We start from the raw sequence: 144,179 nt of genomic DNA, 5'->3' as shown, positions 1-144,179 counted from the left end.
GATATAATATTTATGAATTTTTACAAAAAAAAGCTAAATAAGATTAAAGTAATCTAACAATGAGTTAATTATTGATACTCAAGTACTATCATTAAAACCTAGGTATTAATACACTCCCCCACCCAAAACTCTGATTCCCAAATATCCCACCCAAGAAGATAAGTGTCAAAGATTTTTTCATTTTTTTTATTTTTTAATATTATTATTTTATATTGTCATTTCTAAAACATTATCAAATTATTCTTTGGTATTAAAATTAATACCTATTCATTAAAACACTCCCTAACCCAAAACCCCCTAATAATTATTTTAAAAAATGATCACTAAAACTAAATATGATTCAATTTACAACTTACTAAATTAATTCCTACGTATTAATATACTCACCCACCCACAAACACCTGTTTCCCATGCATCCCATCCTAGAGAATAGGTGCATAACCTATTATAAAATATTAATAATAATATTTATTAAATTAAATACCACTAAAACTAAATATTAATTCATTTACAAATAATGAAATTAAAACCTGATTATTAAAATACTCCCCCACCCAAAATCCCTATTTCCCATGCATCCCATCCTAGAGGATAGGTGCATAACCTATATTAATACATAAAAAAATATTACTTACATTTATTATGACAAAAACTAAATAAAAAAATAATACCAGAGTATTAATACATTAACAAACATTTATAAGCTTAAATCAAAAATAAAAAAATACCTCGCTTACCTCCATTACTTACGTAAAGTGCATTGTAAAGGCATGCGTTGTAATTGCATGCGTTGTAATGGCATATATTTTGTAATGGCATATGCGTTGTAATGGCATGTATTTTATTAGTTTCTTTGTAAAGGTATTACGATGTAATGCCTGCATAGTAATGGATGTTTCCCCTCTAAAAGAACAAATCAAACTCCTATAAATGCAACAGCATATGCAAAAAGAATCCTAAAATTGACAGATAAAAAATCAAGCTAAATGCTGTTTAAAAGGTAATCATGCGATTTACCCAAAGCACTAAGAAAGCCGTCTTAAAAATATAAAAGCATAAAGGTCGATTTAAAATCAATTTAGAATGTTAAAAAAGACCCAATAACAATAATCCCACCAAACAGAATGGCCGAATGTTTATGTGTTCCGAGTGGTAGTTGAAACATTTCTGTTCCCAGCGTCTGCAGATGAGGATCCCAGAGGCACACCTCGGAGCAGGTTTATAGAGCAAATGTGTTCCCATCCAACTCCAACAGCAGCCACTGAGGAAGCAAAAACAGCCAGTCGGTGTTCCGCTAAACCAGAGCTAAGATCCAATCCATCTGGGGCGGAAGCACCCCAGGGAGGTTCGTAGAATGCAGCCAGGAGCAATGGACTATGTAGTGGAGAGCTATACGTATTGTCCTATAAGGGATCAATCAGAACATTTATATCCGAAGGCTCAACCGAGACACACTCAAAAGTGCACGGTAGACAACAGAACACAGGCTGCATGAAGTGAAGTCACACAGGTCAAAATGATAAGAACCCATGCTCTCGAAGCAAAGAAGCGCCAAAGCAATGCACCATATGCTCATGGCACAGTTGAACATGAGGTAGTGCCATCTCTATTTGATCTCAAAATGGGACACCCTGTGCAGAGCGCAAATATTAAAACAACTGTCACAGCAAACAGTGGACCAGTGGAAGACATTCAAAGATGCCCCAGAGGTTGGAGTGAATAAAAGATGGAATAACTCTGAAAACTGTCTGGAAGGTGCTAACCAACCCAGAGCCTAAACGTTTGAAAAAAAATGCTATTCCCTGTACTAAACATGTTAAAAGTACAATGCACCAGCACTCTGAAAAGTTGTGGGAAGTTAGTGTGGAGTAGCACCTGTATCTCTGAAGAGGACCTTATCACCTGAAGATCAAACATCTGCTTAGCTGAAGTTAAGGCCACAGCTATTTGAAACTGTAAGAATTTCAGTTTGCTCAGGGCGTCAAAATGCACAATGTTAAGCTTAATTGAAGGCCAAAGCGTTGCCTCCCTAACTGCATGGGTAGGTGGAAATAGTACTTGTGTAAAAGAATGTATGACGTTACAACGCATACATTCACAACGCATACCATTACAACAAAACTTTTACAACACAGGATCCATTACAACATATGCCATTACAACGCATGCCATTACAACGCATATGCTATTACAACGCATGCCATTACAACGTAAGTATGGGTAAGTATTTATTTTTATTTTAATTAATGGGAATGTAATAGTAGTGTAAATGTTGGATAGTGTAGGGGTTAAAATTACTATTCTAACTCCAGGGGGTGTAATAGTAGGGTAAGCATTGGGTAGGTTAGGGGTTAAAATTACTATTCTAACTGCAGGGGGTTTAATAGTAGGGTAAGTGTTGGATAGTGTAGGGGTTAAAATTAAATTAAATACTTACCCATACTTACGTTGTAATGGCATGCATTGTAACAGCATCTGCGTTGTAATGGCATGCGTTGTAATGGATCCTGCGTTGTAAAAGTTTCATTGTAATGGTAGTGCATTGTGAAAGTTGCGTTGTAATGGTTGTTTCACGTGTAAAACAAGTAACAACGGAAGAAACCGTCACCAGATAGTCAACCCCCAGCTTCATTATGCAGCAACCTTGACTGTTCAACATCAGGTAACTTCCATTAAAGAGCAATCTGAAAGTTGGATCTATCACGGCCACCAGGAAACCTTTCAAGTAGCGAGATAGGTTCACAACAGAAGCCTTACAATGCCAGTGCAATGAAATTCTTGCAAACAGAGTATCCACTTTAAGTACGTTTGCAGTCTGAACCACTGAGAAATACTTCAGTTCCCTTATTTCAACACCAAAACCTAATAGGAAGACCCCAAGAGTTGTGTACAAACTTTACTCTTAAGGCTTCATATCTGTCCACTTGGTGATGACGAAGGCGGTACTGACAATTACATGTCAAGATTGGCAGTGAAATATATCCATGGATTGTCTAATCCGCGGATTCAGTCTCAGCAACCATGAAAGGTAACTTCTTTAGCCTCTCTATGTGTAACATAATGTATTTAGCATCCCTGCGAGCCTTGATTATTTGTTGTTCAGTAAGATTGTATGGGGAAAACAGACTTGTGATGTTGATATTTCACCATGGTTTAGTGGCCAGAGCGTAATGTTTGTAATGTCCAGCTCAAAAGCATAATGGACCTAAGTTGTGACTGCCCATGTTGTAACATGGACATATCTTGTTGTACAATGTCTATCCACAAGGATGCTATGTTTCCCAAAGAATATATCCTAGACTATAAGGTGGTCATATGATCATGTTTAATTGGCTATTGTTGTTGAAGTTGTGGGGTCATCCCACCCCACAAGGTTGCAGTATAATTCAGGAGCTTGTGCTAATGCCCACTCCTTGGCATATGAATGTTTAACTGATTCTGGAATTAGGTCAGAGAATGCAAGTAAAATTACTGTTTCCACATATGGGCAATACATTATGAAATCAAATGGCCAATTCTTTTCAGCAAAAAGAATGTTGTAACCATGAGTTAAGTCCTCCCAAAAGAGAACGTTAATGAATCTGGATATGCCCGTCTGTACCCAGAGATGTATATTGTATAAACAATGTGGGACACTTACCCTAGAATCCAGTGTTTCCACTGTGATACTCACTCAGCACTACTCCCACCAGACAATCCATCAGATTTTGGTGAACTATCATGACTTCTGTCGAGCTGTCTAGCATGGTCACTGCCCATTCCGCACATAGAAGCAGAGTACTCAATATCCCGGGCATATCTTTTTCTTTTTGAATTGAGGCTTGGAAAGTTTTGGTTTACCTTCCTGTTTAATTATGTAGTCAGATGAGCATTGAGAGTACTTCGGGTTCACGTGCTCTTCTGATCTGTGCTCTGACCATCCACCTCTCTCCAAAAATGCATTGGTTGCAACAAAATGCCCTTGCAACCTAAGGATCAACTTAAAGTACTCTGACACTGACACTTAGGGACTTTCTAGGCGGTCCTGAAAGGAACAGGATGAACATATAAAACAACTGCAAAGGTGCACCACAGAAAAATGAAACAATAAGTGCAAATGGTGTTTAAGCACAATGAAGAAATATTTCTCAGAGATGTTGAAGGTCTTCTTTTAATCTTTATTTTCAATAAGCAGTAAAACATATACAGCCGACGCGTTTCGCCCCAAGCTGGGACTTCTTCAGGGCTTTAAATTTATGGAACGTCGCTTATTGGGAGAATGTGAGAGGAACCGAGGTCCAAGGGTCGCCTTTCCGGATACTGTAGTCCTGTTGTGTATTGGTTCATTCAAAAGTCGAATTTATGAGAATGGACTGTAAGCATGCTAATGGGCGATGAAGATAGTGCTTATCAGGGTTCCTTGGTGGTGTAGACGGTCTTGCCACCTTAATATTGTGTCTGTCTAAAGCCGTCTTAGTAAATAGTAGAACTAGTAGTGGACTGTAGGTCCTATTAGTCCAAGGGAGGAGGGTGTAGGCACTGTGTTCCAGTAGGCCGTTTCAGGTAAAACGGCCGGCGTCCATCCACAGCCCTCGTCCCAACGAAACACCCGCAGCGACGTCGTGTTCAAGTATTGTGATTGAACAGGATGAACATGTATCAGTATCCTGATACCTGTTAGGCGGTTTAATATCACAAACTATATGGTTTTACAGTAGAATCCAATTGAGGAGACCCACCCGGTGTATTTGTCTTGTCTTTACTTTTTAGTTTATTGTCCCACTTCTTTTTTGAAGAGTCGGATGCTTACTTAGAGTTATCCTCTTCAGAATTACTCTTTAATTGTGGTTTACCAGGTCTGGCTCCCAAATTATCTCTACCTACCGTAACATAGGTTTTTTCAATAAATTTAGGTAATTCGCACTGCTGCATTGCAGGGCTCAAATTCCATATGCGCTGGCATATGGCCAATGCTGCTGCTTCTCTCTTTATGTTGCTTAACATAATTGCGGATACTGCTGCAAAATTAGCCATCAGTTTCATTCCCAAGTCCAGGACAGGTGCTGCTCCATACTCGTTATGTAGTTGTTTCAGCACGCTAGGAAGAACAGCCATGTATTCTGGTATAAACTGCAGCAAGGACTATACCCCAAGTTATGCTGTCTTCCACAGGAGGCACCATTCCCATCGGCAAGCAAACAGTTAATATTCTGTGCTATGTCTGCAGGATCACATGGGGAAACACCTTTTCAAGCTGGATTGTTTGTTGTGCAATCCAGAATGGAATCTCCTCCTGTCTGACAGGAATTTTTCCCATGACTACATTTAGCATTTGTGGGCTGATGCCCTGGGCAGCCAATTGGGCTTGTGCAGCTTGAGCAGTCTGTGCAGAGTTAAGTGTTAGTATTGATATAATGAACTGTGTAAGACATCTATATATCATTACTAAATCTTTGCATAGTGTTCACACCTCTGCTGTTGGTAAATTATCAATGTTAGGATGCAGTGTTTGCCGGCTAAGACTGACCATGTTGTTCCCTCATTGCTGAGAGGACCGAGTCTAATGTTTGCTGTTGTGTGTGGTAGGGCACCTTTAAACCAATGTACTTGGTAAGTTAGAGGTATTTCTATCTCGTCATATGGAGTATAACTATCTGGTATTTCATCCTCCATGTAGGTGTGAAATAGTTGTGTGATGTTATCTGCACCTCTGTCCAAAATGCTTTTCCGTGCCTCAACCATGAAGGTAGCATCTCCACCCCTGGATGTGAGACCATGATGTAATAATTTTAAAATGACTTTAAGTCTAAAGTTCTCTGCAACGCTTAATCTTCTTTGTCTCCAGATACAATTAAACATGAATTACAGAGTGGGTAAGACAGTCAGATCAAGCTTGAACAACCTACAGCCAATACATAGGAGTAACCTACTCAGCTGAGGAGAATTTTCCCTACCACCATGGACATCTCCAGTTTAGGAGGTAACTAAGGGTCTCTGAGAAGGCGAGATCGAACTACTCAGGCAATCCATAAAAATAAGAATCCAAGCAATGTTGGCGACGCCATGTCATATAGTTTACACTCTATGGTAAGAACTGCATATTTGTGAACAGCATAACCATTAGGATGGTGCCAGACTGATTCCATGCACCCCCTCAAGATATGTCATCGTATTGACCAGCTAACTCACAGTGCCATCATGAGCTCCCCATACCATATGTGGTAACTAATGGTTCTGGCATCCACTGAACATAACAACCCTGATCCCTCAGGTATCGTGGTAGAAGATCTAGAACCATTTTGCTCAGTCACTCATGCTCTCTTTCTCCCAGAGAAATGTACAAGGAATACACAGTGGGATGTTTTCAATATGTATTGAACCAGTGTGATTCTTGTATAAAATATATTATTCAATGATCCTTAGAGAGAAGCAAATGAAAATTATCAGAAATATTAAGACAGTGAACAGAATGAAAAGTGCCACCACCATGCTAAACAATGTATAAATGCAAGCATATTAAACAAGATAGAAATCTGGCGTACTCCTACTACGCGTCCCCTAACCTAAGAGTCTAGGGCATGTGTATGTGTTCTGCCAAGAATCCCCATACTGGATGATCCAACCCCTGTTACCTGAAACGAAAGAATGTAGATCCCCGTCGTGGCCACAAGCTAAATCCTTCACAGAGATATCAACAGGCTGCCGGGCCACAGCATCAGCATGTAGACACCTCACCAATTACAGCAGAGCACTCCTCTGCCAACAACTAGAAATGGAATTTTATTTATAACAAAAGGCATCCTTGCCTTGGGTCAATATCTTGGTCAGGCCGCCATTGTTTATGTGTTATAGATAGCTCTGCTGCCATATGTAGGAAACAAATAATCACATTTGCACACCATATTTATTAACTTCGTACATGTTGGGTCAAGGTATCATGATAGTGTTCTTGCGTAGTTAGTTTGTAAGCAAGTATAGTTTCCTAGAAACTAATCCGCACTGTAATGGTTGCAAATGTGTGTCAAAAGTTATTGTGTGAGAGTTAAGGCAAAACTTTTAAGAAACCCATGTACATGTTAAAATGGCAGTGCTTCCCTCTAGACCTAACTGGGACTCATGCCACTTGGGAGTTTTCTAGGTGGTCTGCCAGGTAGGCAGTCTTCCCCTTTCACTACTTCACCATGTAGGGAACTTACCAACAGTCTTGGAGAGCTCTAGGCTCCACATGCTCCATGACCCACACCTTCTGGCCAGGCTGAAACTCTACCAGAGTGGATTTCAGGTCGTACCAGAGTTTTATGACCTCTTGACTGGACTCACGATTTTCCAGAAGCACTGCATCTGGTTGTGGAGAGCCAGCATATAGCTGACTACATCCTGAGGAAGATTCATGAGAGCTTGCTCCTACCATTCTCTCATTTAGCAAAGATGTACCCTAGTAAGGTGACTGTGGAGGAGCTCAAATTGCAGTACCTTCCTGTAGGCAAATAGCAGGCATGGTGTGAGGACATCTCACTTCTGCTTCCTGGGCTCAGGTAGGCCATATTAATCCCTTTGAGGGTCTTGTTGAATCTCTCAACATGCCCATTTGTTAGAGAGGTAAGGTGTGGAGACCTTATAAGTTACCCCACACTCATGGCACATGGGCTTCGTGTATGCGGACATGAAGTGGATGCCTCTTTCAGTACCACTTTTTTGGGGAATCCTGCTCAGCTAAAAATCTCCCTTAGCGCCCTGGCCACTGCAGGTGTGGTCGCCGATCTCGGAGGACTGGTCTCTGGGTATCTGGTGGCATGGTCAACCAAAACCAGGATGAACCTGTTGCCTAAGGCAGTGTTGGGGTCCAAGGATTCAACATTGTTGCTGCCTACCCTCTCACAGGGAATGCTAATGGCAGGCAAGGGAACCAAGGAGCCTTCATCTTTGACATTGCATTCCCACTGGCCTGGCAGGTCAGACAAAACCTACATAAGTATCTAAGGCTGTCTTCATCTGGAGTCAATAAAAGTGAGGGCCAAGCCTGGCAAAGGTCTTGTTTTGCCCAAAATGTCCTGCCAGGGAAACGTCACATGACAAACCCAGTAGGAAGGCCCTGTAACACTGGGATGCCAGAAACACATGGGATGCACCAGGTACAGGAGCCTTAGGCTCACTATACAGGAGGTCATCTCTCAATAGATAGGTGATCTCCAGATTTATCACCTACTGCCTTGGTCTCAGCTTCCTGTCTCAAGCCCTGCAGAGTTGGCCACTCTTTCTGCACCTACCAGAACTCCTCCCTCAACTTGTCATCCTGCAAGCTGAGGTAGGTCTCCTAGGGTCCAAACTGACTAACAAACAGTCAGTAGACAATGTATGTTAAAACGTAGAGCAATCAGTATGGCACAGTCTTGATCATAGTTGGACCGTTTGACAGATTGTTCACATGTAGATGATGCAAAAGAACAGCTGATACGTGTTTCGTCATGATATGACTTTTTCAAGGCTGTTAACAAGAACCATATGAAAACAAGCTTAATTACAGTGTTGGGGGAAGTTCTTAATTTCTTATTAATGCGCTACATATTGTGAAGTTAGTATAACAACGGATGAAACAGAAGAATAGAAGGAAAAACTATTCAAGTTAAGTGATGGCAAGATTAAGCAGGCCCAGAATGCAACTGTGATGAGTATATGTGAACAGAAAAAAGAATATTTTTGTGCTAACCAATTATAGCCCAGGTTCAAAGCAAGCGTGTATACCCGAAATGGTGATAGGCTGTGAAATAACAGAGTAAGAATAAGTAACCTGAACACAGGCAGAAAGAGGTTGCTTTGATTTCTGCCATTGATAAATAAATAATAACGTGATCAGAAGTACCGGGGAGCAGGTACATTTGTATAGGTTGTATTTACCTCAAACACAGAATTCAGTAACGTGTAAGTTCGGCAAAGTCAACGTCATTGTAGTTTTTGTAGTGATTACACAGAACTAATCCATTCCAACTAAGGTCATAGGGGTAGAGAGTGCCCAGATGGTCACTAGAAAAGTTTTAATATAGAGAATAAATCAGATAAGTAGATATGGCTATAACTTTCTTTATTACCCGCAAAACAAGGGGTGGGTGCAATAGATCAGTCAGAAATAGAAAAGGAAGGATACCGAACCAGGTCCAAAACAGCGAGCAAGTAGATCAGACAATTGAAACAGATGACCGAAGTGTTATTGCTGACATGTTGAACAATGAGAAAAGTACTGAAATGGCAATTCTATCAAAGCATGTTTTGAGTCAGGATGAAATAAAATTGTTGTTCAAGAGTTTCAATTTCTGTCCAGCTTCTAGAACAGATTTTAATCAAATGCACATAGACGTTTTCAAATTTGTTTGCAATCTTAAATTGAAAAAGTTCTTTGTGCTTAATCCAAAATCAACAATTGCCAATCCGATTGCACAAATAACACATAGTGACAAAACTATTCAGGACATCTTTAACATACATTCTCTGCTTTCCATTAGTGAGGAGGAACAGCATACACCAACTAAATCCCAAATACTGTTAGAACTTGATATCCCTTCAGATCTGAGCATTGATAGTGGCTTCAAGCCCAAATCTATCTTTCAACCAACATAAAGAACTGATAAGGTGCTGGAAACCTTTCTCCAAATTGTGACTGCAGACTTACATATGTGGGAAGACACTTATTAATTTATTATTCCCCTCAGAAATGACAATCTAACTAGGGGGGAGAGACAAGCCCTACGGGAGCTTAAACAAATACCAGAGTTGGTCCTGAAAGTGGCCGATAAAGGTGGAAACTTAAGGCCATATGTAGGTAGCCCAATACCGGGTGGTAAAGGCCGAAATTACCGAATTTCGGCCGTTACCGACCGGTATTTAGGGTCTGAGATGTAGGAGGCAGGTTTAAGGTTTCAGTTATTACCGATTCCTCATTTTAAGGAATCGGTAATTACCGAATCCAAAAAGCTGTGTAGGAGGCACTCAAGTGAGTGCCTTCTTGCATTCAGGATTCGTTATTTAGCACCAACTACAAGTTGGTGGTAAATATCGAAAATCTTTAAAAAAGCAATTTTGTGCTTTTTTAAAAGTGCCATGTGCACACATGCACGATTCAGGGGTGCAACAGGGTGTCAATATGACACCCTGCCACCCTTAACTATGTGCCCCCTATTATTCGGTAATAGTGAATGGCTTCCCATTCATTCGAATGAATAGGAATTACTGAATCGGTAAATACCGATTCTTAAATACCAAATCATACCAATTCGGTAATATTTACCGAATTGTTTCCTACATACCATTTCCCGATTCTGAAATACCGAATCGGTAAAATTCGGTACTTTAGAATCGGTAAATGTAGATTACCTACATATGGCCCTTAGTTCTTATGAATACCAAGGACTATCTTGCTGAAATAGATAGGCAGCTTGCAGAAACCAAAGCCTATGTTGCACTCACTTATAATCCTATGAAGACGATAACTATTTTGCTGGAGAGCAAGAGATGGAAGGAACGTAGTCTTATCAATGATTAAAAGTATAAATATCTGTTTATTCCCCATCCAGTGGCACTACATATGTACATCTTACCGAAAATTCAGTAGGTCAATCATTTCGGGAATTGGTTCACCACTGAATGCATCTTCGAATATATTGATCAATTTCTCCAACCTTTGGTTAGAAATGTACCTTCTTTTATTTTAAACTCTAAGGGTTTACTGAACCAACTAAGTGATTTTACATGGAATGACGATTGCTGCTTTGTAAAGCTTGATATTTGTTCTCTCTATACCTCAATCCCTACTATCATGGGGTTGGAAGTGGTCAAATGCATTTTGGCTACAAGAGATGCCTCCCTGTGGGAACATACAATGATGTTAATAGATATGTTCACCCTAGTTTTGGAGAACAACGTTTTCCTACACAATGGTACATGGTTTAAACAACACCAAGGGGTAGCCGTCGGATCCATATTTTCCCCTTCATTTGCGAATTTGTTCATAGGTTGGATGGGAAAATTCTATATTTCGTCCAAATGTGTAATTTATTGGGGTCGCTACATAGATGACGTCTTCTTAATATGGACTAGTGGCCCCAATTTGTTACATGATTTCTGCTCTTTTCTCAATTCCAATACCTATAACATCACGTTTACCTACCTTTCCAGCAAGAAAGAGATTGCCTTCTTGGATTTGAGACTATAGGGAAAAGAAGGTTTGATTTTATCGGCTTTACACAGAAAACCAACAGCATGTAATGCTGTTCTTCATGCAGATACCTCACATCCAAGATCCCAAATTAATTCAATACCGTTTGGGGACTTCACAGGGTTAAGAAGCAACTGTAGTGAGGATGTGATATAAAAGAAAGAAATGAAGGACACCATCAATAGATTTAAGACAAGGGGCTACAATACCAAATTACTTGATGTAGCTGAGAGGAAGGCACTCGGATTGAAACGAGGCAAGCTGTTAAAATACAAACCCAATCAGATAAGGACAACAAATACAAAGAAAGAGTGTCTTTGGTAACTGCATACAATTCATCCAGTAATGAGCTATACAAAATCTTAAGCAAGCACTGGCACATTTTATGGGTGGACCCAGATATCAACAAGGTCACAGCCCCGAAACCAAGTATGATTTTTAAATGAGGCCAAACTGTGCGCAATATCCTTAGTCCAAGTTTCTATGATCCAGGCGCCAACAAAAAGACCACACAATGGCTAGGTACACCGTCAGTTGGCTTTTATAAATGTGGCCACTGTTCAGTTTGTCCTCACACACTAGATAAGATCAAACAATTTAAATTTAACACACAAAGAGAATACATAATTAACTCATTCATGAATTGTAACACCAAATTCATGGCATATTGTATTGTCTGCGCTTGTGAGAACATCTACGTGGGCATCACAATTAGACCAGTGAAAGAGAGAATACAGGAACACATATGGGACATTAGAAATGCCAACACCAGTTATCCCTTAGTGGTACATTTTTACTCAACACATGGTCTGACTGTTGTGTGTGAAATATCACAGACTTGAGACCGTTGAGGACAACCCAAGAGGGGGGACAAAGTCCAACGCTTACGAAAATTGGAGGCCTCTTGGATATGTAAACTAAGAACAGTGGAATACGGTCTCAACATCAATAAGGAAATGTTTGTATTCCTTAGAGATTAGGCTAACTGTGGTTAATTTGAATATCTTCCTCTAAGCTCCAACCAGGAGTTGGAAAGACCTAGGAGTTCTCCTCATATACATAAACCCATTAGTTTTAGGGTGGTGTGTTGTCTACTATTTCATGAGAATTGTGCTGTTTACATTGTTCCCCTAAACTTGTATTACATTGATGAATATTTGATCCCAGAAAAATATGTATCTACCACAAGTCTGTTGTATAAGAACAGAAAAAATGGAGTGTAACTTTATTGTGAATGGTGGGACACTGTCATCAGAGATAATCCCAAAGTTCTCCTCTTTTCTCACCGTCCGTCTTAATTTCTTCTTTTTTTTGTGTTCACCTCTTATGTAAACTATAGGCAGTCTGCTGCATAAGAGTAGTACAAATGGACTATGAACTTACTGTGAAGCATAGGCTATTTCCATTTGAGAATAACCTGAAATTCATCCTCCTTTTTCATAAATTACCCCTCGAATGGGGCTGTCTAATCGTCTCTTTTCTCTCCTGTCCCTTTTTATGTAAATTGCGGGTGTGATTTCCATTCAGTACATACAGTACCATCTCGGACCTCTTTATTTTGTTTGGTCATAGTGACTACGGTACCTCTCTCGAACCTTTTTACCCTTTTTCTCTTGTTAGTTAAAACTTCACTTTTGACCCGACTCAGTTCGTTAATCAATATTCAGAGTATTTTTCATGCAGACTCACGTCAGATGAGGTACTTGTGTAGTGCATTTTCGAGTTTGTAGAAACTACCAAAATGGTAGTTTAAATGATAGTGACGTAACATGTGAACGTGCTCTGTCACATTTACGTATAGGTGACACACTATGGCGTTCATACGGGAGGGAATCCATAACGCTGCCACATTTGACTTGAGTGTGGGCGGGGAGCCACGCTGAATGGGGTAAGTCTGACTTAACCTAAAACCTTTTGTTTTTTTAATTACAAAGATGAGTGAGACTTTATTGAAGTCCTCCTCTGTGTCCAAAATGTATATTTCATTACTTTTTTTTGTAGATTGTGAAGGAAGATTACCATACTTCCCGAGGGCTTGGAACTTAGGCCCCCTACTCAGTTAAATGTACTGTCTTTTTTGCTTACCCGCGTGCACTAGGTAAGCTTTGAATTGCATTCAATTTGTTTTCCCAGTGTGCAATCTAATTGTCCTATGATTGATTGGTACAAACCTGTAGTTTTAGGATCATTATATATTTTGTTTGGCTAGTTGGACCTATTACGATATATGGTCTCTCTAATTTATAAAGATTCATGATCCTTACTAGATCCTTTTCTCTCGATACCGAGCTGCTATATTGTGTACGCTCCAGGTGTAACTATGCTTTATCGTTCAGTTCAGCTTGTATGGCCTTCTCTGTGCTGCCAGCACGCGGATTTGGACGGGGCTGCAGTTTGTTAACCAATACAAGACAGGACTGTTATACCAATGGATAACAATAGTCAGATAATTGGAGCGTCAGAGCCTAAATAGCAAGTGTATCTTAATAAAGAAAGTTATAGCCATATCTACTATTCTGATTTATCCTATAAATTAAACTTTTTCTAGTGACCATCTAGGCACTCTCTACCTCTAGGACTTTAGTTGGAATGGAGTAGTTCTGTGTACTCACTACAAAAACTACAATGACGTTGACTTTGCCGAACTTACATGTTACTGAATTCTGCGTTTGAGGTAAATACAACCTATAGAAACTTACCTGCTCCCCGGTCCTTCCAATCACTTTATTATGTATTTATCAACAACAGAAATGAAAGCTACCTCTTTCCTGTGTTCAGGTTACTTATTCTTATTCTGTTATTTCACAGCCTCTCACCATTTAGGGTTTACACGTTTGCTTTGAGCCTGGGCTCTAATTGGTTATATGACTTTTTCGGGTCCCATATACTCATCACGGTTGCATTCTGGGCCTGCTTAATCTTGCCATCACTTAGCTTGAATAGTTTTTCCTTCTCTTCTTCTGTTTCATCTGTTGTTTTACTAACTTGACAATATGTAGCGCATCAATAAGAAATTAAGAACTTCCCCTGGTACTGTAATTAAGCTTGTTATCATATGATTCTTGTTAACAGCCTTGAAAAAGTCGTATAACGATGAAACATGTGTCCGCTGTTTTTTTGTATCCTCTACGTGTCAACAATCTGTCAAACAATCCATCTATGATCAAGACTGTGCCAAACTGATTGCCCTCTGTTTGAAAATAAATTGTCTACTGACTGTTTGTTAGTCACTTTGAACTTTTAAATGTGCTGTGCTCTGCTGTTTGAATTGCTATATGGTTTGCGCGTAGAGGATCTTTCACTACGTACTGAGTAATGTTGTGGGTGGCACGATATTTGCATTGAGCACGCTCTCAGTCCCTTAGTTCCTGTTAGTCTCCCTCATGCCTTGTCCTCTTGGTTGTGTATCTCTTGTCCACTTTATTTGTAGACCCTTCCCGGTGAGTGTTCAGCGGAGTCCTAGGGTCTTCACCCTGCTTGGCCCAGCTTGTCATAGCACCATCCAGTGCTGGAACCAGTAAGTCTTGTTTCACTCCTTATTTGTTCTTCGTTACCGAGCTGGCATTATCTGCAAACGGGTAAATACAATGGAGAGTGGGTTCCAATCCAGAATTTCTCTCGCACTCCCTACCCTGTGCCCCCTCCCCACATCCCCTCCACCCCTCATGTCTGTTTGCCAGTCACCGCCTCAGTGAAGAAAAGTGTTGTTCCAGCAAAGGTGGGCGAAGGTTCTCTGTGCCAAGAAGGTGTACGGTAAACCAGTGTTGTTCTCCATGTGTTTTCCCTTTGTATGTTGTTGTGCTTGTTGAGGGGATAGGAGTTCACCTGCCCTTGTGATTTATATGTGATGTAACAGTGCTCTGTCCCTGGACGTTTAGGCAATAACAGTTGAGTGAGAAGGTTCTTGGGTTAAGCTGAAGTAACATTATTAACCCTGCTATGTAATTAATACTTGTGACAAGGTCATACATTCTAAGTATGCAGACGGAGCTGGTGTGTACCAGTCTGTGTCCAGACCTTCACAACCCTTGCAACCTACGTTGTTACTGAGTGTTTTGACCACACAACTTTATTTGCATACAAATAGGTGCATCCTCCTTGCTGGCCAGAAAGACAGACCAAACACTGCAATTTGGCATTTTAGAATACATGATATAATAAAATGAGGACAAAACAAATGTCATATTTCTTGACAATAATCATAAATTCGCATCCATCTGGTTTCCATATATGTTTCACATAGTTGTTTGGAGCATAAAATTAATGTGCCCACGGAGACCACAGTCATTACACATATTCGGACAGGATTTTGGAATGGATGTGAAAATGGAAAGTAAAGTAGCTTCTTAAATGGGAAATAACTAAGTTGTTAAAAAAAAAGTAGAATTGCTCAAAAGAGTTTTATAACTTTTGTATAACTGAAATGCTCACTCACTGTAGTTCAGGATGGGGAGTGTGTTGCTTGACTGGTTTGCTTCACGCAGCGTGCAGTTCCCCTACACCACCAACAGACTGGAAAGGCAGATAACCGCCCCATGTTCTATGGGGTTTCATAAACCCAACGGGCAACGGTTATCAATGCCACAGCTGACTCGGGTTTGGTTGAGAATGAAATATGTTGTACATAAAGGAAGTCCAGAAATCAGGAATATATTCAAGTTGCTTTATTCAAGATAGTTACAGGTCCAGATGTTAACCGCATCGCTGCTGCGGTGATTTTTGCGCTGTGCGGCTGTTTTCCCTTTTCCGCATTACATGACGAGCTCAGCTCGTCATCAGCACACGCCACCCGTGGCTGATGACGAGCTGAGCTCGTCATCAGCGTCGAAGGGGTTAAGATGGTAATTAAGAGACCCCACCAGGAGTGACCTCCCATCCTTGTCGATATGTTGTACCTGGACTTTGTCTCTTTTCCCCGGGTTTGTATTTCCTTGTTGCTCTCTTGATGTCACTGTAAGATTACCTGGTGACATCATAGAATGTTGGGGGTTTTGCCTGAGCCTACTGGCAGTTGGAGGCAAGCTGAGTGACAGGGAGGTCACTCCTGGTGGGGTCTCTTAATTACCATCTTAACATCTGGACCTGTAACTATCTTGAATAAAGCAACTTGAATATATTCCTGATTTCTGAACTTCCTTTATGTACAACAAAAAGACACATCTCAAACATATATCTCCTCCACAAAGGTTTGGGCGACAACAGGTCACAATACCCACCCCCAGCAGAAAATCTTACATTCAATCAACCCCCACCAAACTCATTCATCCAGGCAAGGACAGTCCATGGACCTTCCCAATGGAGCCCACGACCTTGCAGGCAAAGCCACAACCGCGGATGACATCTGCACCAAAGTAATAAAAACCTTGTTACATCACATCACATTATATTATATTATATATCTATAATAAAGACATCTAAAAAAAAGTATCGACACATATAAACCATGAACCTGATTCTGAATTCCCCAGCTCAAGTCCACATGATTTACTTTCTGTCACCTGCTTTCTAAAGGTGGCTGATAGTTCCCTTCCAAACCAGGTAGTACCTTAAAGTGTGGGTGTTCTAAGAACTGTGGGTTCATATTAACAAGGGCTTTATCTCCTCTTTTTTGACTTAAAAAGTCAAAAAAGCAGAGATAAAACTATCACCCTATTTACAAGAGGGTGCTAACATGCATAATCTCGTATTAGCACACTTTTTCCCAACGCCTCCCTTTGCATCTCTAATGAGATGCAAAGTGGGCGTCACTGGGCGTACCCCGGGTGGACAACCTTGCAAATATAGCTGATGTTCACATCGTGATATTTACAAGGCTGCCCCAGCATTTTAGCACAGATTAGTTTTTGGAGAAAACCGCTGTTTTCTCCAATAACTAAAGTCTGCTAAAATGCAGACTTACCTTTCACTAACATTGGGGTGGATTATGCTGATACGACCCTGTCCATCGTATCAGCAAGGTTATTGCCGTTTTGCAGGGAACATCGCTGGGAAACCAGCAATGTTCCCTGCAAAACGATGATAACCTCGCTATCTATGGAATTTTTATCGCCCTAGAGAAACGCGTTGTTAATAGCGCGCTACCAGGGCGATAAATTCCAGAGATAGCCTGCAATAATAAAATTATTGCTAAGCACGGCCAGCGATAATTATCGCTGGCCGTTGATAATATGCCCCTGTGCAGAGGCGCAACTGGAGCCAAATTTCGGGGGGGGCTAAGAATTTTTTTGGGGGGGGAGGCTGAATCTTTAAGCAAGATGCAGAGTAGAGCTGCAGGGACTCTTAGAAGGGGTTCTGTCCTCTGTCTAATGGTTTCTGCACAGTGCCAAGATGCAATTCACTTTGTCTAGTTACTCTAAAATAAAGGGGCATAATAGCAAGAAGCTCGTTAAAATCGTTGTCGTTTAGCGGCAGGATACTGCTGCTAAAACAGAGATAATGGGCTTGCTAATAAGCCTTATAGAATTCCAATAGAAGCCCCGGTTAGATGTCTTGCACATCTAACTTGGTCTTCTATTGGAATTTTATAACGCATATCAGCAAGCCCATTATCGCCGTTTTAGCGGCAGTTTCCTGTCGCTAAAACGGCGATAATTTTAACGAGCTTCTTGCTAATATGCCTCAAAGTCTCTAAGGATGGACAGAAGACACAGGTATTCTCCCGCCATCCTACATCTCCTCGGTAAGTCTGGGCAGCTCTGAGGGCTTGATAGGATGTGTGATTCTCGGCCATTTCAGCCTAGTAAAGCTGCTCTAAGGGAACTGTGGATATGTTTAGGTCTCGCCTGTCGATGCGCATGCGCATCGAGCAAGCGAGAGTATTGGGACTTATCAACTCTTTATCCACACTGCAAGGAATCGTGGCGATTCCTTGCAGTGCCCGTGACTTTTAAGCTCAATGCGCATGCGCATTGAGCTTAAAAGCGCGTGCACGTCCGTCGTGTTTTACCCGCTCCGCCCCCTCCCCTTCCCGCCGTTTCGCATTTCTCCTCCCCCCTCCCCTCGCGCCGTGTCACATTTCTCCTCCCCCCTCCCCTCCGTCTTGTTTTATTTAAACCTTTGCTTCATCGATTTCATGCACCTCTTATTGGGTACATTTCGGAAATGCGTTCTTACCACAACACTACGCACATCGTATTCCCGTGCAGCTTCTCAGAAGCGGGAGGTAAGATTGACTTACACTGACGCGACAATCGGTCATAAGATGTTTGTCAGCGTCTTTGTGTTACTTATTGTTGGTAATTGACCTGAGCGAGAGCATGTATGCACTTTTTTTAATCACCAGGATTGCGATCTTGTGCACTTTTCTATTTTTACGAGACACGCCACGCCGAGTACCGTCACAGTTTAGTTTTTGTAAGCACCGCGTTTACTTGCTTTTCGGAGCCAAGACTTTGCTGCACTTTTTAAACATTCCAAGTGAGAGGTCTTTAAGGTTTTCACACAGTATGTGCATGAACGATGCCTCGTTACCACACATCTTTCCTAGGTGCGTATCAGACTAGGCACAGGCAGGAATGTGTGTCTGGAGGATCCTTGAGCCATATGTCAGATAGTACAGCTTCTTTAGCCCCCATCTGTTCCCCAGCCGTTCCCCAGCCTGCCGAGAGCAGCTCTTCCCGCTCCGCCCCCTCCCCACTCTCTCTCCCCGCACACCTCCGTTGCTTTATATCCTGCAGAAGTTTAACTGACTTTTCTGCCCTACAAATGCAGATTTGTTTTGTGCTTTGATATTTTGACCCCCGTACATATCCCTCTCGTTCAGCTGCAGTTACAGACGTTTCCTAGGTGCGTATCAGACTAGGCACAGGCAGGAATGTGTGTCTGGAAGATCCTTGAGCCATATGTCGGATTGTACAGCTTCTTTAGCCCCATCCTGAGCATTTGTGCTTGCTTACACAGTATGCAGAATCGCAGGTTTTATTCATGACCTGCAGTACTACGGTCTAGATGTTCCTTTAATCAAGTACAAAGTGGCATGTTTCACAACATGCTAGGGCATTACCATCTGTTCCCCAGCCTGCCGAGAGCAGCTCTTCCCGTTCCTCTCTGCCCCCTCCCCACTCTCTCTGCCCGCACACCTCCCCTCTCTTAATTGGCCCTGCTGCATCAACACATTGCAGGTGAGTGACGTGGCCATTGGGCAGCCGCAGAGTAGCGTATATTCCAAATAATTACCATGTGACCTGATAAACTGCTGAATTCTTAAAGGATGGTTTAATCCAACATACTTTTAGGACGAGTTTTTGTGCTTTCCTCTCTCACCCCTCTCCTCACTCTATCCAGGCCTGACTCTCTCCTCCCCTCTCACCACTCTCCCCTCTCCCCTCTCACCACCACTCTCCCCTCTCAACACCACTCTCCTCATCACTCTCCCCTCTCCTAATTGCATTTTTTCGCGGCCGCCAGGCTGTGACACCACATCAAAGGGTTTCTCCTCCCCTAATTATTTTTTTAAGGCCGGCCGGCCGTACTTTAAGTTTCACGTACGCCATACAACATACAACCACACATACAACCACACGCACAACCACATCAGTGCACGCTTTCACCAGTCACACACACACCACCAGCCGTCGGTGCACGCTTTCACCAGGCACACACCACCAGCGTCAGTGCACGCTTTCACCAGGCACACACACCACCAGCCATCAGTGCACGCTTCCACCAGGCACACACACCACCAGCCGGCAGTGCACACTTACACCACAGCACCACTCAGCACCACTCAGCACCATTACAGCATCACTCAGGGGCACCACAACATCACTATGCGCTACAACAGCATCACTTAACGCCACAGCATCACTTGTTTGTATCACTTGTTGCTGAGATATTTGGTTGTGGTTCAAGACGTAGTTTGTGCGTGTGGGCAGCTGCAATGATGATGCTGTAGGTACCACTTCGTCATGATAGCTCTGTCTCCAGAATTCTTCCTGAAGCTATATTCATGCGTAATGGGGGAGGTACCCTCTTGCAGTGCAAACACTTCCTTCAGTGACCTGCTCCTCCTTCCTCTGACATTCTGACTCTGCAGTGATAATCCTTTTCCATTTGAGGCTCAGCAGGAGCTAACATTTTACTGATACTCTTCAATAACATAGCGAGTATTGAGCCAAAGCTGAACTCTGGGGAAAACAACAAGGCACTACTACCTCTGTCAGAGCCTCCCTCTTGTTTGTTTCCATCTACCTTTCCCCTTTTTCCTACGCCTCTTCATCCTAAATTCACTGCCCCCTCCTCTGCCTCCTGACGCTACCATCACTACCTGTTTCATCTGCCCTCTTCCAACTTTTTGTTTTTCCTCTTTCTTCTGCCTACTACTGACATCATCTACAGCCTTTCTATCTCTTTCTCATAGAATAGATAAATGTTGTAGTGAAATGCCAAAATAAAGTGCCACTGTGAAGTATTTGTACAATGTTTTTGTAAATTAATTTATTTGACGTTTGTTGTTTTTCGCATGCTCCTAGTGTTTGTTTACCCATCTTTAAAATCGAGCCACAGTAGCGAATAAATTGCGCACACACACAACACACAATCCAAAACACAAAACACACACACAACTCAAAAGACAAACACAAACCCACACACACGCACAACTAAACACACAGAAAACACCACACATAAAACACCACACATACACACACCACACACACCACACACCACCCACACACACACAACAGCACACACAACAACAAAAAACAAACACAGACCAGCACACACACAATTCCCCACACACACCACACAAACCACCCCACACACACCCCCCACACACAACCCCCCACACACAACCCCTCACACACACAACCCCGCCACACACACAACCCCACACACACACAACCCCACACACACACAACCCCACACACACAACCCCCCCACACACAATCCCACACACACAACCCCACACACACACACAACCACACACAACCCCACTCACCCCCCACATACCCTCCCCACACACACACACACCCCACACACACCCAACACACCCACACCCCCACCCCCATACCCCCACACACACCCACCCACAACATCACTTTGCGCTACCACAGCATCACTGAACGCCACAGCATCACTCACCACCACAACAACTGGCACTTCTTGGGTTGCCTTGTCCTACAGCTAAATTCGAACTGTTCTGAACTAGAGTCTCATAATTTTCACAATTTTGCAGTAACACGATCAAAGAGGTTCTAACTTAATTTCGACATCATTATTGAAGTGCAGTTTATCTTGTCTTCCTCAGTACTTCGTACATCTCTCTAGAGATGTGGCCTAACGACCAGAGCTGCCATCTAAGTCACGTACATACAAAACATGTTGCATTACAAATGCTATAGGTGTCACATTCGCGAAAGTTATAACTATTGGCATTGTAAATGACAAAGCTATCAATTTAGCTATTTTAAAAAACAAAACATAAATAAATATTTGTCATTTACAACACCAATAGCTCCAACTTTTCTAATGCGAGACCTATTGCATTTCCAATGCTTGTTTTCTTAAAGGCTCCTGCATGATTTAATGCTGCAGAATTAGTGCTGTTGAATACTCGGCAAATCCTGGACTACTGAAAGCTGCATTTTCAAGCCTATATATTTAGAAACATGTATTTTAAAATGATATTTTAATACATGCTTTTAAGGTGGAGACCCACGCAAAGCCTTCTGTAGGGGGTTGGACAGTCACACAGCACTTAGGTGTTACTATATGGGCTGATACTAAAACACTTTCAAGGCTGCTTTTACCTCAGTGGTTCTGATAAAGAGGAGGAGCTCAATACCAGGTCAAATTAGATTAGGCCAGTAAATATAGGCGTTTTCACAGCAAGATGCCCGTTCGGTGCAATCTTTGCCTCAGTGTCACATTAATATAAGGAGTCAGAGTGACAGAGTGGAGAAGTGTGGCTCAAATGGTTAGAGCGGCAGACCTTGATGCAGAGCTCAGACCCGGGACCAGGGTTCGATTCCTGCCTCAGGCGGGTCTCGGGCTCATAAATTCCTCTGACCTGATATTCTCGCGATAGTGCCTATTCTAATCATGCTGCAACTCTGGGCAATAGCTTGCTTAATCTCCACAACGGCCCCCAACAGCGCAGGGGGTGCCTGGTTTCACCATGGGGGTATCCAGGAGTGGACACTTCACGAGGAAAGCCAGGAAGGGTTCCTCAGCGGTATGAGTACAAGCGCCGGGAGACCCTTGTTGGGTAGCTGTGCGCTATACAAGTACAAAGACATTTACATAAAGCGGCAGGAGCTTTGAAACTAATGTAATCTTATCTAAGCTGCTTGTACAAGTCAGAAGCAGCCCTAAAGTTTAAATCGATTCTCACAGGGTTGAATACAAAGCATCGATACAGCCACTGTGCCTTTGTTCTAAAAGGCCGAGCTATTGGCTTTGGCACTGCTTGCGTGTGCATATACACCCAGATGCATGCACACACATGGTCAGCAATCTGGGTATGGGTTTCTTTTAAATAAAACCAGTGTGTGGCTGGAGCATTGTGAAGCTTGCAAAGGCATCCGTCATGACGCAAGGCCGCGCTTCTTCATTCACAGTTCTAACCAGGTGGTCGGACGCTTTGCCAGCAATCTGGCTATGGGATTCTGTAAAAGAAACGCATTGCATTGGGATGTGAGCATGAATGCGCATGTGTCGTGAGATTTGTGTCCATTTTAAAGTTTTCCTGTTCTAATATGGCATCGGTCATGTTAGAAAAGTAAATTAAAACGCAAAAAGTGTCAAAAGGTTATTCACACGAAAAAAACACAAGCTGCCTTGCAGCAATTTGCAACTGATGGGCCCTCATGAAAAAAAAAACATTAAATGGGTTAGGAAGGGGCATTTAGTATCAGGAAGTGAGAGGGACAAAAAGAGACCACGTGGGGGGAGGGGAGAGTGATAAACAGGAATAAGTGAGAGAGAGGAAGGAAACACATGCACTACCATGGAGTGCTTAATACTACATAAAAAAGATTCCCTTCAAGTGTGCTATGGAAGGATCCAATTCATCCAATCACACTGTGAACCTGAAATGCACTAGAGATAAACACAAGGATCAATCAACCAATATACTTTATTCGACTCAAAAGAGACATAAATTATGTTACATGTAATAAAATATAAAGTACAGTCAATATAGCAGCTTAATGAATAAATACAATGCATTCAATCTAACATCATAGAAGAGAAATACAATCCTTTCGAGGAGCACCTTCATTGATAGATGCATAAAACTGACAACAGAAGTACATATTAAATGTTATGAAAGTTCTTTGAAAAAAAAAAAAAAAAAATTCTGTAGGAAGGGTGTTAGAAATGGGGGTTTTCAAGTTGGCAATGGCTGGCACCAATGCCCAAATAGGGACCCTTCTTCCTAAGTCAGGGCAAGTGGGCTACCCCCTTTGATGGTAATTGTAATTGTATGTATACTTATATAGCGCGGTCCTGTCACCCCAAGGGCATCCTGGCGCTTGAAATCAACGTTAACACCACATACGCTGCTCAGACAACCCTGGGGAAAAGATGGGTTTTCAGGGCTTTTCTAAATGGGAAGAAGTCCCTTTGGCTTCTTAGGGACAGTGGCAGGGAGTTCCAGAGCTTGGCTGCTGCGACACTGAACGAACGGCCACCCATCCTCACTCTCTGGAATCTCGGTACCACAAGCAGCTGAGCCGAAGAAGAGCGTAAGGACCGCGAAGAGGAGTACCAAACAAACATATTCTGCAATGGAACCGGGCCTTGTCCATGCACCGCCCTAAACACTAAACATGCAGCCTTGTAACAGACCCGTAGGTGCACAGGCAGCCAGTGTAGATCCCGTAGGGCTATGATTAGGGCGGCAAAGAGCCAGCTTGGCGGGCAGGTTCTGCACCCGTTGCAACTTCCCCAGCAGTGTTTTTGGAGCCTCCAGAAGTAGCGCATTACAATAGTCAAGACGACTCAAGATGGTACCGCGCACTACTTCAGGCCTGGCCTGCTCGGGTAGAAGGGGCAGAACTTTACGCAACATGCGTAGCAGCATCATGCATGTGGATGTGGTCTTGTTCACGTACATATCCAGCTGCAAGTTGGGGCCGAAAATCACCCCCAGGTTGCGTGCCGACTCAGCAGCTGACACAATCTCGGGGAAGGTCGGGGGCCAGAAGTTCTCCGGGAGCTCACGAGGAATCCGGTCCATGGAACAGTACAACACCTCGGTCTTTGCACTATTAAACTGCAAGGAGTTGGACCGGAGCCAATCCGCTGTGGCTGACATGCATCGGTGGAAAGCCTCCAGCGGGACCGCGTTCTTCCCTTCCAGCGAAAAGACCAACTGGGTGTCATCAGCATAATTAAATGCAGAGATGCCAAATGATTTAATTAGTTGGACCAGAGGGCGGAGGTAAAGGTTAAAGAGTATAGGGCTGATGGCCGAGCCCTGAGGTACCCTCTGCCCTACTCTCCGCACCTCCGAACTGAAAGGAGGCAACGCCACCACCTGCTGCCGATTTGTCAAATAAGAGACCAGCCAGTCCCTTGCACATGCCGTGACCCCGCACTCCTCCAGCCTCCTGATGAGGGTACGATGGCAGACTGTGTCGAACGCGGCCGACATGTCGAGCAGCACCAAAAAGGCTGCCCGCCCACTGTCGACCCGCGAACGTAAGTTGTCAAGCACGGTCACCAGCGCGGATTCCGTCCCGTGTGCTGGGCGAAAACCAAACTGTGCCACATCGAACCAGATGTTTTCTTCCAGGAAGCCAGACAGAGAACGGGTCACTAACTTCTCCATGATCTTAATGGGGAAGGGGAGCAAGGAAATCGGTCTGCAATTAGACAAGCAGGCGGGGTACATAGTGGATTTCTGGAATACAAAGGCTGGAAGAGTTCATCCTGAAATACATTCCAAAATTTAGGTGGCAGTGGATCAAGAGGGGAGCCAGATGATACCATTTGTGCCACATTACAAAACTCCTCAAAGGAGGGGGTAGGGAAACAGCTCAGCTGGGGTCGACTGGGCACAGCGTCCGGAGCTCCCAAACTGAGGGCATGTCCACTCAGCTGGGGTCGACTGGGCGAAGTGTCCGGAGCTCCCAAGCTAGAGACAGGCCCGCTCCGCCGGGGTCGACTGGCTGAGACATCCAGAGCTCCCAGACTGAAAGCATGACCACTCAGCTGGGGTCGACTGGATGAGACCGCCGGAGCTCCCGAGCTAAGAGCACGGCCATTCGGCACGGGTCGACTAGGTGACACGTCCGGAGCTCCCAAACTGAGAGCAGCGCCGCTCAGCTGGGATCCACTGGGCGAGCCGTCCGGAACTCCCAGACCGGGGGGGGGGGGGTAGGTGCTGGACTCTGTAAACCTTCCAAGATTTTAGCAATCTTCTCTTCAAAGGCACTCGCCAGGGAGTCGCACAGAGCCTGCGACGCAGGGACATTATTGGCCGCGCATGAAGGATGAGTCAGGTCCCTGACAATTTTGAACAGTGCTTGCGACTTGTTGGAAGCCTGATTCAAGGTGGCTTCCAGATAGGACGCCTTAGCCACCTTGATCTGTGCCTTGTATTCCTGCAATGACTGTCTAAAGATGGCCTTCAAAGAATCAGAATACTGCTTCCTCCGCGCCCTTTCGGCGCGTTTACAGCTCAGCTTTAACTGCCGCAGGTCATCCGTGTACCAGGGGCAAGCCCGATTCAGCCTACCCCTAGACCTGCAGAGTGGTGCCACCTTGTCCAAAGAGTTCGAAATGGATCGGCATAAGGCGGTATAGCTCTCCTCAGCGGAATCTCTCAGACTAAAATTGTCCGGTAGTAGGCTTGGCAAGGGCGCGGGTTTTAACAGTCGGGACCAGGGCCTGCCCAACTTGGCCTGTCTGGACCCGGCCTCCACCGAGGAGTAATCCTCCAAGTAGAGGGAAAAAGCAACCAGTGAGTGATCCGTCCAGTACTGACAGAAGATGTCATTCACCGTCACTAGTTGAGCGTCTGCAAATACAAGATCCAAGGCATGACCTTTCCGATGTGTGGCAGAACGGACAAGCTGTTGCAGCTGGATGTCATTGCAGGCTTGGCACAGAGTGGAGAAGGCACTGTCCAGTGGACCACCCGGCCACAGATTAAAGTCCCCTAGGACCACCAACTTAGAGTGGGTGTTCGAGTGGTCGTAGATCAGGTCAATGAAGTCGGGGAGGGAGGGTGCATTGCCCGGCGGACCATAGCACAAGACACCCGAGGAGAGTGTCTTCTCATGACCTTTGAAAGCAAACCCCATCAGCTCAAAGCCCGCTACCTCACTAATCTTGAGCTGGGAGAGAGCTAGCGTGTCTCTAAAAATAAAACCAATCCCACCACCCCGGCTCTTCACATGAGGGGTATGGTTGACTTTGAAGCCTGGAGGGCAGGCCAAGCCCAGTTCGACCTCACAATCCTCCCGGGTCCAGGTTTCCGTTAGGAATAGAACATCAAGCCCCGCGGACTCAATGAGGAAGGCAATCTCAGTGTGGTGCTTACAAAGGGACCGAGCATTGAGCAGTCCACAGGAGATAACCCCTGCTCAACCCTGTGGTAACATAGCACGAGCAGTTAGGCCTATCTAAGAGGCAGTGTGTGAAGCATTTATGACCATGCACAATAAGGCACTAATGACACCACAAAAGGACACAACTAGTATGTATAGAAAAAAAGTATATTTATCCAAAGTTTAACTCAAGACTCTCAAAGCGTTTAAACAAGCTACCACGCACGTAAATCAGTAGGGACTTAAAAATGCAATAACGTAATCACCAAAACAAGGGCACTGACTGAGTTCAAGGCCGGGGCCAACTTGACACATTGCGCACCCGATACCTGCCGTTGGAAGGGGACTCAGCACGTAGCTTCTCGAAGAAGCGGAGGCATTGACAGGCGGACTCCCAGCAACCACAAGTCTTGGCTGCAGTGGTCCACTGTGTGCACCCACAATGATTCGGGCACTCGGGGACAGCCAGGCTCTCAGTGGCAGCAGCACGTGACTGCAATGGCCCGGGCTGGTGATGGTGATGACTCTCGTCGTGCAACTCCGTGGTGGGTTCACAGCGGCAGCAGCTCTCTCTTAGCTGCAGCGACCCACAGGACAATTCACTATGATGCAATGTTGCCAAAAGGTGTGGGCACTCAGCGGCAGCAGCTCTCTCTTAGCTGCAGCGGCCCACAGGACAAATTACGATGTTGGAAAAGATGCAGGCACTCAGCGGCAGCAGCTCTCTCTTAGCTTCCGTGGCCTTCAAGACAAATAACGATGATGCAAAGTTGGCAAAGGTGCGGGCACTCAGCAGCAGCAGCTCTCTCTTAGCTGCGGTGGCCCACAGGACAAATCACGATGGTGCAAAGTTGGCAAAGGTGCGGGCACTCAGAGGCAGCAGCTCTCTCTTAGCTGTGGCGGCCCACAGGACAAATCACGATAATGCAAAGTTGGCAAAGGTGCGGGCACTCAGCGGCAGCAGCTCTCTCTTAATTGTGGCGGCCCACAGGACAAAGGATGGCCTCAGCCAGATTGGCACAACAGTGGGCACTCTCTACAGCTCTCTCTTAGCTGCGGCAGCCAACACAGGTTCAGCGAAGGTTCCGAAGGTACAAATCCAGGCGGGCTCTCAACGGCGGCAACTCTCTCTTAGCTACAGCAGCCCACACAGATTCAGTGAAGGTTCCGAAGGTTCAATTCAAGGTGGGTTCTCAGCAGCGGAAACTCTCTCTTAGCTGCAGTGGCCCACACAGATTCAGTGAAGGTTCTGAAGGATCAATTCAAGGTGGGCTCTCAGTGGCGGCAACTCTTTCTTAGCTGCAGCGGCCCACACAGATTCTGTGAAGGTTCCGAAGCAGGCCCAGTTCTAGCGGGTGGGCCGGGTGGTCCAGGCCCACCCAAACATGAGCCTTGACCCTCGCAGTGAATCTGCCACCAATGTACAACAATAAAACATGTTCAGATTACTGGTGATTTATGATCCTGCTGAAGAGCAATCATTTGTCTCTTGGTAGTTTTTAAATGCAGATAAACTGAATTTTATATGAATAGCTCAGTGGATTACTGCCTTTGTCACAGCGATTCTTATGTTACTTGCAGTTCGGAAGTTGCAATCCTAACACAGCACAGTGACCTATGAACTGTCATCAAAGAGCTGCAAACAAACTTCGCTTTTTTGTGTTGTGATATAGTTAGAACTTCGCTAGTCTTTCATTATTCTAATGTTGCTAAAAAGAGTTTGTTTGAGCAGTTATACATTTTTATCAATAAAACCAACCACCAACTACTGGAGTACCTTTTAAATCCTGAGTTTGTGCTTCTCCAGACCAAACCGTTGTAAAATATACTGCCCACAAGTATAGCTGAAGTGACTTCTACACCTGGCAATCCTCATTGCTTTACGTGGCATTCCCTATAGACTGATTTACACACTTGTATGATTCATCATCTCTGTATAATGTGTGCTGTGATGTAAAGTACTGTGACACCCTACACTGATATGAGTAGCGCTATACAACAAATGAAATGCATATGAGAGAGGGGCTACGGTGAGATGAGGGGCACTGGTGGAGGGTGGTAGTGAGAGAGTCTGAGAAGGAGGTCATGAGGGGCGAGGCTACATAGATGAAGGGCACTGGAGGAGGGTGCTAGTAAAGGTATCTAAGGAGAAAGAGGTAATTGATGAAGTGCCAAAAAATACTTGTGCACCAGCACTAAAGCCGGCCTTGTCATGGTTTTCTGTTTTCGTTTTTTTAATTAACAGTCAGTGATTAGGACAACTGTAGAGCATGCTTTAAAGTGCATGGTAATTACTGTAGGAAGGTGGATATCTGACTATGGTTACCCCCAACATTTTGCCTAGTGTTTAGCTGGTTTTCGACTTAGTTGGCCTGGGATCCTGCTATCCAGGATGCCAGGCTTACTGCTCTTTCTGTTAAAATGGACTCCATGTACCTTAGGTACATATCTAATTGGATACTGAGTCACCTTATCAGCCCCTGTACAGTGTACCTTAGGTACCCAGGGCATATGTGCACCCAGGGCCTACCAGGGGCTACAGCATGTATTATGCCACCCCTGGCTTGCCATCCAAATCTGACACAACTGGCTGATCAATCAGCTGGGGCAAGGTGGTGTAATCACCCTTTGCTTTTGATATAGTATACCTATATCTAAACCTAAAATGGACACATATACTCCTATAAGTCACTCCTATGGCAGGCCTTAACAATCCTGGAGGCAGAGTGCTTGGAATTATGTAAGATAGTGCTCTGGCATGAGCCGAGCCTGTCTGCAGCTTTCGGAACCAAGTCCTTTAGCTGTTGCCATGATAACGCTATACCATATACTCTTAAGTGCATTACAACCTCGCGGTTATTGCTAACTTTGGCATAGCATTATCAAAACATGTCGAGTAAGGTGTCATACGAATTGGAATACTACCCCCTCGCCAGTTCTGCCGAAGGGGGTAGCATTCCACCCTTCTAGAGGGACACGACATGTATGTAACTGAGAACCCCGGTTAAAGTTAACTCGAGCCTCAGCATCACAAAATGGATGCTGCCACCACAGACACAAGTCTGACCTCCTTCTGCTGGGAGTCCTTCCAGCGAGGGAGGCTTGAACAAAGGGTTTCCTGCCCTGGGAGGTGCTAGCACCACCCCAGATAGGATTTTGTGTATTAGGTAGGATAGGCCTGAAAGGAATGAGACATGCTTGGGGCACACAAGGTGCCCTGTGCATACGCCGGTTCAAACCAGTTGCTGGGGCACTCCAGCCCCAGCTCTGGTGCGAAACCGGACAAAGGATAGGGGGTGTAACCACCCCCCTTCCTGGTCCCACCCATAGGAGGGACCTAGTCGTAGTACAGCCCCCTTTAGGAGAATAAAGGCAGGAGCTGGTCCCATTCCAAACTAGATTATCCTGATTTGAAAATCTAGACTTCGACGTTCTGCTCCACAGAAGACGGAAGAAATCTCCCTTGTGGGCAAGGAGTGTCCACCCTGCATCTGCAGGCATCATCAAGCGTCCTAGCGGTTCAGTTTGTCGTCTTCCCGAGTGGATCCAGACTTCAGAGCCCGATGAGACCCAGATTCCCAGACCTCTCCGACCTCTACCTACATCTGCAGCACAGCTGAGATCCGTGGGTTCGACGAGACACTTGGGACCGGCCATCTTGGAGAAACTGCACTCCAATTCCAGCATGACTTCAGAGGCATCCTCGACGAAGTGCTTTGGGGATTGGGAAGCCACAGCCCGAGCAGCTCCTGCACAGAAGACAGAAGATCAGCCCGCCAGCGTCCACGAGATCTGCGTGGGGCCCTTTTGCTTGATTGCTGCTCGACACGTTGTCTGGTCACTTGCCAGCTGGCTAGTGGCCTCCTAGAAGACGATCCTTGAAATCCACACTGCTGGTCTGGTTGCTCCAGAGTGGCCCTTGCTTCCCTGCAGAGGAGAAGCACCCCGGACCCTCCTGGTCCACACCAGTTGCCTTTTCTACTCACCGCGTGGGTTGCCTTTGCCAAGGCCTGTTGATGCCGAATCCGGATCTAATACCGCCGAGAGCGAGAACCTGCATGGGACAGCTCGTGCCTCCATCCTGGTCATCAAAGACACCACCTGGTCCACGTGGCTGCAGAGTCAAGCGTCCACTCTTCACCTGATCGCGACGACAGCATCTGGTTCCTTCCTGGTTCCACTCCAGTCACTGGCTAGTAACTGTGATCATTGTCCCCTCTGCTTTCAGGTCTTCATCTTCCTTGATCCACCCTTGGATCACTCCGGACATCTTCCTTCTGGCCACCTGCAGCATCTTTTCTTCCAGGCTCCATAGACTTCAACGCGGAAACCCGACACACTTTGACACCTGTGTACCCGCAGCCCGTGGGTGAGGTAACAAGAGCATTTTGGTGCTCAAGGGTAGATTGACTCTCCTAGTGTCCAGATTTCCAGTCGTTTTAGTCCTAGCTAGTCGGAACTGTCTAATACTTACCTTTTCGTAATTTGTACTGTCCATTGACTTTGTTACGCATCTCGTGTGTGAGTTCACACTCTGCACACGCGTCCTGTGGGCCTCCTATTACTTACCTCAGGTCAGGATAGTGTAGTCCCAGTGATCCAACAGCCTCTGGACAGCTCCATTTCTTCTATCGATTTCCTTATACCATTTACTTAGTTTATGGTTTGTCGTGCCCCTAGGGCACCATTGTAATTTGTGCAACTTAACGTATTTTTCTTAAGAGTTTTGTCATGTGCTTAGCCCTCTGATCTCATAAAGAGTTCAGAGGTGTTTGTTAGTTAATAAATATCTTGTTTATTTTCATAACTACCTGTGTGGTGTCCTTTCATTTGGTGTTCAAGGGGTTATATGTGGTAAAACAGCTGGCTTCACATGCCAAAAGAGTTTAGCCTAAGACTGCTTTGTCCATGCTACCATTAGGATAGCTGGTCTATAAGGTTGACTTAGAACCAATCACCATAAGGGTTGTTTGGACTGATACAAGGTGATCACTAGAATTAGTGAGCATCATATATCAGGCCAACTTCTCACAATTACATTTACTGCTATATTCAATGTGTCAAGTTTGAAGGTGATTTTACTAATGTTTTTTACCAGGAATAATGAAAGTGGAACCACATGGTGGCTGATAGGGGGCTGGGGCCCAAGGTCAGCTGTGAGTTAAGGTGCACTGGAGAGGGATGGTAGAGAAGTGGATATTCAAGCCTGGAAGGGAGTGTGCTGCAGAGTCCGAGGTTAGGTGAAGGTCATAATGAAGAGGGATTCTCTCTGAAGGCTCCCACAGAAGGAATCTGAGTAGTGCCACTTGCCTGATACTCCCACCTCAGAAACCTCCTCTTCCCATCAAAGGGAAATTAAATGGAAAAAAACACTTTTTGCGAGCAATAACATTTAGAAAGAGATTTGGAAAGAAAATAATGTGTTTTACTGGCCCTTGTAAGACTAAAAAGAAATAAAGTAGGGCCCTGAATCAGGCCTGGCTAGACATATAAGTGACAAATTGGGCCCGCAGTAGCCCACCCGAATGCATCCTGGCCCACCCAAATAAAAAAACCTGGAGCCGGGTCTGTTCCGAAGGTTCAATTCAAGGCGGGCTCTCAGTGGTGGCAACTCTCTCTTGGCTGCAGCGGCCTACACAGATTCAGTGAAGGTTCCGAAAGTTCAATTCAAGGCGGGATCTCAGCGGCAGCAACTCTCTCTTAGCCGCAGCGGCCCACACAAATTCAGGGAAGGTTCAGAAGGTTCAATTCAAGGCGGGCTCTCAGCGGCGGCAACTCTATCTTAGTTGCAGAGGCCCACACACAGAGTTAACAAGGGTTACCAGCCCGCGCTCCTCATAGTAGATTTAGAGGCTCCGGATTACTCGACGGAGGCCTCACCTGCATGTAGAATTCCTCACGCAGGGAATCCTACGGTTGACAGGTGTTAAGTCTAATGTCCCTGAGACTTCAGCAGGAGGCTCTCTCAGTTCAGGCCCTCTGGTAGTTTCTTCGGAAAGCTTGGTGAAAGTTTCAAAGTCCTTTCCTCTGTTCACTTGGACAGAGTTTCTTCTTGACATCCAGAAGAACCACACCGGAGCAAGATTCCAGGGCAGCATTTTATACCTAAAAAGTCTTTATTCTCTAAAGTCACAAATTACTCAATCCAGACTACACTGGACAGATCACAGCTGCGTCCACTTCAACTTCAGGAGAACCACGACCCACCACCACTCCAAACAGGTTCCCGGCAGAAGCTGGAGCAAGATCACCGCCGACCAGCTCAGCACCTCCCTCAACCAGAACCCTCCCACCAACACGACAGACCCCCAACGAAACAGCCCGCAACATCACACAGTTGCTCACCAACTGCGCAGATGACCTCGCACCACTGAAGAACCCCCCCCAGCAGTCTCGGCAGCAAGAAAGCCTCTTGGTTCACCAACGACCTCAAAACTCCAAGAAAACCTGCCGCACCCTCGAGAAAGCCTGGCGCCACGACCAGACAACAGAAAATATGACAGCCCTCAAGAACGCCACCCGCATACACCACCAGCAGATCCGCACCACCAAAAGGACCACTTTCAAAGAACGACTCGACAACAACTCTCACAACAGCAAGGAACTCTTCAGCATTGTCATAGAGCTCTCCAGCCCCAGCGCCTGCAACAACGACGTCATACCCTCGTAAGACCTCTGCGACTCACTCGCCTCGTTCTTTCACCTCAAGATCGCTGACATACACAACAGCTTCGACGCACAGACCACGCATCCAACCACCGAACCAGCGCCCCACACCACCACCACCCTCTGCACCTGGACCTCGGTCAGCACCGAAGACACCACTCGCACGATGAACACCATCCACTCCGGCACCCCAACCGACCCCTGCCCACACCACATCTTCAACAAAGCCAACTCCATCATTGCACCCCAACTTCGAGACATCATCAACAGCTCCTTCACATCTGCCACCTTCCCGGAGAGATAGAAACACGCCGAGCTCAGCGCCCTCCTGAAGAAACCCACCGCGGACCCCACGGACCTCAAGAACTTCCGCCCCATCTCGCTCCTCCCTTTTCCAGCCAAAGTCATTGAGAAGACCATCAACAAATAACTCTCTGCCTTCCTCGAGACAAACAGATCCCTCGACCCCTCGCAGTCCGGTTTCCGAGCAAACCACAGCACCAAGATCGCCCTCATTGCAGCTACCGACGACATCAGGTCCTTGCTCGACAACGTGGAAACAGCTGCCCTCATCCTCCTGGACCTCTCACCAGCCTTCGACACCGTATGCCACCGCACCCTGATACAGCGCCTCAGCAACATCGGAATCTAAGGAAAGGCCTTGGAGTGGATCATCTCGGTCCTCACCGGTAGAACCCAGAGAGACCGCCTCCCCCCGTTCCGTTCCGCGGCCACCGAAGTCATCTGCAGCGTCCCACAAGGATCCTCGCTCAGCCCCACCCTCTTCAACGTCTACATGAGCCCCCTCACAGCCATCGCACGCCAACACAACCTAAACATCATCTCCTACGCAGACGACACCCAGCTAATCCTTTCCCTCACCAACGACCCCGCCACCGCCAGAGCCAGCCTCCAGGAAGGTATAAAAGAAGTCGCAGAATGGATGAAGCTCAGCCGACTGAAACTGAACTCAGACAAGACGGAAGTCCTCATCCTGGGAACATCCCCCTCTACCTGGGATGACTCCTGTTGGCCCCCTGCCCTGGGCACTGCTCCCAAGCCAACAGACCATGCACGCAACCTGGGCTTCATCCTGGACTTCTCCCTCACGATGACCAAGCAAGTCAACGCCGTCTCGTCATCCTCTTTCAACACCCTGCGCATGCTCCGAAAGATCTTCCGGTGGATCCCCACTGACACCAGAAAGACGGTCACCCAGCCCCTCATCACCAGCCGACTAGACTATGGGAACACCCTCTACGCTGGAACCACAGCCAAACTTCAGAAAAGACTCCAGCGCATACAGAACGCTTCTGCACGACTTATCATGGACAACCCCTGCCACAGCCACATCTCTCCCCAGCTGAGAGATCTGCACTGGCTCCCCATCAGCAAAAGGATCACGTTCAGGCTCTCCACAACATGGGACCCAAATACCTCAACAACCGCCTCACATTCTACACACCCACCCGCCAGCTCCGCTCCGCCAGCCTCGCCACCATCCCACGCATTCGCAGAACCATCACCGGAGGAAGATCCTTCTCCCACCTGGTGGCCAAGACTTGGAACTCCCTCCCCACCTACCTACGACAGACCCAGGACCATCTCTCCTTCAGGAAACAGCTCAAGACATGGCTCTTCGAGCAGTAGCGGCTCCCCCCCCTTCCCAGCACCTTGAGACCCTACGGGTGAGTAGCGCGCTTTACAAATTTCCAGATAGATAGATAACCAGAACCAGTTCGGTGGGGTTGAGGAGCACTTGGTTTACAAGGCGACATCCTGCCCTTTCAGAAAGACGGGGTCTGCTATCAGACGCACAGTGGGAGGTGGAGCCATCATTCACCTTGCCAGGCACGCCCCTGTTCGGATCAAACAGTCACCCTTCCCCATGCGCTGAATGCAGATCTCTCTCCCCAGCCAAGTCTGACCCAGCTGGCCCTACTGCTTCAAAACCAGACGGCCAATACATATGCTAGCAAAGCCTACAGGAAAACCTAGGCCAGAAAATACTGCATTTCTAACAGTGGCATTTTCGAACATGGAATATATAAAGTGACCACTGCACCTCTCACCAGGCCGGGTCACCCCCTTGCTCCTCTTGCCGCCACCTGCTCCTGCCTGCTCCTGCCTGCCAGCCTTCCTGCCTTTTCTCGCCGCAGACGCCCCCCTGGCCCCCCGAGCGGCCCAGCCTCAGCAGAGCCGCCCGCTCGACAGTTTCCCGCCGCAGATTGCCACAGGCCCCGCCCACCACCGGCCCATTGGACGAGCTGCTCCCGCCGCCCAGCTGACCCGCCCTCTCGTCCCCCTTCTTAAGGGGACAGCAAGGAGTGCTTGGGAGTGACCACTGCGCCTCTCACCAGGCCGGGTCACCCCCTTGCTCCTCCTGCCGCCTCCTGCTCCTGCCTGCCAGCCTTGCCGCCTTTTCTCGCCGCAGGCGCCCCCCTGGCCCCCTGAGCGGCCCAGCCTCAGCAGAGCCGCCCGCTCGCCAGTTTCCCGCCGCAGCTCGCCACAGGCCCCGCCCACCACCGGCCCATTGGACGAGCCGCTCCCGCCGCCCAGCTGACCCGCCCTCTCGTCCCCCTTCTTAAGGGGACAGCAAGGAGTGCTCGGGAGTGACCACTGCGCCTCTCACCAGGCCGGGTCACCCCCTTGCTCCTCCTGCCGCCTCCTGCTCCTGCCTGCTCCTGCCTGCCAGCCTTGCCGCCTTTTCTCGCCGCAGACGCCCCCCTGGCCCCCCGAGCGGCCCAGCCTCAGCAGAGCCGCCCGCTCGCCAGTTTCCCGCCGCAGCTCACCACAGGCCCCGCCCACCACCGGCCCATTGGACGAGCCGCTCCCGCCGCCCAGCTGACCCGCCCTCTCGTCCCCCTTCTTATGACGCCCCCAGAGCGACCGCGCAGCGGACGCGCGCAGCGGGAGTACCGATTGAGCGCCGAAGGTGCGCCAAAGGTAAGCCCGTCTGCGCCTGGACCGCGCCCAGCGCCAAGACCCCTGGCTCCCGCAGACCCTAGCCCACCCGCCGGACGTACGACGCCGCCACCCTCAATGCACTCAACGCCGGAAGAATCCCAGGATGCCACCGAGCCACCCCGAGACGCACCCACGGACCCTTCTGCTGCAACGCCTGCAAGTTCACCTGCATCCAGACCAGCCCTACTCCTGCACCAACCAAGACCCAGACAAGCAACTACAGTAGCCACCTGAAATGCATCCTGCTCAACACCCGCTCCGTCCACAGACACACCATCGAGCTCTGGAACCTGCTCAACACAACCTCACCAGACGTCGCCTTCCTCACGGAAACCTGGATGAACGCCTCTTCAGCGCCCGACATCGCCATCGCCATCCCAGACGGCTACAAGATCATCCGAAGGGACCGCATCAACCAGACCGGAGGTGGCATCGCCATCATCCACAGGAACACCATCCGCATCACGACCAACACCGAGGACCACCCTCAGAGGCACCCTCATCTACAGACCCCCGGGACCACGCACACAATTCAGGGAAGACATCGCCGACTTCATCAGCCCGCACGCCCTCCTCTCCGCTGACTACATCCTCCTCGGGGACGTCAACTTCCACCTGGAGAACAACAACGACCGCAACACCACCACCCTGCTGGACAACCTCGCAAACCTGGGACTCAAGCAGCTGGTCACCACTGTGGTAAATAAATTTACCTAGTCATTTTTACCGTATAATTATCATTACAAGACAGCTCATTCAAATGAGAGGCAGAGTCCGTGGTATCTGAGTCATACGGGTTTTAATGAAAAACCTCGAGGTTGGAGATCATGTTCCGTCCCCACTAGGGTTCGGGAAGGGACAGTCAACGTTTTATTAACATTACACATTATATATAGTAAAGTAACATAATTGAATCCAATACAGTAGGCGTAACAGGTGAAAAAGAGCGAGATAAGAACACATGTGCGTAAGAAGAGGCGTGAAAGAAGGCGTGTAATAGGCTACACGGAGGCGTGCACTGTACATGTCAGAGAAACGTCACAAGAATCGTCACATGTGGGTGGGTGCATAGAGAAAGTTGCAGAATCAGCAGAAAGTGCGGATGCGCGCGCAGCTAGCATGACGTGACATAGATGTGTAACTGGGGAGAACTTTAACACTAGTAGAGGAGACAGAAGTCTGGGATGTCAGAACGACCTGGACCTATAACATATCTGGTATCTTATGTTTGGAGGATGTATTATCTGGAGTAAAAGGTCTCTCGGGCAGAGGCTATTCTATACTGAATGCTAGTGCGTGCATATGTGTCTACGTGTCTACGTGCAGGGTCATGGGCCTACTATGGCAATGGGAACTGTAAATTACTTGCATGGAAACAGGAAGGCTTGCTCTTTGCTCTGCAGCCGGGGAGATGTTTACCTAAATCACTAGACAGGAATGTATTTTCGAGGAGGCTGAACAGATAACTTGAAGGCAAAATACGGTCTTGGCAGGCAGGCCAGGTTGAGCCAGGCACCGCTTCGCTTGGCAGGAAGTAAGGCAGAGGTCAGGGATACGTGTCCATGCTGCAGCTTTCAGAGGCAGGAGGCAGAAAGCAGAAAGGGCTCGGAGACAGAAATCAGGGTCTAGCTCGGCAGAGCCAGGAAAAACGTAAAAGTGTACCATGTAAAGACGTTGGCATGGTATGGTTAGGAACTGAATTATCGATCCATTCATGGTGGATCTGAAAGAGGACATGTTAACGTTGGACGCAAATGTATTTGCGTCTTCATATTCGGTCATGGAGGGAAATTACATGTACTTTAAGCACGTACATGGAGACGTTGGGGTACACGTTAGGGGACATACTTGACCATAAAAATTTCAATTACCTCATTCCCTCCTTGTCCCCTACGTTCCCTTCAGGATATATCAATCTTCATGAGTCCATCTATCTGTTCATATAACATCATTTGCTCATCTTTTTTCATTCGGGCACGAGAACGTGAACTTGGACGGGGAATACATGATGTGGCGCACAAGCCGCAAATCGCTGGCCCACATTGTAGACATAGGCAACAACTGAATACTATGAGTAGGGATATTCCGAGGAAGGATAGGACTTTCCATCCCCAGGCTGATAACACGCTCCAGAGCCAACCGGACCAGGTCCAGGTGCCTGGATTTTGGTGTATCTGACTTGCAATCTTGTGGAGCCGAGTTATGGCTCTGTATACTGACGGTGCGTTATTTGGAATGAAAACACAACAACTGGATCCGATGACTCTACAAGCCCCGCCCCTATCTGCCAGGATGACGTCAAGGACGAGACGATTTTGAAGAACGACAAGTCTCATAGCAGACTGCTCTTCTGTTAAGTTACCTAGGGCAAAAGTAGTTTCATTTACTACAGCTTCAAGGGTTCTGGTCAATTTACGTATCAGTTTACTGTTTGAGACAGTTCCTAAATAAGGAAAGAATCCTTTATTGAAATCTGTGTATTGTTCCCATGTTGTTTCAGTGTAATCGACAATCGGGAGTTCTCTCTTGGGTCTAACATGAATGAGATGAGAATTTCTATGGTAATCAGGTGGGGCTAGAAAAACAGGTGGCAATTGGAATGCAATGTAACAAGTACCATCCCAGTCTGGAGGTAAACGTATGTAAGCTGTATGGCCACAAATGAAATAGGAATGTCGGGAAGCTTTGAATGTAGACTTGCCTTTATCACTGAATTCAATAACTGTATTACAATCGCTGTGTCCTAGATGTACTGAACCGTTCTTTCTAACGCATAGGTCACCTTTCACTGGCAAAACTGATAGTGAGGGTAAATTCCACCTAGTTTCTGACTGGACATTCAAAATCATGAGGCTAAGTGTAAAATTACCTAATCCATATACTTCGTTTTCTAGATCGGTACCTGTCATTTGGGGAAGACCCTCCTTGTCAGGGAAACATGCCTTATTCATAACTGTATTCAGGTCTCCCCATATCCAATTACCTTGGGAAACTTTGGACTTACTGTCTAACGAGGACATTAATGTAAACCATGCACCACATGAACCATTATGTGTAAACGGGTAAGGAAAAAGAGGCAAGGCTCCCGTCATTTTCTGATAGGGAGGGAGTCGGCCACATACCCAGCAATTAGTAGCATTGCTGGTCTGGTGAGAATGATGTAACATACGGATGAAAGAATTGTTACGCAGTGCAAGTCGGTAAGAAAGTTCGTGCGGGGGAAGATCACTAAACGTGTGGTCTGCAGTGTCATTGAAAGAAGAATGTGCTTGTATAGGAAAATATACATGTAACATATAGCTTAGGCATATAATCGTAAGACTCAGAAAGAACATGACAAGTAAAGTAACAATACATCTTCTTCGGAGATTCTTGCAATATTTCTGTTTCTTGATCTCCTGTCTATCTCTCTCACTATGTGGGTCTAGCTTGTACATGTCAGGAACCTGTCTAACCGCTTCACCCAGGGGGGGACTTAAACAATTAAACTGTCTGACTTACTAGACCTCAACTTTAATTTGTACTCCTGGGACGGAGTTTTCTCTACCAGGGGGAGTTTAGTATCAATGATTGGAATGCGGCAGTCCTGGGAAACAGTTTTTGGCGGAAGTCCATAACATTTCTTGACGTGGCTCGAGTGGAGCCAATTTTTTTTGCCTTCAAGTTTCACGGCAGTCCTTGTGGTCATCAAAACGATCTTAGGTTCCTTCCAGCGGGGCTCCAGAGGGCTTGACCGGTCAAAATTACGGACGTACACGTAATCACCAGGGACGATCTTGTGTGGCTTCACCTCGGTGTTGTCTGGAAAGGCTGCTGCGACCTGTGAGCGACATGATTGTAGTGCAGACATCAAGGAAGCAAGGTAATCTGTCAGCATATTACTGTCAACATCGGTTAATTTACGGGGCAGAGGCGTCCCCCACATATTCAGTGGCCGGCAAAAAACCACCTCATACGGGGATAGCCCTGTCCTAGAATGGGCTACCATTCGCATATAGAAGAGAGCAACTGGAAGGGCTACTATCCAGTCTACTCCTTTTTCTGCACAGACCTTGGCAAGACGTGTTTTCAGAGTCTGATTGTGTCTCTCTACTAATCCAGCTGCTTCGGGATGCCGAACACAGTGGAACTTCCATTGGTACCCTAACAAAAGGGAAACCTGCTTCATGAGCTCGGACGAGAATGGCTGTCCGTTATCTGAATACACGACACGAGGCAAACCAAACCTCGGGAAAAATTCATGAACCAACTGCTTGGCAGTGGTCACGGCAGTGTAATCTGGGACTGGATATGCTTCTGTCCATCGGGAAAGTGCACATACAACTACGAGGACATACTTGAATCCTCGACAACGGTCCATCTGGATATAATCCATCTGAAGGACTTCAAAGGGGTGATCAGGAGGATGAAATCCACCTTGCTCTACTGGAATGCCTTTACCTGGGTTGAACTGACAACAGATCATGCAAGTACGCACTTTCTGTTTTGCTGCTGCTCGTAAATGCTTATTGAACCAAAGGTTTTGAATACTATCTAACATAGCTTTCTCTCCTAAATGTGCAGGACTATGTGCTGTGTTAATGATAACTTGAACCATAGAGTCGGGGAGAAACCATGTGGCTTTTCCCTTCGTCATCCATCCCTGTTCTGTCTGGATCCCTCCTAGTTCTGTCCATTTCTTGATTTCGTCTGGGGTAGCATGTGTCTGTATGTCAATTACATCTAGTGCGGGATCCCTAACTGTCATGCAATGTGTTGGAACTACTGTCTTTGTCATATCAGTCATATGAGTATGAGTCTGTGCTGTATGTTTGGCTGTTCGATCTGCCAGGTCGTTACCCTGGGAAATGGTATCTGTGACTTTCGTATGTGCTTTACACTTCATGATGGCTATGGCTGTAGGCAAATGTATTGCTTCTAACAGAGCTTGAATGAGGGGACCGTGCTGTATCTTGGCACCGTGGGAAGTTAAACAACCTCTCTCTTGCCAAAGGACTCCGAAGTCGTGTACAACTCCGAATGCATAACGGGAATCTGTGTATATGTTAACTTTCATGTTCTTGGCTCGAATACAGGCTTGGGTCAGAGCGATGAGCTCTGCTGCTTGGGCAGGCAGGGTGTCAATACGATGTGTTTCTATGACTTCAGTTTCAGTGGTCACTGCATACGCGGCCACCAACTCTCCTGTACTTGTTCTCATACATGAACCATCCACATAAAGTGTCAGGTCTGGATCTGGTAATGCGATATCTGTCAAGTCTTGTCTGGGCTTCGTCATAGTGTTAATGACTTCCACACAGTCATGTGCCATAGGGTCTGTTGTACTTAACGGCAAAAGCGTAGCAGGATTCAGTGTGTTGCAGCGTCTGATTTCTATGTGTGGCTGGAATAACGTCAATTCATAATCTGTCAGTCGTGCTATAGTCAAGTGCTGAGTCTGTGTTCGGTTTAAAAGAACTTCCACGGAATGTGGAACCTGTACTGTCAATTGGTGTCCTAATACTATGGAATCACTTTGTCTAATTGCTAGAGCTGTTGCTGCAACTGATTTCAAGCACGCAGGCAGAGCCTGGGCTACTGGGTCTAATGTACTAGAAAAATAAGCACATGGTTTGTGTGAACCTGCTTGATCTTGGGTGAGTACTGACAATGCAGTACCTTCGCGTTCTGTGACAAAAAGTGTAAAAGGCTTGCTGTAACATGGTGTTGCTAAAACAGGTGCTTGACATAGGGCTTTCTTCAAGTCGTCAAAAGCTTGTGTATGTTCCTGAGTCCAAGGGAGGACAGTCGATGTCGCTGCCTCCTGGGTTGTCAACTGTATAAGGGGCTTGGCTAGATATGCGTACTGAGGGATCCATTGTCTACAGTAAGAGGTGAGGCCTATAAAGGCCCGTACTTCTTTTTGTGTCTTGGGTTGTGGCATATGTACAATTAACTGAATGCGGTCAGGTGTTAGCTGTCTCCCCCTCTTGGACAGCACGTGACCAAGGTACACAACTTGCTGAACACAGAATTGCAGCTTCGAAGGAGACACTTTGTGTCCCTTGTCGGCCAGAAAAAAAAGAACTGTCAGAGATGCTTGTTCACATTCTTGTTCACTTCGAGCGGTGATCAATAGATCATCGACATACTGAAGTAGGGCAGTGTTAGCAGGCATGTGGATACTGTCAAGTTGTCTTTTCAATGCTTGGCTATAGATACTCGGACTTTCCGTGAACGCTTGAGGTGCACGTGCAAATTTAAAGCTTCGGCCATTTAAACTGAATCCGAAAAGGTACTGGCTTTCTGGATCAATGGGAACACTAAAGAAGGCATTCTTAAGATCGATTACAGTAAAGAACGCCGCTTCGGAATCAATAGCAGTCAATAGGGATGAAATATCTGGGACCACTGGAAACTGAGGTATGATACATTTGTTAAGCTCTCTAAGGTCAATCACTAGACGATATACAGGAGGTGCATTTGGATCAGTACGTTTGAGAATCGGAATGATTGGAGAATTCCAAATATTGGAGTCAGTTTCTACAACTACTCCTTGAGCAATAAGCTCGTCAATGATTTTCAATAAGGCTGCTACAGCCTCAGGTGGCAATTTGTATTGTCGGATTCTGGGCAGAACAACACCTTGTTTGAGTGTGACACAATATGGTGTGATATGCATACAACCTACATCGGTCGGACCTTGTGCCCATAAATGCTGTGGTACATTCTGTAATCAGGGATCAAAATCTCTCAACACATAGTGACCCTTGAAGTCACGTAAAAACAATCTCACTCCTTCCGGAGAACAACATATTACAGCTCCTAGAGCTTTCAGCGTTTTAATACCTAGCAGGTTTTCTGGACATGACTTTGTAAGCAATAAATCTGTAGTACGGGACAATGGACCAACTGCAAGGGGAACTGGTTTCGATACTTCATTAACAATAGGCTTTCCTGAAAATCCAAGGGAAACATTCTGGGAGCCTGAGAGGGGTGCCCCTGGAACCTCGTCATGACTAATGGTAGTTCTGCTTGCCCCTGTGTCAATCAAAAATTTTCTGTCTTTTCCTAATACCTGACTATGTACATAAGGACCGTCTTGATCTACAGGAATCTCGATGAGAGGCAAACCCACTTCCCTCTCTAGGCTGTTTCATGAATACTGTTGGTAATCTGGATACTCTGACTGTGCATACTGGTACATCTGCTGTGTAACGTGTTGTGTTGCGGCAATGGGCTGGGGCTGTGGTACCGCTACGGTCTGTTGCTGAACATGTTGTGGAGCAGGTTGCGGATTCTGTTGAACATATTCTGGCCTAGGTTGACGTGGTCTTTCTTTCGTTTTGCCTGTAGCAATATTATGTTTCAGAACGGCACAATCACTAATAAAATGACCTGGCTGTTTGCAATAATTGCAATTTCCTTTAACAGGACCTGGAGGACGACTAGTCTGTGTGTTCTGCGTGTTACCCCTCTTCTGACCATCTGCTGGAACAGACTGGGCAACTAATACTTTCATTTTAGTGTCTTTCATGCGTCTCTGTTCATGATCGTGTTCCTCTCTGATTCTATTCTGGTGGTACTGTAACATTTGTAACATTTGGGAAGGCGTATTTGCTTGCCATGTACTTTCGACTTTCAATACTCTGTTCTTAACCTGGGGTAAGGAATTCTCAACTAATTTGGTTACGAAAAGATGTGGGAATGACTCGCTACTTGTTTTCAGGCCACTATTAATAATAAAACATTTCTTGAATCTAGAATAAAAATCACTAGTGTCTTCGTCTGGTTTCTGTTTGCAGGCTGAAATTGCATCCCAATATTCCTTTTTAACTGTCAATTATCTAGGCAAAACCTGTACTAACAATCCTGGTAATGCTTTAGTTTTGTCCCCAAGACCCAAACCTGGGGTACGTCCTTTTTCTTCATCTTCTAATTCGGTCCAATTAATCTTTTTATCTCCCACCTCCCAATCCTTCTCTTTCAGTTTTTCGTAAATCCCTGCTGGCAATAATACCTTTAACATTTTAAGAATGTCTGAATATGTGTAATCGCCCATAAGTAACATATCTTTCAATTCACGGTGGAACCCTGCAGGATCTTTATTGTGACAAGGTACAATTTTCTTCATTTCCAATAATTCCATTTTAGTCAAAGGAGTGTATACAAATACACGTTCAAGCGTATCATCTGGCTTCCGGATTGGGTGTACTTCTCGTAAAGGATTCTGTCTGTCTAGGTGATATGGCTGTCTGACTGGAGGTGGAACTGAAACAAGACGTGGAGTCAGGAACGTACTATATTTGTGACGTTGTTATAAAATGATATCAATTAAATCGGTACCTAGGCCTCTCCATCTTCTCAGGAGTAAGTCTTGCAATAGATTATACAGCGGACCTGGATCAGACTGTTGGTTTTCATACTGGGTAATGAGATGTTGAGTCATGTATATACCAGCTAGTCGCTGTTCTTCTGGAGTAAGACTTAAAAACGTTTGCACTACTAGATCATCTGTATATATACTGTCATCCCCGGCCCATTGGACTGCTGACCGGGCTAGTTCCTGATCACGTAAGGTAGTGAGTTCATGATAACCTACTCTTTCTTTCAGGATTTTATCAGTAACTTGGAATATATGTTCAAGAGAACATTGCTCTGGTATCGGGGAAAGGTATTGTTTCTTGCTTTCTAGACGAATGGGTCTGTCAAAAGGACTATTTAAAGGATACTGTTTAGGAGGTTTCGCTCTACCTACATACGCTAACAGGTCTTGAGTTACTGTAGCATTCTCTGGTTCTTCCTCCTCTGAGGTATCTTTATCGTCTGACTCGGGAGGCCTATCAGCCTCCCGTCGGGCATGTATTGCTACTATTTCTTTACGGATCTTTCTTGACATGACATCTATACAATTCTGTTTGTCATGTTTACAATCTGCAATATTCTGACTCCATTTTGACAATCCCTCCATCTCTTCTTGCGAAAGCCTGGCTGGTCTTGTTCCCTTATCAAACAATTAATCAAAAATCGCAATATTAAGCCTTGTGTCTCAACTTTCTGATGTGCCATGGCTTCACGAACACAACCTGGCCTCTCTCCTGTTCTAATAAAATGATATATGTTGTCTAGATGTTCTGGCATTTCTGGTAATAACATCAGATAATCTGTAACACGACGTAGTCGTAATGAGGCTAACATCATGGGTCCTGTCTTGCCAGGTACTGGATCATATCTACAATCCGTAAGTAACTGTTTAAGCTTTTCGGCTGGGCTTGCTTTAGGCGTACGTTGCATTGCTAATTCCCTCATTGTCACTCGATGTAATTGTGGCGGGGTGTGATAGGGACCTCCTGTAGCACCTCCTGAGGCGGAAGCATGAGCATAACCTGACTGTGGGGCAGGCATATGTAACGGGATTGAACCCTGGGCTGCATCTGTCGAGAAAGGATTAGTAGGGGAAACAGTAGGGGAAGTGACAACAGGTGCGGGAATATGCTGACGTGGAGGGGTCGTGGCTTGATCAGCAGGAATATGCTGTGGCAGATTATTATTAGCAGGATGTACGGGTACATTGGTATATGCGGGAGCTACATCATCTAAATAGGAAGAAAGGAAAATATCTGCTGCGGTCTTATGGTGACGTACTTTAGTCGGAACCAATGGTGGTGGCAAGTTACTGGATACTTCCGGGTTGGCCTTAGGCAGGCCCTCGGCAAGAACTGGATACATGCCTGTAATGAGTGCCTTTCTTTGTCAGTCTAATTGTTCCGATCTGACCTGTTCTCCTTCTTCTAGTAACTCTTTTTCTTTGGCTTTTTCGGATTCTTCTCTACTTCTCTCTTTTTTTCTGAATTCTTTTTCTGTTCTTCTATGCGATTCTTTACGCCACAATTCTATGGCATCTTTCTGAGATTGTCTGGCTTTCTTTTTCCATAATGCTTCTTCTACTCTCATGATGCACTCGGCATCCCATGTCCCGGAGACAGGCCATCTAAACTTCTCTTCTAAGTGCTTGGTGTAGTCCACCCACAAATCTAAATACAACACAGCGTCTAAGCCGTGCTTGTGGTACATAAAATATCCTGGAGTGTCCCTAGGCGGGACAGGCACTGCTTCTTCGAGTATCCCTTTCCTAGTTCCTATCTGACGTAACTTTAAAAATAACGGCATTTTTACTTTGACTCGAACACAATAAACACAGCAATGAATAGCAAACAGTCATTCATACCACGACATGAAACACATTAAAACATTTCGAATAGATACTGTCTAGTACATAAAACACAATACTTAGAATCACGTGAGAATAATGCTAGAAGGCTTGAATACTGAATCACTGAATCACTGAATTACTAGATGCACTGCTAAACAGTACAGACCGGTCCCATAAAGAGACACGTCATACAGCGCTCACCTAAGTGAACACGTACGGACCAGGACTGTGTACCCAGACCTGTCTTGACCGGACACAAACTAATGCACCCGTCTAGATGCGTCCCTAGCAACGGTACTCACCGGGAGCAATACTTGAACTTGAACTTGAACTTGAAGGCCTCTGACTGGACTGGACTTCTACTGGTACTGCTACTACGCATGCGCCTCGACACTTCGGAACAGGTGGGCCTCTGGATACCTCGGACACTGCTACTCTCGGCTGGGCTCTGGTCGGGATCCTCCGCAATCCTCACCGCCTCGTCTGGATGTCGACTGCAGTCTCCGTCACCTCCGTAGGCCTGAGGGAGATACAGGAAAACCTGCAGATGCGCATAGGTGTCCGTCACGGCTGTGGCAGGGGGCAAGGCCTGCGACGCATCGCCGGCGCGTGGGGTGGGGGAGGGGTCCCTGTTCGGGCGCCAAATTATGTGGTAAATAAATTTACCTAGTCATTTTTACCGTATAATTATCATTACAAGACAGCTCATTCAAATGAGAGGCAGAGTCCGTGGTATCTGAGTCATACGGGTTTTAATGAAAAACCTCGAGGTTGGAGATCATGTTCCGTCACCACTAGGGTTCGGGAAGGGACAGTCAACGTTTTATTAACATTACACATTATATATAGTAAAGTAACATAATTGAATCCAATACAGTAGGCGTAACAGGTGAAAAAGAGCGAGATAAGAACACATGTGCGTAAGAAGAGGCGTGAAAGAAGGCGTGTAATAGGCGTACACGGAGGCGTGCACTGTACATGTCAGAGAAACGTCACAAGAATCGTCACATGTGGGTGGGTGCATAGAGAAAGTTGCAGAATCAGCAGAAAGTGCGGATGCGCGCGCAGCTAGCATGACGTGACATAGATGTGTAACTGGGGAGAACTTTAACACTAGTAGAGGAGACAGAAGTCTGGGATGTCAGAACGACCTGGACCTATAACATATCTGGTATCTTATGTTTGGAGGATGTATTATCTGGAGTAAAAGGTCTCTCGGGCAGAGGCTATTCTATACTGAATGCTAGTGCGTGCATATGTGTCTACGTGTCTACGTGCAGGGCCATGGGCCTACTATGGCAACGGGAACTGTAAATTACTTGCATGGAAACAGGAAGGCTTGCTCTTTGCTCTGCAGCCGGAGAGATGTTTACCTAAATCACTAGACAGGAATGTATTTTCGAGGAGGCTGAACAGATAACTTGAAGGCAAAATACGGTCTTGGCAGGCAGGCCAGGTTGAGCCAGGCACCGCTTCGCTTGGCAGGAAGTAAGGCAGAGGTCAGGGATACGTGTCCATGCTGCAGCTTTCAGAGGCAGGAGGCAGAAAGCAGAAAGGGCTCGGAGACAGAAATCAGGGCCTAGCTCGGCAGAGCCAGGAAAAACGTAAAAGTGTACCATGTAAAGACGTTGGCATGGTATGGTTAGGAACTGAATTATCGTTCCAGTCATGGTGGATCTGAAAGAGGACATGTTAACGTTGGACGCAAATGTATTTGCGTCTTCATATTCGGTCATGGAGGGAAATTACATGTACTTTAAGCACGTACATGGAGACGTTGGGGTACACGTTAGGGGACATACTTGACCATAAAAATTTCAATTACCTCACCACCCCCACCCACTATGCCAGACACACACTCGACCCCGTCTTCTCATCCAGCAAGGACATCGCCTTCAGCCACGCCACCGGACTCCACTGGACGGACCACAGTTGCGTTCACTTCAGCTTCAGAAGGACCACGATCCACCACCACCAGCATCAGGTTGCACGCAGAAGCTGGAACAAGATCACAGCCGACCAGCTCGCGACCTCCCTGAGCATGAACCCTCCCACCAGCGCAACGAACCCAAGCCAGGCGGCCACCAACCTCACGAAGTGGATCAGCGACTGCGCAGAAGACCTCGCCCCTCTGAAGATCCCGCCTGGCAGACCCGGTAGCAAGAAAGCCCCATGGTTCACCGACGAACTCAAGAGCTCCAAGAAGAACTGCCGAGCCCTCGAGAGAACATGGCGCAGAGACCCAACACCGGACAACATGACTGCCCTCAAGCTCGCCACCCAAAAACACCACCAACTCATCCACGCCACCAAGAAAACTGCATTCAAGGAACGACTGGACAACAACGCACACAACAGCAAGGAACTCTTCAACATCATTAAAGAGCTCTCCAACCACAACGCCGAAAACAACGACATCACCCCGTCGCAAGACCTCTGCTACTCCCTCGCCTCCTACTCCCACAACAAGATCGCGGACATACACAACAGCTTCAGCACTCAACCAACGCACGCCACGACCGAACCACCGCCCCCCACCACCACCCTCCGCGCCTGGACCCCGATCAGCCCCGAAGACACCGTCCGCACGATGAACTCCATCCACTCCGGATCTCCTACCGACCCCTGCCCTCACCACATCTTCAACAAGGCCGACGCTGTCCCCGCACCCCACCTGCGGGACATCATCAACACCTCCTTCAACACCGCTACCTTCCCGGAGAGCTGGAAGCACGCCGAACTCAGCGCTCTACTAAAGAAGCCATCAGCCGACCCCACCGACCTCAAGAACTACCGCCCCATCTCGCTGCTCCCGTTTCCTGCTAAAGTCATTGAGAAGACCGTCAACAAGCAGCTGGCCGCCTTCCTCGAGACGAACGGATCCCTCAACCTCTCGCAGTCCGGCTTCCGGGCCAACCACAGCACTGAGACCGCCCTGATCGCAGCCACAGATGACATCCGAGCACAGCTTGACAATGGAGAAACAGCAGCCCTCATCCTCCTAGACCTCTCCGCGGCCTTCGACACTGTCTACCACCGTACACTAGTGCAGCGACTCAGCAACGTCGGAATCCAGGAGAAGGCACTGGAGTGGATCATCTCCTTCCTCGCCGGAAGGACACAGAGAGTCCGCCTCCCCCCCTTCAGATCTGAAGCCACCAAAGTCATCCGCGGCATTCCTCAAGGCTCCTCGCTCAGTCCAACCCTCTTCAATGTCTACATGAGCCCCCTCGCAGTCATCGCATGCCAGCACAACCTCAACATCATCTCCTACGCCGACACCCAGCTGATTCTCTCCCTCACCTACGACCCCGCCACCGCCAGAGCCAACCTTCACGAAGGGATGAAAGAGGTAGCCGAATGGATGAAGAACAGCCGCCTGAAACTGAACTCGGAGAAGACGGAAGTCCTCATCCTGGGATCCTCACCCTCCGCCTGGGACGACTCCTGGTGGCCCCCCGCCCTAGGCAGCGCACCCAAACCAACAGACCACGCACGCAACCTGGGCTTCATCCTGGACTCCTCCCTCTCCATGACCAGACAAGTCAACGCCGTCTCCTCGTCGTGCTTCAACATCCTGCGCATGCTACGCAAGATCTTCCGGTGGATCCCCACCGAGACAAGGAAGACGGTCACCCAGGCCCTCGTCACCAGCCGGCTGGACTACGGCAACTCCCTCTACGCCGGAACCACCGCCAAACTCCAGAAGAGACTCCAGCGGATCTAGAACGCCTCAGCACGACTCATCCTGGACATCCCCCGTCGCAGTCACATATCCGGACACCTGAGAGACCTGCACTGGCTCCCGGTCAACAAGAGAATCACCTTCCGACTCCTCACCCACGCACACAAAGCCCTACACAGCCAAGGCCCAGGATACCTCAACAGCCGCCTCAAATTCTACGCTCCCAAACACCAGCTTCGATCGACCGGCCACGCCCTCGCCGCCGTCCCCCGCATCCGAAGAGCCACCACAGGGGGACGGTCCTTCTCCTACCTCGCCCCCAAGACATGGAACTCCCTCCCGACCCACCTCCGCCTGACCCAGGACCACCTCGCCTTCAGGAAACAACTCAAGACTTGGCTGTTCGAGCAGTAGCGGACTCCCCTCCCCCAGCGCCTTGAGACCCTCTGGTTGAGTAGCGCGCTATATAAATGCCTTTATTGATTGATTGAAAGGGTCCTTACTAAAAGGTGTAGCTCAATATCCTGAGCTTAAACATATCAAATTTGAATTTAGTATCAAGTTCCTGAGGACAGATAGGATTAGGGAAGGCAATCCTCAGCCTGCCATTGTGGCCTATGAGAACGGATAACCTTACAATAGTAAACAGTGAAATGTAGGGTAACTCACTATTAGAACATGCTACACAGACCTAGGCATTATGGTTATCCCTAATTCATACAGTCATCTGCACAGGCAGCATTCGCGCAGTGGCACTGATTAACAGTAGCACAATGCCCAGAGCATCTAAATCCGGATTGGTGTCAGTACAACGCGATGTATTACAACGCGTTCCGTTACAACGCGTTTTTTACATCGCAAATACCATTACAATGCATGCCATTACAACGCATGGCATTACATAGCAGATACTTTTACAACGCATGGCATTACATCGTAAGTATAGGTAAGTATATCTTTTTTTTTAAAAATGTAATAAAGTTAATTAAATGTATTTAAAATAATAAAAATAATATAACATTTTTAAAACAGTAATTAATTTAATTATAGTAATTTAATTAATATTAAAATTGATATTAATATAATATATTTAAAATAATATAATTAATGATATATAAATAATTTATAAATAGAAAATAATATATTGTAATTAATAACAAGAAATATAATTATAATTTAATTAAGTTATAAATAATACATAATATAATTATATTTAATAAAATTAAAAGAATTTAATAAATTAAACATTTTTAAATAATATAATTTAATTATAATCGTTTATTAATACAATTAAATTAATAATTGTATATATAGTTATTATTTTAATTAAATTAAATAAAATTAATTTAATTATTTTAATTTATATAAAGTCGTAATACCCCTGTACCCCAAAAAACAAACCCAGCCCTAAAACCTAAAAACACCCCTGTACCCCAAAACCCAAACCCTGCCCTAAAACCTAAAAACACCCCTGTACCCCAAAACCCAAACCCTGCCCTAAAATCCCAAAAAAAACCCTGTACCCCAAAACCCAAACCCTGCCCTAAAACCTAAAAACACCCCTGTACCCCAAAACCCAAACACTGCCCTAAAACCTAAAAACACCCCTGTACCCCAAAACCCAAACCCTGCCCTAAAACCTAAAAACACCCCTGTACCCCAAAACCCAAACACTGCCCTAAAACCTAAAAACACCCCTGTACCCCAAAACCCAAACACTGCCCTAAAACCTAAAAACACCCCTGTACCCCAAAACCCAAACCCTGCCCTAAAACCTAAAAACACCCCTGTACCCCAAAACCCAAACCCTGCCCTAAAACCTAAAAACACCCCTGTACCCCAAAACCCAAACCCTGCCCTAAAACCTAAAAACACCCCTGTACCCCAAAACCCAAACCCTGCCCTAAAACCTAAAAACACCCCTGTACCCCAAAACCCAAACCCTGCCCTAAAACCTAAAAACACCCCTGTACCCCAAAACCCAAACCCAGCCCTAAAACCTAAAAACACCCCTGTACCCCAAAACCCAAACCCTGCCCTAAAACCTAAAAACACCCCTGTACCCCAAAACCCAAACACTGCCCTAAAATCCAAAAAACCCCCCTGTACCCCAAAACCCAAACCCTGCCCTAAAACCTAAAAACACCCCTGTACCCCAAAACCCAAACACTGCCCTAAAACCTAAAAACACCCCTGTACCCCAAAACCCAAACACTGCCCTAAAACCTAAAAACACCCCTGTACCCCAAAACCCAAACACTGCCCTAAAACCTAAAAACACCCCTGTACCCCAAAACCCAAACACTGCCCTAAAACCTAAAAACACCCCTGTACCCCAAAACCCAAACCCTGCCCTAAAACCTAAAAACACCCCTGTACCCCAAAACCCAAACCCTGCCCTAAAACCTAAAAACACCCCTGTACCCCAAAGCCCAAACCCTGCCCTAAAACCTAAAAACACCCCTGTACCCCAAAACCCAAACCCTGCCCTAAAACCTAAAAACACCCCTGTACCCCAAAACCCAAACCCAGCCCTAAAACCTAAAAACACCCCTGTACCCCAAAACCCAAACCCTGCCCTAAAACCTAAAAACACCCCTGTACCCCAAAACCCAAACACTGCCCTAAAACCTAAAAACACCCCTGTACCCCAAAACCCAAACACTGCCCTAAAACCTAAAAACACCCCTGTACCCCAAAACCCAAACACTGCCCTAAAACCTAAAAACACCCCTGTACCCCAAAACCCAAACACTGCCCTAAAACCTAAAAATACCCAAACACCCCAAAACATATACATCAGTACCCCAAAACATATACTCCTATACTCATACTTATTTTAAAAAATACTTAAATTAATATATTTAATTTATAATATTTAAAAACGAAATAAATATTTTTAAATAATTAATAATAATTAAATCAAATATAAAATATAAAATAAAAAAAAATACAAAATTAAATACTTACCAATACTTACGATGTAATGCCATGCGTTGTAATAGCATCTGCTATGTAATGCCATGCGTTGTAATGGCATGCATTGTAATGGTATTTGCAATGTAAAAATCGCGTTGTAACGGAACGCGTTGTAAAAGATGCGTTGTAGCGGTAACACACCTCTAAATCCAGCCAACATAAAAGATAGGAAGCGAACAGAGGAAGGGAGACCCATGCCAATGATGCCAGGGCATTACAGGGGGGATAAAAAATGTTTCCTTGGAACCTTGTGAAATTGTCGAAAAAGGATAAAATGTATGTACCTACTATCACAAGTATAAAGGGATCCCTTTTCTGGAAAGGTTACTAAAACATAAACAATATTAAGTCGAAACTTCATTAATAAAAATCTGTGACACGCATTGGTTACGCAGCTGAGGTGTGGTTCAATCAAATTTGTAGAGGTCATTGGGACATAAGCACTAACAGTTGATTTATTTACCTCTATCGAAATCCTGGCCTCATCACGTTTTTTGAAAATTAGAGCTTTCAACATTTCCTTGAAACGGAGATTACCTGCCAGTAAGCCTATTTTAGGAAAATCTTCTTTGGAATTACAAAAACATGGGATACGATCAGCAATGTCCAGTGAAAGGCTGTCTACAATAATTTCGCAATTTATTTTAATTTTTTATTTTAAAGGTTTTATATAGCGCTGGCTAGACCCAGAGGTATCGGAGCACTTTACATGAGTATCAGATCATAGTTACAGGTTACATCATTACAAAGGTTACACAGTTATTAGAGCATGGCAACATAGTGACTTGTAAGGTCGAGATAAACAATAAGCACAAATGTGTAGGGGGAAAAGCAGACAAGGGGAGGGATTCAGGGGAGGAGGGTTGAAGCAGGGGAAGTAGACAGCTAATGAAGACGGAAAAGAGGAGGGAAGGGTGAGAGACACAGCATGGAAAGAGGAGGGGAAGGGCGACAGGGACACAAACCGGTAGATGAGTCAAAGCAATGTCCAAAGTCCAGTAAGCTGTGATCCCAGGGGAAGTGGTATCACTTCCCTATCTCTGTTGCGAGAGGTTGCCTTTACGGAGTGGACTCTCTCAGAGGGGTCTCTGAGACTCCAAGGCCTGCATACTGGATCCTTCCCCAAAAAGGGGAGAGGGAGTGCTTTGTCAAGGGGTGCCATACCATACCTCAGCTGCGAGTGGCTCCCTAGGTGCAGTAGACTCTCTCAGCGGGTTTGCTGAGACTCCAGAGTATAAATATTGGATCTTTCCCCAACAAGGGGAGAAGGAGTGCTTAGTCGAAGGTCACAAAGGAGTGGGGGCTAGGCAGATTAGCAGGCAAGGGGAGAGATTCAGGGGAGAGGGGATACTAGCTAGGGAGGTAGACAAAGAGAGAAAGAGTACTAAATGGGAACATGATGAAAGAAAACAGGTTGTGGTCAGTCAAACAGACAACCGCAAACCAGACCAAGAAACACAGTCTTTAGGATCCTCACATTGCTTGCATCTAGGACGCTCAGCAGGATTCTCGTTGACCTCCTTTCCTTGTGTTGCATAGTTCCACCGGAATAACGATCAGCGCATGATGACAAGCGCAGCCATCACATTGTCAGGCATCAATCAAGCCTGGGTCAACCCATACATACAGGGGGCAGTAACGACACCCCAATAATAACTGGAACCCAGATGGGGTTTTGCGAAGCTAACATCAAAAAAGAAGAAAAGACACGCTATGCAGTTGCAGGCGTAAATGAGGTTTGATATTCATAGAGCACCTGAGCCGCCATTTTAAAGTCGGGCAGCGTTCGTTAGAAAAAGCTCCGCTATAGGCCCTATAGGTATTTATTTTATGGACACAACAAAAAACATTTTAATTGGTGATTTACGTCCTGGCTTTTTTGTTTATGAGGTAAGTGACACCTAGCTCAGAATTTCAGAGAAAAATAGACATGGTTTTTGGAGCAGAGAAAAGCCCTCCTCAGAAGGCATTCTCCTGCAGGTGTAACCCCTTCACATCAGTGCAGGCCCGAACTCCAGCCCCATAACTTGCGACAGAGATGCATTTACTTTTATAAAGGCCTATCATCTCTTTGAGAGTTTTCGAGCGCAACTTACAAGAAAACCAAAAATGGCTTCAATTAATCTGACAAATCGACAGTCTCTCGCCACATAAAAATGCTCCCATTTGAGTGCTGAATCAAAAAAAAGCCCAGATATTGAAAGGATTTTACTTGATTAAGTGTGGTGCTGTATATACTACAAACACATGAATAGTGAGGAAAGCCACAGACTCAATAGAAGACAACTGAGATAGATAACAAACCAAACCATCCATCCATACTCTGGTCACAACTCCATAGATTGTGTACTTAAAGAGATAGTAACGTGTTTTGGAGAGTTGTGAAGTCCCCGTTCTTATTACTTACATCGGATAATCCCAGTATCAAAGTTGCGGTTGATGAGCAGTCGTGGGTTGAGTATTTTGAGCAGATATGCAGCCTCCCCTTAACTGCAAATCGACCAGCTTCAACTGGGCCAGAACAAATGCAGTTCCCGTTGCCTATCCATATTACCCACGAGGAGGTAGAACTTGCCCTAAAAGCCAGTAAGAATGGCAAGGCGCCAGGCCCTGATGGGGTCCCAATTGATCTTTTTAAGTACTGCATGGATCTATGGTCCCCAATTCTAATCAGGGTCTTTCAAGCAACATGTGACCTTGGGCTTATTGAATCATGGTTCCAGTCAATCCTCGTGCCTATCTTTAAGAAAGGGGACCGCCAACTCCCATCTTGTTACCGTCCAATATCCCTTTTGGATTCATTGGGGAAAGTGGCCGGTCGTGTTATCTTAGAGAGCCTCCAATCACTGGCTTCTGATAACAAAGTTCGGGTTCCGGAAGGGTTTGGGAACCATTGAGCAAGCACTTAATTTGTCCTTATTGATAGGGAAATATGTAAGCGCTAAGGGAGGGGCCCTTTACATGGCATACGTTGACCTCTCTGCAGCATTTGACTGCGTCAACCACAATAAGCTGTGGACTATTTTAGCAGATATGGGTATAGAGTCCCCACTTATAACATTCTTGTGGGAACTATACTCAGACGCCACAGCTAAAGTCAGATGCGGCACGGGGTGAACTAACAAAGTCGTTCAAAGTAGAGCGAGGGGTAAGACAGGGTTGCGTCCTGGCCCCGTTTTTATTTAATTTGTGTACTAATGGCCTGGAAAAATCCATGCTGACGGGTAGCCAGGACCTCCCCATAATAAATAAGCGCCCGATCCCGGTTCTATTCTATGGGGACGACGCCGTAATCCTGGCCGCACCCCCATGGAGTTACAGCGTGCTCTCACAAGATACCACACATTTATGGCTACTCTCGATCTAAAGGTGAACATTAAGAAAACCTTTGTGATGGTAGTAGGGTCGAGAACTAATAACATCAAGCCTATGTATCTCGACTCACAAAAAGTAGAGACGACTCCTACGTATCCTTACTTGGGTATTACATTTGACCATAAATGCTCTTGGAAGTCCGCCATAGAATCTAGAAAACTGTCCCTTATCAGAACAACTGCTGCAATATGTAAGTTTGCGAATAAACTGGGTAGGCGGCCCACTGTAGAACTATTAGAAATATACAGAGCTAAAAGCATATCAAATGCACTTTATGGGGCGGGGGTTTGGGGACACGCCAAGGTCGAGGAGCTGCAAAAAGTGGAAAACACTTTTCTACGTTTCCTTTTGGCAGTGCCTCAGGGCACATCAACTTATGCTTGTCATTTGGAAGTAGGCATATCCTATGTAGTAGACCTGATTCGGATCCAGCCTCTTCTTTTGTGGCACCGCATTTGGACCGCATGTGAGACCACTCTTTGCCGGGGAATCATAGAGGATTGTCTTTCCCTAGATATGGCTCCAAAGATTGGCTGGATTGCTTATGTTAGAAATTTCTTTACTGACCTTGGCATGATTCAGTACTATCTTTCACCCACCTCAATAGCTGTCATCCCGAGAAAGAAGTTTAAAAAGATCTGCCTGGCCCACTTAGAATCTCTTCGACTTGTTAGTGAGGTCTCAAAAGTTAAGGTCCAGCACTCACTTCAGATACAAACATCTTTTAAGGTCCAGCCCTATCTAACCTACAACTTTACGGGCTATGAGAGATTCTTGTTAACCAGGTTTAGACTGGACATCTTCCACCACCTGGTCACCTTTCCTAAGACCAACATTTGGAAAAAACCTCTTCAGACTTGTCCTTGTGATGACAGCTCACCCCAAACGACAATTCATATCATACTGTTCTGTAAGTTTTACAAGGAACTGAGGCAATATTGGCTTTTGGCTATCCTCAAAGTCATGGGCTTACGTAGGTGCCGCCCAGCTTATTTGGCACCACAATTACTAGACGCTGAACCTTTTGAAAGACTGGTAGCAATATTTCTGAAACTAGTTATTAAACACAGGCAGAACTTGGGCTGAATTGTTTATGTCAAAACACGCTGCGGTATGCTAGCCCCTGAAACTTAGATCCGGGTGTTAGACTCTTGGGGCCTCATTTATGAAAAGTGACGCATCGCTGCGTGAAAACAGTGACGCGTCACTTTTCACTGCGCACTCCTTGCGACATTCCTGATGCGTCATATTTAATGTATGACGCATCATGTCGCAAGGAGTAAGCGCAAAAGTGACGCATTGCTGGTGTGTGTCACAAAAATGACGCAACTCCAGCAATGCGTCCTTTCACATGGGGAAAGCCCCATGTGAAAGGACTTGTGTCAGTCTTACGCCTGCTGTGAGGCAGGCGCAAGATTTTGACGCAACAGCGTCCTAAAAATGACGCAGTGAAATCTCATAGATTTCACTGCGTCACTATTAGGAGGCTTTTTGCGGGGGAACGCCCCCTCTGCATACATTATACCTGATGCAGGTATAATGTGGCGCAGGGGTTTAAAAAGTGACGCATCTACCAAGATGCATCAGTTTTTAAATATGGCGCAACAAGGCGCATTTTTTACACCGCTGGTGCATCACAAAAAGTGACGCACCGGCGGCGCAAAACTGACGCAAGGCCTTCATAAATAAGGCCCTTGGATCTTAGATTGCGCTATCTCAGTATTGTTTTGAGCTTCTGAGTTCATTTGTTTAGCAGCTTGTATACGGGTGGATTTGTACAATGTACAAAGACTTAACATACATTGTGAATGTGTTATTTGTTTTTAGCATGTTTTTATCTGTTTTAGTCACTATCCTTTTAACCGAATTTTAACTGGAATTTTTCTACATGTATTATAATGTGCTTTTATGGCTGTTTTTCTTGCACCCGAATAAAGCTTGATTTGAATTTGAATTTGAGTGCTGAATCAAAAAAAAAGCCCAGATATTGAAAAGATTTTACTTGATTAAGTGTGGTGCTGTATATACTACAAACACAAGAATAGTGAGGAAAGCCACAGACTCAATAGAAGACAACTGAGATAGATAACAAACAAAACCATCCAATCATGAGCATAGGTCTGACCCAAAGCTCAGTCTAAGTAAAATGTATGTATTGTAAACAATTGGTCAGTCTACAGACAGCAAAAGGTAAAGCTGTCTGTAGGCAAGACATAAAACATGAGCCACTAACTCACTTTTTTAACCATATGCATTTCTTAAAAGTTATAAAATGCTAATAATATGATTCCAACAATAATTACTCCTCCATATTGTGATTACAGAATTTGTATGCAGTGTACTATGCCGACTATTAATTAGCCAACTAATCAACGTCAAATATATTTAAGGTGTTCCACAAGTTAATAAATACAGCTGATACAAAGAACAGCTTTTAAATCACACTTCAATCTCACAAGATCCTATTCTTTGAAGAAAAATTACCGAAAAGGGCATAATGAAGATCCAACAGGAAACCACTCAAACGTAAAACCTCCTTCTCCATCTTCAAACACTAACAAATAGAGGAAAATAGGATATCTGCGGATATTTTCAAAGGATCAATCCTATCGATGGAGTCCTGTCCAACTTCATGCTTCAAGAAGTTCCACCAAATACTCACTGTTGATACTGAAGTCCTTATCGACTCATCATTCGAAAACAGCAAAGTTTCCAAGCGAAGCAAGTAGGTAGTCATTCTCCCACTCTAAATGAAACAAACAAATGATACTGAATCTTAGAGTGTTACACACCAATTGCAAAAATCACATCACCATGGTGGACAATTGGTCGAAAGGAGACCACCATATCGAGACTGCCTGAACTCTCTCTCCTGGTTCATAGTAGCAGCCAGAATCAAGTTTAAAGTGTGATTCACAATGTGCAAAACATTCTGAAATTGGGACACAGGGGATATGCAAAAGTGGTCTATACACTATATCTCCACTGGTAAATATAAACTTAAATAATCCATTGACCATGTTGCAATAAAATTGCTAAAAACTAAAATATAGGGAACCAGTCTTGAAGTCTAGAGCCTTAGGCTCTGGAATTTCTCTCTACAGACGCTATGGCTCACTTAAACAGAGAACACAGTTGATGGACAGAATGCAGAACAATGTCATACATTCACCCCAGTACAAGGATCTGGGCCTAAATCCATCGTTTTTTTGCACTCCACACCACCCTGGGTTAGACACTGGCTATATGCAAATCAGCCTTGACCCTGTGCAAATGTTTTGAAATTTTCACTTAAACAAAGACCTACGCTTATGGAAAAAGCCAAAAACATAAGCAACTCAGATATCAACAAAACAAAAGGCCTGATTTAGAGGTTGGCGGTTGGTTACTCGATCACAAATGTGATGGAAATCTCATCTGCTGGCCACAAGTGTGTTATTATGCACTTTTTATAAGGCTGGAAGGATATTTCTAACATCTGTGATGGAGTAACTGTCTGCCAAACTCTAAATCGGGCCCTAAGAGTTAAATCTCCAAGACACAGCAACAAGTAACAGCTATCAGCCAGAAGCCTTCTGGGCAAATCAATTTCAATCTGTTCCCTTCAATTAAATATATGTTTGCCTTGGAGCCATCATTAGTAACCACCCTACCATGAACTGTGGTGTAATTTCCTCCACATAGACTGCTGATCACGGGTGTAGCCCATAACTACCTTAGTCATGCTAACGTCATATCTACCACATAACATCCAATGGCTTGTGATTGTCCTCTGTGTGCTTGTGCAGGCCAGTTGTGAAATCTCTGCATCCAGACTGCAGATGTGGCATGGTGTGTGGTCTATATATAGCCAGTGTGTTTCCTTTGACGCATTTTTTTACTGACGCAACATTTTAGTTGGTCTGACTTTTTTATTTCCGAACTGTGTGCACTGTTTGGGTGTCTCAGCCTGTTATAACCACACATTGCTATTCATTCATCACCCTTGCACGTTCATCTGTTTTACTTTACTATCATGATAACATGTTGGAATTTACGCACATATTCTATATTTCAGGTCCCCATTTTTTGATTCCTTTTTATAAGTATATAAGCCTCCAAGGAGCTTTTGGTCCCACCAAATAGGATACCAGGATTTATTTAGTCCACGGGTTAATTTAAGCCTTTCTTTGCTTTCCATTGTAGTACATACACTGGATTGGTCGGACCATATACCTCGAATCATGATGTTCCTAATTATTTCATAATTTCTTTGGGACCTTGTCCTCTGTACTTTAACACAGCTAACCAGTGCTAACGTGCTTGTTATCTCTCCTTCAAACATGATAACTCTGGCCTACACCTAATTGGCACATTTAATTTACTTTTAAGTCCCTAGAAAATGGTGCTACCTGTACTCAGGGCCTGTAAATTAAATGTTATGAGTGGGTCTGCGGCACTCATTGTGCAATCCGACTAAAGTAGCCTTTTAAAACATGCCTCAGGCCTGCCATTGCAGCCTGTAGTGTAACTGTAAACTCCCATTCCAACCTTGCAAAATAAACATTATGCCAGGCCCAAAACATCCTTTTTACTTCTTAGAAGTCACCCCTAATGTAGGCCATAAAGGGCCACAGGATATGGTGCATTGTATTAAAAAATATAGAACATGTGAGTTTAAGTTTTAGATGTCCTGGTAGTTAAACACTTGTAAAGTAATTTTTCATTACTTCAAGAACCATCTGCCTATTGGATACCAATGGGTTACCTTATTACATTTAATAAGCCCTAACTTTGGATTTTGAGCAGGTAGATATGCTGTTTACTCTCAAATTAATTTTAATTTAAAATTCCCTTTAATGGTAAAGTTTGAATTTACATTACAATTTAAAAAATGCCACTTTTAGAAACTTGCCACTTTCCTGACAAGCATTTTCTGAGACCCTATAGGAGTTTACAGGTGCCTGGGCCTGTTACTGCCCCCCCCCCCCAATTAGGAATGCTCATTGGGCCCAGGCAGTGAATATAGGACCTGGGTGTAGATGATAAAGGACTTTCCCGCCAGAATGGCTGGGAGGGGCAGGATCTGTGCCCTGCCCCACTTTAACTTAAAAGGGCTTGCCTTCTACACACACAAAGGAACCTGACACCAGCCTTTTGGCATCCCAACTTCTTCGAACCTTGATAGGGGAAGGGAAGTACATTCCAGAACCAGATGTAGGGGTAGTATAAGGAATCCCCCAACTTCAAAGGCTGCCACCTGTATAGATATTAGACATTCAGAGCCATTCATCAGTACACGCCTGCACCTGTGGACATTACAGAAGAAGGACACCCTTACCCCCAGATGATTGCCCTGCTACCACTAGAGAACTGCCCTGCTGCCACAAGAGGACTGCCTTGCTCTCTGAGAAGAGGGGCTGGATTTGCTCTCTTCATCCCAGGCTAACCTGAGTGACACCAAGGGTCCGTCTGATGACATACTGTCTGAGCTACAGGTATAAAACAAGCTCCAGAGGATTCCCTGCAACTGCCTAGTTGACATGTTGCACTGGACCTGTCTAGACTTGCAACTGGACATGCTAGAGCCCTGCTGGCCTCTGTTGGGATGAGTTGCTGATCCCCAAAAGGGGTATCTCCGGGTCCTGAACCCATGGGAGGTTGACCTCCTCATGAGAAAAAATGAAAAAATACGGACATTTTGGACTGTTCGTGACTACAAACAGGCCTGCTCGCTCCGACACACTGTCGTCCATGATGACCAAAGCAAAGTTTCGGTTAACCTGATTCTTTGCGCTAGAGCGGCAACCAGCAAATATCTGCACTTAGCGGTACAGCAACAACAGACTGTGGTGACTAGCAATGCAAAGCTCCAGCAACGAATGTCCACGACGCCCAACTGGCTCATCGCACAACAAAAGCCTGCAAGGCCCGGCCTGCTCTTCGCGTTACAGTGACAGCGATGCTGTCCTTTTTCCTTGAAGCCTTCTCCACTGTGAACAGAACTCTTCACTCCGGACTTTTGGAAAGTAACATTTTCAGCTGGACTAACCTGGTACCCGTATCCGGCCCGTGATCTACTGCAGTCGGCTTGATCTTTTGATTTTCACCAAGTCTATCGCAACCAGATGACTGCAAGTGGCACTTTATGCTTTTAGAAGCCATATCTACCTAACACTTTCAAACAGAAGGGGGGGGGAGATTTACTAAGATCTTATGCCGTGTTTGCATCACAAACGTGATGCAAATAGGCACAAAATGTCTTTTTTCTGATTTACTTTTCAGAGCTAAACTTGTTCAGCACTGGAAATAATGTGAAAGAAATGCAGCGCATAGCGCTGTTTTGCATTACTTAGCACAAAAGGGGTTTAATGTCAGAAAACTGTGCCCTGTTGCATTAGACGCAGCGAAAGAGCAATGCTTTAATTCCTCTTTCCTTTTCTGACTTTGTATGTGTGCTGTACTTTACAGCACATATACAAAGTTGGAAAAGGGTTCAAATCAGTCTATGCATAGTATTTTGTACTGGAAAGGTACCCTTTCAATACAAAACCTATGCCAGACTCACAGAGACACTCGTGCACCATGGCGCAAAGGTGTCTCTGTGACGCACAGTGATTTCAGCGGCGGAGCTAGGGAAAGGGGAGGAAAGTGCCATATTTCTCTCCTTCTCACGTAGCGCAGCACACCATTTGCAGCTGCTGCACTGCACTGCGTGAGTAAATGGTAAATCTGCCCTAATGTCTCTTGTTCTACTGATTTTTGTTATTCTGGTACTATTTTATTTATTAAAATGTTTTCTATTTTTCTGAATTGGTTAGGGAGATTTCTTGTGTTTTCACTTTTTTACTGTTTCTGTGCTGCATAAATACTTAACACAGTGCCTCTAAATTAAGCCTGACTGATTTTGTGCCAAGCTACCAGTGCTTAAGCACTGGTTAAATTAGTGGCTTTTGTGTTTCACTCTGGCAAGGATTGTGAGTGTTGCCTGAGTGGAGCTTCCGCCCCATCAACCAATAATCCAATTTCTTACAATTTTCTACAGTTTTTGAATTCCTGAATGTGTAATTGTATATCAGAGGGCTTATAAATAGAGAAGTTGAACTGTTCTCAAGAATTGGTTTGGGTTTATTTTTTGTCTTTATTGTAGTCTGCATTTTAATTGGACTAGTTAATTCCAAAATGTTCTTTTCCCTTCTGCAACACTGTCTTTGAAGATTATCATGCCAAGCCTCATTTGATTTCTTGAACAACCAGCACAGCTACACTTTCGCATGCTGTTTTTGCACATTTAAAAATGGCAGTCAGCAGACTTTCCTAAGCAGCTCTCGAGTTAGCAAGGAGATACACTGCCTATAGCTTTGGCCACCAATTTGAAAATCCTGCCTTTGTACTGCTTTATATAGTTAGTTGCTTTCTGACTCTTATTAGTGTTCATGGTCTCATTTTCATTATTGGTAGCCACATTAGGTTATGTATTCATTGAGTTTAGTTAATACCTTTTCTCCCCTCTTTTCATTCATTGAATAGATACATGCTTTGAGTGATTCTGTTTAATTGATGTCACCTCTGTTTTGTTCTTTTTCCCGCTGGTCTTGGCGGATCTCAGCGGCTCATGCAATTGGAGCTGTGACGAGAGTGAGGGGGGCCTGAGCCACCGGCATATATTGGGAGCAGAGCAGTTCTTGTGCGTGTGTTTCCACCTACTAAGGAACTATTGTAACAGAGCAGCAGTGACTTCCACTGTGGTTTGCACGATCAAGTGATGGCAGTAAGAACAGCGAATACCAGAATGCCTTGCCACAGCCCGCATGGGCGGGACTTGAATAATTAAATAAAAGCCGTGCATGAAATCAAGCCACTGTTTCTCCGTTTGTCAGCCAGTGAACAAGGGCGCAGAGACGCTTGAAACGCGTATGGCATCAAGGAAATTCCATGTAACAGGCTGTCAGGCTGCCACCGGTGGTACGTGTGTTTTAACCCCCTCAAGTGCGGCATTCCTACGAGGGCAACCTTTCTTTTTCAAAATTAATGTGGCTAGTCCGGCCACGGGAATGCCCCGCCGCTGGTCTTGGCGGATCTCAGCGGCTCATGCAATTGGAGCTGTGACGAGAGTGAGGGGGGCCTGAGCCACCGGCATATATTGGGAGCAGAGCAGTTCTTGTGCGTGTGTTTCCACCTACTAAGGAACTATTGTAACGGAGCAGCAGTGACTTCCACTGTGGTTTGCACGATCAAGTGATGGCAGTAAGAACAGCGAATACCAGAATGCCTTGCCACAGCCCGCATGGGCGGGACTTGAATAATTAAATAAAAGCCGTGCATGAAATCAAGCCACTGTTTATCCGTTTGTCAGCCAGTGAACAAGGGCGCAGAGACGCTTGAAACGCGTATGGCATCAAGGAAATTCCATGTAACAGGCTGTCAGGCTGCCACCGGTGGTACGTGTGTTTTAACCCCCTCAAGTGCGGCATTCCTACGAGGGCAACCTTTCTTTTTCAAAATTAATGTGGCTAGTCCGGCCATGGGAATGCCCCGCCGCTGGTCTTGGCGGATCTCAGCGGCTCATGCAATTGGAGCTGTGACGAGAGTGAGGGGGGCCTGAGCCACCGGCATATATTGGGAGCAGAGCAGTTCTTGTGCGTGTGTTTCCACCTACTAAGGAACTATTGTAACGGAGCAGCAGTGACTTCCACTGTGGTTTGCACGATCAAGTGATGGCAGTAAGAACAGCGAATACCAGAATGCCTTGCCACAGCCCGCATAGGCGGGACTTGAATAATTAAATAAAAGCCGTGCATGAAATCAAGCCACTGTTTCTCCGTTTGTCAGCCAGTGAACAAGGGCGCAGAGACGCTTGAAACGCGTATGGCATCAAGGAAATTCCATGTAACAGGCTGTCAGGCTGCCACCGGTGGTACGTGTGTTTTAACCCCCTCAAGTGCGGCATTCCTACGAGGGCAACCTTTCTTTTTCAAAATTAATGTGGCTAGTCCGGCCACGGGAATGCCCCGCCGCTGGTCTTGGCGGATCTCAGCGGCTCATGCAATTGGAGCTGTGACGAGAGTGAGGGGGGCCTGAGCCACCGGCATATATTGGGGGCAGAGCAGTTCTTGTGCGTGTGTTTCCACCTACTAAGGAACTATTGTAACGGAGCAGCAGTGACTTCCACTGTGGTTTGCACGATCAAGTGATGGCAGTAAGAACAGCGAATACCAGAATGCCTTGCCACAGCCCGCATGGGCGGGACTTGAACAATTAAATAAAAGCCGTGCATGAAATCAAGCCACTGTTTCTCCGTTTGTCAGCCAGTGAACAAGGGCGCAGAGACGCTTGAAACGCGTATGGCATCAAGGAAATTCCATGTAACAGGCTGTCAGGCTGCCACCGGGGGTACGTGTGTTTTAACCCCCTCAAGTGCGGCATTCCTACGAGGGCAACCTTTCTTTTTCAAAATTAATGTGGCTAGTCCGGCCACGGGAATGCCCCGCCGCTGGTCTTGGCGGATCTCAGCGGCTCATGCAATTGGAGCTGTGACGAGAGTGAGGGGGGCCTGAGCCACCGGCATATATTGGGAGCAGAGCAGTTCTTGTGCGTGTGTTTCCACCTACTAAGGAACTATTGTAACGGAGCAGCAGTGACTTCCACTGTGGTTTGCACGATCAAGTGATGGCAGTAAGAACAGCGAATACCAGAATTCCTTGCCACAGCCCGCATGGGCGGGACTTGAATAATTAAATAAAAGCCGTGCATGAAATCAAGCCACTGTTTCTCCGTTTGTCAGCCAGTGAACAAGGGCGCAGAGACGCTTGAAAAGCGTATGGCATCAAGGAAATTCCATGTAACAGGCTGTCAGGCTGCCACCGGTGGTACGTGTGTTTTAACCCCCTCAAGTGCGGCATTCCTACGAGGGCAACCTTTCTTTTTCAAAATTAATGTGGCTAGTCCGGCCACGGGAATGCCCCGCCGCTGGTCTTGGCGGATCTCAGCGGCTCATGCAATTGGAGCTGTGACGAGAGTGAGGGGGGCCTGAGCCACCGGCATATATTGGGAGCAGAGCAGTTCTTGTGCGTGTGTTTCCACCTACTAAGGAACTATTGTAACGGAGCAGCAGTGACTTCCACTGTGGTTTGCACGATCAAGTGATGGCAGTAAGAACAGCGAATACCAGAATGCCTTGCCACAGCCCGCATGGGCGGGACTTGAATAATTAAATAAAAGCCGTGCATGAAATCAAGCCACTGTTTCTCCGTTTGTCAGCCAGTGAACAAGGGCGCAGAGACGCTTGAAACGCGTATGGCATCAAGGAAATTCCATGTAACAGGCTGTCAGGCTGCCACCGGTGGTACGTGTGTTTTAACCCCCTCAAGTGCGGCATTCCTACGAGGGCAACCTTTCTTTTTCAAAATTAATGTGGCTAGTCCGGCCACGGGAATGCCCCGCCGCTGGTCTTGGCGGATCTCAGCGGCTCATGCAATTGGAGCTGTGACGAGAGTGAGGGGGGCCTGAGCCACCGGCATATATTGGGAGCAGAGCAGTTCTTGTGCGTGTGTTTCCACCTACTAAGGAACTATTGTAACGGAGCAGCAGTGACTTCCACTGTGGTTTGCACGATCAAGTGATGGCAGTAAGAACAGCGAATACCAGAATGCCTTGCCACAGCCCGCATGGGCGGGACTTGAATAATTAAATAAAAGCCGTGCATGAAATCAAGCCACTGTTTATCCGTTTGTCAGCCAGTGAACAAGGGCGCAGAGACGCTTGAAACGCGTATGGCATCAAGGAAATTCCATGTAACAGGCTGTCAGGCTGCCACCGGTGGTACGTGTGTTTTAACCCCCTCAAGTGCGGCATTCCTACGAGGGCAACCTTTCTTTTTCAAAAAATATATATATATATATATATATATATATATGTTTAAGCAAACGCCCTTGAGCTTGCAGAGGGCACACCATGCTGTTCTTGCCCCTCCGGTTTTGTGTGCCTCGCGCTGCTTGCTTCTCAGATCTCCAATATTTCTGCCATTTCCCGACGCGTTTCGAGGCCAACTCCGCCTCTTAATCATGGGCTGCTGCATGTACAACACTGAGACCTCACCGTTTCTTTTTTCCTCGTTTTTATTCATTGTGGAAAAAACACCGCCCCCAATGGGCGTGGCTCACAGGTAATGCCGGATTGGCATGCTGGTTCTTGTGGTCCCTGAAGCAGTGAGTCAGTGATTCCCTTAATGGCAATTGAAAAACGAAATCACACAGATTATGCATGTTCAAACTTACGAAAGGAACACTGTTTCCCAACATGCACTATAATTAACATTGCATTCAGCACACGCCCAAAACAGGATGTAATGCAAATGATTAAAAACCGGAAATGCAGGCATGAAAGTTTCCGATGCTTTGTGTGTTAAGCCCATGAGGAAGGGGTCAAGGAACCCTGAAACGCGTTGGCACTTTAATAATTTATGGAACATTAAGGCAGGCTGCATCTTTACAAGCCGGAGGGCAGAGTGACTTTGAGTGTGTTCCTAAGCCTCAGGGCATTTGCTTCAACATTTTTACACGGAGTCCTGGCCGTGGGGAGCTGCACCATCATCACCTGGGAGAGAACCTGCAACCAGATGGTGAGGCTGCCGTTTTGAACTTTTCATTTTCGGATCAGCAAGTCACTCTATATGCTAAATCTGCCTGCCTGTGTGTGACATCACCTACTTAAGGAAATAATGACAATTGAAAAACGAAATCACACAGATTATGCATGTTCAAACTTACGAAAGGAACACTGTTTCCCAACATGCACTATAATTAACATTGCTTTCAGCACACGCCCAGAACAGGATGTAATGCAAATGATTAAAAACCGGAAATGCAGGCATGAAAGTTTCCGATGCTTTGTGTGTTAAGCCCATGAGGAAGGGGTCAAGGAACCCTGAAACGCGTTGGCACTTTAATAATTTATGGAACATTAAGGCAGGCTGCATCTTTACAAGCCGGAGTGCAGAGTGACTTCGAGTGTGTTCCTAAGCCTCAGGGCATTTGCTTCAACATATATATATATATATATATGTTTAAGCAATGCCCTGGAGCTTGAGAAGGCACTCGACGCTCTCCCTGTTCATTATGCACGCCCTGCTGATGGTCCCCCTTCATGGCAATACTTCGTTCTCAGGCATGGTCCGACGCGTTTCAGGGCTGGCACGCCCCTTCCTCATGGACAGGCACTGGGGATGAAATGATGAAACGCCTTTCCTTTTCAACATCACTTTTATTTGATGCGAGAACGCCCATCTGGGCGTGGTACAGTTTTAGACAGCCAGCTTGCTGCTGGGATTTGTAGTCCAAGAAAGGCGAGTAAGTATTCCTTTAGTAGGCTCAGTTTCCCCACGTGAATTTTCCTTTGTTTGGTTAAAACCTTAAGTAGGTGGATTGTCATGTGAGCGACCTTTTTTCTCCCAAGGGAAAGCGTGCATCCCGGAATGGAGCAGTTCCTTTCTGTAAGCCTCCTCGCACTCAGACACGCAGGCTGCAGTCTGTCTGAATCGAGAATGGTGCTCTTCTCCACGGCCAAGGTGCCGTGTGAAATGTGTTTAAGCAATGCCCTGGAGCTTGAGAAGGCACTCGACGCTCTCCCTGTTCATTATGCACGCCCTGCTGATGGTCCCCCTTCATGGCAATACTTCGTTCTCAGGCATGGTCCGACGCGTTTCAGGGCTGGCACGCCCCTTCCTCATGGACAGGCACTGGGGATGAAATGATGAAACGCCTTTCCTTTTCAACATCACTTTTATTTGATGCGAGAACGCCCATCTGGGCGTGGTACAGTTTTAGACAGCCAGCTTGCTGCTGGGATTTGTAGTCCAAGAAAGGCGAGTAAGTATTCCTTTAGTAGGCTCAGTTTCCCCACGTGAATTTTCCTTTGTTTGGTTAAAACCTTAAGTAGGTGGATTGTCATGTGAGCGACCTTTTTTCTCCCAAGGGAAAGCGTGCATCCCGGAATGGAGCAGTTCCTTTCTGTAAGCCTCCTCGCACTCAGACACGCAGGCTGCAGTCTGTCTGAATCGAGAATGGTGCTCTTCTCCACGGCCAAGGTGCCGTGTGAAATGTGTTTAAGCAATGCCCTGGAGCTTGAGAAGGCACTCGACGCTCTCCCTGTTCATTATGCACGCCCTGCTGATGGTCCCCCTTCATGGCAATACTTCGTTCTCAGGCATGGTCCGACGCGTTTCAGGGCTGGCACGCCCCTTCCTCATGGACAGGCACTGGGGATGAAATGATGAAACGCCTTTCCTTTTCAACATCACTTTTATTTGATGCGAGAACGCCCATCTGGGCGTGGTACAGTTTTAGACAGCCAGCTTGCTGCTGGGATTTGTAGTCCAAGAAAGGCGAGTAAGTATTCCTTTAGTAGGCTCAGTTTCCCCACGTGAATTTTCCTTTGTTTGGTTAAAACCTTAAGTAGGTGGATTGTCATGTGAGCGACCTTTTTTCTCCCAAGGGAAAGCGTGCATCCCGGAATGGAGCAGTTCCTTTCTGTAAGCCTCCTCGCACTCAGACACGCAGGCTGCAGTCTGTCTGAATCGAGAATGGTGCTCTTCTCCACGGCCAAGGTGCCGTGTGAAATGTGTTTAAGCAATGCCCTGGAGCTTGAGAAGGCACTCGACGCTCTCCCTGTTCATTATGCACGCCCTGCTGATGGTCCCCCTTCATGGCAATACTTCGTTCTCAGGCATGGTCCGACGCGTTTCAGGGCTGGCACGCCCCTTCCTCATGGACAGGCACTGGGGATGAAATGATGAAACGCCTTTCCTTTTCAACATCACTTTTATTTGATGCGAGAACGCCCATCTGGGCGTGGTACAGTTTTAGACAGCCAGCTTGCTGCTGGGATTTGTAGTCCAAGAAAGGCGAGTAAGTATTCCTTTAGTAGGCTCAGTTTCCCCACGTGAATTTTCCTTTGTTTGGTTAAAACCTTAAGTAGGTGGATTGTCATGTGAGCGACCTTTTTTCTCCCAAGGGAAAGCGTGCATCCCGGAATGGAGCAGTTCCTTTCTGTAAGCCTCCTCGCACTCAGACACGCAGGCTGCAGTCTGTCTGAATCGAGAATGGTGCTCTTCTCCACGGCCAAGGTGCCGTGTGAAATGTGTTTAAGCAATGCCCTGGAGCTTGAGAAGGCACTCGACGCTCTCCCTGTTCATTATGCACGCCCTGCTGATGGTCCCCCTTCATGGCAATACTTCGTTCTCAGGCATGGTCCGACGCGTTTCAGGGCTGGCACGCCCCTTCCTCATGGACAGGCACTGGGGATGAAATGATGAAACGCCTTTCCTTTTCAACATCACTTTTATTTGATGCGAGAACGCCCATCTGGGCGTGGTACAGTTTTAGACAGCCAGCTTGCTGCTGGGATTTGTAGTCCAAGAAAGGCGAGTAAGTATTCCTTTAGTAGGCTCAGTTTCCCCACGTGAATTTTCCTTTGTTTGGTTAAAACCTTAAGTAGGTGGATTGTCATGTGAGCGACCTTTTTTCTCCCAAGGGAAAGCGTGCATCAAGTGATGTTGAAAAGGAAAGGCGTTTCATCATTTCATCCCCAGTGCCTGTCCATGAGGAAGGGGCGTGCCAGCCCTGAAACGCGTCGGACAATGCCTGAGAACGAAGTATTGCCATGAAGGGGGACCATCAGCAGGGCGTGCATAATGAACAGGGAGAGCGTCGAGTGCCTTCTCAAGCTCCAGGGCATTGCTTAAACACATTTCACACGGCACCTTGGCCGTGGAGAAGAGCACCATTCTCGATTCAGACAGACTGCAGCCTGCGTGTCTGAGTGCGAGGAGGCTTACAGAAAGGAACTGCTCCATTCCGGGATGCACGCTTTCCCTTGGGAGAAAAAAGGTCGCTCACATGACAATCCACCTACTTAAGGTTTTAACCAAACAAAGGAAAATTCACGTGGGGAAACTGAGCCTACTAAAGGAATACTTACTCGCCTTTCTTGGACTACAAATCCCAGCAGCAAGCTGGCTGTCTAAAACTGTACCACGCCCAGATGGGCGTTCTCGCATCAAATAAAAGTGATGTTGAAAAGGAAAGGCGTTTCATCATTTCATCCCCAGTGCCTGTCCATGAGGAAGGGGCGTGCCAGCCCTGAAACGCGTCGGACCATGCCTGAGAACGAAGTATTGCCATGAAGGGGGACCATCAGCAGGGCGTGCATAATGAACAGGGAGAGCGTCGAGTGCCTTCTCAAGCTCCAGGGCATTGCTTAAACACATTTCACACGGCACCTTGGCCGTGGAGAAGAGCACCATTCTCGATTCAGACAGACTGCAGCCTGCGTGTCTGAGTGCGAGGAGGCTTACAGAAAGGAACTGCTCCATTCCGGGATGCACGCTTTCCCTTGGGAGAAAAAAGGTCGCTCACATGACAATCCACCTACTTAAGGTTTTAACCAAACAAAGGAAAATTCACGTGGGGAAACTGAGCCTACTAAAGGAATACTTACTCGCCTTTCTTGGACTACAAATCCCAGCAGCAAGCTGGCTGTCTAAAACTGTACCACGCCCAGATGGGCGTTCTCGCATCAAATAAAAGTGATGTTGAAAAGGAAAGGCGTTTCATCATTTCATCCCCAGTGCCTGTCCATGAGGAAGGGGCGTGCCAGCCCTGAAACGCGTCGGACCATGCCTGAGAACGAAGTATTGCCATGAAGGGGGACCATCAGCAGGGCGTGCATAATGAACAGGGAGAGCGTCGAGTGCCTTCTCAAGCTCCAGGGCATTGCTTAAACACATTTCACACGGCACCTTGGCCGTGGAGAAGAGCACCATTCTCGATTCAGACAGACTGCAGCCTGCGTGTCTGAGTGCGAGGAGGCTTACAGAAAGGAACTGCTCCATTCCGGGATGCACGCTTTCCCTTGGGAGAAAAAAGGTCGCTCACATGACAATCCACCTACTTAAGGTTTTAACCAAACAAAGGAAAATTCACGTGGGGAAACTGAGCCTACTAAAGGAATACTTACTCGCCTTTCTTGGACTACAAATCCCAGCAGCAAGCTGGCTGTCTAAAACTGTACCACGCCCAGATGGGCGTTCTCGCATCAAATAAAAGTGATGTTGAAAAGGAAAGGCGTTTCATCATTTCATCCCCAGTGCCTGTCCATGAGGAAGGGGCGTGCCAGCCCTGAAACGCGTCGGACCATGCCTGAGAACGAAGTATTGCCATGAAGGGGGACCATCAGCAGGGCGTGCATAATGAACAGGGAGAGCGTCGAGTGCCTTCTCAAGCTCCAGGGCATTGCTTAAACACATTTCACACAGCACCTTGGCCGTGGAGAAGAGCACCATTCTCGATTCAGACAGACTGCAGCCTGCGTGTCTGAGTGCGAGGAGGCTTACAGAAAGGAACTGCTCCATTCCGGGATGCACGCTTTCCCTTGGGAGAAAAAAGGTCGCTCACATGACAATCCACCTACTTAAGGTTTTAACCAAACAAAGGAAAATTCACGTGGGGAAACTGAGCCTACTAAAGGAATACTTACTCGCCTTTCTTGGACTACAAATCCCAGCAGCAAGCTGGCTGTCTAAAACTGTACCACGCCCAGATGGGCGTTCTCGCATCAAATAAAAGTGATGTTGAAAAGGAAAGGCGTTTCATCATTTCATCCCCAGTGCCTGTCCATGAGGAAGGGGCGTGCCAGCCCTGAAACGCGTCGGACCATGCCTGAGAATGAAGTATTGCCATGAAGGGGGACCATCAGCAGGGCGTGCATAATGAACAGGGAGAGCGTCGAGTGCCTTCTCAAGCTCCAGGGCATTGCTTAAACATATATATATATATATATATATATATATATATATATATATATATATATATTCACAGAAAAAACCATAGGTTATAGTGGATATATAGTTAGGAATTTGCATTTACAAAACCTTGAAAATTCAATGAAAAAACCATAGGTTATAGGCCATATATAGTTAGGAATTAGCATTTACAAAACCTTATTTTACTCGCATAAAACCATTGAAATTCCATATATAGTTAGCTAACTATAAGCGCTAACTATATATCGCGCACCCGCAATCCACTGCTGATGATGTCACATATTACATCATTCATGACATGGTCAGTGACATCACTGATGACATCACTGATTACAACATCCAGTGACTGTATGTTTCTGTAAAGTTAAAATATGTTTCACATATTGAAGAATGAGTGGATGTATAAGTGTCTGGATGAAGAATTTAGTAGGTGCATGACTGACTGTATGAGTGAGTGATTAAATGTGTCTCACTGAGTACATGGGTTAGTGACTAAACTGTCTTAATTCGTGCATCAGTATGTTTGTTGTTGTGTAAGCTGCTGCATGTGTTGATCAGTAGCTATAAGAGTAGCCATATGGGTTATTGATTGGTTGCCCAAATATTTGAATGGGAGGCTGAGTGTGTGTGTGGGTGGCTGGGAGGTGCGTGACTCTGTGCATAGATGTGTAAGCAGTTGATTCACTAGGAGTATGAGTTCAAGAGTGCATGTGGAAACAGCTATATGAGCGGTTGACTGTGCATGGGTGTGTTGGTGAGTGAATGGATTTCTCATTGCTACATGTGCAAGTAAGTACGTATGTAAAACACAATACATGTGAGAGTTGAGATATATAAATAACTGAACATAAGAGCCAGTGAATGTGTGAGTGGCTGTATCGATCACTGTGAGCTTGTATCAGGGATTATATAAGAGAGTAAATATGTGTTATTATATGTTTGAATAAGTAAGATGTGTATAACTGTATAGTTGAGGAAATGGAGGTGTGATTGATTCTTTGCATGACTGACTAGGTGTGTGAGTAAGTCCATGGATGAGTGACAGTCTGTGAGTGTCTGTTTATACTGAGTGTATGTAAGGTTATATTAGAGTCTGAAGAGGTTCATTGTATTATCACATGAGTGATGTGATCAGTGATGACAAATGAGATGTCATCAGTGATGTCATTTGAGTTGTCATCAGTGATGTCATTTGAGATGTCATCATTGATATCATTTGAGTTGTCATCAGTGATGTCATTTGAGATGTCATCAGTGATGTCATCAGTGATGTCACTGACCATGTCATGAATGATGTAATATGTGACATCATCAGCAGTGGATTGCGGGTGCGCGATATATAGTTAGCGCTTATAGTTAGCTAACTATATATGGAATTTCAATGGTTTTATGCGAGTAAAATAAGGTTTTGTAAATGCTAATTCCTAACTATATATGGCCTATAACCTATGGTTTTTTCATTGAATTTTCAAGGTTTTGTAAATGCAAATTCCTAACTATATATCCACTATAACCTATGGTTTTTTCTGTGAATTTCATTGGTTTTTTAATAGCAAATATGAAAAGCTTTAAAATGTCAAGTACGTGATAGATAAAAACATTTTCGTATTTATGCACGCTGATGTGCTTTGAACGCTGCCCCCCCCCCCTCCCCTCTTTTGCCTTTGTTAGTACTCTCTCTTTGCAGATACAGAAGGGTAGTTAACGCAGGCCTTTACCCCCGTTGTAATCCGTCGTACCTCCTTGTCTCTCCATTTGATTGATTGTTGTCCAAGCATTTACTGTTTTAGAATTGGTTCTCTTTGGATCATTCTCTATTTACAAACAAGCACAAAGTCGCAATACTCTGTTTAGTCTTTGCAGATAGTGAAAAATCGTGTAAAAAAATAAAAGTAATCGAGCAAAATCAGTAGGCCACTAATTGGATCTCTTTTTGACCTCGCTAAAATAGAAATATTAGGAACAACCCTTCTTGAGAAATACGAAAATAGTGAGATGAACTGAGCTCCACACCATGAGGGCTGCAAGACAGCTCGGCTCCATCACCCATCCCGCACAAAATAATGACAAACCCTATGCAAATATTAAAAATATAGACAACACACCAGCAAAGAAATAGGGTAAAACATTTTATTAAAAAACTATTTACATAACGTTGGTTTATAAGATGATGTCAGTAGTGGACCGATGTGTGAATAGATCGAAAACAGCACAAGGCTCCAAGATCCGGATAGCAAGCTCCTGGATGTTGGGTGCCATAGTTTAGAGTTCTGAATTTCAGCCTTTTTCAATGCCTGTGCTTTGTTGAATCAAAATGGCGGCTTGACACAAAGCTGACTCAAGCGTTGTTACTGATGCTATGCAGACCAAAACTGGTTTTCAGTTTGTACATTTTTCTAGATTTTTCAATCCAAGTTTGGTTGACTTTGTAGAACGATGGCTTCAGATTTTCAACATACGGTGTGGTGGCGCTGACTGGGAGGGGGCGCTTCGCTCCTGCCCCCTCCCCAAGTAAGATTTTCATACGTGAAAGTACGTTAATGGTTTTGGTCCCCGAGATGCTTCGATGTCACTACCATTCTCAAATAGCATAAGTTCTGGATGTTGGGTGCCATAGTTAAGAGTTCTGAGCAGCGCTTGTAACACTGTCTGAAGCTTATTTCCTCCTACTGCAGCTTCACTATTCTCAAAGTAAGTGAGTGTCGTTTGTGGACCTGACTGCATTAGAAAACAATATGATATGTTACCTTCCTAAACAGCTTGACGGAGGCCCCTGAGGGGCGCTGTGATGGCCATGGACTCGGAGAAGACGCTTGGCTCCGACACCCTCCCCAAGTCTCTTATAGCACTGGTGTAGCCTGAGATCGCCCCCGACATAGGCGGCCGGCTCCCGGGGTCCGGCGGTACTTTTTGCCTTTTGATGACTCTTCAATTCTGGACCTTGTCCCACAATCCGTTTGACCTGAAGACAAGCTGTAGTGAGGCGCCCCTTTATCGTTTTAGTTGCCATTCCGCCCGCTTTTGCTACACTGTGCCTCTTCCGCCATTCAGCTGTTTTCCGCCCGCTCTTGCGACTACAGCGTCTCGCTCACCATGTAGTTGAGATGCGCCCGCTCTAGCGGTGCAGCGATAGGCGGCTGCCACAGGACTCTCAAAATGGCGGCCGGCTCTTCGGTTTTGGGCCTGGTCCACTGAAATGGCCCTGGGACACCTTGGAAGTCGGACGCTTGTCTGCTAGGGCTTGGATCCCATTCTCGAAAAGCGTCCCCTCAGCCGTGAAGATTCTACAAAAGTCTTGGGGGCCTCCGACTCCCGCAGGCTTCTGGTGGGGAGCGGCTGCCATGATTGCTCGTGGAATGGCCACGACGGAGCTACGAGATGGTAGTGGTCTCATGCTGACGCCAGCTTTAGTCTGAAACATCCAGAAACACTGTAGACTACCAATTCGATCAGTTCCGGTAGCGCCCCAACATGACCCGGAAGAGAAGAACTTGCCCTCCCCTCTTTGACTGATGGTTCTTGTTGCCTGTCCCCTCTGTTGTCATTTAACAGAACTTTTTGGACTGCTGAAAGGGGTTGTGTTCTGAACGCTGGTTGGTGGAGACATTTAGACTATATTCTTGACCTACGTTGTCGCGTAATGCGTTTTATGACACGCCGCGTTAGCGCACCCGGAAGTGATCCGAGGCGCGGCGCGCAGCGCGTAACGTAAGCATAACAGGTCATGTGACTTGTTAATAAAACTTTTCATTGGTTCATTTTACTTTTGTTAATTTAATGATGAAAAGCTTGGTCATATGACCTAAAAATTACGCTTTTTATTATTTTCGAACAATATTTTTTTTTCAAACATATGTTATAATATTCCAGGCTAATGTACTTTCCCGGAAAATTTACAACTGTCTGGCAAGTAAAATATATTCCTTTTTCGAGAAAAAGGGCGTTTCTTCCTTCCATGACGGAGCCGTTGAGTAAAAGAGATTCGGCCTGCTGTCTTAGTCGCCGATACGCCTGATTCAGATTCTTATCGATCACTTTATGTTGCAGACATGAAAAACACAACTGCCCTTGACCATTTATCTTTACTGCGTTCCTACATATTATACCTTTTATCCGTCATGTAATTGGACTGCTTTATTTCACTTGCCTTTTACTGATTCGAAAACAGTCACTAAAAGTAAAAACTTTACAAATGAAAATACTACTACCGTGTTTTGTTTTAAAAACCTTTATTGTGAAAATGTCAGTATACAAATACGGGCCTATAACCACGTGGGCCGGCCACGGAGCAAACTCAAATCGTATATGATGAGGAGACATTTACACTGTAGAAGAACGTAACGAGCGGGCCATTAGGTGACAAGAACAAAGGTGTCTAACAGTTGCGGTATCGGTGGACGTACATTTTGTAATTAAAATACGACAGGGCCACTTACAATAACATTTTCTAGATATACATTTGCGGGCAAAGAGTTACGAGTCCCATTTATACCGGCGCCATTTTGGGCGAGGCCGGGCAGGTCCAAGATATAGTCAAAATGTCTCCACCAACCATCGGCCAGACCAGAACCCCTTTCGGCCCTTTATGTTACAAGATGATGTCTTCCATTCAGAAAATATTGGTGGCAGCATTTTGAAAGGAAACAGAAACAGCCGTTCTCCTAGTGAGTTTCACATTGTTACATTTAGGAAGAATGTTGAAGAGTAGTATGTGGAAAATCTGAAGCCATTTTTCTACAAACTCTCAATCAGACTTGGATGGAAAAAAAAACCTGAAGAATGTACAAACTGAAAACCAATTTTTGTCTGTATAGCACCAACAGTAACGCTTGAGTCAGCTTTGTGTCAAGCCGCCATTTTCATTCAATCAATAGCGTCCCCCTGCACACATTCAGGGACCTGGTCGTGTCTTCAGATGAAACGCATTGTAGGAAAAGAAGCAGAAAGGAAAAGGAAAAAAGTTCCGCCGGACCTAGTGAAGCTGCAGCAGGTGCAAATAAGCTTCAGACAGTCTTACAAGCACTGCTCAGAACTCTCAACTGAGGCACTCAACATCCAGGACTTGCCATTCGGATCTTGGCGCCTTGTATTTTTGTTTTGTTTTTGATGGAAGGGAAAGAACAAAAAACAGACATTGAAAAAGGCTCAACAGTGCAGGGCGCCTTGTGCTGGTTCCGACCTATTCACACATCGGTCCGCTACTGACATCACCTCATAAACCAACGGGGCACCCCACGCCGACTTTCGGCGCAGCATTGTAGGATGGACACACCAGTGCGGCAATTTGATGGATACCACCTCGGTGCCATCCAGATCTCGGCGCGTTCATTCATTCAATAGCGTCCCCCTGCACACATTCAGGGACCTGGTCGTGTCTTCAGAAGAAACGCATTGTAGGAAAAGAAGCAGAAAGGAAAAAGCAACAAGTTCCGCCGGACCTAGTGAAGCTGCAGCAGGTGCAAATAAGCTTCAGACAGTTCTACAAGCACTGCTCAGAAATCTCAACTGAGGCACTCAACATCCAGGACTTGCCATTCGGATCTTGGCGCCTTGTGCTGGTTCCGACCTATTCACACATCAGTCCACTACTGACATCACCTCATAAGCCAACGGGGCACCCCACGCCGACTTCCGGCGCAGCATTGTAGGATGGCCACACCAGTGCAGCCACTTGCTGGACACCACCTCGGTGCCATCCGGATCTCAGCGCGTTCGAGTCACTGTGCCGGAAGAGTGACCGGAACTCAGCTGAACACGCCGTCTTTCGGCGCAGCATTGTAGGATGGCCACACCAGTACGGCAATTTGCTGGACACCACCTCGGCGCCATCCGGATCTCGGCGCGTTCGAGTCACTGTACCGCAACAGTGACCGCAATTCAGCTGGACACGCCGTCTTTCGGCGCAGCATTGTAGGATGGCCACACCAGTGCGGCAATTTGCTGGACACCACCTCGGTGCCATCCGGATCTCGGCGCGTTGTGCTGCCTTCGGCCTATTCGCACATCGGTCCGCTACTGACGCCGCCTCACGTGCCAACGGATTTTCTACGCTTTTTGTAGCCCTATGTCGCATAACAGGTCATGTGACTTGTTTATAAAACTTTTCATTGGTTCATTTTACTTTTGGTTTCCTAAAGATGGAAGGCTTGGTCATATGACCTAAAAATAACACTTTTCATTGGTTTAGAACATTTTTTTTTCCCAAACGATGAAAGCCCCACCTTGTTTCTGGATCATTCAGACTGAAGCTGGCGTCAGCATGAGAGCACCACCATCTCGTGGCTCCGTCGTGGTCATTCCGCGAGCAATCATGGCAGCCGCTCCCCACCGAAAGCCTGCGGGAGTCGGGAGCCCCCAAGACTTTTATACAATCTTCACGGCTGAGGGGACGCTTTTCGAGAATGGAGCCCAAGCCCTAGCAGGCAAGCATCCGACTTCCAAGGTGTCCCAGGGCCATTTCAGTGGACCAGGCCCAAAACCGAAGAGCCGTCCGCCATTTTAAGAGTCATGTGGCAGCCGCCTATCGCTGCACCGCAAGAGTGGGAACAACTCAACTACATGGTGAGCGAGACGCTGTAGTCGCAAGAGCGGGCGGTAAACAGCTGAATGGCCGCCACCTGGGGAGGCCCGTTCACGCCGCCTCCCCCCCCCCCCCCGGGCCGCCGCACGCCAATTTTCGGAGCAGCATTGTAGGATACCAAAACCAGTGCGGCAGTTTACTGGACATCACCTGGGTGCCTGTCGTACATGTTGTGTCAGCCATGTGACACTGGACACAGACCGCTACTGACGAGGCCTCCCCCTGCACCACCCGGGACGCCCCACGCTGTTTTTCTGTGCTGCATTGTAGGATCCCTAAACCAGTGCGGCACCCAGGCGACATCACCTGGGTGCCGTCCAGAACTCTGCACGTTGTGCTGCCTTGGGACTATTCGCACAACAGACCGCTAATGACGAGGCCTCCCCCCGCCCCACCCGGGACGCCCCACGCCAATTTTCGGAGCAGCATTGTAGGATCCCTAAACCAGTGCGGCACCCAGGCGACATCACCTGGGTGCCGTCCAGAACTCTGCACGTTGTGCTGCCTTGGGACTATTCGCACAAAAGACAGCTTCTAACCATTGTTGCTTTTTGTGTTAATAAATGTTTAAATGTTTTTAGTTTTTGTTCTGTTCATTATCGTTAAAAGTTAATAAAGTTTTATAACCTTACTTTGTTGGAGTGTTATCTATTTTTTGAAAAACGGGTGAATGGGGCCTTGAATCGGGTTATTGTCATGTGTGGGCTTTGGAAGTGTGCTGCTGCAGGATCGGACATTTCAAACTCAAATGCACGTTCTTTTTCTTACCTTTCCGAAGCATGGAGCGCAATAGCAGGCAGAGAAAGGGTGATGCACGTGTTGAACACTACCTGACCTGGCAAGTTGCTGGCAGTGCCCCCCCGCCCGCTCCTGAAAGAGGGCACACACACACCGCCGCCCCGAGTACTTCAGAAATCTTTAAAAGACCATGCGCTTGTTCATGAGGCTTAAATGGTTTATCACCTCTTCTAGAACCCCTACATCGACCCTCTGACGTTTCATGGAAAAATTACCATGTAACACAATACCAAGCCCTATCAGCTGAAACCCCCAAGGAATCGTGGGGCATATTATCAAGGGGGTTTATCTCCGCTTTTTTGGCTTTAAAAACCATGAAAGCGGAGATAAAATTATTTCCCTATTATCAAGCTGTCGCTAACACCAGTTAGTGACACCTAAAAGGAGATAGCGACCATCTTGGGCCCGGCTTTGCATGTCAGTGATACTTATCACTAATGACATGCAAAGTGGCGTGCCAAGATGTTAGCGACTGGAAACAGTCCCTAACATCGCTACCTTCTATTACCAACTTTTGGAGATATTCGCACTAAGCGCGAATATCTCCAAAAGCTAACACCTGCCCTGAGCAGTTCTTAGCCATGTTATCCAATGGGAGGTGGATAACATGGCTAAGAGCATTAGGTCGATAATACATGAATATCGCTGACTTTTCTGCGATAATAGCAAGGTTTATCTGCGATAAAAATCGCCGATGTGCGGCGATAATTTTTGTCTCTAAACAAGTTATAGACAAAAATTATCGCTAGTTGTTAGTAATATGCCCCCGGGTTTTTGCTTGCAGAAATCGGGAGGCGGGAGACTAGCACTGAAATCAGTACTCACACGCCTGAATCAGGAGAATTGGCATGTCTGAATTCTCTACAGCTGGGGCCATAAACTACATCCGCAGGGGTAGGTGATAGCCTGGGACCAGCCTGGCATCTAAAATGGCTGCCGTGCACGACAAAATTGTGGCATTCGAAAAAAGGCAAGATGGCGCAGCCGCTGGAAGAGATATATCAACATATATCAGCCTCCTCAGCCACCCTCAGGAAACATAGGGGATTAGGATATGTCTCCCGCACCCCCTTATACCTAGTACTTTAATTAACGAAGCACAAAATGGCGAATTCCCGTTTCGCTACCAGTTTGCGGCCCAGTTCGCGGCCCGTGAAGCGCTTCTACCGTGAAAAATCATTTTTTTTTTATTTTCCCCACGGGACCCTTTAATAACCCCAACAACATTCCTAGGGGGTCAAGAGGGGGATACCTTGCCCCCTTTCATTAAATTCCCCCTTAGTTTTTCACCTTTTCTTCTCTCTCGATCCTACCGAGAGACAAGATGGCGGCCGCTCCGGACTGTCACGCAGCAAAAAAAAAAAAAAAGCTCACGCACAGCCGCTGGAAGAGATGTATCAACATATATCAGCCTCCTCACCCACCCTCAGGAAACATAGGGGATTAGGATACGTCTCCCGTACCCACTTATAACTAGTAATTTAATTTACGAAGCACAAAATGGCGAATTCCCGTTTCGCTACCAGTTCGCGGCCGCGCTTCTACCGTGAAAAATCATTTTTTTTTATTTTCCCCACGGGACCCTTTAATAACCCCAACAACATTCCTAGGAGGTCAAGAGGGGGATACCTTGCCCCCTTTCATTAAATTCCCCCTTCGTTTTCCACCTCTTCTTCTCTCTCGATCCTACCGAGAGACAAGATGGCGTCCGCTCCGGACTGTTTAGAATGTTGACAGACACCGGAGAGCCAATCAGCTTTCTGCGCGCAAAGTTCCGATAAGCGAAAAGTAAGCGGACCGGATCGCTGCCCAGAGCGCTGTTACAGATATATATCTTGGTTTGAACGTTAATTTCTCAAAAACTACTGGAGCACATATATTGAGACCTAGCAAAGGCACATCGGGCTAACAGTCCCTACAATTTTGCCAAGTTTCGTGCAAATCCATTCAGCCGTTCGAGCTAAAAGTGAGTCCAACCGCCCTATGGAAAACTCAATGCAAAAAACGCGTTTTGGGACCCCCCTTTTTTCTCAGCCCCCCCTTGACGAAACCCCACCAAATTTTCAGGAGCTGCTCAGAAACAAAATGTGCCATTTTCCTGAAAATTTCAGCCGATTCCATCCACAAACGCCAAAGTTATTAGACATAGAATTTTCAAAAGTCCCATAGGGAAAAAATTCTAACTATATATACCTACTGGCGAACGCCAGTAGGTAATATATATATATATATATATATATTTATATATATATATATATATATATATTTATAAATATTTATATACATAGTCAGTGGAAAAAAGCAAAGGCTACAGAGAAGTTATAGTTAGGCTCACATTTCACTCGTACAAAACCAGTGAATTTCGGCCTGAGGGCAAGTTGGGCGGAGGAGTAGCCTTGATAGCTCGCGCTGACCTGCACTTTCAGACCCTTCCCTTTCCTATAATCCCTGAAGTTGACTACTCGGTAGCACGCTCGACCTCTTACCAAACCCCTTTGACCTGCGTCCTTGTGTACCGCCCTCCTCAAACCACATCATCCTTTATTTCTAATTTTCAAGACCTCCTGGCGACACTGGTTATAAATAATTCATCAGTCTTAGTCCTAGGGGACTTTAATTACTGGCCCAACGATCCCGCCGAAACCTCTTACTCCAAAGATTTTACTGACCTTATGACTAGCCTGAATTTTGTACCCCACATTAATAGCCCCACTCATACTCATGGTCATGCACTGGACCAAATCTGGGCCCTAAATGTCCCCACAACGCCCCCCACCATTTCCCCCTGCCTCTGGTCGGACCACTCCCTCATTTCCTTTTCCCTTGCACTATCCCCTGAGGCTAAGCCCCTGCTCCCCAAGAACACTTGGTTAGGAAATGGGGCAAAGCAGACATGCCGTCTCTCTGCTCATCCTTGTCCGAGTCCAGCCCTAACCTTTCAAGCCTGGCAGCCTCAGCCCAATTGGAATCCATCAATAATTGGCTGATTAAATCGGGCGACGATTTCGCTCCCCTGAGGCGGATTACGGTCAAGCGAGCCCACGCAGCAAATAGGTGGTTCCACTCCGACCTTAAGGTGAAAAAACTAGCGGCACGAAGAGCTGAGAGAGCTTGGAGGAGAGCCTACAGCCCCTCACTGAAAGCCGCATACCACTCTGCCTTACGGATTTACAAAAAAGGCATTCTTGAGGCTAAAACAGAATACTACTCAGGAAGGATTTTAGCGGCAGAGTCCCAATCCAAAGAGATTTTTGCTACCGTCCATGAACTGGCAGCATCCGACAGAGTCACGACAACAGTCCCTCCCTCTCAACATCTCTGCGATTCGCTGAATGAATTTTTCATTGAGAAGGTCGCACAGATAAAAATCAATATACCACCTCCTTCTCTAACCTTTGTTAACCCGTCCCCTCCCCCTTCTACTTCCAAACTGGCTAGCATTCCACTGCTGACCAAGGACTCCCTCCTTCCCCTCCTTCGACGGGTGAAGTCGGGATCCCCTTTGGATTTTGGTCCCGCCCATGTTTTAAGAGAGATCTTCTCGCCCTGTCTCACCCTTCCTCTTATGTTCCTTAATGACTCACTAAGCAATGGTGTGGTTCCTCCCTCCCACAAATCAGCAGTCATTATCCCGATTTTAAAAAAAAATGGCGCTGATCCCCTGTCCCCTGCCAATTACCGCCCCATTTCCCTCCTACCCTATTTGGGAAAGGTCTTAGAAACCCACGTCACGAGTACCCTGAGCACTTATGTGGAGGCAAATCAGTGCCTCTCCCCTTGCCAGGCGGGCTTCCGACCTCTGCACTCCACAGAGAAGGTGGTGATCTCAGTGATGGACAGACTCCGCGAGGGTATCAACATCAACCTCCCGCAAGCCCTTGTTCTTTTGGACCTGTCCGCCGCTTTTGACATGGTGGATCACTCCATCCTCCTCACTCGTGTCAAGGCGGCGGGCATAGAGGGCTCTGCCCTCTCCTGGCTTAACTCCTTCCTGTGTGACAGGGCACAGGCTGTTCATCTCACTGGTTTTACTGCCTCCTCACGAAAGGTGGAGTGTGGCGTCCCTCAGGGCTCCTCCTTATCCCCCCTTTTGTTTAATTTATACATCTACCCCCTTATCCCTTCACTACAGCAGCTTGAGGTCACGGTGTTTAATTACGCCGATGACCTCCAGCTTATCTTTAATCTCTCTCACTCTGCCTCCTCTGTTCAAAACTTTCAAACCGTCATGTTATTCATCCAAGATTGGATGAACTGCAACCACCTCAAACTCAACCCTGACAAGACAGAGTTGGTCTTGACAGGAGGTGGTTGCAGTCCCTGGTCCCCTTCGTTCTGGCCCCCTTCACTTGGTGTCCCCCCCCTCCCGGTCCCCAAAGTTAAAACCCTTGGTATCTTTCTCAATCCCCAACTATCTGTAAACCCCCAGGTGAGCTCGGTGGTCTCCTCCTGCATCTTTTCCCTCCGGATAATTAGAAAGATATCCCGCTTCTTTTCCCTCCCGGCACTGAAAATAATTGTGATGGCAATGGTGCTCTCCCGCCTCGATTATGGGAACATAATCTACAACGGCGCACCGGCCTATGCCATACACCGATTGCAGCTAGTGCAAAATCAGGCTGCCCGCCTGATCCATGGGCTGCCCAAATTCCATCGAGCAACCCCACTGCTGAAATCATTGCACTGGCTACCTGTGAGGGAGCGGGCCTTATTTAAACTAGGTTGCCTCACCTTCCAGGCTAGGATGGGCACTGCCCCCGAGTTTATATGCTCAGCCATCAAACCTTACCTGCCGGGCAGAGAACTCCGCTCTACCCACATGGCACTCCTGGCCACCCCTCGCTTTAAGAAAAATAAAGCAGGCGGGGCGAAATTTGCGGTCCTCGCACCTGTCTTCTGGAACTCCCTCCCTATGACCCTTAGATCCGCAACTTCCTATTTGGAGTTCCGGAAGAATCTCAAAACCTTCCTCTTTTCCAGAGCTTTTGATGCCTAATCTTTCCCTCTTGTTGCTGTTGCTGGTAGTTGCTCCTTCAGCGCCATGAAACCGCTGGGTATAAGCGCGCTAAACAAATGCTTTTAAATTCAAATTCAAATTCAGCAGTTTTGGTTACCTGGGCCAACTATAACCTATGCCCACGCAATGCACTGCTTATGACCTCACATATTACATCACTGATGATATCATCCAATGACTAAGTGTTTCTATAAAGTTTAAATATGTTTTATATATATGACAAGGTGTATTGAAGAATGAGTGGGCATATAAGTGTCTGGATGGAAGATGTAGTAGGTGCGTGACTGACTGTATGGGTTATTGATTGGTTGCCTGAGTATGTGTATGTGTGCCTGTGTGTGTGTGTAGGTGGGTGGGAGGTGTGTGACTGTGCATAGATGTGTGAGTAGTTTATTCACTGGGTGTATAGGTTCAAGAGTACATGTGGAAACAGCTGTATGGTGGGTGAGTGTGTGTATGGGTGTGTTGGTGACTGAATGGATGTCTCAGTGGTACATGTCCAAGTAACTACATATCTAAAAGACAGTGTATGTGAGAGTTGGAGTATATAAATAAATGACTATATGTGAGAGTCAGTGATTGTAAGAGTGGCTGTATGGATGAGAGTGTACTTGTATCAGTGATTGCATAAGAGAGTAAGTATGCGTTAGTATCTGTTTGAATAAGTGAGGTGGTGTGTGTAAAAAGTAAATGGAACTGTGATTGATTCTTTGAATGACCGACTAGGTTTGTGAGTAACTCTGAACGAGTGGCAGTGTGTGATTTTCTGAATTGGTGTTTGAGTGCATATGATAGTGTTGTATTGATGAGTGACTGCATGTATGAGGGTCTGTATGGGTGATTGAGTGTATATGTGTGTAGACCTAGGAATCAGTGAGTGTGTATGTAGTAAATGGTAGTCTGTATTTTAGAGTAGAGGTATTAAAGGTTATATTAGGGTGTGAGGAGGTGCATCAGCTTTTCACATGGATGATGTCATCAGGGATGTCATCATGATGTCATTTGAGATGACGTCATATGTGACGTCATCAGCAGTGCATTGCGGGGGCACGAGTTATAGTTAGCTGAACTATCTATAACAGCTGCATTCCTCTGGTTTTGTACGAGTGAAATGTCAAACTAGCTATAACGTCCCTGAAACCTATGGTTTTTCAGTGAATTTCAAAGGTTTTTTAAATGCTAATTTCTAACTATACCGTTCCTGAAACCAATGGCTTTTTCAGTGGATTTCAAAGGTTTTTTAAAAGCAAATTTCTAACTATAACAAAGCAGTCACGTTTGCAGAGTGGTGGAGAAAAGTGAGCATGGCCTACAAACACCTTTTAGCAATCGCACTATGTGGGATTTAGCGGAGGTAACAGGAGGGATAATCAGCCCCCAACAACTACCTTGGGGGCCAACTGCCCCTTTTATTACCTCCAGTAAGTCCCACATAGCAGGATTGCTAACTTGTTATATCAACCCCGCGTCCTCCCTGCACCACTGTGAAAAGGTACCCCTGGTGCTTTGTTAGTTGGGGGATTAACTCCCCTTGAATCTTGAGGGTCTCTGGGGACCAAGTAGCCTACCAGGTACCTCCAGTAAGCACTACAGAGCTGTGTTGAAGAGAGGTGTTCAGAGGCCACGTCCCTTTTTACAACACACTGCAAATGCAGCTTCTGGTGCACTCCTGCTCGGATGATGAAGTCCACTTGTGTACTGAGATCCTCAGGACACAAGATGACCTCATCGCCCCAGCAGCAGTGCACCGTAAGCCGTGTTTGCAGAGTGATGTAAAAGGTACGTGGCCTCAGACCACCTCTCTGCAACGCAGCACTGTGGCACTTACTGGAGGTACCTGTTGGGCTAGTTGGCCCCCAGGGACCCTCAGGATTGAAGGGGACTTAATCCCCCAATTTACAACATGCCAGGGGCACATTTGCACACTTGTTATGTTAGGCTTCACCCCCTCCCTGCACCACTGTGCAAACGTGCCCCCTGGTGCATTGTAAATTGGGAGATTAAGTCTCCTTCAATCCTGAGGGTCCCTGGGGGCCAACTAGCCCACCAGGTACCTCCATTAAGTGCCACAGAGCTGCATTGCAGAGAGGTGTAAAAAGGGGCATGGCCACAGACTAACTCTCTGCAATGCAGCTCTGTGGCACTTACTGAAGGTACCTGGTGGGCTAGTTGGACCCCAGGGACCCATAGTATTCAAGAGGGCTTAATCCCCCAACTTAGAATGCACATGGGGTGTGTTTGCAGAGTGCTGCAGGGAGGGGGTGCCTCCGGTGAGTTGCCGGTTTCTTTTTTGTATTTTCTATTCTTATTGCCTGGGAGGGGGGCTGCGTGGCCCCCTTCCCAGGGCCTTTTTTGGCCCCAGTGACTACATCCCCGGGGCCTGAGCATTTTCTTTTTCTTTTTTGTTAATTAAAAAGAAACTGGAAGGGGGCCATCTGGCCCCTCTTCCCTTTACCACTCCTGGCCCCAGGGACCCCATACCCCTTTGCATTGGGTGGGCACCCCAGGACATTGCAGGAGCTGGCCCTAGGGGCTGGTGGTCCCCAGGGCTATCAAGGGCTCCTGTAGGGGGACCACATGGCCCCCCTCCCAAGTCTTTAAAGCCCCAGGAAGGTTGTAGTTCCCGGGGCCAAGGGGCCCACTACGGACCCCCGCAATTCAAATCAATTTGTGCCCCAGGGAGGTGATGGTCCCTGGGGCATGTGGGGGGACTCTTCCCACCCACATATCATTTAATATTAAAAACAGAGCCCAGGGGGGTTCCGGTCCCTGGGGATGCGGTGAGCCGTAGTGCCCCTGCATACTTTCAAATTAGCCCCGGGGAGGTGGCTGGGCCCTCGCAAATTATTTGGTGAGTGCTCCCGGGACCTGACCCACCCGGGGGCTTAACAATAATGAACGCAGGAGCCTCTGCTTCGTTTGTTTTTATTTTCACAGCCGGATTTGCGACCCCAGTGCGAATTAGACCAAATTCTTTTTTTAAACTTGCTTTTTTTGGCCCTGGGGTCCTTGTGGGACCCCCTGATTAGGCCTAGGGGGTCAGGGTGTTTCTACCCTGCTCCCTTTTCTTGTTTTTAACCTCTGTTTCACTGATTTCTTGTGACTCGGTTCTACCGAGTCACAATATGGCTGCCAACACTTCCTGATTTGTCTAAAGTTTCCCATCAAAATTAACTTGGGGTAAACGCGTTTTGGGACCCCCTTTTTTCTCAGCCCCTGCTAGACAAATCTCCCCAAAACCTTCAAGCCAAGAGCTTACCGGAGCGCCCCACCAGTTTTGAACATTTCACAAAGATTCGTCAAACGGCGCCAAAGATATTGGCAAAAGAAAAGGCGCTTTTAGAATAGAAACGAGGTACTAACTATAACCCAGTAGTAGGTAATATCTGTATAGATATATTGATAGATAGATATAGATATCTATATATCTATATATCTATATATCTATATATATATTTCTTAGACTCTTCTCACTTCGTTCTTTACGATGGAAGTCGCGGCACAGCACACAGGTAGGATTTTACAAAAGTTCTTTATTTACACACCATGTGCAAAATAACGTGCATTGATTAGGACGGCCTATATTACCTACTGGCGGTCCCCAGTAGGTAGTTCTAGTTAGGATTTTTTTCAATGCAAAATCTCAAAATTCTATGTGAATAACTTTGGCGCTGGTTGACGAATCTGCCTGGAAATTTCCTCAAATTTGCCTCGCGGAGCTCCGGTCCTTCCCTGAAAGTTTCGGGGGGATTCGTCAAGCGGGGGCTGAGATAAAAGGGGGGTCCCAAAACGTGTTTTCCCCATGTTAATTTCCATAGGGCGGTCGACCTCACTTTTAGCCCGAACGGCTGAATGGATTTCCACCAAACTTGGCAAAATTGTAGGGACTGGCAGCCCGATGTGCCTTTGCTATGTCTCAAGATATGAGCTCCAGTGGTTTTTACGAAAATTAACTTTGAAAAAATATATATTGGGCTACATTGGGCTATATATATGTTAGAGCCCAAATGTAGCCCAATGCAGCCCAAAGATGGCCACCAAAGAAAAAAAAAAACAAATGTAGCCCAAATATCAGCCAGATGTAGCCCAACTATAGCCCAATGACAGAATGTCCCAGAGTGTTCTAATGAACAACTAGAGCGCTAACAGTCTTACTTATGACAAAAGTATGGCACACCTGAAGTCATCTTGATTGGAATAAAGTGTTAACACTTAAAACATTTAATTTGCAAAGGAACAAAATGAGGAGGTTCATTTTGCCATAGAAATTATGATTAGTGCTGAAGAAAGAAAAATTAGGGCACATTTTGAGTGACTTCTCAAATCCTCTTATATTTCATTAAAAAAATTCTGATATGCAGTCTCCCAAGATGGCCACCAGAGACAAAAGAGCCCAAATGTAGCCCAAATATCAGCCAGATGTAGCCCAACTATAGCCCAATGACAGAATGTCCCAGAGTGTTCTAAAGAACAACTAGAATGCTAACAGTCTTACTTATGACAAAAGTATGGCACACCTGAAGTCATCTTGATTGGAATAAAGTGGTAAAAATTAATAAATTTAATTTGAAAAGGAACAAAATGAGGGGTTTCATTTTGCCATAGAAATAATATATATATATATATATATATATATATATATATATATACATATGTATATATATATATATATATACATATGTATATATATATATATATATATATATATATATAAATATATATATATATATATATATTCACTGAAAAAAACCATAGGTTTCACACCAGTTATAGTTAGGTGGAAATTTTACTCGCATAAAACCATTGAAATTCCCACGTTATAGTTAGTTGGACTCACTGTAACTTGCGCGTGCAATGCACTGCTGATGACGTCACATATTACATCACTCATGACATGGTCAGTGACATTACTCATGACATCACTGATGACATCTCAAATGACATCACTGATGACATCATCCAGTGAATGTGTATCTTTCTGAAAAATAAATATATTTTATATATGTATATCTAAAGGTTTATGGAAGAATAAATGGGTAAATAAATGTCTAAATGGATGTTTTTTTGTGTAAAATTGATTGGTTAACTAACTCATTAAATGTATCTTAGTGAATACATATATTAGCGAGTAATGTTTAAATATTTAAATGTCAGTATCTGTGTCTCACTTTGTGTATAAGTAGCTGCATGGGTTGGTGAGTAGCTACATGAGTGTGTATATGGGTTATTAGTTGTTTTTTTGAGTATCAGTATCAGTGTCTGTATGGTTCGGTGGGGGATATTACTTAGAGCACAGATGCATGAATGAGTGACTCTCTATTTGTATGTATTTTGAAGACAGCATGTGTGCAAGTCTGTATGGGTGGATGATTGTGTGTATGGATGGGTTAGTGAGTATGTGTTTTTATAATTGATTGTTTAAGAGAGTAAATATGTTTCCGTTTCTGTAGAAGTATGTGTAGTGGTGTGTATATAGCAGTATAATCAAGTAAATGGTTTTTGATAGTTTATTTGCATGTGTGAATTTGTGTGTGAGTAACTATATGGATGAGTATTAGTGTGTAACAGGATGTATAGGTGTATGATTACATATGATGAGTAAGTACATGCATGAGTGACTATATAAAACTGTTGGTGAATGAGTGGATGTGTATGTAGATGTTGGAATTACCTAATAAGTTGTTGTAATTGGTATTGGTTTCTCCTTTTTTAAGAAAATGTTAGTTTCTATTTTTGAATGTGTGTGTCAAAGGTTATTTGATGCTGATAGGAGGTCTGCCACTTTGTCACAAGGATGTTGTCATCAGTGATGTCATTTGAGATGTCATCAGTGATGTCATGAGTGATGTCACTGACCATGTCATGAGTGATGTAATATGTGATGTCATCAGCAGTGCATTGCACGTGCAAGTTATAGTAAGTCCAACTAACTATAACGTGGGAATTTCAATGGTTTTATGCGAGTAAAATTTCCACCTAACTATAACTGGTGAGAAACCTATGGTTTTTTCAGTGAATATATATATATATATATATATATATATATATATATATATATATATATATATATATATATATAGATAGATAGATAGATAGATAGATAGATAGATATATATATATATATATATATATATATATAGATATATAGATATATAGATATATAGATATATAGATATATAGATATATAGATAGATAGATATATATAGATATTACCTACTGGCGGTTGCCAGTAGGTAGTTATAGTTAGGATTGTTTTCCATAGGAAATCCTCAACATTCTATTTGGAATAACTTTGGCCCTGGTGGATGAGTCTTTGCGAATTTCTCAAAGAAGATGGCTAGGTCCGCTGCACTCCTTCCCTGAAAGTTTGGGGGGATTGGTCAAGTGGGGGCTGAGATATAAGGGGGGTCCCAAAACGTGTTTTCTCCATGTTATTTTCCATAGGACCTTTAGACTCGGCTACAGTTCGAATGGGTGAATGAATTTATAAGAAATTTGCCAAAACTGTAGAGTCTTGTTCACAGATTACGCTTTTTTTGGAATGGTGTAAATCCGTTCAGTAGTTGTTGAGAAAATTAAAGTTAAAGTCAATTATATATCTATAGGCGCGCACACGTGCGCGCACCCAAGCGGCTGCGCGTGAGCGGAATTTTTTTTGGCTGCGTGACGTCTGTTAACGTTCGATTCGAAGGAAATCAGGACGTTTTGTCCGCCATTTTGTCACTGCGAGTAAATATATTGTTCATTTCAAAGCGTTGAAACATGGAAAGGGGAGAAGGTAGAGATTGTCTTGCTGCGTAGCTTTTCTCGGGGTGTGCAGTAAGGCCCTTAAAGGCAAAAAAATATAATTTTTCCCCGGAAAAAAAAAAAAAAGGGGTGCGCGCACCCGGTCGCGCACACCTATTTACAAGAGTGTGACAATGGAGGTAAATCAGAAGTTTGAGTGCTTAGATATAAGGTGGCTCTGAAAAGAGCCCTTTTGTTAATTGAGTGTTTTCTGCATTTATAAGTAAGTACCGATGCAGAGTCTGATGTTGCAGAGGAAGATTCTGTTTCCCTCATTCGTGAAATGAACACCGTCTCTCCTATAGACGTCTTGCATGTGGTATCGCAAGTTGTTGTGGTAAATAGAACCCATGCTATAATCTCTGAGGAACGCAGAAACAGATTTATTTACATGTCTCCTTGCTTTCTCAAATTGTGCACAATGGTGATTGGACCAATTCCATTTCTGTCTTTGGCATATATTGGAATATACCAAGGCAGATCGAGGAAAAAGTGTCATCAATTGTCGAAAGGTGTCTTTTAGAAGCATTTCCAGACCTACCCCAGTGATTGTGCCTAGATCGTTCCCACCACAGTGCACAATTATAAGGTCTGGTTCTGGGAGATGCATAAAAGTTTTCACCAATGGAATCAATTGGTGACATTTCAATCCTCTTTTGGAAATCCATGTTATGTGTACATTTGGTAAGCTGAGGTTGCAAATTCGTCTGCTTACTGCATATTTTTCACTCCAGTGAATATAACTGTGTCCTATTAGCCAGACCTTCATTTTCAAAGGATTTGTAGTCGTCCTCCGATCGGTTCTGGAAGTGGAATGGTAGTTAGAAGTTGAAATTCTAAATAAAGAAAAAGGAAGAGGCTGGGTGTGGTTTAAAAAATAAAAATGATTGGTTGATTGTAACAAGTGGAGATTGAACAGGTTATTGTTTATGTTAAACGAAAAGTACTATTGAATGTGAAAAAACAAGACATGTAACAGAGTTGTGGATTGGCAGGTGTTTCTGGAGGGAAAACAGTGTTCTTAGTTTGCTGTAGAACGTTGAGACATGAACTTTTGACCTGTGCCTTCAGCAAGGTGCAGAATGAGGTGTAACCATGGAAACAGCCGGAGATGGTAGTTGGTGATGGGTTCACTCTTTGGTGCCTCTGCATCTGAGTCTGTTCTCTGGTGGCAGGCGGAGAACTGTTTGTTATTGTGGAGATGAAAGGGTGAAAAGGAGAGAAATACGACATAGCGTCTGGCCTGTAGAAGCGTGGGAGCAGTGATTAACTCTGAGTGAAGCGGAACTGTGTCGGTGCTTAGTAACAGTAAAAAAAAAATGTTAACAGTGGTATAACTGTCTTTACGGTGCGCGACCTACTAAGAAAGAGTTCACGGGCCGTATTTGGCTTGCAGGTTCTAGTATCAGTAAGTGAGGTCGAGAAAAGAAAACATTCAGGACTTTATTTATGAAGACCTTGCGCCACCGGTGCGTTACTTTTTCCCATTTTAAAAAATGAGGCACTGGCGGCGGAAGGTCTTCATAAATAAGGTCCTCAGTGACTACAGTTAAGGTTATGTGGAACCCATGAATAGTTTTTCAATATGAAATCATTTCAGTTGAGATTATGGATTAAAAGAGAAACCGTGAATATTTGAAATGTTTATTTAGAAATGTACTATTTTAAAGGCAAATCATTATGTAATATGAGTACAGAAATTGCAAAAAACACAGTAATTGGTATTGTCAGTAGTACATGGAATACAAACGCTATAGTTGAAGAAAAATGAATATAGTTGGAAAAAAACATTGTACAGTCTTATAAGGAAGTATATTATATTTTAATAAATGGAAGAAGGTTTCTGGCCTTTCAGTTTAGGAACGATATATGAAAATGCAAGTGGTTATACATCATTACTTTATGAATCAGCTGTCTAATAACACGAAATCATAATGTCCACTGTTAGTAAAGCAAATAGGTCTGTTCTTCAAAAGAAAATATGGAAAATAACGTGAAGAATATAGAAAACCAAAAGGAAATGAGGACGTCAATGGCTTGTTTGAGAGTTATTGAAGCATTGTTTAGGCAAAATAGGTAGCTTCTGCTTGTAACAGGAAATCAGTTTTATCATTTGAAATTATGTCAGCTATCCAATGGAAAAGAGTAAAGCAGTACTGATGATCTGTTATAATCGGAGCCTCTTTTACCATCAGAGGGCAGCTCGGTGGGTTTTCGATGTAGCTCGCTGTTAGGAAAGAGTTAACCGTCCATTGTGTAGGCAAAGTATGCAGCAAGTGCCTCTAACATGAAATCATTGTTATCATCTGAAAACATGTCAGCCATCCAATTGAGAAGATGAAAGGAGCATTCATGATCTGTCATTATTGGGGCGTCTTTTACCATCATAGGGCAGCTCGGTGGGTTTTCGATGTAGCTCTCTGTTAGGAAATCTTGCGCCGCTGCGAATATATTCCAATGACCCAGAACTCCTTGTATCGCTGCAAAGGCCATAAACCCTCCGTTGTAACAAAGCTGTTCATGATCAAGTAACAGATTCATGAGGTGATTGTAATTCGGTTCAGGAGGTACCAAATTGCAGAGACATAAATCCAGGGCCCACGTGAAATCACAGCTCAGGCAATGAAATACAGGCTGCACACAGGTGAAATACGAATATCGAAATGATAATCAATATGAAGTATTCAAAGTTGAGAGTGGTAAGGTGCCGTAGTATAGAAGCATTCGCTGTCGAAATAGTTCTAAGTGGCCCGGCTCGTTTGCGAAGGCAGGAGGGACATCCATTTTGAATTTCCCAAGATGGTACAGGAAAAGGCGCAGCACCGCTGGTTGTATAGCAACTCCACAGAATTAGGTCGCCGGCTATGCAGTGGAGAGGAGCAGAATGACTTGATACATTTTCTAGGAGTCTAGTCACTTATATATTGCTTAGTGGTTATTAAAGAAGTAGCTTTTTTTGAACTGGAGGATGCGTTAAAAAATAAGGGAGTGATTTGAGGGAGTTGTAAAGCAAGGTCAATTTTTTTTACATCAATGCTGTTTTCTGTGAATGTTAGCTTAGTGAAAGATATGTGTGTGAGCAGATGCAACGTTCAGTTTTAAATGTGACAATGGCGGTCTTGTTCATGTCTTCCGATTCAAGGTCGGTATTCGCTGCCAAATACAAAGATTAAGAAACGCATGCGTGGGGTACATAGTGTGCATTCTTAAAGGAAAGCAAATGAAGGGTTATTTTTACCGCGTTAGCATTGTCGTTTAAAAAGTTATAGTGATTTCTATTATATGTGAAGAAAGTGTCACTGATGAAGACTGAAAATAAATCCTTATAAATGATACGGACTGGTGTATTTTAGAAAAGGTGTGTAACATTACATGAATTGTGGAAAAAAAATAATGTAATTGAAAGTGTATGGTTTGAAAATGAAAAGTAGAGGTTTATAGTTCATGTTTTGAAAGCAGTTCTAGAGGGTCAGATGAAAGTGTATGGTTTGAAAATGAAAAGTAGAGGTTTATAGTTCACGTTTTGAAAGCAGTTCTAGAGGGTCAAATGCATGATAGATTTATTAAAAATAGAACATGTTTTTAAATAGTATTTTGGAAAAAATATGTGCCTTTATGTACTATTTACATTATGTGCCTGTTGCGTATTCTTTGAGTTTTAGTAATCCTGTGTCTTATAAGTTTTCTAGGGGCGGTTTGAGGTTCATGGTGGGTTTGGGCAGGGAGGGTAGGTTGGGGGTTTGTAATAGGGGGTTCGGCTGGGGTGGAGTGCGGAGTTTAGTGAAAAGTGAGGGGGGGGAGTTACGGTGTTTGGTAATGCAGCAGAGTCAGAGGACGCCACATTTGTGTTATGGGGTGCCACGGAAATATGTATTTATTCTCAGAGGTTTATTATATTAAGGATATATATTAGCATGGTGGCTCTTGTCGTTTTGTGGTTCTGTGTATGTTTATAATGCTGGCTCTGTAGTTTTTGTTTATGGACCTTATTACGACACGCAGGGGACCTACGTTGCACAGTTGGAGATCAGAGACTTAGGAAATAAAACTTTATAATTGTAAGGGCTGTAAGCGATAGAAATCGCCCGTTCTCGGTGTAAAAAATATCACCGCTATTGGTGGTATTTTCTACGGTGTTAGTACTCGAAGGAGAATAGTAACATATATGTGAAATAAAATTATGTAATAGGCTCAGCATTTCACATTATCGCCTGAAAACAAAAGTTGCTTTTACATAGCAATAAGTCTCTTATAATTAAGGGACGGAGTGTATATAGTGCTATTTAGTACTCTGCTATGTGATTGATGTCGAATATTTCATAAGAGGAGGCTTTAAAAGTTTTTCGATAAACTGGTTTTCTAGGGAAGTGGGTGGAGTGTTCCGTGTAAATTGCAGAATAGAAACTAGTAAGAACCAATTGGAAGTGTTGTTTTAAAGTCACATGACTGCACATGCGTGTCTCGACGCGATAGGTGGGTGCGCGCACCCAGTCGCGCACTATAAGAAAGCGGCGAGAAAATATCAGCTAATATGCTCTTGAAGCTTGTTTTGGTACAAAGAGTTAGTTCTGAAAAGAACTTTTTTTTTTTTTTTGGAAACAAGTGTTATGATGGTTTTGATTTCTTAAAGTTGCGACGACATTTTTCAGTATGTCATACTATCCAAATAAAGTGAAGAAATTTAACTTTTCTTGGAGCATTTATGACTCTCAATTATTTGTTTAATTAGAGTAAAGCTTTGCTCTCCGTATACAAGAAGTTCGCCACAGTTCGTGCATTTCATGTGTACGTTCGCCAGATATGGTCTCAAGTCCATCTCAGCACTCGATGGAGATACAGGTCGTCCACCGGAAGATGTGCTGATTACTTCTGATGGTAATAGCGTGGCCTCCGTTTTTCTTGTCAAAGGTGGTCGCTCATTTTCATCAGATTCGGAAGATGAATGCGGAACGGTAGCCATTGTACCGAAGTCTTCGGGAAGATGTTCGACGTTGTTGTCTCTTGAGAGTAGAAAAGAAAGTGATGGTAGTGGGTGGAGTGCTGCGTGTAAATTCCAGAATAGAAACTACCAAGAACCAATTAGAAGTGTTGTTTAGAAGTCACATGACTTCACATGGGAGTGTCAGGTCCTGTACGCGATAGAAGGGTGCGCGCACCCGGTCTCGCACTAAAATAAAGCTGCGAAAAAACATCTTATAATATGCTCTTGGAGCACGTTTTGGTGGAAAGAGTTAGTTCTGAAAAGAACTTTTTTTTTTTTTTTTTTGTAAACAAGTGTTTTGATGCATTTGATTTCTTAAAGTTGCTACGATATTTTTCAGTATGTCATACTATCGAAATAAAGTGAAGAAATTTAACTTTTCTTGGAACATTTATGATTCTCAATTTTGTGTTTAATTAGAGTAAAGCTTTCCTCTCCGTATACAAGAAGTTCTCCACAGTTGTTGCATTTTATGTGCACCTTCGCCAGACATGGTTTTAAGTCCATTTCAGCACTCGATGGAGATACAGGTCGTCCACCGGAAGATGTGCTGATTACTTCTGATGGTAATAGCGTGGCCTCCGTTTTTCTTGTCAAAGGTGGTCGCTCATTTTCATCAGATTCGGAAGATGAATGCGGAACGGTAGCCATTGTACCGAAGTCTTCGGGAAGATGTTCGACGTTGTTGTCTCTTGAGAGTAGAAAAGAAAGTGATGGAAGTGGGTGGAGTGCTGCGTGTAAATTCCAGAATAGAAACTACCAAGAACCAATTAGAAGTGTTGTTTAGAAGTCACATGACTTCACATGCAAGTGGCAGGTACTGTACGCGATAGGAGGGTGCGCGCACCCGGTCTCGCACTAAAATAAAGCGGCGAAAAAATATCTCATAATATGCTCTTGGAGCACGTTTTGGTAGAAAGAGTTAGTTCTGAAAAGAACTTTTTTTTTTTTTTTTGGGAAAGAAGTGTTATAATGCTTTCGATTTCTTAAAGTTGCTACTACATTTTTCAGTATGTAATAGTTTGAAAATGAAGTGAAGAAATTTATCTTTTCTTGGGGCATTTGTGACTGTCAATTTTGAGTTTAATAAGAACGAGGCTCTGCTCTCCATACAAAAGAATTTCTCCACACTTGTTGCATTTCATATGCACCTTCGCAAGATATGGTCTCAAGTCCATCTCAGCACTCGATGGAGATACAGGTCGTACACCAGGAAATGTGCTGGCCACCTCTGATGGTAATAGCATGGCCAGGGCTCTTGTCGATGCTTTTGCATAATGCTCAGGATGCCTTTGTTTAACATGCCGCTGCATGGTGTGTGCAGAAAAGGAATATTTTTTATTTGGATTTCCCCTTGAGAGCTCCGAATTGCATATCGTGCAGGTTACTTTTGGCTCATTCACTTTCTTTTGATCTTCAGGATAAGTGAAAAATTGCCAAATGAAAGATTCCTTTTTTCTTCTTAACGGTGGTCGCTCATTTCCTTCAGATTCGGAAGATGAATCCGGTAGGGCAGCCATTTCAGCAAAGTCTTCCGGAAGATGCTCGACGTTGTTGTCTCTTGAGAGTAGAAAAGATTGTGAGGAAAGTGGGTGGAGTGCTTCGTGTATATTCCAGAACAGAAACTACTAATAACCAATTGGAAGTTTTGTTTTCAAGTCACATGACTTTACATGCGATTCTCAGGACGTGTAGGTGGTGACACTATCTAGTTACGAACGTGATTACATACATAGGAACTAGCATTCAAAAAAACTATGAAATTCACTGAAAAAACCATAGGTTTTACACACGTTATAGTTAGGAAGTAGCATTTGAAAAACCTATGAAATTCACTGAAAAAACCATAGGTTTGACACCAGTTATAGTTAGCTGGAAATTTTACTGACATAAAACCAATGAAATTCCACGTTATAGTTAGTTGGACTCACTATAACTTGCGCGTGTAATGCACTGCTGATGACATTACATATTACATCACTCATGACATGGTCAGTGACATCACTTATGACACCATCCAGTGAATGTGTGCCTTTCTAAAAAATAAATATGTTTTATATATGTATATGTAAAGGTCGAGGGAAGGATAAATGTTTAAATTATTGTCTTAATAAATGTTTTTTTCAAAAAGAAATGATTGGATAACTGGCTTATTAACTGTACCTTAGTGAATACATGTATTAGCGAGTAATGTTTAAATATTTGAATATATGTATCAGTGTTTCACTTTGTGAATAACTGGCTGCATGGATTGATGAGTACCTACATGTGTATGTATTTGGGTTCTTAGATTTTTTTTAGTATCAGTATGAGTGTTTCTAGGGTTTTATGGGGGTATTACTAATCACATAGATGCATGAATGACTAACTCTCTCTTTGTATGTGTTTAGAAGACACCATATGTGCAGGACTGTATGGGTGGTTGAGTGTGTATAGTTTTATATGGAAATAAATGGATGTTCAATAGTTTATTTGCATGTGTGAGTATGTGTTTGAGTAACTTTTGGATGATTGTCGGTGTGTTACAGGATGTATAGGTGTATCACTACATATGATGAGTGAGTATATGTATGAGTGACTATATAGAACTGTTGGTAAATGAGAGAATGTGTATATAGATGGTGGAATTACTGAATTGGTTGTTGTAACTGGTATGGGTATCTCCATTTTTTTGAAAATGTTAATTTCTATTTTCCAATATGTGTTTTAAGGGTTACATTACACTTAAAGGAGGTCTGTCATCAGTGATGTCATAAGTGATGTCACTGACCATGTCATGAGTGATGTAATATGTAATGTCATCAGCAGTGCATTACACGCGCAAGTTATAGTGAGTCCAACTAACTATAACGTGGAATTTCATTGGTTTTATGTCGGTAAAATTTCCAGCTAACTATAACTGGTGTCAAACCTATGGTTTTTTCAGTGAATTTCATAGGTTTTTCAAATGCTACTTCCTAACTATAACGTGTGTAAAACCTATGGTTTTTTCAGTGAATATAGATATAGATATAGATATATATATATATATATATAGATAGATATAGATATAGATATATATATATCTATATATCTATATTCACTGAAAAAACCATAGGTTTTACAGACGTTATAGTTAGGAATTACAATTTAAAAAACCTTAAAAATTCACAGAAAAAAACATAGGTTTCAGGGACGTTCTAGTTAGTTGGACTACCTGGTATAGCGTGTCACTACAGAGCTTGCTTCATGCAGAACGGTTTAGTTCCGCATGAAGCAAGCTCTGTAGTGACACGCTGCACTTGCAGGACAATCTACTAATGATATGTAAAATGATCAGTTTTCATACGTATGAACTGTGCATTTTCAATGCAGGAAAGATCAACTCTTGGCATCTGGTTACTTTAAGATGTATTGTGAACCTTTTCTAACAAACAAGAAGCTGCAATAAATCAGTACTCATGTATAATATATACCATCATGTTAAATGTTGACTGCTCTAGGATGGTGGACATTTGTGGCGCCAGATGTAGGAAGTACATGCCTCTTCTATGTCTATTATCTATTTACGCATGTCCCGTGTATACTGTAACTTTGTGTGATCAAGACACTCGTAAGTGTCGAAATGCATAACGGTATCCAAATAAACCTTGATGATTGTTACCTTCTCTTCTGAGCGTGCATCATTACCCAAATTGATATTGCAAAATTACGAACTGGCTTGGGGGTTCCTGCTGGCGGATGCACCATCTGGCGACGGGATGAATCTCGGAAGGACCCACATCGGAGATTTGCATATATATATATATATATATATATAAACATAGTTACCAGTCTCTCTCCCTCCAAAAGGAAAAAGTGTGACCATGCTCCGGGGGACTTTAAAAAAGCGGTTTTATTTATTTTCAGTGCACAAAAAAGGGTTCCTGAAACGCTCAGTAGACGCGTTTCTTCCTTCAATGGATTAATCAGTGCCCGTTTCAGTTGTAACATTCTCAGGGGTCCATTACTGTGGGGTTTACCAGCTGTGACCATTCCCAGTCATGTGGTCACGCCCCTCCTCTGCCTCACAGGTGCGAAGCTCCTTGTGCTGTGCCTGCTCCCCCACTACATGCTGGTCATCGTAGTTCGCCACAGGGACCCATGCAGTGAAAGGACCCACTGAACACCAAGTGATGCTTCCAACTCCAGTTGGTCGGCGTTCCACAACCGCTGCAGACAGGTAACAAAGTCCTCCTGTGTCCCCCTTATCAGGCAGATTCATGCTGCCTCCTCTATCTGCATACGTTGAAAAAATACCGGGGGGGGGGGGGGCGACGCGGATGCTGTATCCAACAAAATACCAAGAAGTTTGCAGGGAAATCGTGTAGCACCAGACTGAGAGGGCGGTCACATAGCCAGCTCCTGCTAGCTGGCGTAACATAGTTACCAGTCTCTCTCCCTCCAAAAGGAAAAAGTGTGACCATGCTCCGGGGACTTTAAGAGTAGCTTTATTTGTTTTCAGTGCACAAGCATAAAAAGGGTTCCTGAAACGCTCGGCAGACGCGTTTCTTCCTTCAATGGATTCATCAGTGCCCGTTTCAGTTGTAACATTGTCAAGGGTCCATTACTGTGGTGTTTTAACAGCTGTGACCACTCCCAGTCAACGTAGTCATGACCATCCTCTGCCTCACAGGTGCGAAGCTCCTTGTGCCTGCTCCCCCACTGCATGCTGGTCATCGTAGTTCGCCGCAGGGACCCATGCAGTGAAGGGACCCACTGAACACCAAGTGATGCTTCCAACTCTGTATGGTCGGCGTTCCACAACCGCTGCAGTGCGGAAGACAGGTAACAAAGTCCTCCTGGGTCCCCCTTATTAGGCAGATGCGTATATATATATATTATTTTTTTTTTCACTGAAAAATCCATAGAATTTATGAGTGTTTAATTTAGCTGGACATTTCACTCGTACAAAACCATAGAAATTCCTTACATCATTCATGACATGGTCAGTGACATCACTGATGACATCACTGAGGACATCTCAAATGACATCACTGATGACATCACTAATGACATCATCCAGTGAAAGTGCTTTTGTTTGAAATTTAAATATCGAATAAATATATATATATATATACTAATCTGTATTGAAGAGTGAGTGGATATATAACTGTCTGGATGGAGGATTTAGTGGCTGTCTGACTGTTTGTTTAACCCCTTCGATGCGGATGACAAAGCCAGCTCGTCATGGGCGTTACCTGCACTGCACGCATGACGAGCTGGCTTTGTCACGTAACGCAGGATTTTAGAATCTTCAGCGCGCAGCGGGAAAACCCGCTAGCGTGCATGCGGTATAGTTAGTACTTAAATGTGTCTTACTAAATATATGGGTTAGTAACCAAACTATGTGAATGTGTGTATCACTTTCTCTGTTGTTGTATAACCTGCTGCATCAATTGGTCACTAACTACATGAGTGTCTACATTAGTTATTGATTAGTTGGCTGAGTATTTGTAAGGGAGACTGAGTGTATCCATAGTTGGGTGGGGGAGTTGTAACTCTATGCATAGATGTGTGAGTAGTTGATTGTCTAGGCATGTGGGTTTAGGAGTGTTTATGGAAACAGTTGTTTGGGTGCTTGAGTGTGTTTATTTGTCTGTTGGTAAGTGAATATATGTGTCAGCGGTACATCTGAGAAATGTGATTCCAGTGGGTCACTGGGACCATCCCCTTGGGAACACTATTTACTCCTCTTGTAGAGAGAGGATTCCACACAGTTAGTTCAGTTTATGACTTCATTTATTTGACAATGTTCGTTTTTTTCAATGAATATTGGTTAAAGCATATTCAATGTCATACGATTTCGCATTTTGTTCATCAATGAGGCATCATTATAGTACATAACATCTAATGCATTTCGGGCTGCATATTGAGCCCTTCATCAGGGTCTTTCACTTTAGTGGGTTCTACTGTTGAATTGAACTCAATTCAACAGTAGAACCCACTAAGAACCCACTAAAGTGAAAGACAGGCATGTAAGTTACCATTCATTTTTTCTCAAATGACAATACAGATACTCGAACTTTGTTGATATGATGTTGAAATGTACGCCTCAATGCCTATTGCAGCATTAAGTTACACACATATGTTTTCTTTTCACAGTGTTATTCCCTGATGAAGGGCTCAATATGCAGCCCGAAATGCATTGGATGTTTCTCACTGTTATTTGAAGGCGTTTTTAGGGGTATCAACGCCACCCACGGAGAACCTAATCTGGATTAACTTGAACTGAACAGCTGTGCATCCACCCTAAATCTCTCTGTTCAGCGGTACATCTCCAATAAAGTAGAAAAATAAAAGGCATTGTATATGAGAGTTGGTGTATATAAATAAGTGCTTCTGTCAGGATGATTGTAGGAGTGGACACAGACTCACAGTGTGATTCCAGACAAGCATGACTATTACCTGGACTTTTGCAGGACTGACTCCGTAGTCTGCAAGAAGTTAAGGGACTGCATATATTGTGCACATTTGACTGTACCACTGCTTGTCTCAATGCCTGAGTCATTCTGCAACTGCATAGACAGTGACTGGGTTCCTAGAGTGCTAGTAGTTGACAGCAAGATAAGTTTATAAGCACTTATGTTTCAACAGAGCGATTAGATAAGGACATGCTTCTGTCAGGATGATTGTAGGAGTGGACACAGACTCAGTGTGATTCCAGAAAAGCATGACTATTACCTGGACTTTTGCAGGACTGATTCAGTAGTCTGCAAGGGGTTAAGGGACCGCATACATTGTGCACATTTCACTATACCACTGCTTGTCTCAATACCCGAGTCATTCTGCTAAAGCATAGACAGTGACTGGGTTCCTAGAGTGCTAGTAGTTGACTGCATGATAAGTTTATAGGCGCTTATGTTTCAGCAGAGTGATTAGATAAGAACATGCTTCTGTCAGGACGATTGTAGGAGTGGACACAGACTCACAGTGTGATTCCAGACAAGCATGACTATTACCTAGACTTTTGCAGGACTAACTCAGTAGTCTGCAAGGGGTTAAGGGACCGCATACATTGTGCACATTTGACTGTAACACTGCTTGTCTCAATGTCTGAGTCAGTGAATAGGTTCATAGAAGTGCGAATAGTTGACAGCAGGATAAGTTTATAAGGACTTATGTTTCAGCAGAGGGATTAGATAAGGACATTCTTCTGTCAAGATGATTGTAGGAATGGACACAGAGCCAGAGAATCAGGCCAGCAGAGCTGCTTTAGAGCCAGAGAACTAGGTCAGCAGAGCTGCTTAAGAGCCAGGGAACCAGGTCAGCAGAGCTGCTCTAGAGCCAGACAACCAAGTAAGCAGAGATGCTTTAGAGCCATAGAATCAGGTCAGCGGACTGCTTTAGAGCCAGAGAACCAGGTCAGCAGAGGTGCTCTAGGACCTAAAAACCAGGTCAGCAGAGCTGCCCCTAAGCCAGAGAACCAGGTCAGCAGAGCTGGTGTAGAGACAGGTCAATAGAGCTGCTTTAGAGGGAGAGAACCAAGTCAGCAGAGCTGCTCTAGAGCTAGAGAACCATGTCAACAGAACTGCTTTTGAGCCATAGAACCGGGTCAGCAGAGCTGCTTTAGAGCCAGAGAACCAGGTCAGCAGAGCTGTTGTAGAGCCAGAGAACCAGATCAGCAGAGCTGCTCTACAGCCTAAGAACTAGGTCAGCAGAGCTGCTCTAGAGCCAGAGAACCAGGTCAGCAGAGCTGCTTTAAAAGGAGAGACCCAGGTCAACAGAGCTGCTTTAGAGCCAGAGAACCAGGTCAGCAGAGCTGCTCTAGCTGACACTGACTGACACTGACTGACTGTCACTGATTGACTGACACTGACTGACTGACACTGACTGACACTGATTGACTGACACTGACTGACACTGACTGACTGAGTGACTGACTGACACTGACTGACACTGATTGACTGACACTGACTGACTGACACTGACTGGCACTGCTTGACTGGCACTGATTGACTGACTGACACTGACTGACTGACAGTGACACTGACTGACTGACACTTGATGACTGACTGACTGACACTGACTGACTACTCTCTACTACTCTACTACTTACTCTCTACTACTCTCTACTACTCTCTCTCTCTACTACTCACTCTCTACTACTCTACTACTCACTCTCTACTTCTCTACTACTCTCTACTACTCACTCTCTTCTACTCACTCTCTACTACTCACTCTCTGCTACTCTCTACTACTATCTCTCTACTACTCACTCTCTACTACTCACTTGCTACTATTCTCTACTACTCACTCGCTACTACTCTCTACTACGCTCCACTACTACTCTCTACTACTCACTCTCCACTACTCTCTACTACTCACTTTACTGCTCTCTACCACTCACTCTCTACTGCTCTACCACTCACTCTCTACTACTCTACTACTCACTCTCTACTACTCGCTACTACTATCTCTACTACTCACTCTTTACTACTCACTCTACTTCTCTCTCTCTACTTCTCACTCTACTATTCACTCTCCGCTACTCTACTACTCACTCTCTACTACTCTACTACTCTCTACTACTCACTCTCTACTATGCACTCTCTACTACTCACTCTCTACTACTCACTCTAATACTCTCTACTACTATCTCTCTACTACTCACTCTCTACTACTCACTCTTTACTACTCTCTACGATTCACTCTCTACTACTCACTCTCTACTACTCTCTCCCTACTACTCACTCTCTACCACTCACTCACTACTATTCTCTACTACTCACTCTCTACTACTCTCTACTATGCTCTACTACTACTCTGTACAACTCACTCTCTACTACTCACTCTCTACTACTCACTCTACTTCTCTTTACTACTCTCTACCACTCAATCTCTACTACTCGCTACTACTCTCTCTAATACTCCTTCTTTACTACTCACTCTACTACTCTCTACTACTCTCTCACTACTTCTCACTCTCTACTATTCACTCTCTACTACTCACTCTCTACTACTCACTCTCTACTACTCGCTCTCTACTACTCACTCTCCACTACTTACTCTCTACTACTCGCTCTCTACTACTTTCTACTACCCACTCTCTACTACTCACTCTCTAATACTCTCTACTACTATCTCTCTACTACTCACTCTCTACTACTTACTCTCTACTACTCTACTACTCTCTATGACTCTCTCTACTAATCACTCTCCACTACTCTCTACTACTCACTCTCTACTACTATCTACTACTCTCTACAACTCAATCTCTACTACTCTCTTTCTACTACTCACTGTCTACTACTCTTACTCTCTACTACTCACTCTTTACTATTCGCTCTCTACTACTCTCTACTACTCACACTCCACTACTCAGTCTCTACTACTCACTCTCTCTACTACTCTCTACTACACACTCTACTACTCACTCTCTACTTCTCTCTCTACTACTCATTCTACTACTCTCTCTACTACTCACTCTCTACTACTCGCTACTACTCACTCTCTACTACACACTCTCTACTACTTGCTCTGAACTACACTCTCTCTCTCTACTCTACTACTCTCTCTACTACTCTCTACTAATTTAAGATCTTCCGCTGATAATCTTCTCTGCATCCCATCTAACCGCCGCAAAAAACACGGCGGAATGCGTTTTTCTTTTTTAGGCCCTTCCTTCTGGAATTCCCTCCCTTCTTCTTTTTGCCACTGCCCCTCTTATGAGTTGTTCAGAAAAACTTTAAAAACTTTCCTTTTCAAAGCGGCTTTAGAATAATACCCTCTGCCCTGGCTCGTTATGTCTGTTATGAGCGCCAAGAAACCGTCTCGGTGTACGTGCGCGGTATAAACTTTTTAACATAACATAACATAACATACTACTCACTCTACTACTCACTTTCTACTACTCTACTACTCTACTATTCTCTTGACTACCCACTCTCCACTACTCCCTACTACTCACTGTACTACTCTCTACCACTCACTCTCTACTACTCTACTACTCACTCTCTACTACTCTCTCTCTACTACTCACTCTCTACTACTCACTCTACTACTCTCTGCTACTCACTCTCTACTACTCACTCTCTACTACTCTCTCTCTCCTACTCACTCTCTACTACTCACTCTCTACTACTCTCTCTCTACTACTCTCTACTACTCACTCTACTACTCACTCTCTACTACTCTCAACTACTTTCTCTCTACTACTCACTCTCTACTACTCACTCTACTATTCTCTACTACTCACTCTCTACTACTCACTCTACTACTCTATACTAGTCACTCTCTGCTACTCTCTCTACTACTCTCTACTACTCTCTACGACTCACTCTCTACTCTCTATTACTCACTTGCTACTCTCTACCTCACTCACTACTACTCTCTACCTCTCTACCTCAATCTCTCTACCTCTACCTCTCTACCTCTACCTCTCTACCTCTCTACCTCTACACCTCTACCTCTACACCTCTATCCTCTCTACCTTTCTCTACACGCACACATATGCACATATATATGCATATATATATATATCCATTTATATATATGTATGTGTGTATATATATACATACATATATAATCTGCATATCTATAAATACAAATATAAATGCATACATATACATATATGCATACATATGCATGTTTTGTACATGCAAGTTCGAAAAACACTTATAAAAGCAAAGCTAAAAAGCCACATATTTGCAAACAGAATTGCTTTAACTTAAACGAGGGCGAGACCTATTGCATTTTCAATGCTTGTTTACTTTGGTTCCATCAAGAAGGCATTCAGATGTGTCACACATTTGCCATAAATTCTATTTGTTAGCACTCTAGTTGCTCATTAGATCACTGTGGTAAAGCTACTGCTCACCAGGGAAGTCTGCTGCTGGTATTGAAAGTACATGTTTCAGTCTGCATGTCAGATTTTTTTTATGAAATAGAAGAGGATTTGAGAAGTCACTCAAAATGTGCCCTAATTTTTCTTTCTGCAGCACTAATCATACTTTCTATGGCAAAATGAACCCTCTCATTTTGTTTCTTTTTTAATTAAATGTTTTAATAGATACCACTTTATTCCAATCAAGATGGCTTCAGGTGTGCTATACTTTTGTCATAAGTAAGGCTGTTAGAACTCTAGTTGTTCTTTAGAACACTCTGGGAAGCTGCAATAGAGCTCAAAGGAATCAACTGACAGTCTCTGCCCTTGTTGGATGTACAGGTTTTACTGAGAATGTCAGACTTCATTCTCACATGACTAATAAAGAAAATGTGAATTTACAGAATATATGCTCTCAGTTTGGCTTATAGATCACCTTCCAAACCTCTGTGGAAAAAGCATGAGAAAATAGTTTTCTCTCAAACATGATATCCCAGCAGAAGGCTTTTTCACATGGTAAAATCACCTTAGAACACACCACAATTCCTAAAATGAGTATGGTACCATCAACAAATGATTTATAATGTAACTAAAGTCTTAACACATTCTATTACCTGCAAAGCTTTTTAATGAGGTGCTATCATGTATATTGGTCCCAAGATGGATGCCAACACTTCTTGGATAAAGTGCTGACAGCCAATCAGATCTCACAATGAGATGTGTGGTTATATATATATATATATAATTCCTTTAATATCTAAAAACTACTGAACAGATTTACACCATTTAACAAAAAGTCATGAGTATGAACCAAGGACTACCGTTTTGGCAAATTTGGTGTAATTCCGTTCAACAGTTCGGGCTGTAGCTGCGACTAAAGGTTCCTATGGAAAATTGCATGGGGAAAACACATTTTGGGACCCCCTTTTTTTCTCGACCCCCGCTTGATGAATGATCCTGAGACTTTCAGGATAGGAGCGGACCGGACCTGGGCAAAAGTTTTGAAAATTCCGCGAATATTTGTCAACCGGCGCCAAAGTTATTGGGAATAGAATGTTACGGATTTCCTATGGAAAATAGGTCCTAACTATAACTACCTACTGGCGACCGCCAGTAGGTAATATCTATCTACATATATATATATATTCACTGAAAAAACCATAGGTTTCAGGGACGTTATAGTTAGTTGAACATTTCTCTAATACGAAACCATAGAAATTCCCCCGTTATAGTTAGTTCAGCTAACTATAACTTGCGCCCCAGCAATGCACTGCTGATGACGTCACATATTACATCTTTCATGACATGGTCAGTGACATCACTGATGACATCTCAAATGACATCACTGATGGCATCATCCAGTGACTGTGTGTTTCTGAAAAGTAAAAAAATATGTTTTATATTTATGCCAAGGTGTATTGAAGAATGAGTGGGTGTATAAGTATCTGGATGGATGATTTAGTAGGTGCGTGTCTAACTGTATAAGTGAGTAATTAAATGTGTCTTACTGAATGCATGGGTTAGTGACTGATACAGAGATTCATACAGTTTAGTTTGTCAGTTGGTGTGTAAGCAGTTGCATGGGTTGGTGAGTAGCTAAATGAGAATCTATATGGATTATTGATTGGTTGTCTGAGTATTTGTATGGGTGTCTGAGTGTCTGTGTGGGAGAGTGGGGGTATGACTCTGTGCATAGATTAATTAATTGTGGGTTTCTAACGCGCTAGAATCGACTCCCAAAGGAGTATCTCTGCGCAATAGACCGCTGGGGAACCCGTCCTGGCTTTCCCTGTGAGATGGGCCCTACTGGGTATCTCCAGGGAGAAACCAGGCATCCCCAGCGTATGTGGGGGGCTGTTGTGGAGATGAGGCAAGCTAATGCCCAGAGGTGCCGAGTGTGATCCCTGGTTAGAGTAGGCACCGAGGTGAGAATTATCGAGTCCGCTGACCCTGGTCCACGACCCTGCCGCGTTGGGAATTGAACCCTGGTCCCGGGCCGTCCTCTGCTCCCGGGTCTGCCGCCTCTAACCAGTGAGCCACACAACTCCAGTATGAGTGGATGATTGACTGGGTGTATGGGTTCAAGAGTGTATCTGTGAAGGGCTGTATGGGTGGGTGAGTGGGTGTATGGATGAGTTGGTGAGTGAATATATGTCTCAATGGTACATGTGTGAGTAACTGCATAGGTGAAAGACAGTGTATGTGAGTGTTGGAGTGTATAAATGACTATATGTGAGAGTGAGTGATTGTGAGAGTGGCTGTATGGATCAGTGTGTGCTTGTATTAGATATTGTATTAGAGAGTAAGTATGTGTTAGTTTATGTTTAGATAAGTGATGTGGTGTGTGTATAACTGTACAGGTGAGTAAATGGAAGTGTGATTGATTATTTCCATGACTGACTAGGTGTCTGAGTAAGTCTATGAGTGAAAGGCAGTATGTGAGTGTCTGTATAGATATGTGAGTGAATATGATAATGCCATATTGATGGCTGACAGCATGTATGAGTGACTGTATGGGTGAATGAGTGAATGTATGTGTAGAGCTAGAAATTAGGGACTAGATACATAATAACTGGTACTGGTGTGTCAATGATTACGAAAATGGTCGTCTGTATTTTAGAGCGAATGTATCAAGGGTTATATTAGGGTGTGATGAGGTGCATCAGATTTTCACTTGATGATGTCATCAGTGATGTCACTGACAATGTGATGTAATAAGTGACAACATCAGCAGTGCATTGCGGGGGCGCGAATTATAGTTAGCTGAATTAACTATAACGGGGGAATTTCTATGGTTTTGTACGAGAGAAATGTTCAATTAACAATAACGTCCCTGAAACCTGTGAATTTCTAAGGTATTTTAAATGCTAATTTCTAACTTTAACGTGCCTGAAACCTATGTTTTTTTCAGTAAATTTCAAAGGTTTTTTAAATGAAAATTTCTAACTATAACATCCCTGAAACCTATAGTTTTTTCAGTGAATTTCTAAGGTTTTTTAAATGCTAATTTCTAACTATGCCTACAAAAGTAGGACATGTGAAGAAAGAGGAAGAAAAGTGCAGAAAGAAGCAAGACAAATGCAGAAAGAGGCAACAGAAGTCCAGAAAGACGAAGAAAAGTGCAGTAAGAAGAAAAGATGTGCAGAAAAAAACAACAGAGAAGCAGGAAGTCCTCCTGTGCCCCCAACCTTTTGCTGATGGATACTGGTGGTAACTGACTCTGACTAACCTGGCCTACAACCAGTGCTATTCTAAAAGACACTTAGAATACAGTGAAAACCTACATACACTAGGGAATACTATGATTTTGGGTACCCCTGTGATTAGCATGACCTCCCCTGTATTTGCCATGAGTTAATGCCTGGGTCATTGCATGAGTACATGAGTAGTGACTGAATGTCAGAGTGCTACAAAGAGGATGCATGGTAATTTTATAAGTGCTTGGGTTATGGCGCAGTGATTGAATAAGCACATAGGACTGGCTGGGTGATTGGAGGACGGCATAGATAGTACCAGAAGATTACTGGCCTGCATAGGTAGTCCTCAAGGTATTGCAGCAGTGCATGTGTTAGTGACTGGGTCATTGCATGAGTACATGGGTACTGAGTGGATAATTAGAGTACTGCAAGGAAAGTGTGTGGTGAACTTATAAGTGCTTTGACTATTGGGGGAGTGTTTGGATTAGTCTATGGTAGTACCTGGGTGACTTGAGGAGTGCACACGGAGTCACAGTGTGATTGCAGGACTGCATGGGTTTCACCTGGGGAATTTAAGGAGCAAATGAAAAGTGTGTAAGTGGGTACAGGACTGTATGGGTAGGACATATGGGATTGTAACTGTGATCAGTTAGTGTTTGGATCATTGCATGAGTACATAGCAACAAACTGAAAGATTAGAATACTGAAAGGAGAATGCCTCAGTGAATTTATAAGTGATTGGGTATTGGCGAAGTGTTTGGATTAGTACATGATAGTGACTGGGTGACCAGAAGACTCCACGGGGAGTGACAGGGTGATTGCTGGACTGCATGGGTACTATATCAGGGAAATTGAAGGACCGAATGAGAAGTGTGTAGGTGGTTAGAGGACTGCATGGGTAGTATACAGGGATTGTAGCAGTGCATGTGTTAGTGCCTGGATCATGGCATGACTACATGGGTAGTGACTGGATGATTAGAGTACTACAAGGAGAGTGCATGATGAATTTATAAGTGCTTGGGTTTTGGCGCACTGATTGGATAAGGACATAGGACTGGCTGGGTTATTGGAGGCAGCATAGGTAGTACCAGGGAGATTACTGGACTGCATAGGTAGTCCTCAAAGTATTATAGCAGTGCATGTGTTAGTTGCTAAATCATTGCATGAGTACATGGGTAGTGACTGGATGATTAGAGAGCTGCAAAGACAGTGCATGGTGATTTTATAACTGTTTGGGTTTTGGCGGAGTGATTGGATAAGTACATAGTGTTGGGTGGGTGATTGGAGGAGTGCATTTCTGGAGTGCATGGGTACTACCTGGATAATTGGAGGAGTAAATAAGTAGTGTGTAGGTGGTAGGTGGTTAGAGGTCTACATGGGAAGTGCTTAGGGGATTGTAGCAGTGCATGTGTTATTGCCTGGGCCATTTCATGAGTACATGGGTACTGACTGGAAGATTAGAGTACTGCCAGGAGAGTGCATGATGAATTTATAAGTACTTGGGTTTTGTGGAATGATTGGATAAGTACATGTTGCTGGCTGGGTGATTGAAGGAGTGTATGGGTACTGACAGGGCTATGGCTGGACTGCATGGGTAGTGCTCAGGGTATTGTAGGAGTACATGTGTTAGTGCCTAGGTCATTGCATGAGTGCATGGGTACTGACTGGATGATGAGAGTACTGCAAGGAGAGCACATGGTGAATGTATAAGTGCTTGGGTTTTGGTGGAGTGATTGGATAGTACACACATGTCACATTAGTCCCGCACCCTCCCTTCACCTCTCTGCAAACACACCCCCTAGCAGGTTTTAAGTAGGGGGATTAATTCCCCTTGACTCCTGAGGGTCCCTGGGGGCCAATTAGTCCACCAGGTACCTCCAGTAAGCACCAGGGAGCTGCATTGCAGAGAGGTGTTCAGAGTGCAGTTGCAGACTGAACACCTCTCTGCAACGCAGCTCCCTGACACATACTGAAGGTACCTGGTGGGCTAGTTGGCCCCCAGGGACCCTCAATATTCAAGAGAAATCAATTCCCTCACCACCAACTTACAACATGCCAGGGGGCGCGTTTGCTGACTGCTGCAGTTAGGGGCCAGGGCCTCTGCGGCGAAGCAGGCTTTTTTATTTTATTTAACAAGGGGGGGGCTGTGTGGCCCCCCTCCTTTTACATTAATTGGGGCCCTGGGGGCCCCACCCCCCAGGGCCTGCTTTAAAAAAACGTGAAGGGGGATACATGGCCCCCACCTCCTGAGGCCACATTTAAAAAAATATATGTTTAAAGGAGAGGAGCTGCATGGCCCCCCTCCTTATGCCCCAAGTGCCCCGGGTTCCCAACCCTCGGGGCTGTGCCTCTTTTTTTGTTAATTTTTTTGTTATTGAAAGAGGGGGGCTGTGTGGCCCCCCTCCTGGGCCACTTATGGCCATAGGGACCTCATCCCCCAGGGCCGGCCCTTTCCGTTGGGGACTCTGGGGAGACCCCAAATGCCCCCTTGGTCCCACCGGCTCCCCACCTACTGCGAGAGCCGGTATTGTTTTTCCACAAGGAGAGCTGCTAACATGCAGCTCCCCATGTGGAAAAGCAATCTGGTTTGGATTTGTAAGCGAGAGCTCTTGCTTACAAATCACAAACCAATGTTCGCTTTGACAGGGAGGGAGCCGCACGGCTGGCCCTGGGGACTGCCACCCCCCACGGCCAGCTCATGCAGTGTCCCAGGAACTCCACACCCAGGAGGGCTCCAGGAGGGGGCCGCGCGGCCTCCCTTCCCACCTAGTGCACAGCCTCGGGGAGGTGGTGGTCCCCGGGGCTCGGGGGTCCCTAACGTACCACAGCATTTGCATTTTAGTGCCACAGGGAGGTGGCAGTCCCTGGGCATGTAGGGGGGCTCGAGCCCCCACACAGGTATTTTATTTTTTTAAAGCCCTGGGGGTGGTGGTCCCCGGGACAGCAGGGGGGGCCATGTGCAATAATTAATAAAAGCCCCGGGTTTGGTGGTCCCCGGGTGCTTGAGGGGCCTTGGAGGCATTAAAAAAGAAGCCCCAGGGGGTGGCAGCTCCCGGGGCTGCAGGAGGGCAGAGTGCCCTCCCGCAGAAACTGTTAATCAAGGCCCGGGGTGGCGGTCCCCGGGGCTCCAGGGGCCTCCCTGGGCCCCCACATATATCTGCTGCAAATGCCCCCGGAACCTGGCCCACCCAGGGGCCTCAATAATATAAGGCTAGGGAGCCTGTGCTTCATTTAAAAAATAAATTTGTGGGATTCGCGACCCCAGCGCGAATTTCCCCGAAATGTAAAAACAAAAATGCTTTTTTTGGCCCTGGAGGTCCTTGTGGGACCCCCTGAGCAGGCCTAGAGGGTCAGAGTGTTTCTACCCTGCCCCCTTTTCTTTTTTTTTCGCCCATGTTTTTCTCTTTTCTTGTGATTTGGTTCTACCGAGTCACAAGATGGCTGCCAACTAGCTTTTTGCCAAATTTGGGGTAATTCCGTTCAGTAGTTTCAGCTGCAGCCTTGCCCGAAGTTTCCTATGAGAAATTGATTTTTTGACTCTTATTTTTTTAATTTCTCAGCAACTACTGAACGGATTTTCATCATTTAAAAAAAAAAAGGTCGCTTTCTGAACCAAGCTTTACCTCGTAGCACGTCTCAACATTTCCTATGGGAATTAACATGGGGAAAACGTGTTTTGGGACCCCCCTTTTGTCACAGCCCCCGCTTTACGAATCACCCCCAAACTTTCAGGATAGGAGCTGACCTGGATAGACTTTTTTTTGGGAGAATTTTGCGAAGATTCGCCAAACGAAGCCAAAGGTATCAGCAGATCAAAAAATTCATCAAGCGGAGGGCGAGAAAAAAGGGGGGTCCCAAAACACGTTTTCCCCATGCATTTTCCCGTAGGACCTTTAGCCGCAGCTACAGCCGGAATGCGGAACGGAATTACACCAAATTTGGCAAAGAGGTAATCCTTGGTTCAGAAAATTACAGTTAAAGTCATTTATATATATATGGGCACTGTGGAACCGCGTATCTATCCGCGTACCCTAAGCGCAGCCTAAGCGCACCCTGCCGTGAATGAGCTGCTTTTTAATTGGCTGTCAAAACTCCAATTCAGGAAGTGTTGGCAACAAAGCAATACAAAAGGGGATGATGGACAGAGCATTTGAGCAAATCAAACACTCACCCCCAGTCAACTGATCTGGGTTTAATCCATCACCATTCTTTAACTCACTCAGCCACCCCAGTTCAGACATGGCCATATGCAAATCAGGCTGACCCTGTGCCTCATGGGAACTGTCCAGCCCGAACTGCCAAGCCATGTCTTCCCTGGACCAGAAACAAGCATCCTGGGTCCGGTTTCGGATTTATAATCCTCATCAGCCAGGCTATCTTGAATCCAGTGGCCAAGGAACGTGACGTTCCTTGTTCACTTTGCCACTGGATTCAAGCAAGCCGGGCTGAAGATGGCTGAAATGCCAGAAACCGGTCCTCGGAAGCTTGTTTCCGGTCCAGGGAAGGCATGGCTTGGTAGTTCGGGCTGGTCTGTTCCCATGAGGCACTGGGTCAGACTGATTTGCATATGGCCATGTCTGAACTGGGTGGAAGAGTGGGCTAAAGAACGTGATGGATTAAACCCAGATCTGTTGACTGGGTGTGAGTGTTTGATTGGTTCAGATGCTCCGTCCATCACCAGCCCCTTTTGTACTGCTTTGTTCGCCATAAGTTGGCAGGGTATGCTCAGACGTTAGTCCCTTGCTCACTTTGCCACTGGATTCAAGCAAGCCGGGCTGAAGACGGCTGAAATGCCAGAAGCCAGTCCTCGGAAGATTGTTTCCGGTCGAGGGAAGGCATGGCTGGGCAGGTCGGGCTGGACTGTTCCCATGAGGCACAGGGTCAGACTGATTTGCATATGGCCATGTCTGAACTGGGGTGGCAGAGTGGGCTAAAGAACGGTGATGGATTAAACCCGGATCTGTTGATTGGGTGTAAGTGTTTGATTGGTTCAGATGCTCCATCCATCACCACCCCCTTTTGTCCTGGTTTGCAATGGCAGAGCAGGAGCCTCACGGCTCCCACCCTGCCATTGTAAACTGCTTTGCTTCATTGAAGCGAGAGCAGGGAAACCTGCCCTCGCTTCAATAAAGCAAAACAAATTGCTTTTCCATATGGGGAGCAGCATGTTAGCTGCTCCCTATATGGAAAAGCAATGCCGACTCCCGCAGGAGGAGGGGAGCCGGCAGGATCGTGGGGGGATTGGGGACCCGACCCACGGTCCCCAGCGGTGAGGGCCACCCTGGGTGATGAGGTCCCCGGGGCTATTAGTGGCCTGGGAGGGGAGCCACATGGCCCCCTCCCCAAAAGGATTTTTTTTTAAAAGGCCTGTTCCAGGGGGATGGGGTCCCCGGGGCCATAAGTGGCCATAGCAGGGGGGCAAGGCAGCCCCCTCTTATTAAAAAATAAATAAAAAAGGCCCATGCCCCGGGGGATGGGGTCCCCGGGCAGACTATGGCCTCAGGAGGGGGCCCCCTTCCAAATGTTTCAATTAGAAATAAAAAAATTGAGGGCTGGCCCTGGGGGATGGGGTCCCCAGGGCCAATAAATTAGAAAAAGAAGGGGGCTACACAGCCCCCCTTCTTAAAAAAAATAATAATAAAAAAAGGGATCGCAGCTGGAGGCCACGCCCCCTTATTGCACCACTCTGCAAACGCCCCCCCGGCGCATTTGCAGAGGGGGAACAAATTCCCCTTGAATACTGGGGGTCCCTGGGGGCCAACTAGCCCACCAGGTACCTCCAGTATATGCCAGGAAGCTGTGGTGCGGAGAGGTGTTCTGAGGCCATGCCCCTTTTTACACCTCTCTGCAACGCAGCTCTGTGGCGCTTACTGGAGGTAGCTGGTGGGCTAGTTGCACCCCAGGGACCCTCAGCATTCAAGGGGAGTTAATCCCCCAACTTAAAACACTCAACGAGGCACGTTAGCACAGTGGTGAAGGGAGGGGGCGAGGCCTGAGTTCATATGTGGCGCGGTTTAAGTTGGGGAATTAATTCCTTGTCAATACTGAGGGTCTCTGGGGGCCAACTAGCCCATAAGGTACCTCTAGTAAGCACCATGGAGCTGCGTTGCAGAGTGTTGTAAAAAGGGGCGTGGCCTCTGAACACCTCTCTGCAACGCGGCCCCCTGGCGCCTAATAGAGGTACCTGGTGGGCTAGTTGGCCCCCAGGGGACCTCAGGATTTAATAGCACTTAATCCCGCAACTTAAAACGCGCCACAAGGCGTGTTTGCACACATGCCACCTCAGGCCCCGCCCCCTTCCTTCACCAATGTACAAATATTCCTCTAAAATCAGCCGAACTACGAATTCCTATTTACTCACCTGTTATCAGGAGAGAACCCAGTGCCGCATCTTTTAGTCCTTTTGCAAAAAAACGGAGTTTGGTCCTGGGACAGAGGGTCAACTGGACCGTAATATAGTGAAACAAAAACAATGTTGGCCCTCAGGATAATTTTATCTCACTAATTATGAGAATACAAACAAGGGAAAACCTATTGTTTGTATGGGTTATTTTATTTAAACCCTTTTGTCAATTTTTTAAATCATTTTGAAAAACATTTTAAGGTTGAGAAAAAACACTAATTACAAACATTTACACTATTTACAGCTATCATACATACAAATCTATACACCAAACAATAGACATATATACAGATGAATCCACAGTTATGAACAAGCTTCTTTTACAAAAGAAAACAACAATTTTGTCCACACAAATAATCAATCTTTGTGAAACTTCAAATCATTAGAAAGCCCAACCAGGGTCAAAACAACAGGAAAAGGCAACAAAAAAATCAATTAGAACTCGTTGATCAGTTAAGGTTGACAAATAACTATTAGCTTTGCTAAATCAAAGGTGCCTATTCGCCGTTATGCCTAAGGCATAGGCACCTTTGATTTAGCAAAGCTAATAGTTATTTGTCAACCTTAACTGATCAACGAGTTCTAATTGATTTTTTTGTTGCCTTTTCCTGTTGTTTTGACCCTGGTTGGGCTTTCTAATGATTTGAAGTTTCACAAAGATTGATTATTTGTGTGGACAAAATTGTTGTTTTCTTTTGTAAAAGAAGCTTGTTCATAACTGTGGATTCATCTGTATATATGTCTATTGTTTGGTGTATAGATTCGTATGTATGATAGCTGTAAATAGTGTAAATGTTTGTAATTAGTGTTTTTTCTCAACCTTAAAATGTTTTTCAAAATGATTTAAAAATTGACAAAAGGGTTTAAATAAAATAACCCATACAAACAATAGGTTTTCCCTTGTTTGTATTCTCATAGTTAGTGAGATAAAATTATCCTGAGGGCCAACATTGTTTTTGTTTCACAGCATCTTTTAGTCCAGCACTGACCCTGAAAAGTAATTCCAACCATGCTTACAGTAACTTGTATTTCCTTCCATAGGAATCCATTGTGTGGTTTTCAGCAGAAAAGTTTCTAAATGTTGATTTTTGAAACGTACAAATATTCCTCTAAAATCAGACGACCTACGAATTCTGATTTACTCACCTGTCATCAGGAAAGAACCTAGTGCTGCATCTTTTAGCCCAGCATTGACCCTGAAAAGTAATTCTAAGCGTACTTACCAGTAACTTGTATTTCCTTCCATAGGAATCCATTGTGTGGTTTTCAGTAGAAAAGTTTCTAAGTGTTGATTTTTGAAATGTACAATTATTCCTCTAAAATCAGCCGAACTACGAATTCCAATTTACTCACCTGTTATCAGGGGAGAACCCAATGCTGCATCTGTTAGCCCATCACTGACCCTGAAAAGTAATTCTAAGTGTACCTACCAGTAACTTGTATTTCCTTCCAGAAGAATCCATTGTGTGGTTTTCAGCAGAAAGGTTTCTGTGTTGATTTTTGACATGTACAACTATTCCTCTAAAATCAGCCGAACTACGAATTCTGATTTACTCACCTGTTATCAGGAGAGAACCCAGTGTTGCATCTTTCAGGCCAGCACTGACCCTGAAAAGTAATTCTGAGCGTACTTACAGTAACTTGTATTTCCTTCCATAGGAATCCATTGTGCGGTTTTCAGCAGAAAAGTTGTTAAGTGTTGATTTTTAAAAACGTACAAATATTCCTCTAAAATCAGCTGAACTACGAATTCCGATTTACCCACCTGTTATCAGGAGAGTCGTCAGTGCTGCATCTTTGAGCCCAGTGCTGATCATGAAAAGTCATTCTAACAGTACTTACCAGTTACTTGAATTTCCTTCCATAGGCTAACATTGACTGGTTTCACTTGGAAATTCTTCTAAGTGTGGAGTTTTTGAACTTTAAAAAATTGCTATAAAATCAGCAGAACTACGAATTCCGATTCACTCACCTGTTATCAGGAGTGACCTAAGTGCTGCTTCTTTGGGCCCAGTACTGATCCTGAAAAGTAATTTTAACCGTACTTACCAGTAACTTGTATTTCCTTCCATAGGAGTCCATTGTCTGAAAATTTCTAGGTGTCCATTGTCTGAAAAATGTCTAGGTGTCTATTTTCACAAACTAAAAATATTCCTTAAAAATTGCCTGTATGACTTAAACGCATTCTTTCGACTGTTTACAGGAGATGCACCCGTGCTGGAACCAGGATCCACCACTGAGTAAGAAAAAGTAATGTTAACACTACTAACCTTATAAGTGAATTTCCTCCCATAGGATAACATTGGTGATTCTGTGTGAAAAAGTTTCTACGTGTCATCTTTTAAAATACAATAATATTCCTTAAAAATCACAACTATACCCAAAACGCTTTTACTCAACTGTTTACAGGTGATGTCTCAGGACTGAATTTAGGATCCAGTCCTGTGGTTAGAAAAGTAATCCAAAAAGTAATTAATTGCATTTAACTAGAAATTCACATTGACCTCAATGTTGCATTGTGTTTGAAATTGAGTTGCCCATTGCAACAACTGTAACTACTGTACTTAAAATTCTATTGCCTATTTGCAAAGTATTTAAACTAAAGTAATTTATTCTGAGAAATTGTATTTTGTTATGTAATGTATAATGGAATTATAATGTATTTTAAAAATAAAATATCTAAAAATAAACTGTTTAAAAAATGTAGAAAATAAGTTGAAAAATAATTAAAATAACAATAAATACATTAAAATAAATTCATTTACAAAACCTTTAAAATTCACTGAAAAAACCATAGGTTTCAGACATGTTATAGTTAGGAATTAGCATTTAAAAAACCTTTGAAATTCACTGAAAAAACCATAGGTTTCAGACATGTTATAGTTAGGAATTAGCATTTTAAAAACCTTAGAAATTCACTGAAAAAAACATAGCTTTTAGGGGTGGTAAAGTTAGCTTGACATTTCACTCGTATAAAACCATTGAAATTCCCCCGTTATAGTTAGTTGTACTAACTATAACTTGTGCGCCCACAATCCACTGCTGATGATGTCACATATTACATCATTCATGACATGGTCAGTGACATCACTGATGGCATCACTGATGACATCTCAAAAGAGTATTGCAGTGAATACAAAGAAACCACTGATTATTTGACTCTCTAAAATTACATATTGGATAGAATTTTGTTTTTTTTTTGTTCAAAAGTAAAGAAATTCATGCACTATTGGCTTTTTTAAGAAGGCAACAAAAATACAGGCCAACTGTCAATAGTACCTACTACAGAATATTTTACTGTGTATTCTTTTTAAGTTCCCAACTTAAAATACAAACTTCATCTTTTGACTGTTTTGCTAAAGTAGCCAACTTCCAAACTGTTGTAGTCCAGGATGTTAATTTGCTTTGGATGTTTCCTTGTAGCAGGTAGCAAAACACCCAAAACCACCCAACTATAAAATAAATGTTCCATCGGAAAAAACCAGAACCGTTGGCTTTGCCAGTGCTAGTTCTTAATTGTGTTTTGGTGTTGGATAAAAACTGCTCAGATAGTGATTCAAAGAAGTCTTGCTGTGTCAGTCAATCAATTAACTATTTATTTTTAATACACCACAGGAAACAACATGCAGAGTGTTTTTACATGTTAAATTAAGTTCTGCCATAACCAGAACTTATGGCCTTATGGAACCACTGAACGAACAAGTAAGGAGCAGCATATTGTATACTGAGTGGACATCTTGAAATGGTATTGTTTACAGTGTATCATTCCCTTTCTGTTCCATGATAGGTAACTCATTGTTTCTAATTGTGGCAGCCATGCTAGAACTTTAAAAAACAATGATAATGAATTATACCATTCCTAGGCTCCCACTCACTGCTAAGTTTAATTTTGTATTTATTTTTATTGCAAGCATATGCCTGCCATGTAGAGGTGGCATACAGTTTTCATGTATCTCCTTTCATTCTTTCAATGTATCGGGCAAACGCCTTTTTGAGTTTGTCCGTGTGTTTTATTATGGATGAATGAGTGGTTAGGTGTAAGAATAAGTCACACGGTGGAGGAATAGATGGATGAGTGAGAGAATATATATATCATGAGTAAGGCTCCCTGTTTTCCGTTTTTACAGATTTTTACAGATAAATACAGACAGAAAACCAATTATTGTCTTGTCTGTATTTATTTTTAAATGTGAATAAAAACGAACGTTGGGTGCTTTTTGAGTGATTCTAAATACACTTTGCCGTGACTGCCAGGCTAATAACTGTGTAGATTAATAGGTAAGAGGGTTAAAAAAAGCTATTTTAGTAAATAGGTTTAAACAGCAGTAGATATGCACAAGGCTGATAGTGAAATGTGCATATTTTCATATAAGTGCATTGATTGATCTTCTCCGGGTGTTCATATCACTGAAACCTGGCACGCATTCAAGCATGACTGCATATTTATTGCTTGAATAAATGTGGAAAAATACCAGTTTCAGCTTTATTTTTTCACACAGGCCATAATAAATATTGATAAATATAGATGAAGTTAACAAACAATAAATATGGATAAATACAGACGGAAATGTCTAAAAAATAAATACCATAAAACCGGGAGCACTAATCATGAGATATTGATTGCTTATCCACCAGTGGCTGAAGAGACACTTTAATTTATAAGCAGACCTACCATCACTGCCAATTTGGTTGATAATTACGGTTATTTGTATCCCAGTTGCTCCATTTCCATCCCTCAATATCTTTTGAGTAACTGGAAAATACATTCTTACTATAATAATCTTTATTCGGTTTAAATATTAATATATATACATATATATATTATTAGAGTCTTACTTTTTTAAAATATCTTTAATCTCAACATTAGGTAATGTCAATGTACATTTTGCTATTTAGTTAATAAAAACCATAACAATTTGAGTGCAGAATAACATAAGTAACAACACCCATCCAAATATAACTAATAGAAAAAGAATACATATTTACTCTGCCATTAAAATTGTTTCTAAAACTCAGAGTCAGTGCTGTGCCAAGCAGGGAGTAAGGTTGGTTTTAGTAAAACATTTTGAGTTGCTAAACACTGTGATGAGAGAAGAGGGCAAAATCCAGGTGCTGAGTGGTTAAAGTGCACATTATAGGATGTTAAGGTAGTTTACAGAGAAGAGTACCAGGTTGGATCTGGGTGCACGTGGGTGATGGCCGTCCTCCCCCGAGCACATACCGAAAAGGGCCCCTTGGACAAAAGTGCTTGGGTGGGGTCAGGGCAAGAGAGGAGTGCATCGATTAGACAGGGTAGTGACTTCACCCAGGGCTAACTGATGAAACAACTAATTTAGGATAACAAACCTATAAAAAACAACATTCATATCCCCGGTTGCCCTCAACCCTACTCCCAGAGATGGGGGCAATGTGCTTTAAACAGTTCGCAACAGAGAGCACCTTACCACTCTGAAGTCCTGTTTCTGGTTTCTCAATGCAGGACTGTCATTACTGATTTGCAGTTTATTTTTCTCAAGGATTTTTTTTTCTAAATCCTTAAAAACAGCTATATCCCATTCCCTTCATTGGATTTTTGATTTCTTCATGTACCCTAGTTTTATAAATTGGAGTAGGCTTTCTACTTTTTATTGTGTTGTGTTTGTAATGTTGTAATTGTTTTAGTAATTCTAAATGCATTATAAATTTTATCAGGTTAAGCCTGTCTGCTCAGTGCCCTAGCTACCCAAGGGTTGAGCGCAGGTTTAAAATATTGAAATCTTTATCTGCGTAACAGGTTAGTGACTTTACTACTTGTGATGGACTATCATCCACTCAAATCAATAAGCCACTTTCTTACAAGAAGGTTGGCAGTACCTGAGGTCTAGTGCTCCACTATCTGTAGCTGAAAGGGACAGCACAAGGAGAGTTTGCTGAAAACACAACATTTTAGCATGGAGGCACAGAACAAGCTGCATGGCAAGGAGCAAGTGGATGGTCTGTAGCCCTACTGCAATGGCTATTTCCCAGAATAGCTTTATTGAATAGGAGGCAAGAAAGTTCTTGACCATTTCAGAATGTCTACTAGGCTATCAGATCTTAGAAACAAGGGTCTATCTCTTCTAAGCAGAACAATACCCCCTACATGCATAGGTACATGGTTTCTTTCAGTTTTTACTACATCTTTCCATGCACTGGTAAAGCAATAGAATGGGTGCAACACAGACTCCTGGAGGTCCTGCAGTGCAGGGAGTTTACAACCCTTCAAGTACCCCCAAAGGTTTCAGAGCAGCCCATTCTGCCCAAGGGCAATGAATACTTTGTGAAACATGGGAGACTCAGAGTCCCCTCTTCACATGCTTCACAGGGGCCCCACATAATCTGACATTACGCCACTACAGTTATTGTCTGGTGTTAGGATGCACTGGAAACGAGGGAGACATGCAATATCATTGTCATGATTTTTCAAATATTGTTAGGCCAGACGCATCGTGCTGCAACTTTAGGGGATCCGGGCCCTCCAGTTCTTTTGGCCAGCATTTATAGAGAACTGTTTCTTCAGTGAAGTTGATCTTTTAACATAGTAAGGGCCTGATTCACAAACCTTTGATGCACTGCAGCACAGCAAGCCATCCTCCTGTGCTGCCGGGCGCAAAAAGAAAAGGGCAAGAATGTGATGTGTCTACAAGATGCAGCACATTCCTGTCCGGCGCACAAACAGCAGCCATGTGCCAATGCAGACACCCTAGCATCATGCTGCAGGGGCGGCCTGCATTGCTGGGATGATTGTTTTTGTGCAGAAAGGGACACCTTACTGAACAAAAATAATAATTGCTGGCATTTTCATCTTCTGTGCATGAATCAAAATGCAGCATGCATAGAAAGAGGAATAATTAGGAGAAATAAAAGTATTTCTCGCCACTGCGACACTCCTATGCCTCCCCTGAGGAGGCATAGGATTCTGAGGCATTTCCAGGTTTACTCTTCCTCGTAAATCTGGGAATGCTTCTGATTTCATGGGTGTTGCATGGGAACACCAACAGCAATACCCATGGAACACCCTTTTCACGCAATGTTCTGTGTGAAAGGGCACATATTTACAGGGCCATGAAAAGCCATGTTTAAGTGGCTTTGTATGGCCTTGTACATATGCTGCGGCACATTGAGCCACCGGAGCATCACATTAGTGCTGCTAGGGCCTCGTCAATGAGGTTTTAAGTGTGTTCGGTCTGTGTCTGTTTTCAATGATTTCATCAGAGCCAGTTTCATGTACAACCACAGGAAGCCTGCGAGGATGATAATCCAGAGCATCCGAGAAGGGGACCATCCAAATCCAGAAGTGGTCTGTGTTATATAGAGAATACAGTCTCCAAGCTTCAGGAAAATACTTTATTCTCTTTTAATAGAAATATCTTAAGCTATTTGCTCCTCCACACTGGTCCTTTAAAACAGAAACCTCAATTTGTTCCCAATAGTCTAGGGGGGTCACCCTGGTCAAGGGGCATTTTCCATGTGAGGTGTAGTATTTGCAAATACACAAAGGCCACTAAAGAGATAGAAGTGGGCCTTAAAACGCCTTAGCACCTCATGAAAGACACTAATTATATTCTGAGAAATAATTTATCTTACCCAATGCCCTCATAACCTTAAATATGTATGGCTGAAAACACGGAAATCAGCCTTACATGGTAAGATAACTCCATTAAGAAATTACCCTGATTTGAAGGACAGAGTTTTTTGTTTTGTTTTTAAATTGTGTTTATTGGCATTTCTTACAAGATACCTTCAATTAACACAATGATGGCACATACAATGGCATAGCAGTACATTAACATTTGCATGTAGACGGCAGCGGCTCCCCAGTTCCCACTCGGTCAATCAACACCTGTAAGATATTCAACTACCCCTTCAAACATTTTAATGTCGTCAACGGACACTCCGTCCAACCTGTCTCTAAAATGCTTTTCACGTTGTAGTCCTCTAATTAAATGCCTCTGGGTCGTCAAGTGGTGATGCATCGTCTCGTGTGCTGTCTGACTCTATGGCCAGAGTATCGGCGTCCATATTGGCAATGCCTTGTGTAGTCCTCCTCTCCAAATACAGCACCCAGTAATTTTTCGGTCGATTTCGAGGGGGGAGCAGTTCGCTGTATAGACCCGTTTGTGATTTGAAGGACAGAGTTCTGATTGTATAGTATTGATCCCCATTCAGCAGCAGCATATGGGGTACCAACAAGTAGTGAGTTTTTTCCTTGAGTTAAGCTCTGGTGTGGTAAACGCACACCCTGGATTGCTCCTGTGCCATCCCCTGACCGCTTGACATGACCGGCTCAATTCGGCTTCCACCGACCCATCATGGAACAGTCAATCTTAACATAGAAAGTGTATTAGTAAACGTGACATTCAAGAATTGAGATGAGTGTGCCCTGGTTACCAGATGCGGTATCAACTTATCTTGATCCCCCTCAAGCATCTCCCGCAGTTTAGAGCGGGGAGGTGGCTGTCCGGCCCTTGCAATTTTATCTTCCGCCTGTTGAAGCCTGGTTCGAAATGGCTCCTCTGTGGACAACTGCTGAGCATGGAGGGTAGGGTAGCCGTGCATTAGGCAACACAACAGCAGTGGCAGTATCAACCGATTGTACTTCGGCATCGGCAGCAGCTCATGGGGAATGCTATCAGCCAGGCGAGAAAGTGATTGGGTCCGACTCCCGGGTGGGTTACTGATCTTGAATCTCCTTTGCTCAGGGAAGGCAGCGGATCGCATCCAAATTCCTAATGTTGAACACAGCAATTCTGCATCTATGGTGGATGCCCAGTTGGGTGCAGTGCAGGTAGCAAGTTGCAGAAGGAGCCAGCACTACTGTTACAGATGCTGTTTTCGACATCTCAGCTGCAGATTAAATGACTCTCTCAGAAAGCTGCAGAGTGATTATTCTGCAGCAGATCCAGCCTCACAACAAGGTAACGATGCTAGCCTGGGCACTCCCTCTCATGTGGGTAATAATGTTTCACTGCACCTCGTTCAGCAGACACATCTATTGGTAACTGGGTAGTGCATTTCTTTTGAAGGGGTGGCCTGTCTTGAAGAATGTATGCAGAATGGAGGGTAAATTCTAATTGAAACAGCTACATCCGAATTGGTAAATGATGGTGCAGGAGGTGTCGACCTAAAAGGAACATTGGAGGCTTTAATGGGGGTTAATCTTAAGATCCTTGGTGCAACCTCAGATTAAATTGTTACATCAGGGGGAGGAGCTACGCTAGCGAACAAGATGGCTGCTTAGGCTCCCGGCTCCGCCGACCTCCGTCTCCTGCCACATGATCCTGTCATTTATCCTGCCTTTACGCCCTGCCTCCGTGTGTATGAGCTGGACTACAGCTCGATGGTGCGATCCCGAGATTTCTACCGGTTTGGTAGACAGAGTTATATTGTGTTAAAGTTTGCGGCCTAGCCCAGCTTGGAAGCCGGGGTCTCGAGTACTGGCCCAGCCGGGTTCCAGTTGAACAACATCGGCCGTGAGCGTGTGGCAGGGTCCGGTCTATTGCTGTGGAGCTTTTCTTGGCCAGATTTTGATGGCGGTCTCCTGAGTTGGTAAACATCTAAAGGAGGGGTGACGATGCAAGACTGAGGCTGTGGGCGGAGGTCCCTGACACAGTGGCCTGGTTAGCCACCCGCCGGCGTTCGCTGGGTTGGGATCTTCGCTTGCAGTGGCGAAGCGCAGATCAATGACGCTGTTAACATTGAGTCCCCCTCTGCTGTTGTCCGTTCCACTTTTGACTGTACCCCCGGGGAGACCGGGCTCTATGGGGGACGTGAAAATGGTTGATATCGAGCGAGGAGCAGTGGAGCGGACTGAGAATGTACCGTCGTTGCGAACTGTGCTGGCGGCCATTGGGGCTCTTCATACTAACGTGGAAGCCCTTATTCATAAAATGCGTTCGTTTGAAATTGGGCGGATTGGACCAGACCCTGCTCCACTACAAGGAATGAAGCAGCTCGAGATACCCACGATGGCCATTTTGATAGAGGGAGCGGGCCCCGTGCAACGAGAGGTGTCAGAGCCTCTGGCCGGTGTGATGGCCGATAGGAGCGAGATCGGTGCTTCGAATGGATCGTCAGGCCTACTATCAATGCTGACTGTGGAGGGACTAATCTGTGCTCCCTTTCCGGAGACATTTGATGATAAAAGTTTTGCGCTTGAAACCGCGTCTCTCCCCTGTCCGCCAGTTCCATTACGATGGCGGAGGAAACAAAGTTGGGAGTTCATGACGGTGAGGAGAGTCTTTGGACCTGATGGAGTTCTCAGTGACTTAACATCTTTGCTTGATCTCAGTTCGAACTTTGCTGCACTTTTCTCGTATTTTGACTATCCTGTGGAGGCGGCAGTTCGTCCGGAAGGGGTTCGCACATCTCATCGGAAGGGTCAAGGATGAGACTGATTGACTGGGTTTGACATCGTGGTCTTGATGGATGTGGGATTTGCTACCATGATGCTTGCGGGAGATTGGGCGGTGTTTACAGTTTGCCCTGTTGCGTACTGCCTTAGCTTCTTAATAGATTTGTGGGGGATTCTTGGTTCTGGTGGGAGGGAGGGGGGACCTGGGGCACTTACGAAGGTGCACTCCTCCATTTTCTATTTTTAGTATTTAGTTAGATGGGGCAACAAGCACACTGCTAGTTGGGGTTCGACGGAAGCCATATGCAGGGGTGCAGGCATGAGTGTTAGTGTAGTTAGTTTACGCTGTGGCGTGAATATTTTTGTCATTTATCCTGATTTCGTTTTTTCGTATCTGGGGGCACTACGCCTTTCTTTATCCTGTTCTGTTGGATGGCGGGGACTGAGTACTGTAGCGCATCAAATGTAGCTTAATTGTGTGCAGTCAACCATTTTTGAACGATCTACGCGTCGATGTTTCAATGACCCCGCCCACTGTTTTTTACAGAAATCCTGATATCTGAAAATGTTTGCTTAGTATTGTAACTGAATGTGATGTCCCAGATACGTCTTTGTTTTATTTTTTTTATATTTGAAAAGAAAAAGAAAAAAAAATTGTTACATCAGGTATGGCTCTAGCTGCTTTCTCAGGAACTGAGCAAGGGATATTTAGCTACTCTCTGAAGTTGACATCCAATTCTCAGAGCACTTAATACAAGGCAAGGGAGACTTCAGGCAAAAAACAGAGCAAAGCAAAATCGGTTAGAAGCTGAGTTGTTCCTAAGAAATCTACCGGGGGTTATGACAGAGATAATGCCGGAAACCCAGCTACAAATCACTCCAACGGAGGTTCTAAGGATAGCCCGCTACGAAAATGGGTTATGACTAAAGGTGAAGTCAAAGCCATAATCTCTCAGTTGTCCAGCCTCAGTCCTGCTTTCCAGCCCAACATTTTAGCCTCTGGTGGGGACAGGTTGTCATTCTTGAAGGTAAACTCTAACTTTAATGACTCTCCCAGCCCAGTTCTGTGTGAAAGCTTGGGGTATCCATCGACTCCCCGGGCAGTATGTCATCTGGGTGTTCCTCAGCTGCAATGGTAATGGATGTTAGCACTCTGCAACGTACAGAGGCATGGGGAACATTATCAGATCGGATAGTATGGTGCTACAGCAATCACTAAAAGAAGTATCAAATAAAGTTGCAGTGCTCTCTTCAGAGGTAGAGCTTCAACAGTGGGTTGTTCAGCTACTGCAAAATCAGAATGATAGAGAGCCAGTTGATGTTGGTCCAAAGCAAAGTTGAAGACTTGGAAAACAGGCAATGGCGAAACAATTCAAGGGTCTTTGGTATACCAGATGGAAAGGAAGTAGGCGATCTTAGGGTCTTTGTTGTCAGTTTATTTCAGCAGGCATTTCCAGACTTGGCAGACTGGGATCGGGATTAACAAATTCATGGGCTCCTAGACTTCCTATTTCAACAAGGCAATCTGTTCAGCCAAAGCCAATGCCTATTTTGATAGGCAATTTTCTTCTTCGTCAGGCAATTTTCTTTAAAGCTCGTCCTGCAACACCCAAAGTAGTGGGCTCTATGTCTATTTTTGTGTAATCAGATTTGTGCAAGTCCACAATGAACAGGCGGTGGAAACTGTGTCAGCTAATAGACCCCTTGAAGGCAGTCGGAGCACAGGTCTTCCTACAGGAGCCCACACTCCTCAAAGTTGTTACAGATGGCCACTCTCAGTCTGTGGCTACCAGTATTTGTGCATTCTTAAGGAGGATCAGGGCTCGGCTCAGGCTGGACATGTAATCTCTATTTCTGTTTAACTGAATGCTCACTTTAAACCAAGCACTGACAATTTGTCCTCTCTTTTTTTCTCTTCTCCTTTCTACTTTTTGTTTGGTGTTTTGGAATTTGAGGTATACAGATGGGGGCACTTTATGCTTTCTTGGTTGCAGATGGTTGGGGTCAGAAACATGGGGATTCTGGTGGAGCGCTTCTAAAGGTTGTCATTCCATTAAAAGCCAGGGCGGGGATGATTCCTTTTCCCAGATACGGGGGGTATTGTAGGTCCCGGGAGTTGCAGGGATCACAAGGGTGGTGATTTCTTATATTTGCATATCTTCGCTGCCAAGAGAAGCTGGAGGTTGGGGAGGACAGGGGAGTCAGTATGATTTGATTTTGGTAGTCAAATATGGTCTAAAATTGGAGAGAGGTAGGTATCCAGGAAATACAGTCAGGGGGGGGGGATTTGCTAAATCAGTCAGTTTAAGACAATATAATGCTTAGTTTGAAGTATATGTGCTGGAATACAGCTGTATTTTTTCCGTCTAGAAAATATCAATTACTCAAAGTAAAATTGAAAGTCTTTAAGCCACATATTTTAGGAGTAACTGAAACTCACCTGGCATAAAAGGATTGATCTCTACTTAAACACCTCGGTTATGACATTCTGATATATACCTCACAATCATTGTCAATACGGGGTGTGGCTATAATGAAACCAAAGAATCTGATAGGTAATATAGTGAAGGCTACTGAAGGTTCTAAGGGAAGGTGGGCCATCACTCACCTGACATTTTTTGGGCTTAAGGACTATCTTTGTATGGTTTATGCTCCAAACATGAATGATTCCGATATGTATTACTACTTTTGTCTGGAACTATTGAATTATATTGGTGAATGAATAGTAATGGAAGATTTTAAGTGTATAATTAATTATAGTATTGATACTACAAACCGGCAAGCGCATACAAAGATGGTTAAAAAAACCCATGCATCTATCTTGGAACTTATTGTCTGGCATAGATTAGTGGATGTATGGAGAACATTACATTCATTGATTCCAGGTTATACTTATTATTCCACCCCTCTTAATCAGTATTCACCTATGGACATGATTCTTGCTAGAAGCCAGTCATTGGGAAGTGCACTTATGGAGGTAGGGCCCAAGATCACATCAGATCATAACCCTATCATGCTTACAGCTCAGATTATATCAGGAGACAGGGCAAGCTGCCGTTCAGTTTTTATTCCCCCATCATCTTCTAGTTAATGTGGCATATTGGACATACCTCAGGGGCTAATCGGACAAATTTCTATGAATTAATAAAGGATCTGCTTCAGTAGCTGTTGTATGGGATTGTTTGAATGACTATGATAGAGGGGTAACCCTTCAATGTATCTTAAATAGACGCTGATCTATCTGCATGGAGACTGCCCAATGCTGGAAGGAATGTCTGGAGTTAGAATTAGAGCGCGCACAGACAATCCTTTCTAGAGACACAAACGAGCAGGCTATATACCTTAGGTTGATGGAAAGGCGACTAATGGTCAATTGGGGGCTGATCGAAAAGGTACCACCAGTTATCATAAGAACAGAACATTTCAATATGAGTATGGAGATAAAGTTGGTCACCTTCTTGCACGTCAGATCTCTGTCAAAAGGGATAGAGGTGATATAAAGTGTATTAAGGGTAGCGATGGGGTGGCCTATACAGAACCTCACTCTATAGCAGAACAGTTCATGTGTTTTTGTCAAGCGGTATATTGCAAACAGGCTGACCCTGAATACCCTATCATCACAGAATATCTCTAAGAGAGCCTTTTACCCCGGCTTGATTCACAGCAGAAATCCATACTCCAAGGGGACATTGCACTCACGGAGATCGAAGCTGCTATCAGTGCTCTGCCAAGAGGGAAATCTGCAGAGGAGGATGCAATTCCACTCAAGTTTTATAAAGCGTTTAGGGATATTTTAGTACCAGAATTTAACAATCTGTTTACCTGTATGGTGGGCAGAGGTGATGCTCCTGCCTCCTGGGGGCTGGTGAATGTCGTAGTGTACCTTAAAAAAGATAAAGTATCTGAGGAGAGAGCTTCATACCGACCCATATATTTGAGAAATGCTGATGCTGATGCTAAGGTTTTTCTAAGACATTGGCAACATTCCTGGCACCTCTTTTGCATACCCTGGTTTCAGCTCAGCAGCAAGGATTTGTCCCAGGTAGGGATACTATGGCACATATCAACACCACTGTAGCAGCAGTTAACATAGCCAGGAAAACAAAAGATCTGATAGGTATGATTATGCTGGATGCTGAAAAGGTCTTCAATCGTGTTGCCTGGGAAGCATTTTGGCTGGCAATGGAAACATTAGGGCCCGGAAACCAGTTTATTGCATTGGTTCAGAAGCTTGTGGTGATATGATGCTGGCAGAGATCAATGACAATCTTGTGATGTCACCTGGAGTGTTGGCAGGCATCCTGCCCTGAGTGTTCTCTCAGTGCAGTTACTGCTTGTGCCTTGGCTGTGCCATCTGGGACGGCTCTCTGTACACCTTCAATAAATACTACATCTGGAATTCACTACTGCATCCTTCTTACTTAATATCAGTGGTGACGAAGATGGGATGCCACTCTGCCTACCTACAGCCACCTTTGTTTCCTGATCTAGGTGCGCTGTGTCACAGGTATTCCTTGCCTGTAACCTGGGAGTTAAGCTGTGAGTAATAATTTGTTCTTATTACTTCTCCACTCAAGGCACACTTGCGCGACCAGGTACAGAGAGCAGTGCCAGTTTTATTTATTCCCTAAGCTCCTCCCCTGTGCTCTGTTTCAATTTGCTGCCACCTTCTAACCTGCGGAGTCTTCTTGCTACTGTGCTGCTATGCTGTGTCTACGCTGCTCGAACTTCCTATTTGTGTATTGCCCGGCATAAATATTTTGGGATCACAGGACCTTTGTTGTATTTTTTTTTTAACTCTTGTGCAAGCCCATGGTCTGTAAGGTCAGAACCGACTTTTGGTGGCCTAGCATGGACACTCAGGTTGATGAGTTGGTAAAACAATGTGTACGATGCAATGCTAGTGACAAGGTTCTGGTCCTAGATGGTGTTGTTGAATCTCCCGTGCCTCCTCCTGGGAGACCCTGGCAGAGGTTGGGGATGGACTTTCTTGGGCCTTTCTATGTTCTTCCTGCCAACTCAAGATACTTCCTGGTCCTTGTTAAGCATTTGTCCAGGTGAGTTGAGGTTGAGCCCATCAGTATCCCAAATTCCATGAGTGTCATCAACTGTCTGAATAATATACTTCTCAGGGAAGGTTATTATCCTGAGGAAATTCTTACAGACAACGGTGTCCAATTCGTCTTGCAGGAAATGAATTCCTGTCTGTGCTCTTGTGACATTAAACATACCAGAACTCCTCTTTACCACCCACAAAGCAATGGCAAGGCATAGAGATGCAATAGAGTTGTGGTAGAGTGTGTCCAGGCAGCTTTCAGCCCAAGACTTGTATATTACAAGCTGTGAAAGATCTAGTTTGGTCTTACCGCACATCGCTTCATGTCACCACTAATTTCAGTACCTACAGATGAGGGATTATCTATCATGCAGCTGTAAGTTGACTATCAATCAAGAAGCACCTGAAATTCTCACCTGTTTACATCGGACCCTGGGCAACATTACTATAAACTTGTTCTAACAGAAATTAATCTCACACGTTAAAGATGATAGCTTGCAGAAAGCGTCAAGGTGGAACTGACTTCTCGCATCTGAATCACGATTATAAAAGTCCAGGAGGCTCTTACAGAACTAGATCATTCGGTAACCTCTGTCAATCTCAAGCTACAGCAATTTTAAACGATTTTTATGCTTTATTATACACCTGACCGTATTTCAAAATGGTCATCGTCCCAAGCCACTGGTAAATCATACTGTCCGAAAACCCGCTGTCTTGTGGCAGACCTATTGCATATGTTTATCGATTGTCCCGCATGTAATACATTGGGGTAGTTTCAGCCAATTGTTGAAAACACATTTGGGGTGCGCACTTCCACTGACTAATAAAGAAATCTTGCTGGTGAATAAGAGGGGTTTAGACATGAATTTAGGCTCATTAATATGTATGTATAGCCGGTGTTGTGTAATATCAGGTATCCCCTTGGGATCTATTACACAACAGGGGGCTGGATATACCCTCTCCCACCGTCATCAACTGAATGGTGGTCTCTGTTGCAGCAAATATTAAAATGCAAACAAGCAGTCGCTAAAGTGAGAGGCCCTCGCTCTATTAAGAAATTTGAAAGGATTTTTGGCCACATGCATCATTGTAAGGTTTTGCGATTCCTTATTTGCCAAAAGGCCCATAGGAATCAATGGGAAGGCATTGACATTTTGCGAATTTCAATTAGCGATTCGCAAAATGTTAATGCATTCCATGGGTGCAGGGGGGGTCCAAAGGACCCCCCCTGCACCCCTGAAATGTATTTTGAAGTGCATGTTTCACACACACATGTCCTAAGGACATGTGCGTCTGTAACATGACAGTGTTTTAAAATGCAATTTTGAGCATTTTAAAACATTTTCGCAAATGACCACGAGGTTCACCCTCGTGGTAATTTGCACCCCCTAATTGCGAATTCGCAATTTGAAACACAATCATGCATTGCTTTTAAGGAATCGCAAATTTGCAATTCCTTAAAAGCAATCGCATTTTGGGAAATCGCTAAAAATAGCGATTTCATAAAAATGCATGATGCATCCCAAAAACTTATTTAGGAATCGCAAACGGCCGAATTTACCGATTCGCACCGTTTGCACTTCCTAAATAGGTTGATGCATGTGGCCGTTTGTCCGGACTACAGCTGGAATGATTAGTCTACTGGCACAGTTATTACCTGATTTAGGGTAGATTTATTTCTCTTACTTTTCTTTTATCTAAAAAGGGTAAAACATCCTCTACTTCCCTTCTCACGTATTCTCCCTTCCTTCTATATCTCTGTTTTCATTATTCATGGTTATTATCAAATAATGACGGTTTATACTTGGTCTGCTATACTGCTGTTTGATTTCTGACTCCAAATAAATACAAAAAATAAAAAAATCCTTGAGTTAAGCTCTGGTTCCAAACCCCATGACACGGGCCCACATGGTAATACACTGATGTAATGTGTGTTATTCCCCTGAAAATGATGAAATAAGTTCCACTGTTTGCGCTAGTGGTCGAAGCTCTGTAAGAGGAAGCTCCATCATAACCCTCACCCATATTCAACAGATACTCTGATGTGAGCTAGAGCTTTATAAAGTAGTTTACAATTATGATATCTACTCACAAGACAACAGTCCACAGAAAGATCTGTAGCAAGGGAAAACACCATATCGACAGGCTCCAATAGAAAGGATATCAACTCTTAAAGCAGGGGAACAGTTGTGCAATATTTAATGAAACCAGTCAGATGTAAAGCAGACGGATGGACAGATAGAAATAGATGTTGCAGGGGAAGCAATGTCACCGAAATAAATGGTCAGCATCTGTAAGCGGTTACGCTGGGTCTATAGATAGTGAAATGAAATGGATGGAATGTAGTCACAACATATGGGGAATACTGCACTTCATTCCAGCGCCACGAATGAGGATATGAGATTCCCAAGCTGAAATCAAGTAATTTTGCAGGTATTTACTTGATTCCATTAAGCATAGCAGTTTAACAACCCCAGGAGGAATAGGAGGTAGAAGAGAATGAACATTCAAGTGCATATTTGTAACCTCTTTAATGCATTAGAGACACGGATTCACAGTCCATGACAGGCAATTTGTAGAAGTGTTTCCTTCTTCTGTCCCCTGGGAGGGAGCGAGTCAATATGAAACTTTCAAAACACACGTTCATGTAAAAGAATCGAGATGCATGTGGTATGAGAGAGAAAGCAGCTGAGGAAATTGAGGAAAAAGAAAAAAACTAGTAGACTATCAGCGTTTTATAAGAACCATCTTTGTGCCAAGAAGCCTTTTAGTGTAAATGACAAATGAAAGCCCAAATGAAAGGCGAAGAATGGTGAACTGAAGTCCTGCTACAAAATTGGTTAGTTACTGTGACAATGCTCTAATTTGTGGAGGAAATACAAAACAAGGCGTAAAATCCACTTCTGGGATTTTCTCAATATGGTGGTAGTATGACGGAAATCCCACTGGTGGAAAAAAAACAAGTCTCAGTAGCTTTGCGAATGTTGGGGGTGTGTGGGGGTAGAAGATACAACATCTGCTGTAAAGAATACTCCTGCTTGGTTAGAATCCACTTCACCTACAAATTAGAGGATTTTCTGTAACCACCGAATACTGTTTGAAGCCTTCGGTTCATCATTGTTCCCCACTCCTATTTTTCATGTAAATGTCAAGTCAAGTCAAGTCAGTAAATTTGTATAGCGCGCTACATACCCAGAGGGTCTCAAGGCGCTTGAGGATGGGAGGGGAATTACATGTCGAATATCCAGGTTTTAAGTTGCTTTCTGAATGCTAGGTGGTTCTGAGTGAGGCGGAGGTGAATGGGAAGTGAGTTCCAGGTTTTAGCCGCCAGGTAGGAGAAGGGCTTGGTTGGAAGAGCGCAGCTGGCGGGGGGGAGGTGTAGAAGGAAAGTCGCGTGTTGAGGCAGTCGGGTCCAAGTTCGTAAAGTGCTTTGTGTGCGTGGGTTAGGAGACGGAATGTTATCCTCTTGTTGACGGGAAGCCAGTGGAGGTTTTTCAGGTGGCCAGAAATGTGGTCTTTACGCGGGATGTCTAGTATGAGTCTGGCTGATGCGTTCTGGATGCGTTGGAGTTTTTTCTGAAGTTTGGCGGTGGTACCGGCGTATAGGGTGTTTCCGTAGTCCAGGCGGCTTGTAACCAGAGCATGGGTGACCGTTTTTCTAGTTTCGGTGGGGATCCAGCGAAATGTTTTTTTGAGCATGCGAAGAATGTTAAAGCAGGATGATGAGACGGCGTTGACTTGTCTGGTCATCGAGAGTGAGGAGTCCAGGATGACGCCCAGGTTCCGTGCGTGGTCCGTCGGGATGGGTGCTTTTCCTAGGGCCTCTGGCCACCAAGAGTCGTCCCAGGCGGAGGGAGAGGTACCTAAGATGAGGACTTCTGTTTTGTCTGAGTTCAGTTTCAGACGGCTGTGCTTTATCCACTCGGCGACTTCTTTCATTCCTTCATGTAGGTTGGTTTTGGCGGTGAGAGGGTTTTTGGTGAGTGAGAGGATCACTTGAGTGTCATCGGCGTAGGAGATGATGTTGAGGTTGTGTTGGCGTGCGATGGTCGCGAGGGGGCTCATATATACGTTGAAGAGGGTGGGGCTGAGTGAGGATCCTTGTGGCACGCCGCAAATGGCTTCAGTGGCCTCTGACTTGAACGGTGGGAGGCGGACTCTCTCAGTTCTTCCGGCAAGGAACGAGGTGATCCAGTCGAGGGCTTTTCCTTGGATTCCGATGTTTCTGAGGCGTTGTAACAGGGTGCTATGACAGACTGTGTCGAAGGCAGCGGAGAGGTCGAGGAGGATGAGGGCGACTGTGTCTCCATTGTCCAGTAGAGTTCGAATGTCGTCTGTTGCTGCGATGAGTGCGGTCTCAGTGCTGTGTTTGGCTCGGAAGCCGGACTGTGAGGAGTCGAGGGATTTGTTCGTTTCTAGGAAGGCGGCGAGCTGGTTGTTGACAGCTTTCTCGATGACTTTGGCCGGGAATGGTAGGAGCGAGATGGGGCGGAAGTTTTTGAGTTCGGTGGGGTCAGCTGTGGGTTTTTTCAGAAGGGCGCTGAGTTCGGCGTGCTTCCATGTATCCAGGAAGATGGCGGAGTTGAGGGAGCAGTTGATGACGTCTCGGAGGTGTGGTGCTATGATGGAGTCTGCTTTGTTGAAGATGTGGTTAGGGCATGGGTCAGTGGGGGATCCTGAGTGGATGGAGTTCATTAGGCGGATGGTATCCTCAGTGGAGATTGGGTTCCAGTCATTAAGGATGTTCAAGGGGGGGTTCAAGGGGGGTTTGGGTTCGGAGGTAGGTTGAGTGGGTTGGTCTTCGGGTTGGTTGTTGAAGCTGTTGTGGATGTCTGCGATTATGTCGTGGAAGAACGAAGCAAGGGAGTCGCAAAGGGTTTGGGAGGGCGTGATGTCGTTGGAGTTGGCAGTGGGGTTGGTGAACTCTTTGATTATGTTGAATAATTCCTTGCTGTTGTGGGCGTTGTTGTCTAGTTGGTCTTTGAATGCGGATTTCTTTGTAGTCCGGATTAGTTGGTGGTGTATACGGGTGGCGTTTTTGAAGGCCTCCTTGGTGCTGGTGTTAGGGTCTTTTTTCCAGGCCTTCTCAAGGGAGCGACAGAGTTTCTTGGATTTCTTGAGATCATCGTTAAACCAGGGGGCGTTTTTGCTGCCTAGTTTGATTTGATGTTTTTTCAGAGGTGCTAGGTTGTCGGCGCTGTTGGTTAGCCATTGAGTGAGATTAATGGCTGCTTGGTTGGGGTTCGAGGAGTGGGCAGGGGGGTTTTGAAGAAGCGATGAGGTGATCTGGTCGATGGTGATTTTGTTCCATTTTCTTCGCAGAGTAGGTTGAGGATGGTTGTGCGTTGTCGTCTTTTTGTAGATAAAGTGCACGCAGCTGTGGTCCGTCCAATGGAGAGCTGTGGTGTGGCTGAAGGAAATATGTTTGCTGGAGGTGAAGATAGGGTCGAGTGTGTGACCTGCGGAGTGATTGGGGGTATTGACAAGTTGTTTGAGTCCGAGGTTGGCGAGATTGTCCAGGAGAGTGGTGGCATTTCTGTCCTTGCTCTTTTCCAGGTGAAAATTGAGGTCTCCCAGAAGAATGTAGTCCTCGGAGGGGAGGGTGTGTGGGGTGATAAAGTCAGTGATGTCTTCACTGAATTGTGAACGGGGTCCTGGTGGCCTGTAGAGGAGGGTGCCTCTGAGTGTGGTCTTGGGGTCGGTGTGGATCTGGAAGTGAAGGTGTTCGGCGGATGTGAGGTTGTCATCTGAGCTGGTTGAGACGCGGATAGTGTTCTTGTGGACGATGGCGATTCCTCCTCCTGTTTGTTTGGTGCGGTCTTTTCGGATGATCTTGTAGCCTTCCGGGATGGCAGTGGCGATGTCGGGGGCTGAGGAGGCGTTCATCCATGTTTCTGTTAGGAAGGCGACGTCCGGAGAGATGGTGACTAGTAGATTCCAAAGGTCGATGGCGTGTCTGTGGACCGAGCGGGTGTTGAGCAGGATGCATTTTAGGTGGTTGGTGTCAGATTTCTGTTTTGTGTTAGTGGATGATGAGTTGGTCTTGGTGCCGTCGTACTTGCAGAAGTTGCATGTGAAGGGTCCATGGGTGCGTCCGGGAGCGGCTTGGGCGCAGTTGGGGAGTCGGCCTGGGTTAAGGGCTAGGAGGGTGGAGGCGTCGTATGAAACTCGGGTGGGGAGGGTGGTACGGGGGCCAGGGGGTCTGGCGCTGGGCGCGGGCTTGGCGCAGACGGGCGTAGACGGGCTTACCTTTGGCGCACCTTCGGCGCGAATTGGGCGCGACCGCTGCGCGTTAATGCTGCGCGCAAATGCATCTGTCATAAATGGATGGTGGGGGGGAGGGGCGAGGGGGGCTCAGCTGGGAGGCGGGGCAGGCTCAAGAGGACGGGCTTCTACTCAAAACAACAATAACAGGCACAAAATGGCAGCGGAGGGGAAAGCAGAGCGCCGGGGATTATCGCGCTATCAATTTCAAAGGCACTGTAGCAAGTTTAGCGCACAGAAAGCGAAGCAGCAATCACGAGGCACTTTTAAAGTCAAAAGCAGCACAACGATACCAGCTCTAGGCAGGAGCCTGGGGAGCGACCACTCAGCACAGCAGCGATGAGGTGGTCACAGCGCTTCCAGGTGCTGGAGCGCTGTATGTAGTCAGTGGGAGGGGGGCTCAGCTGGGAGGCGGGGCGGGCTCAAGAGGACGGGCTTCTACTCAAAACAACAATAACAGGTACAAAATGGCAGCGGAGGGGAAAGCAGAGCGCCGGGGATTATCACGCTATCAATTTCAAAGGCACTGTAGCAAGTTTAGCGCACAGAAAGCGAAGCAGCAATCACGAGGCACTTTTAAAGTCAAAAGCAGCACAACAATACCAGCTCTAGGCAGGAGCCTGGGGAGCGACCACTCAGCACAGCAGCGATGAGGTGGTCACAGCGCTTCCAGGTGCTGGAGCGCTGTATGTAGTCAGTGGGAGGGGGGCTCAGCTGGGAGGCGGGGCGGGCTCAAGAGGACGGGCTTCTACTCAAAACAACAATAACAGGTACAAAATGGCAGCGGAGGGGAAAGCAGAGCGCCGGGGATTATCGCGCTATCAATTTCAAAGGCACTGTAGCAAGTTTAGCGCACAGAAAGCGAAGCAGCAATCACGAGGCACTTTTAAAGTCAAAAGCAGCACAACGATACCAGCTCTAGGCAGGAGCCTGGGGAGCGACCACTCAGCACAGCAGCGATGAGGTGGTCAAATGTGAGGGCTGCTTCACTAAACGTAGAATTTTCCAATACCAGTCAACTCTGTATCAGGCCCTATGTCCTAAAAATACAGCCCACAGCAATCTCTGGCCTGAGGGTTGGCGAGAGACTGCGTCATCAGTGCATACCCTACAAAAATAATATTAGCCGCACTCCTATTCTATTGTCGCAACTCATAGGCAAAAAAGAATAGTCCTTGTGGATGTTATTTAGGGCCAGATGTATGACCATTTCATTTTGTGAGTTATTAATTGCGATTTTTTGCAACTTGCTATTGGAGACTCGCAAAATGAAATGTATTAATTTGTCTCAGACACATTCGCGATTCTCAGTGTGGTCGCAATTGACAAACCTCATCAATTTTCATTAGGCAGGTCGCAATTTGCGACCTATTGGGAATGGGCAATGGCACAGGCATGGTGGCCTGCTGGGCACAGCAGACCACCATGTCTTTGTTTGCTTTTAAATAAAGCAACAATTTTTTTTTAATGCAGCCCATTGTCCTTAAAGGAAAATAGGATGCGTATCAAAAAGAAAAATGAAAAATTTCTGTTAAATTTTTTAGGAGCAGCCATAGACGCACTGCCTGCTCTTAAAAAAAGTTTTCCCAATCATTCGCAAAGGGGAAGGGGTTTCTTGGGGACCCCTTCCCGTTTGCAAATGGGTTACCACTTACTTGAAGTAGGTGGTAAACTGCAATTGTTTTGGGGCCGCATTTCAGTTGGGAAACAATCGTACATCCCCCTGCGACTCGCTATTAGGAATGGACTTCCCTGACACGTCCCTTCCTAATAGCAACCTGCAAACCTTATATTGCGAGTCAGTAATAGTTTATCGACTCGCAAAATAGGGTCAGTGCATGTGAAAAGGCTACTTAGCAGCTTGCAAACGCCTCAATTTTTTCCATTTACGACTGCTAAAAGCTGGTGTACATCTGTCCCTTAGAGTATAGAAGGTGTTGCAACTACTACCCCTGGATATCCCCTGAAACCAGAAGGTACCACGACATACAGCTTTCAGATGATTGAGCTTCAGGGTCTCGGGCACCCGTTTGATACAGAACATGGCCACTTTTGTATACCACCCACTTTCTAGAGAGGAACCAGTAAAGAACCAATCCGTAGATATTATGTGGCACAACAAAGTGTGGTAGACATGTTAATTGGGTTGACCAGAGGGTGCTGCAACAACATATGCGTTGCCTACCAGTTCTCCTATGCCTACCTTTATTTTACGCTCATAAGATTTGGAAGATACGTCTTTTTTTACCCGTATACAAATATTGTTACTCTCCTCACTGTGAAGAGTCAAAGCAAGGAAGTATCTTTATATCATCATAGTTGATTGAGGTACAGCTTTCAGTTAGATCTCTCAGTGGCCTTCAATATGGCTAAGTTCTGAGGGGCAGATTTACAAGCCCCTTGCGCCACTTTTGCATCACTTTTCCCATGTTAAAAGTGACGCATAAGTGGTGCACGGTGCTTGTAAAACTGCCCCTGAGTGCCTAGGCTTCAAGGAAACTGCACTTAATTGCTAGGAATGTTTTCTGACTAAAAGCAATTGTACCCTTTTATATCTCCTCCCTAAAGGGTACAATGTGTGATCACTTAGGGCTCATCCCTTAGTGCATTGTTATTTTATCATTTGTTGCCTCTTACCATTAGGTATACTTTGTATAATATTTTGTATAATATTTTGATATCATCTTAATTTTGTTCAAGTTTGGAAGAGGATAAAAACTTGCCATAAAATTCTAGGACTGTGGTCCTTAAACTGTGGGGGGTGGGAGGGTGTGGCCAAGATGGCGGCGAGGTAGGACGTGCCTTCCAGAGCTCCTTCTCGCTGTCCGCTGAAATGAGCTTCTTCCATCAGCTGCAGGAGTCTCGAGGACCGTTCACCACTCTGGTACACCCCTGTGCCTCCCTCCCCTTCGGTGGTGGGCGGTCGCGGACTTCCAGCGATAATGGCCGAAGAGACGTGCGGCCTGCAGCCGTGGACCACGTTGTGGCAATGGCCTTGCTTAATGGGCGGCCGCTACTGGGGGCTTTAGAGGCCGGCTCCCGGCATAGAGGCCTGCATCTCGTGACCCAGAGGACATGCGGGTCGCGCACCGTCCCCCCTGGGGCCACTTGCCGCCTGCCCCGGGACCCTCAATGAGCAGCTGCCTGGGGTGGCATGGCCTCATCGGCGCTGGGAGCGGAGGCCGACTGGAAGCCTGTGGTGCATTGGGGCAAGTCCACCGCGATCTGCGCGGACAGAGGTGAGCTCCCTCCCTCGGGCTGTAGTTCGGGGCGTCGGCCCACAAATGGCAGCTGCAATCAGCCTCTGAACACCCAAAGGGGGCAGGACCGGCGGATCCGTTGATGGCCTGGCAGCGGCGGGTCAAAAGTTAGGGTGGCCTGAAGAGTCAGGGGACTTCTCGGAGCACTGTGCGGCACTAGGGCCTACACACCCGTGCCTAGCGGGGAGCAGTGAGCACACGTCAGGAGCTAGCGCTCAAAGGGAGGCCTGGGAGCGGATAAGGCGACATCGGCGAACAGGGCCCCCCTATACCCTCCCCTGCTATTGCAACATGCCTTCAGCCTCCTTTTTGAACTGGGCAGTCGACCATCCCCGTCCGTGGGCCTTGGAGTGGTGGAGCTGGCACAGACTGTAATTGAGGCACCTGCTTGCAAAGATAGTTGTGGGGATAGTGAGTGCTGTGGTCGCTCTGCATAGCTCTACATAGCGGCCATCTACACCCTTTAGGCTGCCCTGGACTTTCGAGGGTGGAACATGTGGACTGAGGTAATGAGGCTGCGGTCCAGCCCGGTTCCCCTTAGGTGTGTGGTCTCCTCACCGGGGGAGACCTACGCCAAAGCCCTACTGCCTTAAGCTTGCCCTATTCAAGATACCTTGTGATCTGGACTGGCTGTGAGAGAAACTTGGCACCAGGCCTGCACCGAAGAGTGAGGAGGGGCGGACGCCTCCTGGCCGCACCGGCAGTGGGGTGCCTGTGTGCTGCTCTGGTGTTACACGGAGGCCCTAAATTAACCTGTGGCGAGTCCCTCTTGTGCCTGGTCATGGGCCCTTGCAGTGATGAGCTGTCCCTGGTGGCTAAAACTGGATGATGGCCGTGTAGGCAAAGCTACATACTTGTACCTAGTGGACCCCTGCAGCGTCGCCTGTGCACGGTAGCGGATCCCCGGTGGGGGACGCAGGAGATCCTCCTTGATCAAAGCACTTGAACAGGGATGATCAGGTCCCACACGGCTGGAAAGGGGGTGCCGTCCACCCTCGCGGAGTTCTGGGCGCTCACCAGAGGAGGCCACTCATTGAAGCATAGCCGAGTATGTCCTCATCCAGAACACGTAAACAGAAGCCCCTGATGGACATTACCTCTGGAACTTACTCTTTCTCCTTGTTTCCCTTCCCCTTGTTGCAATTGAGACTTTACTTGGGAATGTGCCCTTTTTTGGGGCTGGATTTTGGTTATGGGTTCCTTCGTCCACCTCTTTCTGTTGCCCGTTTGCTCCCCTTCAGCTAATGCGTTGCCTGATTATCTTGTCGACACTCATTC

The sequence above is a fragment of the Lissotriton vulgaris genome, chromosome 3_1, assembly GCF_964263255.1.
Source record: "Lissotriton vulgaris chromosome 3_1, aLisVul1.2, whole genome shotgun sequence".
NCBI classification, from domain to species: Eukaryota; Metazoa; Chordata; class Amphibia; order Caudata; family Salamandridae; genus Lissotriton; species Lissotriton vulgaris.
This window is presented reverse-complemented; position numbering follows the sequence as displayed.